This window comes from Canis lupus, chromosome 5 (assembly GCF_048164855.1).
Source record: "Canis lupus baileyi chromosome 5, mCanLup2.hap1, whole genome shotgun sequence".
Taxonomy (NCBI): domain Eukaryota; kingdom Metazoa; phylum Chordata; class Mammalia; order Carnivora; family Canidae; genus Canis; species Canis lupus.
In genome coordinates, this window is record NC_132842.1 from 76,743,297 (window position 1) to 76,866,562 (window position 123,266).

The window sequence follows — 123,266 nt, forward strand, 5'->3', positions numbered from 1 at the left end:
TCACAGTCTCAATACCCATTGTGCTCCTGGTATCATGGGGAGTTACAGCACAGGAAAAAATACAAACACTGAATCTCCACCCTCAATAACCTTACTGTTTACAAAGGAGATGAGTCAGATTAAGCAGCACAAGAGCCGCACATCTATACAGTACAATACACATCTACGTTCACAAAAGGACACAGAAAAGCATGAATAGGCCTCAGACTGTGTTCATCAGTATCCTCCTAACTGGTCTTCCTGTGTCCCCGCTGGACCCGCTCCAGTTCATGCTCGCCCCTGTGCTGGCCGGGATAGGCTTTTCAAAATTGCAAGTCTGATCGTGTTTCAGTCCCTACGCCACCACCCTGCCTTTCAGGCCTTCTTCCATTCTCCCCCACTGCATCTGGCAGGGTCCACAGGCCCTGCAGGGCTGGCTCCTCAGCCCTGCCCCCATCCTGGGTGCTCCAGCCACACTGGCCATGTGGTGCTCTTTCTTGTCACACAGTCCTTGCACACAGCCTGTTGGCTGGGATTCATGATTTAACCCCCTCTCCTCCTTCATGTCGAAGACACAGAGGGGGCGAGCTGCAAGGCAGTTAGCATGAACTTCTGCCACCAGGAAGGCTTCCCAGGGGAGGAGAGATTGCTACCTTCCAGGAGGAAAAAGACTAGGTCAGGGAAGGTAAAACAGAGAGGCCATGCTTTGGATGGAGGAGAGGCCTTCTCACCTGCAACATCATGGCCAAGGGACCTTAAAAACAAAGTACGTTCAATTCTGATGGCCAACTTAGAAGATACTAAAGGTTACAGGAACCTGTAAGACCATATTGCATGAGAAGTCTTTCCTAATAGGCTCATCCAGACTCCCAAATCTCTGTCTTTACAGCTGAGATTCCTTGGGCTTAAGTCTTCCATCACCAAATGTCTATCTGGATTTCTCCTCTTTTTTTAAATTTTATTTATTTATTCATCAGAGACAGAGAGAGAGAGAGAGAGAGGCAGAGACACATGCAGAGGGAGAAGCAGGCTCCCTGCAGGGAGCCCGACGTAGCCCGACGTGGGACTGGGCCAAAGGCAGGTGCTAAACCGCTGAGCCACCCAGGGATCCCTGGATTTCTCCTCTTAACACACTGGCCCTCTCAATACACTTAATCTGAAACTAAACTCACATCTTCTCTTTCTTAAGTGCCTTCTTCCGTCTTGTATATTTGGCTACCTAGAACCATCTCTGACCCTCCCCTTGCCGTCTTCTCTGTTACCGATTCTATGTCCCTCCCTCGTACAACCCTGCTCAACACTAGCAATATTCTTTTGGGGTTTCTTTTTTCCTGCACTGATGCAAAGATCTCCTACTGGCCTCCCAGCTCCAAGCATCCCTATCTTACCTTCATCTGCCCTGTGAGGCCCTGAGCATCATTCCCCCAGTCTTCTCCGCTGGATTTCCTCCAGCAGGCAAACCTCAAACTCCTTGGTTTGACTTTCAAACCTCCTCTCCTATATCAGGTGGCTTATCTACCACCTCTGCTGTCCCTTTGTTCCAGCCTAAGGGAGCTAGTTGCCCTGTCCTCGAAACCCTGATGGACCTTCGCAACTGTGACTGCCTATTCTGATCCCCCTCCCCCACCCGGTCCTAATCTCACCCATTCAAGCCTCACCTCAGGTGTGTGTCTTAGTTTTTTTAATTGAAGTATAGTCGACGTACATTCTTAGTTTCAGCTGTACAGCATAGTGATTTAACAATTCTATTATACATTACCCAGTGCTCACCACAGGAAGTATAGCCACCATTTGTCACTGTACAACATTATTACGATATTATTGACTATATTCCCTATGCTGTGCTTTTTGTCTCCATGACTTATTTATTTTAAACGATTTTGTTTATTTATTCATGAGACAGAGAGAGAGGCAGAGACATAGGCAGAGGGAGAAGCAGGCTCCCCAAGGGGACCCGGATGCGGGACTCGATCCCAGGACTCTAGGACCATGCCCTGAGCCAAAGGCAGACACCCAACCACTGAGCCACCCAGAGGTCCCAACTTATTTATTTTATAATTGAAGTTTGTACCTCTTAATCCTGTTTACCTAGTTCACCCCTCTGCCTGCCTCCTTCCCCAGATGCACATCTTCTGTGAAGTCTTCTCTAATCCCCTGGCCACAAGAGATATTCTCAGAACTCCCACAGTGCTGTAACACTTTCCTAATTACACTGCATTCTACCATGATGATGATAAGGATTTCTTTGTATCACAGTATCAATAACACCTATTAATTATTGAGCATTTATTAGCCAGGTCTTGGGCACATGATGTAACTTCTCTATCTCTGGTTTTCATCTGTAGAATAGTGGTAATAATCACACCTGGCTCAAAGGGGTGTGAGGATTCATTACAATCATACCTGATACAAAGTACTTGATTAGTAAATGTTATCGATTGCCATTACTGTGGGTATAGGCACTTGCTTTATATCGTCCCCACTAACTCTCACACCCTACTAACTTGGTTACTATTCTTATACTCTTTTGTGTTGTTTTTCAAAGATTTTATTTTTTTAAAGATTTTATTCATTTATTAGAGACAGAGAGAGAGAGAGAGAGAGAGAGAGAGAAACAGAGGGAGAAGCAGGCTCCATGCAGGGAACCCAACGCAGGACTCGATCCTAGGACTCCAGGATCATGCCCCGGGCCAAAGGCAGGTGCCAAACTGCTGAGCCACCCAGGGATTCCCCTCAAAGATTTTATTTTTAAGTTAATCTCTACACCCAACATCTCGAACTCACAACCCTGAGATCGAGTCAGTTCTATTGACTGAGTCAACCAGGTGCCCCCATTTTTAAAAAAAAGATATTATCTACTTTTAGAGAGAGAAAGAGAGAGAGACGTAGCGGGGAGGGGCAGAAGAAGAAGGAGAGAGAAAATCTGAAGCAGACTCCACGCTGAGCCTGGAGCCCCACGCAGGGGTGATCCCATGATCCTGAGATCATGACTTGAGCTGAAATCAGGAGTCAGACACATAATTGAGCACCCAGGCACCCCCGGGTGCCCCTTTTGAAAATAGTGATAACATTCATAACATAAAACTTATGATTTTAACCTTTTTTTAATGGAATGCTTCACGGATATGCATGTCATCCTTGCCCAGGGGGCATGTTAATCTTCTCTATATTGTTCCAATTTCAGTATTTGGGCTGAGAAAGTGAACACCGATCTTAACCATTTTAAATATATACACAGTTCAGTAGTGTTAAGTACATTCACATCATTGTGTAGCCAATCTCCAAAACATTTTCATCTTGCAAAACTGAACCTCTATACCTATTAAGCAATTCCTCATTCCCTCCTCCCCAAGCCCTAGGCAGACACTATTCTGCTTTCTGTCTCCATGAATTGTATTATTATACTCTTTAAAAAATTTTTTTTATTTATTTGAGAGAGAGAGAGTGTGTGGGTGCACACGAGTGAGCACAAGCAGAAGGAGGGACAGAGGGGGAGGGAGAAGCATGCTGAGATCATGACCTGAACCAAACTCACTTAACCAACTGAGCCACCCAGGTGCCCCGTATTATCATACTCTTTTCACAAACTGAGGATACCGAAGTTCAGAGAGTAATTTGCTTCTAGGAGACAGAATCTGGCCTTGAACCCAGGCCCCTGTTCATGCTCTAAACCACTTTGAAATATGTCTTCATCTCACAGAGCGTCTGTGATGTGTTTTACTTTCCTCATTGTAACAATGATGGTGCCCTATGCTGGTGTTTTGCCACCATTCTCACTTTTAGTCCTCACAGCAGCCCCGAGGTCCTTGTGACGGGTCGTGTCCTATCTCCCCAGCAGTGCGTGGTACAGAAGTGAGACACAGTAAGCATGTTTGGTGAATACGGGCCTATCCGAATGCCTTTAGGTAGGCTAACTCATAATAAGTTTGTTGTATGTTTTTAATGCAATTGTTTACATTTTTGGAAAATGTTGATCCTCTTGGGAGAAAACCAGCTGAAATTCATGAGCTCCTAAAGAACTTCCTAGTCCTCTCCACTCCCCCTCCTCCTGCAGAGTCAATCTGCTCTTCTCACCCCCGCCAGCCCCCAGGCCGCTCCCCATCTGTACTTCATCACCAGCTCTGCTGATCCACGGCCAAAGGCTGAGACAGGCAGGCAAGGAGATGTAAGAGACTGTCCCTGCTCGGCCTCCTCTCCCTGCCATCCACCCCCACACTCTTCCTTCTAGCCATGCACAATCCTGGCCATCTTGGAACAAGCTCTGTCCTTTCACGCCTCCCTGACTTCGCACATGCTGTTCTGGAAGCCTGGAATGCTTTCCCTCCCCTCATTCTCCACCTCCAAGACTCCTACGGTCTTTGCAAGCCAGCTCAGATGTCACCTCCTCTGTGAAGCCTCCTCCCCTACCCTCTGCTATGGTCCACCCCCTGCTCTGCACAGACTTGCTCATCATATACTACTGCGTTTGGACTGCAACGAGTTGGTGTGTCCCCCATGTCCCCAGCTCCTTGTGCCGGGATGACGCTTCATCTCTGCACTGAGCAGGGATCAAGAGAAGCCCGGGGCGCTTTGATTTTTTTTTTTTTTTTTTGATGTTCCTAGTATATTTGGAAATGAAGAGATGGCAAGACAAGTTCACAAATAAATATTGAGGCACGTTTTTCCATATTTAATAAATTAATGCTTCTAATAAAAAAATCACACCGTAATTGTGCTGCTTACAAGATGATTATAGGACTTGTTAAAATATAATAATTTATAGTGCTCCACAGGCAGAGCAGCCTGTTAATAAGAAACAAGCTTAAGGACACAGAAGGAGGGTCTTTGATCAAATTGGTCAGTGGAGCTGACATAATGTATAACCGCATTTGGAGATAATGTCCAAAGCCTAACTTGGAGACCCTGGCCCAGTGGTTCTTCTGGCCCCTTTCCATGAATGAGAGGCTCTGCGGCCACCTCTGTACACAGTAGATGCTAGGGGTCTGCTGAATGATGGGAACACATGCAGCTTTCCAAGTTAATTATTGAAAATTCACAGACAATAAGTATTCCTGAGAAACAATGAAGTCCTGAACAATGGGGCAGGAAGCCACCTCCTTCTCCAGTGACCCCCCAACCCTCAGAGTCCCACTGAAGGCTGCACCAGGAAGCCCCTCACCCACTGTCTTTCCTCTCCTTCTTCCCCAAGGGTACCAAATGCAGTTGGGCTTTCCCTTTGCTCTCAGCCTCTCTTCTCTTCCACCCTCTTGAGGGTTCCAGGTGAAGAGAGAGAAAAGCACTTACAGAAAGAGGCCAGTAGCCAAGCTGGGCTCTGAGAGAGAGAGAGAGAGAGAGAGAGAGAGAGAGAGAGTCGTCCTGCCCCCAGGCAGGCCTGAGGAATAAAAGAAACAGTGAGAGGACAAAGAAGGAATTAAAGCACTGGAGCAAGGGGGGAGAGAGGCCTAAGGAAGTTTACAAAGCAATCTGTCAGCGAAGGGATGAAAAGGGAGCCCTGCTGGGCTGAGAGGCTCAGGCGCTCAACTCACCTTAGGCCCAATTAGAAACATGCAATTACTCCGCCAAAGTCTGAACTGACCCCCACCCCCCTTCCTTGTCCCAGAAGTTTCTCTGAGCGTGAGGCCTCGACTTGCTGCATTCTGGCAGCCTCAAATACCTCTGCTCTACTGGGCTCAATCTACCAATTTGCTTGAATTCACCAAACTGGCCCAACTTCCAATTCCCTCTGGATTTCCAGCAGAAACATTGTGAGGTGAAGGTCACCAGCAGATTCTCACACTCTTGGGCCACTCCAACTTCCTTGATTTTTCTGAGCCAGTGAAAATATCCACAGGCCTTTCTGGAAGTCTCCCCTGCCACCAAAAGCAAGATTCATAATAATAACAGCTATCATCTGAGTGTTCATTTTGCGTGGAGTGCTTTATGTCACCTCACTTAGTGTTCACCACTGCTTCAGGTATGACTGCCTTGTTTTACAGAAAGGGAAATGGGCCTGGAGAGAGTGAATGACTATCTAAAGGACAGGCAGCCAGGATTCCAACTCAGGTCTGTCTGACTCAGTACCCCACGCTCTTCCCACTATGGACATTGTCTCTCAAGGACTTGAGGATGCCCTAAAATCCCTTTTTTTTCTTCCTTTTTTTTTGGGGGGGTACCCAAATAAATTTCAGATGGGGTAGGATGGTTCGATTCTGAGCTATCTAAAGAATTCCTAGCCTCACAGCTGGGGGATGAGGAGTGGGGGTGAGAGAGTCGGCCTCATGGCTGGGTAGGGTCCTAGTTCTTTTTAGACACTTGAGTAATTTAACCATAAATAACTGGGTACTGGGAACAGGACACTCACTAATAAAAGCATAGCCTAGAGTCATGTTGGGGGTGGGTGGGGGGGATTCAAGTCACTCAGTGGGTGGATGTATCTGCAAAACAAAAGAAAAGCCCCTTTCCCAGCCCAGGCAGAGAAGTCTCCTGTAAAGTTAGAGACAACAGGCTTCTGGGCACGTAGCCAAGGTTCTGGGGATATTTATAACTTGAAGAGGGTGGGAGTCCCTAATAAGCTGCTATATTCTTTTTCCATCACTTCCCTCTCCAAGGCTACAGCGAGCTCAGAGCGCTTCCCCACGCAGAATGCCTGCTTTCCCCAGTGCTCGGCTCCCATTGTCTAATTTTCTCATCCTGGCTGGGGAGAGGGAAGGCTGCAAGTCCTTCCGTTCGGAAGAGCTCCAGTTGAATGCAGCTTAGCTGCTGCTGGTGTGTCTTGGCTAGCTGCTGTGGCCTCCGAGCTCTGCCGGGGAGTCTGTGGTTTCCCGAGCTGTCTGCGAGTCTTCGGGATCCGCCTACGATCTTTGAGCTTCGCCTGCAAGCCCGCGGACTTGAGATCTACCTGCGGGGCTGAGATATCCGGGATCTGCCACTGAGCTCCAGAATCTTTCCAAACACCCCGGGGTCTGGTCTCAGAGAACTCTGCCTGCGGACTTGGAATCTGTTTGAGGCCTCTCGGATCCTGGAGCCGGCGATCTAGCGGACCCTTCGCGGGTCAGGAGGTGAGTCTGTTCTTTCCCCAACTCGGTTTTTCGGCTTCTCGGCTTCCCACCTTCATCCGGTCAGGGGCCGCTCGGAGGCCCAAGAGCCTGTCGGTGCAGGACAGCGTCAGAAATCCTTTTGGGAGGCAAGCCTCAGGGATGATAAGGACCACTCCTCTCGCTCCTCCCCAGGCGCCCTAGCCCCCACCCTCACCTCTGATTTTCCTCAGGGTGTTCGCTTCCCCTCCGCTGGGCGCAACTCACCCCGTCCCTCAAGGGGCGCCCTCTTTAGAAGGACAAGGGTGGATGCCCCTATAGGGTTAATAGCGACGGGCCGGGCCGCCGCCTGGCCGGCCGCGGACTGCACTTAGCCAGCGCACGGGCGGCGCGGGGCCTCCCGGGAGTTGTAGTCCGAGTGGCCGGTGAGAGTGCCGCAGGCGCTGCTGGGAGACGTAGTGCGTGGGCGGAGCTCAAAGTTCCAGCGCGGCCGCCGAGTCTCCCCTGGGGTGTGGGCGGCTGCCGCTCTCCTCTCAGGGCCCGGCTGTCAAATGAGGGCTCATCCCAGAAGAACCCAACACGGGCCAGCGCTTGAATTAGGCCCGACGTCGAAGCTGAGGCCCGACTCAAGATAAGCTTCTAAGGTCGCGAGGAGATGCAGGGCAACCCCTCTGGCTTAATCGGGCTGCGGTCTCCAAGAGAAGAAAGCGGGAGATACTCCGCCCCGGCTAGGAGGACGCGCTTCTTTCTTCACCCTTTTGTTCTTTTCCCTCCTCGGGTTTTGGCCTCTGACTGGCCTTTGTACGCCGGAATGGAACTCCAAGTCCCGGCAGGCCACGGGGGCCCGCGCAGGCGTGATGGAGGTGCTCAGCCACGCTACAAGAGGCGGGCCTAGTTTGCGGCATCTAATTGGCAGAGCGTTGGGCGAGCTTTGCTCGCTGATTGGTCGAGGTAGCTGCCGGAAAGGGCCCAGCCTTGAGATGGGAGAGCGGAGGCGTTCTGTGGGCTGGGCTGAGAGCCTCCTCCCCGACACCGCGTCGGCTTGACCCCGGCCCGGGAGGGCCCCAGCCAGGGGGCTGTCTTAGTGGATTCTGGCGGTGCCTCCACCCTCCGGTGGCGGAGACACAGAGGGCGGGTCGCGCTCCAGGGTCAGGGAGGAGAGTGACCCGGCCCGGGTCCAGGGCCCTCCCCACCCGCCTGGCGGCCAGAACTCCAGCCCTGGGGAGTGGGCAGGGCCTGTTTTCTGTGCCTCACGCCCTGCTTTTCGCCTCCTCTAGCGCTGTCTGCTAGCTGCTTTTCCTGCTCTCTCTTCTGGGAGGCGAACCCTTGAGTCCGAGATGGCAGCCACCCTGCTCATGGCTGGGTCCCAGGTAAGCCGGGGGTGGCTTCTCGGACCCTGCCTCTGCTTACCCGCCTTGTCCCGGCGATTCTTTGCTCTGCAGATCCCTGTTGGAAATGCCCTGGGATTAGTAATTCGCTCGCTTTGGTATTCCGCGTCTAGGAACCTCAGTACCAGGCCAGCGTAGCCACCAATTAGCATTTATTGAACACCTGCTGTATGCCTTTAAGTACCGGAGAGGCGGAAAAGATGGATGGAACAGACCCTCCCCGTCTGCTTACGGGTCTGTAGGGAGACAGACACATCCGATTAACCGTGATACAACGTGATAACGGCTTTATTTGTCGTAGGAACAGAGTGCCGTGGTGCGGAAACCAAGAAGCGGGAATGATTAATTCTCGAGTCCGAGGGAGGCGTGGAGCGGAGCAGGTGGATAGGGGGCACTGAGGAACGGTTGGTACAGGAACAGGGCCTTTAAAAGAATCGTAAGATTTCACTAGTCTGAGAAAGAGATTCCGGGAAAAAGATAACCTTGTGAGTAAAGGTATGGAGTGACGTAGGCGCTGCATGTGTTCCAAGGAGAGTACCGCTAGAAGACGAAGTTGTGCAGTGGGCAGGGATTATCTATCTGGTCGTGGGGGCCGGAGCAGTCAGCTGGTACATGGCTCCCTTTTCTACCACGTCTCTTCTTTGCCTGTTTATTTCTTCTCTCGACTCTTCAGATCAGAATTCATTCCTTTCGCCTTCTCAACAATTCTAGCCACGTCTCTAATTGCAAGAAGAAAAACTGGTGCTAACCCCCAGATACCAAGTAATGAGGAAGCATTGTGTGATTTCAGGCACCTGTGACGTTTGAAGATATGGCCATGTACCTCACTCGGGAAGAATGGAGACCTTTGGACCCTACACAAAGGGACCTTTACAGGGATGTTATGCAGGAGAATTATGGAAATGTTGTCTCACTAGGTAAGTAAGGATTCTTCTCTCTCTTTTTTCACCCCCACGTTTTCAAGACTCTCACAAAGTGGCTTGACTCTTTCATTGCAAGCTAGTTGTTTGATATTTAAAGCATTTAATTGGCAATTGGCTTGGCAGTTGGCTTGGGTTGAGTCCTCAGGCAAATCTCTGAGTGCAGGTACACCAAGGTCATACTGTCTAAAAAGAAAGACTGTTTCTGCCCATTTTAGAAACATTCAGATTTCGTATGCCCTGAGTCATCCACCATGCTCCAGCCTGTTTGTACAGATCACTGACCAAACAGGTCTGACATAATGGTGCGTGCCAGGATGTCAAGGCCTCTGTAAATGGTGGTTTTACTAGAAGATGAGGAGGGTTCTCACCCAGGTTAATGGAAGAGCAAAAACCACATTTTTGTATTTATTTTGGCTTCAGAGCCCTGGCTGTGCCTGAGGTCCTTTATTTATCTGGAGCAGGTACTTGTCTAGAGATGTTTCAGAGTCAGTCATAGGTTTTGAGTGCGTCAAATATTATTCCAGGAGAATCATGAACTAAATCAGATCACAGGGATCCCTGGGTGGCGCAGTGGTTTAGCGCCTGCCTTTGGCCCAGGCGTGATCCTGGAGACCCAGGATCAAATCCCACGTCGGGCTCCCGGTGCATGGAGCCTGCTTCTCCCTCTGCCTGTGTCTCTGCCCCCCTCTCTCTCTCTCTCTCTCTCTCTCTCTCTCTCTCTCTGTGACTATCATAAATAAATAAAAATTAAAAAAAATAAATCAGATCACAGGTTCTATGAGGAAGGGAAGCTTTTTTTTTTTTTTTTTTTTGATGGTCTGCAAACCTGTCTTCTCTTAGCTATCCTTTGTGCTGAGTGTAACTAGAATAAACAGTATATCCTTGAGCTGAACGGTCTTTTGACTCATTTCATCTCCTGATAAGACTTGACAGAAGTTAGCAGTCATGTATGGTTTACTAGGTAATCTGCCACTCACTAGGACTAATTCTTTTTTTGTTGTTTTAAAATATTTCTCTAGCCTTTTCCAGAACAAAAGGCAACAACTATAAGGGGTTTCCTTTTAAACTTGGGCTCTTCCTGATGTTCCAAGATTTTTGGATCTTTCCTTTAGAAAAGCAACTAGAAATGAAGTTATTTAGCTAGATATATTGCAGTCTCTGATCCAAATATTCTACTCGATCTAACAAAGCAAGAAGTGAGAATCTTTTTTTTTTTTTTTAAAGATTTTATTTATTTATTAGTGGAGACACACACACACACAGAGAGAGAGAGAGAGAGAGAGGCAGAGGCACAGGCAGAGGAAGAAGCAGACCTCATGCAGGGAACCCGATGTGGGACCGGATCCTAGGTCTCCAGGATCACACCCTGGGCCAAAGGTGGCACTAAACCACTAAGCCACCGGGGCTGCCCAAGAAGTGAGAATCTTAAGGAAATGTGAGTTGAAATGGCTACGGTCCAGCTCAAGGGGCACTTGTTCAAAGGATGGCAGCATGGAAGAAACATACACATAGAAAACCAAGTTCCTTTCCCAACTAAGTTTGGAACTGAATTAAATAATTTTTACAAGGTTTCCTTACCTCAAGTCCCTTTAGAACCTTTTTTTTTTTTTTTTAAGATTTTATTTATTTGAGAGAGAGCGAGAGCGAACAAGTGGTGTGAGGGGCAGAGAGAGAAGCAGAGGGAGCCTGATGTGGGGCTCAATCCCAGAACCCTGAGATCATGACCTGAGCAGAAGGCAGTTGCTTGACTGAGCCACCTAGGAGCCCCAAGACTTCAGAACCTTTAATGTGTTAAATGGCATGTGAATTTCTAAGAAGAGGTTGTTGGATGCAACATTTACTGAACGAATTTATCTGTAGGCCCTTTTCTCCCAGGATACCTAGTAACCTCTTTGTTGAAGAGTATGCTAAGAAACACAACTTGGAAAATACAGTGTCCGGTAGAAAGTTTCTTGTAGACAATAGTTGTGTATTTTCATTTTCTGAAGACTATATTTTAATGTCAGAATGTTCTCTCAGAATGTTCTGAGCCAGGCATTATTTTTGCATTTTCCAACCTTCCCTTCTCTATTCACATTAAAAGGCCGCTGGAAAGTAGCAAGTAATGTTTGGCAGTCACCTTTCCTATCAACTAAGACTTGATATAGCTAGACAAAAATTTGTTTTTTCCATGCTAACCGAATAGATTCTTAGTAACTATTAGATAATGGTAATAATGAAGGCTTGAAAAGTTAAGAACATACACAATCACACATAAAATATCTAGGCCCTTGGTTTTTAGAGATTTTAATATAGAGACTCTTATATTTTCTGTTTCTGGCTCTTTTCTTTCAAAACACCAGGAATATATACAATTTTCGTAAAGAACCATTAACTGAATGGTACAAAGCATAAACTGTTATCAGACCTGGATTTGAATCTCGGCTCCACCATTTACTACTCTATGAGCTTGTCCAACTCACTTCTCTGGGTCTTGGATTTACCATTCATAGAGTGGAAATCATCATGATGCCCGACTCAGGGTGGTTGGAGGTGATTCTGGTGAAGAATTTAGCACAATGCCTGGTACATAGTAGATAATTTGTGTGTGTGTGTATTTGTGAGTATTATCATTATTCTTTACCCTTTATTACAGATTTTGAGATCAGGAGTGAGAATGAGGTAAATCCAAAGCAAGAGATTAGTGAAGATGTAGAATTTGGGACTGCTTCTGAAAGACCTGTTGGGAATACTGAGGAAAATGCTGAAAATGAAGAGGGCTTTGAAAGCGGGGATAGACCAGAAAGACAGTGGGGAGATTTGACAGCAGAAGAATGGGTAAGCTATCCTCTTCAACAAGTTACTGATCTGCTTGTTCACAAGGAAGTCCACACAGGCATCCGATATCATATATGCTCTCATTGTGGAAAGGCCTTTAGTCAGATCTCAGACCTTAATCGACATCAGAAAACCCACACTGGAGACAGACCCTATAAGTGTTACGAATGTGGAAAGGGCTTTAGTCGAAGCTCACACCTTATTCAGCATCAAAGAACACACACTGGGGAGAGGCCCTATGACTGTAATGAGTGCGGGAAAAGTTTTGGAAGAAGCTCTCACCTCATTCAGCACCAGACAATCCACACTGGAGAAAAGCCCCACAAATGTAACGAGTGTGGGAAGAGTTTCTGCCGGCTCTCTCACCTAATCCAGCACCAAAGGACACATAGTGGGGAAAAGCCTTATGAGTGTGAAGAATGTGGGAAAAGCTTCAGTCGGAGCTCTCACCTAGCTCAGCACCAGAGGACCCACACAGGTGAAAAGCCTTACGAGTGTAATGAATGTGGGCGAGGCTTCAGCGAGAGATCTGATCTCATCAAACACTATCGAGTCCACACGGGGGAGAGGCCCTACAAGTGTGATGAGTGTGGGAAGAATTTCAGTCAGAACTCTGACCTAGTGCGCCATCGCAGAGCCCACACAGGAGAAAAGCCCTACCACTGTAATGAATGTGGGGAGAATTTCAGCCGCATCTCGCACTTGGTTCAGCATCAGAGAACCCACACTGGGGAAAAGCCATATGAATGTAATGCTTGTGGGAAAAGCTTCAGTAGGAGCTCTCATCTCATCACACACCAGAAGATTCACACCGGAGAGAAGCCCTACGAGTGCAACGAGTGTTGGCGAAGCTTTGGTGAAAGGTCAGATTTAATTAAACACCAGAGAACCCACACGGGAGAGAAGCCCTATGAGTGTGTACAGTGTGGAAAGGGTTTCACTCAGAGCTCCAACCTCATCACACATCAGAGAGTTCATACAGGAGAGAAGCCTTATGAATGTACCGAATGTGAGAAGAGTTTCAGTCGGAGCTCAGCCCTTATTAAACATAAGAGAGTTCACACTGACTAAGTCCTATAATTACAAGAGAGGATTCATTTGAAGGTACAATTTAATTTGATATCAAACAGCTCTTTGAAGACTGAACTGCTTTTACCATACTGAATTTCCTTGTGGGCCACAGTTTAAAATATCAAAGAAGATAAGCCATTTGTAATTCTGACCCACAATTCTGGGAATGTTCTCCCCTCCTCCAAAGTAATGATTTTTATCCACTCAATATTAATGAAGTACTTCATCAAATTCAGCCCCACAAGTAACTGGGAATCTGAAGGCCAGGGGATAAATGCTGGTAAATATTCAGGCCTGGATATGGAGTAAATCTTTAAAAGTTATTTCTCTCATCCTTGGCCCAAAGAACAATGCTAGGGGAAATTTTGGACTGTAATAGGGTGGTCACAGCTGCTTCGGAAAAAGACAACCAGAGACTGCCTGAATTGCCACACCTATTCACTCTCCATAGTAGTTGGGCACACACATCTTCCCCTTCAAAAGGCTTTTCCCTTGATTTGCTCATACATTTGTATCTTTCCATCTTCCTGAGGGCAAGATTCAGCATGATGAAGGCAATGATCAAAACTTTTCCACATTGTTTCTAATTTAACTGTATTAAAGCTTGCATCTTTGCAAAAGCTAACTGAAGATACAGATTAAAGGAAAATTGAGACACAGGTTTGGGGACCAAGGACTCATCAGTGGCGGTGACTTTAGTAAGAGATGCCCACTGTTGTTATTGCCATTAATCAAAATGTATTCATTTTCTTTGGGGATCACTGTAGGAAACATTGTAGGGAAAATGTCTTCAAGGAAAGGTAGGACCATACTGATGGTGGAGTGTCAGGAGCAAGTGGGATTGACCACTTCAGGGAAGGAAACACAAAGTTCCTCCCCAAGGAACACCACCAGTCCTTTCTGTGTTCTTCCCCCCTCTATCCTTTAAGATCAGTTCTCCTTATACTGCTAACTCTAGGATTTGATAAGGGCCACATCCCAGTGTTTATCTTGGCTTGCATAAGGGCATGTGTAATGTACAGTAAAACGTGTATTCCTGTAATTTTTTCAGTAGCAGAAACAATTCACACAGAATTAGCATGTTCTTGGGTGATGTTGATCATGTGACAAAACTACAGACAATTCCAATGTGAGAAATGTCCTTTTGTTTCCATTTTTTCTAAAGAAAAAATTTAAACACTAGTGCTCTAGTGTATGCTCTCCTGTAAGATCTGTCTTTGTACAGAACTAAGCACTTGTTTATGTGTATCAGTCAATCGTGGGAGATAATGACTGGGTAGATTGATTGTCCTGTTCTCGGACTGAATTATCTTCTCTTTGGCCTAGTCACAAGGAATTAATAAACCTAGATTGGAATGTATTTCCATCCTCTCAGTTTACAGATACATGTGGTTAAAATGAGAGTTGACCCAATTTAAGCCTGTTAGAGTCAGTTCTTATCCCAGCCCACATAGGAATTAAGCACTACCCCAGATGATGCTTACCCAGGCATTTGGGGGTGGCAGTGTGAAGGGACTAGAGTAAGGAATATATATATTTTTGAGAGTGCCCCAAGTTATTTCTACTGTGCTTTACTGTGAGTGTTGTAACATTTTAAAAATACTTCTGCCATAGCTCTTTGGGACTTGGTGTGTTAAGGAGCCAGTGGTCTCAGGAAGTATACGAAAATGAGTCATTAGGACCTTCAACTGTGTGGGACTGCATTGTTTGCAGTGACACAACCTTGAAAGTAACAAAATGAAACACCACTCCATCAAGGAGGTTTCTTTATGTTGCCACTCCCACTTAAAAACAAACTCAACTAGGGCAAGGAGTATGTTTTGTGTTCTATACAAAATCTAGCCGACTGCGGGTATTCATATTTTAATTGTTGAATGACTTACATGTTCTTGATGACTAAACTCAAATATGTCTTCTCCTGTATCAGTGTTGCTAATGGTTTTGATGAATATCAAAAGTTCTCCTGTTGTTTCTGTGAGCCACAATGGGCATCAGCTTTGGAGCGGCCGCAGAAGACAGCATCCTCATGACCCAAGTATCTATCACTCCCTTTTCCTTCTCTACTCTCCTGCCCCCTGCTACCTGTTCCTGCTGCTGCTGCTTTTGGCTTCTTAGAGGTGAGTGGCTCAAGAAGAGGCTTTTAAGTGCCCCAGCCATCTCTCCATACATGTAAACTTCAGCTGGGAAGTTAAAAGGGCAAGGGCCACACCAGCTGTTTCCTCTCTTTTTCCCAATTGCTGCCCATTTGCTATGTTGAAATTTGTGTAGAACTTATGCATCAGACTCTCTTTGCTAATGCTTTTTGCATGTCTTCTGCTCCCAAGTCTCTGGCTGCTTCTGCGCATACCCTGAACGCTTTGTGCCTGTTTTTCTATGGTTGTGGAGAGTGAGTGAACAAGTAAGTATGTAGAGCAGTTTTCGTATGGTATTGGTCGCAGTTATGCTAGTGTCTATCTACATCTGTATTCTAACAATATTCTATAATTAAAAGTATAATTTTTGAAAATCAAAAAACTGAGAATTATTTTAGTAATCCAGCACTGATTCATAAAATGGCTTTTCATCAGATTCATTAAAATGGGGCACAATTGTCTTTACATTAATGCATTTGTACAGACATTCTTGGGAAAATTTGGGAATACGTTGTTTTCACACATTGGTGAGCCCTCTGGATATTGCCGTACTTTAGAAAGATGCAAAAATCTGGCTAGTTTCCTATGAAGATTGGGCTAGTGGCAAAAAGCATGGAAATATTTGGTATGAGTACCTCATTAGCTTTGGAGAAGGAAAAAACAAACTAAAAGCAGAAATGAGAGAAGCTCGTGTTCCTTTAAGGAGATATTTTTGGGTATCTGTTGAAAATGCTAAAACAATTTCTACTGAACTAGTATTGAGATCTCAGAACAGATACATTTTAGAAACAGTCAAAGGCTCTCTATTCATGACACAGTTACACAGTTTGCCTAAGGCAGTGATTATGTATTACTAGGGTGTGGCCACAATTTTCAAATTACTTACAAGTAATTTTATGAAACCTGTCTTTAAAGGGAGGGCCAGTCGAGGCAGAGGTAAGGAGTAGAAGTGCTTTAAATTGGGGGGAAAAATACAAATATGGAAGAAAAAATTGTAACCCTATAGCCAAGACTTGGAAAAGAGATTTTATCAAAACATTTTTTTATTCTATTTTTTCCTTTCTACACATTCAATAACTTTTATTTCTGGGAGGAAAAGTTAAAGGAAAATGTGGGCGCACCTGGAGCCACCGCTTTAAGGGTATTTGATATGCTAATACTTCACCATTATTATAATGGATCAGAGTTCCTTTTGTGTGAGCTGTTCTCTAAGAGGCTAGATTAGGGCTTTGCTTCCAGACCTCTAGGACACTGATGAATACACTGAAGTGATAATTTGTTAAATGGTTCCCTACTGTTTCAAAAGTTTGGTGTTTGAAAAGGAGTTCCCATTCCCTGGGAGAAATGGACTTTTCAAGCATTGGTTAGATACCCATCTCTGGTAGTTTGGGCTATCGCCGTCTATGGGAGACTTCAAGGTAAAAAGGTTGTTGGTGAAAAACAACCGAGGAGTGAAACTAATAGATGAAAATTACCTTGTAACCTAGAATCGTTTCATAGTTAATTCCATTTTTATTTTTATTTATTTATTTATGATAGTCACAGAGAGAGGAGAGAGAGGCAGAGACATAGGCAGAGGGAGAAGCAGGCTCCATGCACCGGGAGCCTGACGTGGGATTCGATCCCCGGTCTCCAGGATCGCGCCCTGGGCCAAAGGCAGGCGCTAAACCGCTGCGCCACCCAGGGATCCCTAATTCCATTTTTATATCTTTTCCTAAATGCTTCTGGTTCAAAGTTTGTATCATTTTCAGTTTTTCCAAAGGTGGTTTTGTTTTTCCATCTGAGAGAGATCCCTGCTAATGAACTCAAAATCTCACGTTGAGTTTCACAGCAGCCTCTACACCCAGCTGCTTTGTAGACACCTCCATTTGGAAATTACCCAGGCAACATAAAATCAAACCCCAAACTGACCTTACCACTTTCTCCAACCACCACCCCCAGCTGTTTCTCCTGTATGTATGTACGTACGTATGTGTGTATGTACATATGTATTTATTTAATCCATTTTAGAAAGAGAAGACCTACACAGGAGAGGGAGGGAGAGGAAGAGAGAGAGGGAGGAACTCTTCAAGTAGATTCCCCACTGAGCAAAAAGCCCAATGCAGTGCTTGACCTCAGGATCCATAAAATCACAACTTGAGCTGATACCAGGAGTAGGACACTTAACCCACTGAACCACCCAGGTGCTCCTCCTGTATTTCTTAACTCAGCCATTGCCTGGTTATCCAAGCTAGAAACTTGCATATCATACTCCACAGCTCCTGGTTCCTTTTGGCACCTTCCCCAAACCAATAAATATTAGTGGCATAGTCATTCAGTCTTGTCCAACCTTGCTCTCTCTCCTTGCTCTCTCACCACTTACTGTGCAGCCTTGGACAAGTAAGTTATTTTTTCCTGTTTCTTGGATTTCCCATCCATAAAATGGGGGTGATGATACCTATCTCATAGAATGGCAAAGAAATAAGTGACATAATGGGCTCTACAGTTCTTCAGATCATCACCAGGCCACATCTTGCTTACGTTTTTTTCTTTTTAATTTTACCTAATTAACATATAATGCAATATTGGTTTTTGGAGTAGAATTCCGTGATTCATCACTTACATACAACACCCAGTGCTCATCACAAGTACCTTCCTTAATACCCATCACCCATTTAACTCATCCCCCACCCACCTCCCTCCATCAAACCTCAGTATGTTTTCTATTGTTAAGGGTCTCTTTTGGCTTGTTTCTCTGTCTCCTTTTTTCCTTTTATCTCTTTGCATATGTTCAACTGTTTCCTTTCTTAAATTCCACATGTGAGTGGGATTACACCGTATTTGTCTTTCTCTGACTTATTTCACTTAGCATTAATATACTCACTCTAGCTCCATCACATAGTTGTAAATACTTTTTAAAAATATTTTTTTAAAGATTCTTTTTTTTAAAGATTTTATTTATTTATTCATGAGAGACACACAGAACGAGAGAGAGGCAGAGACACAGGCAGAGGGAGAAGCCGGCTCCATGCAGGGAGCCTGACATGGAACTCGATCCCGGGTCTCCAGGATCACACCTGGGCTGAAGGTGACGCTAAACCGCTGAGCCACCCGGGCTGCCCTAAAGATCCTTTTGAGAGAGAGAGAGAGAGAGAGAGAGAGAGAGAGAGAGCAAGCTAGCACGGGATGGGGCAGAGGGAGAGAGAATCCTGAAGCAGAGAGCACAATGTGGGGCTTGATCCCAGGACTCAAATCATGACCTGAGCTGAAATCAAGTTGGCTGCTTAACCAATTGAGCCACCCAGCTATCCCTAAAGATTTTATTATTTTTTTAAGATTTAATTTATTCATAAGAGACACACCAAGAGAGAGGCAGAGACACAGAGGGAGAAGCAGGCTCCATGCAGGGAGCCCAATGTGGGACTCGATCCCGGGTCTCCAGGATCAGGCCCTGGGCTGAAGGCAGGCGCTAAACCGCTGAGCCACCCAGGGATCCCTAAAGATTTTATTTTTAAGTAATCTTTACACCCAACGTAGGACTCAAACTAGAACCACAAGATCAAGAGTTGCAGGCTCTTCTGACTAAGCCAGCCAAGGCACCCCACATCTTGCTTACTGAAACCATCTCCTAATGAGTCTCTTTTCATTTTAAGAGAGGGAAAGAGAGAATCAAGCAGGCTCCTTGCCCAGCTCAGAGCCTGAAGTGGGTCTCAATCTCACAACCCTGAGATAATGACCTGAGCCAAGATCAAGAGTCAGATGTTGAAATGACTGAGCCACCCAGGCGCCCCAGGTCTCTCTTCTATTTTCTTCTTTAAGATTTTATTTGTTTGTTTGTTTGTTTGTTTATTTATTTATTTATTTATTTATTTATTTATTTATTATGAGAGACACAGTGAGGCAGAGACACAGGCAGAGGGAGAAGCAGGCCCCCCACAGGGAGCCCAATGTGCGACCCCAGGATCACACCCTGAGCCCAAGACAGATGCTCTCTTCTATTTTCTACCCCCTTCAGTCTATTCTGCTTTGCTGGAGCTAGATCTTTCTGAGGGACAAATCCTTTTCTTGCCACTGTTCTGTGTAAAACCTTCTCATGCTTCCCATTGCCAGCTGCATATGGTGAAACTCCTTTGGTGTGATTTTTGAGGAGGTCATCCTTGCTCTGGCCTCTGCCGCCCTCCACTGTGCTCATTTTCAGTTCTCTGCACTATCTACACTCTCCAAGCTGCATCTCTTTCTCTCCACTCTTCTGGTCAACTCCTCCTCATCCTTCAGGCCTCATATCTCACTTGTTCTAGGAACCCTTTCTTGATCCCACAAGACTGGATCAGATGTTTCTTTTCAATATTCCATGGGTTTATCCCAATCAAAGCCCTTTATCCCTGTTTCATAATTGCCTGTTTACTCTCATATCCTCCATTAGACTTTGGTACCCTTGAAGAAGTCCTTGTGTCTTGCTCACCATTGTATCATCAGCTGCTAGCAAATGTTTGACTTCAGGTGTATAGTAGGCAGGCAACAGATATTTGTTGAATAAATGAGAAAATATGTATAAACTCCATTCCCCTCAGCAAGGCCGGTGGCTTTAGTTCTTATTTGTCATCACACAAGCTACTCACACAAGAATTGTAAAGATTCTGTCATTGCATACCTGGTGGGGCCTTATTGCAAGAGGAAGAAGTCTCCCTGAAGTGATATGACCCATTTAAGTCACCTCTCCCTTCCCCCATATAAAGCTTGGATCATAAAGACACTCACCCCTAATGGTTCCTGTGTTTAATGAAACATTGTCATCTTTGGAGGGTTATCTCAGAAGACTATGGCAACTTTGGAGTTGTGTTGTATGGCAGGCTGTTAATAAAGGGAGAGCATGAGCAGGATTTTAAGCTCCCTGTTCTAAGTTTGATATTTGGTCAACCTCTGAATTCTCCAAGCAGAGCACATAAACCAATGGTGGCTAATCTTTTACAGGAAGAATCCAGATTCCTTTGAGGATCTAATGGAAGTTTTTTGGAACATTTGTTTTTATTGAGTTTTGAGAATTCTTTTTTTAAATTTTTTATTTATTTATGATAGTCACACACACACACACACACAGAGAGAGAGAGAGAGAGAGAGAGAGGCAGAGACACAGGCAGAGGGAGAAGCAGGCTCCATGCACCGGGAGCCCGACGTGGGATTCGATCCCGGGTCTCCAGGATCACGCCCTGGGCCAAAGGCAGGCGCTAAACCGCTGCACCACCCAGGGATCCCAGTTTTGAGAATTCTTAAATGTTTTGGATACAAGTCCTTTATCAGACATATGATTTGCAAATATTTCTCCCAGTCTTTGGCTTGTCTTTTCATTCTCTTAATAGTGTCTTTCAAAGAACCAGGTTTAAATTTTGATATTCAGTTTTTTGATAGGTTTTTAATCCAAGATTTCCTTCTCTAGATTTCCACATTGATAGCTCTTGAATCATAGCCCTTAAAACTTTGGTTTTTAGGGATCCCTGGGTGGCGCAGCGGTTTGGCGCCTGCCTTTGGCCCAGGGCGCGATCCTGGAGACCCGGGATCGAATCCCACATCGGGCTCCCGGTGCATGGAGCCTGCTTCTCCCTCTGCCTGTGTCTCTGCCTCTCTCTCTCTCTCTGTAACTATCATAAATAAATAAAAAAAATGTAAAAAAAAAAAAACTTTGGTTTTTATTTTTATTTTTTTAAGATTTTATTTATTTATTCATAGAGACACAGAGAGAGAGAGGCAGAGACACAGGCAGAGGGAGAAGCAGGCTCCATGCAGGGAGCCTGACGTGGGACTTGATCCTGTATCTCCGGGATCACGCCCTGGACTGAAGGCGGCGCTAAACTGCTGAGCCACCTGGGCTGCCCAAAACTTTGGTTTTTAGCAAAAGAAAGAAGCATGTTTTCTGGACTTCATTCTTGTTTGTTTGTTTTGTTTTGTTTTGTTTTGTTTTGTTTATTTATTCATGAGACAGAGAGAGGCAGAGACATAGGAAGAGGGAGAGGCAGGCTCCCTGCAGGAAGCCCAATGCAAGACTCCATTCCAGGACCCCAGGATCATAACCCGAGTCAAAGGCAGACATTCAATCACTGAGCCACCCACGTGCCCTTCATTCTTGCTTAGTTACATCCATTCTAGTGGAATTTGGGTTTTAGCCTAAGTAGTACTGCCATTAGATTAGGGCAACAGGGCCACACTCTGAGCCCTGCTCTGTAAAGGGCCTAATGTGGCTCTCCTCCAGTTGCACCTTTCCTCATGGGACTAAGGGGACATGCCCATCTGAAGCTCATACCTCCCCCCTCCCAGTCTAGATCACAAACTCCAAGTATCTAGGGCCTTGGAATTCTTTGCCCAAACAGCCCATTTCCAAGATTCTTCCCTAGGTTGTTTTGAGGGCAAATCAACCTGCATGTGTGTATCCCTAGGCCTAGGTTTGGAGGATAGACTAAATTTATACTTGCAGGTTGGGTAGCCTCACACAGGTGGACACTAGAGCACTCCTAGAATGGGACAGAGATAGAATGGGAAAAGAGGGAGCAGGTCTCTGTACTCTTTTCCAGTCCTGGTTCCAGGTAAGCTATCAAAAATTTCCAGGACACCTAGCTGGCTAAGTAGAAAGAACATATGACTCTTGATCTCAGGGTCATGAGTTTGAGTCCCACATTGGGTGCAGAGATGACTAAAAGTTTTTTTAAAATTGGGGGGTACTCAGCTGGCTCAGTCGGTAGAGTGTGCAATTCTTGATCTTGGGGTTGTGAGTTCATGCCCCACATTGGTTATAGAGCTTACTTAAAATAAAAATTTACATGAGTGACTTGTGAGAAGGAATCAGAACCTATGACATCCAGATTTCTAAGGTAAATGATTTGTTGTATGGATGAGTATACTATGAATGGAGCCAGAACATACAAAAGAGAAGGAGCCTGGGATGGGTATCAAGATTATAAGTCATCTAACAAAACTTTGTTGAGTGCCAATTTATGTACTTGGCATAAGACTGAATGAGATGAAGACTCTGCCCTTGTAGAACTTATATACTGGTGTAAGAAATGGGCAAGACACAACGACATTCATAACATCAGGAGATAACACAAACAAGGAAAGGAGAGTGAAGGGGACTGCTATTTTAGAGTAGTCAAGGAAAGCCCCTCTATATTTTTTTGTAAATTTATTTTTTATTGGTGTTCAATTTGCCATCATATATAATAACACCCAGTGCTCATCCCATCAAGTGCCCCCCTCAGTGCCCGTCACCCAGTCGCCCCCACCCCCCGCCCACCTCCCCTTCCCCCACCCCTAGTTTGTTTTCCAGAGTTAGGAGTCTCTCATGTTCTGTCTCCCTTTCTGATATTTCCCACTCATTTTTTCTCCAGGAAAGCCCCTCTAAAAAGATGACATTAAGGGGATGCCTTGGTGGCTCAGTGGTTGAGTGTCCACCTTTGGCTCAGGGCATGATCCTGGTCCAGGGATTGAGTCCTGCATTGGCCTCCATGCGGGGAGCCTGCTTCTCCCTCTATGTCTCTGCCTCTGTGTCTCTCATGAATAAAAAAATAAAATCTATTTTAGGGATCCCTGGGTGGCTCAGCAGTTTAGCGCCTGCCTTTGGCCCAGGGTGCGATCCTGGAGTCCCGGGATCGAGTCCCGTGTCTGACTCCCTGCATGGAGCCTGCTTCTCCCTCTGCCTGTGTCTCTGCCTCTCTCTCTCTCCCTGTGTCTAAAATAAATAAATAAATAAATAAATAAACAAACAAACAAATAAATAAATAAATCTAAAAAATAAGAAGATGACATTAGGCTAGAACCTGGAATGAGCCATCAGGATATCTGGGGAAAATGTTCTTAATACTTAATTTACTGAAGAAGAAATATAAGGTGGTGAGGCAGTGCATGGCATGCTTGAGGAACAACCACCAGGTTGGTAGGGGTGGAGCTCATTGAGGAAAGGAGCAAAAGGTGGGAGATAAAAAACATCTTTAGAAACTAGGTGTCGAGTTCAAAGAACCCATTACATCCAAACATATATTCATATGCCTAGCACATAGTTGAAAGTATGAGTCTAGAGCTCAGGATTAAAAGCAGGGCTGTAGATAAAGCCATGGGAATAGCTAGCACGGAGATGTGTAAACCATGCATGTGAATGGGTGGCCTTCATAAAGTGTGAGAACAGTCTCAAGGATGAAATCCGGGGAACACCAGTAGATAATGATGGGCGGAGGAGAGGACCTAGGAAGTATTACAGAACCCAGAAAATCAGGAGAGGAAAGCACAAGGCCAAGGATGGGGCACATTTCAAGATGTCCAGACAGCAAAGATATCTAGTGAAATACTGTATTTGAAACTTTTTAAATGGAAAACCTCTATGTGAGTACAAGGAATTAGTCTTGTTATTCTTGATGATAGAACTTGCCCCTTCTAATGGATATATCAACTTAAGGGTAATGAAAATTTAGTTATATATACATAATCTATTTATAATCAATTCTTACTCTTTTATTAGATTTTATTTATTTATTTTTTTTTTTTTAAAGATTTATTTATTTATTTATGATAGACATAGAGAGAGAGAGGCAGAGACACAGGCAGAGAGAGAAGCAGGCTCCATGCCGGGAGCCTGACGCGGGACTCAATCCCGGGACTCCAGGATCGCGCCCTGGGCCAAAGGCAGGCGCCAAACCGCTGAGCCACCCAGGGATCCCCTCTTTTATTAGATTTTAAAAGCAAGACATAAGTTATCCTGAAGGAGCAGGACTCATAATCCCTGTTAAATCTGATTTGGGTAACAGTGTATTTAACTTGTATATTTGAATATGTGTAATAATTCTTAGAATTCTTTGAATTCTCCTGGATTTGGGTTAAAAGTTTATAGTAACACTTTCATAAAAGATTTGCAGATAGAGCTCTTATGTCTGCCTATAGGGAAGACTTAAAATAATCAGAACTCAATGGACCAAATGTTATGTCCAGCAATATCCTAGCACTTGATTTTGGAATTTGGGTGGCAGGTGCTGCTGCCGCCTGTGCTTCTCTCTTTATAAGGCTGCAGAGTTCAGTGTCAATGGGTAGATGCATGAAGTTCCTGGTGGGGAGTTGCTGGGGAATCTCATTCCTGAGTCTCTTAAATTCTTCCAGGAGACCAAGCATTCATTGCTTTTAAGTTGGATCTAATAATCCTAAGTAAACTTGAAAATCGATTCTTGCTTTCTGGAGTTTGATTGGGGGACTGAAAAGGAGAGCTCACTTTTTTCAGTTTTTCCATATTCCCTCAACAGAACCCAAGGGGACGAGAGAACACAAGAAAACAAAACAAAACAAAAAGCAATAAGGACAAAAAGAACTTCAAAATCAGAGACTTCCAACATAAGGTTTGAGAATATGAAGGCTTAAAAAGAGGGAGGTTTATTTTTTAAGTGTTTTTCTTTTTTTAATTTTTATTTATTTATTAGAGACAGAGAGAGAGAGAGAGAGAGAGAGAGAGAGAGAGACAGGCAGAGGGAGAAGCAGGCTCCATGCAGGGAGCCCGAGGTGGGTCTCAATCCCAGGTCTCCAGGATCACGCCCTGGGTGGAAGGCGGCGCTAAAGCGCTGAGCCACCGGGGCTGCCAAAGAGGGAGGTTTAACTTAATTGGTTTTGATGCGCCTCTTCTGATTGTGTAGCATAACGATTAAGAGACTAGAATTTGGGGGCGCCTAGGTGGCCAGTTAAGCAGCTGACTTTTGGTCTCAGCTCAGGTCTTGATCTCAGGGTCCTGAACTCAAGCCACAAGTGGTTCCACTCAAAAAAAGAAAAGAAGACAGACGGACTAGAATTTGGAGTTACACTCGAGTTTGAGTCTCCACTCTAGCTTGGGCCTTAGTTTCTTCATCTGCAAAAGGGAGAGGATACATTTTGATACTTGCCTCACATACTGCCAGAATTTAAAAGAGGTAACCTGGTAAGTGTTTAACAAATGTTCACTAGTAGTATGAAGTCCATATAGGTATGATCTTTATGGGTCATTTTCCTTTTTTTAAGATTTTATTTATTTATTCATGAGAGACACAGAGAGACAGAGGGAGAAGCAGGCCCCTGGCAGAGAGCCCGATGCAGGACTCGATCCCAGATCCTGGAATCATGTCTTGAGCCAAAGGCAGAAGCTCAACTGCTGAGTCACCTAGGCGTCCTACATGGGTCATTTTCTTTTCTAATAAACCTACTCAAAGGACTGTTGCTTCCCAATGTTGAGACTTGTGAGGCCACAGTTGTGTTCTTAGATACTGTCATTTTTCAGAACAAGTTCCAATTGCATCGTGAAGCCGATGTGCAAACCATAGAAAACGTCATTATCTTATTCCATAGTTTGCTTGGGACTCTAAATAGTATCTTCTAACTTATCAGATTGACACTAATGATTTTTTTAAGATTTTATTTATTTATTCATGAGAGACACAGAGAGAGGCAGAGACATAGGCAGAGGGAGAAGCAGGCTCCCTTTGGGGAGCTCAGTCCAGGACTGGATCCCAGGACCCCAGGACCATGACTGAGCCAAAGGCAGATCCTCAATCACTGAGTTACCCAGGCGTCCCGACACTGATGATTTTTCGACGGGTAAAAATATGTACCCTACAAGCAAAGAAACTGTTGATGCTGAGAATTTATTATTTTTTATTTATTTTATTTTTTTAAAGATTTGTTTATTTATTTATTTATTTATTTATTTATTTATTTATTTATGATAGACATAGAGAGAGAGGCAGAGACACAGGAGGAGGGAGAAGCAGGCTCCATGCCAGGAACCCGATGCGAGACTCGATCCCGGGACTCCAGGATCGCGCCCTGGGCCAAAGGCAGCACTAAACCGTTGAGGTATCCAGGCTGCCTGATAATGAGACTTTAACTGAAAAGTAGCTTGGTGAAGTAGCTTTGAAGTCACACAGAGCTGTTTCAGTCTTGGTTTCAGCTGTGTGGCTTTGAGCAAATGTTTTAACCTCTCTGAGACTTGTTTCCTCAATAAAGTGGGAAAATATTATTTATCTTTAAGGTTTCATTTAAGGATCAGCAGTAATGGGATGCCTGAGTGGTTCAGTGGTTGAGCTCAAGTCGTGATCCCATGATCCTGGGATCGAGTGGTACGGAGCCTGCTTCTCCCTCTTCCTGTGTCTCTGCCTCTTTGTGTGCCTGTCATGAATAAATCTTTAAAAAGCTAAAAAAAAAAAAAAAAAAAAAAAAAAGATCAGCAGTAGTGTATTTAAAATACCCAAAACACGGTAGGAGCTCAACTCACAGTAGGAGTGATTATTGTTTAAAATGTCTTGCTGGAAAAATAAATAAATAAATAAAATGTCTTGCTGGGGCAACCCCGGTGGCTCAGTGGTTTAGCACCGCCTTCAGCCCAGGGCGTGATCCTGGAGACTGGGGATCCAGTCCCACATCGGGCTCTCTGCATGGGGCCTGCTTGTCCCTCTGCCTGTGTCTCTGCACCTCTCTCTCTGTCTCTCATGAATAAATAAATAAAACCTTAAAAAACAAAACAAATGTCTTGCTGCTGAAGTGGAGATAAGCTTTCCATTTTATAGTGGCTCCAATGAATTTGAGAATTAGAAAAGAATTCAACGGGCCAGTGCAAGGATAATCTTCAAAAGAAAAAAAAATGCTACAAAAATGATAAAGGAGGCATGCAAGCAGGTCTTGGGGTAAATTGACTGCAAGCTATTGCAAGTCAGCCATATGGCACATTTCTCTCCCTCATCCCTCTCTCTCTTTAGGATTTTATTTATTTATGAGAGACAGACAGACAGAGGCAGAGATGTAGGCAGAGGAAGAAGGCTCCCCATAGGGAGCCTGATGAGGACTTGATCCCAAGAGCTTGGGATCACAACCTGAGCCAAAGGCAGATGCTCAACCACTTTGCCACCCAGATGCCCCATCTCTCTCTTTTTTTAAAGCTTGATTTATTTATTTTAGAACAGGGCTCAATCTCACGACCCTGAGATCATGACCTGAGCTGAAATCACGAGTCAGATGCTTAACCAACTGTACCACCCAGGCACCCCTGGCACATTACTTTTCTAAAAGAAGCATAATTGGGCAGCCCTGGTGGTTCAGCGGTTTAGCGCCGCCTTTGGCCCAGGGCGTGATCCTGGAGAGCCAGGATCAAGTCCCAGGATCAAGTCCCACTTCGGGCTCCCAGCATGGAGCCTGCTCCTCTCTCTGCCTATGTCTCTGCATCTCTCTGTCTCTCGTGAATAAATAAAATCTTTTAAAAAAAATAAAAGAAGCATAATCCTAGGAAGTATAATACAGACTTCAGCTCTGGTCAATTTGATTAAAGCACCAGTTTTGGAAATCACCTTAAATATAAGTTTGATAAAGAAAATGAAGTTTGAAGTTTTCAAGTAAAGCTGAGGAGTGAAGGGGCACCCTTCAGGGTAGCTCAGTGGTTGAGCATCTGCCTTTGGCTCAGGTCGTGACCTTGGAGTTCAGGGGTCAAGCCCTGCATCGGGCTCTCTATAGGGACCTGCTTCTCCCTCTGCTTGTGTCTCTGCCTCTCTCTTTCTCTCATGAAAAAATAAATAAAATCTTAAAAAAAAAAACCCAAAAACCTGAGGAGAGGACTCCTTGGCACCTAATGTTGGCAAGGACTGGTTAGTGATGTCCTTCCTAAAATATGCTACACATGGTATTTGTTTTCCATTTTTCTCTCTATTCCTATGCTTCTTTGTTCCGTTCCCCTACCTGTGCCTTGGATAGCTTGTCCTTGTTAGTGGCAAGTGAAGGCATTTTGAAGAGGCTTAACTGATGCAATTGTGTTCAAAATCTGAAGGATAGACTCAGTGTTATAAAAGAGAAAAACATGATTTAGATTGATCTAAGGATCCAGTAAGAAGGGTTAATAATTTTAAACATTCTGTTAACTTCAGGTTTTAAGTCATAAAAGTCAAAGGTTCAATTTGAATATCCTGGTACCCTGTAATTGTTTTAATAAGAAAAAGCATGTTACTAATTATCAGCTCAGACTATAGGTTTGGTCTGTGACAGGTAAGGGTTGTAAAATGTCCTGGCTGCACTGTTACCTAATCTCAAAAGATTAGGGACGTAGCTGGAGTGCTCCCTAACAGTTCATTTTAAAATTATGTTTCTGTATCTGGCCCACTTTGTCAGCTTGAATGTAAGTTCTTGGAGCACAGAGATTGTGTTTCATTCGTTTTATAATTCCCTACTTTTAACACGGTGATTTGTCTGCAGAGAGCACAGATAGATATTTGTGGAATATCAAATTATCTCTCTCTCTCTCACATTTTTTTAAATGTAAAGCTCCAATGACTATATTTTCCAAAATAAAAAAAAATCAAGATAGTTGGTCTGAAAAGGTGGAGTATACGAATATTTTTTTCAAAAGACTTTGAGAGAAAGAGAAAGCTCATGTGCACGCATGAGCAGGGTGGGAGGATGGGGGCGGAGGGAGAGGGAGAAGCAGACTCCCTTCTGAGCTAGATCCCAGGACCAGGAGATTAGGATCTAAGCTGAGGTCAGACACTTACCTGACTGAGCCACTGAGGCGCCTCTCAAAATAGCATCTTCATTTTCACTAACTTCCAACTGAAACTTAGCATTTCCCCGCATTGTGAATGCAAGCAACGAATCACAGTAGAATTAGCAGTACCTTTCACTCTGTCACCAGTAGAGCTCACAGGCATTTTCATATCACATTATAGTTATCACGGACATCTTGAATATCATCTCATCACCGCTTTAAAATTTCAGTAGTTACTTGTTCTGCGGCAAGATCTTGACAGTTAACGTCTTAATAAAGAAAAAAAATTGTGGGACGCCTGCGTGGCTCAGCGGTTGGGCACCTGCCTCCAGCTCAGGTCAGGATCCTGGGATCCAGGATCGAGTCCCACATCAGGCTCCCTGTGAGGAGCCTGCTTCTCCCTCTATGTCTCTGCCTCTCTCTCAGTGTGTCTCTCATGAATAAATAAATAAATCTTTTAAAAAATTTGTATCAGAAATCTGTTCTTAAAATATATTTCCTATTGTATTTCAATATAAGGTTTCTTTTGCAATGCTATATATTTTATTTCAAAATCTAGAAGGGGGCACCTGGGTGGCTCAATCGGTTTAGCGTCTGGCTTCCTGAGGTCCTGGGATAGAGTCCCACGGCAGGCTTCCTGCTCAGCGGGGCGTCTGCTTCTCCCTCTGCCTCTGCCCCTCCCCCTGCTCATGTGCTCTCTCAAATAAAGAAAATCTTAAAAACAAACAAACAAAAATCTAGAAGAGATCCATACCCCGTACCAGACTGTACGCACTGGTGCAAATAGCACTAAAAAAAGAAAAAAAAGAAAAAGAAAAACAAAAATAACAACAACAAAAACAAAAAGTTAAGAACCCTTGAGCTAGAGTCTAACAAGGTTTAAGCCTTGAGATCTCTCATGTCTACCATGCCCTTCCAGTGCTCCGTCCCTCGATTTGTATGAATCCTTTTATATTACTTCTCCAAAAGATCCCAGCAGTCGTGTAACTTTCACAACCGGTTACACAAAACTTGAATCCACCGAGACGTTATTTGCTCGGTACTGGGCACATCGGTTGTTTTTGAAAAGGTATGATTTGAGAGAGAGAGAGAGAGAGAGAGTGTCAAGCCCACCACGCGGAGATCACCACTTGAGCCAAAGCCAAGAGTCGGATGGTGACCAACTGTGCCACTCAGGGCCCCCCATGGTGGGTTTTTAATAAGTCATTTTGGGCTAATAGGTTCTGGGAAACTTCAGTGAATCTGGAGAGCCCGCAGGCCGCTGCCCGAGCTTGTCCAGCCCCTACGAGGGCCAGGGAGGCACTGGCTCCACAGAAGCGAGCTGCGGAGGCTGCGTGAGGAGGGAGGTTCGGACTGAGGCGGCAGCAAGCCAACCGCAAGGCTGGAGGGTGAAAACGGGCCTTAGGAGTAACAGGAATCCGCCTCCTCTGGGACTTGGCCCGTCTCCCCGCGCCGCTCTTTCGGCTCCACAGACGCACATAATCCGCCTCACTTCTTCATAAAAATTAGCTGCAAAGCGTGTGGGGGAAACGCTCCCCACTCCGGCGTCTGCGGGTTCACCGCGCTCCTGGGTCGTGCCCACATTAGCGATTTTCCCTCCCGTTCTGAGCGGCCCCCACGCTGTGTGGAGGGAGTCGGGGGTGGCGGGGGGGACGGACAGGCGCCCGGTCGCTCCCAGGGAGGCTCTTCCACGGGAGACTCTCCGGCCGGACGGCCAGCCGCACCACCCTCAAGTCGCGTTCCAAGCGGAGCCACCAGACGCGCCAGGAGGAGGCCCGACCGCGTGGCGGTGGGCGTGGCCGGGGGGGATCGGCGGCGGCGGCGGCGGCGGCGGCGGCGGCGCTAGGGGGGATTAGGGACGCCGCGGCGCCGGCGGAGGGGCCGGAGGGGCGGGAGGGCCGCGGCGCAGCGAGGCCGCGGCGGGCGGCGGGCGGCGGGCGGCGGGCGGCGGGCGGCGGGGGCGGGGCTCCGAGGCGGCCACGCGGCGTGGGGCCTAGCGTCTCGGGCTCGTCCCGGCGGCTGACGAGAAGCGAGGAGCCCCGGCCCCTCAGGGCCCGGCGCCCCAGCCGCCCCGCCTCGCCTCTCCCCGGGGCTCCACCACAGACCCCTTTGTGTTCCTGCCCCCGCCCCGGAGGCGCCCCAGCCGGCGGCGCTGAGCTCCCTCATTGGCTCAGCCGACGGCTTCGGCGATTGGCTCCCCCGTCGTCCGGCGTGAGCCCCTTGTTCTCGTTGCGATTGGGCGGCCGAGCCGCCCCTCAGGCCGCCGCGCGACGTGATTGCCCGGCCGCGCGGAGTCCCTGGAAGCAGTTCCGGGAAACCCCGCGTGCTGCCGGGATCGCGTCTCTGTCCATGAGGGGGGGAGGGGGTGGCGCGCGCGCCATTTCTAGTCGTTTTCAAAGCGCCTCGCGCTGATTCTCACGGGCCCGGCCGGCGGCCCCAGCTCTGCCCTGGTGAGTCTCGCGCCGGCCCGTGGGGGGAGGGGCCGGGAGCCCCGATCCGACCCGACGGGGGCCCAGCCCGGGCTCGGCGCCTCGGCCCCAGTTTCGTTTTCGCTCCGAGGCCCCAGGGTGGGGGTGGGGATGGGCTGGGGGCGGCTTCGGCCTGGTCCGGCCGCGCAGCGGAGGGCCCAGCCCCGCCGAGGCGCCTCCTCGCCCTTGCTCATCCTGCCCCCGCCCCGCCGGCCCCCGGCCCCCGCGGCCCGGCCCGCCGGGCGCCCTCCGCGCGGCCTGCCGGGGCCCGCCGCGTTTTTCCCGCCTCCGCCCGCCGCTCCACGCGGCCGGCCCCGTCCGGCGGCCTCGGAAGCCCGCGCGGCCCCGGGGCTGCTCCGCTCCGCGTCCGGAGCCGCTTCGCCGTGGTGCCCGCAGGCCTAGCCGCGAGGGGGACGTGCTGCCGACCGGGACGGGCCCGAGGGGTGGGGTGGGCAGAGGGCGGGATGCACGCCCCGGGGTTACCTGAGCCGCCAGAAAACTTTTGTGCGAGCCGGAACCCGAGGGCCGATTCGTGTGGGAAGCCTCCCTCCCCTCCCCCACTCTGCATGCTGCGAGCCGAGATTTGAAGGAAAAAATGACTATTAGAGGCCGTGAAACTTAGGCTTCAGGCGGCGCCTGAGATGCACCGATTCCGAGAATGTCAGAGGCGCACTCCATTGGAGAGGCGATTCTTTTTCTTCTGACCGTGTTGCCAAAAACGTGAAACTTAAGGCCGAGGGGTTCTTGGAAAGGTTCAGTCCTTTCACACTGAGCTGTGAGATGTCTGCTGTCCTCGAGACAGGCTGAGTTTATGCCTCAGGAGTCAGTCGTAGGATAAGGGCTTGACGCTCCTGACCCAAGAGATGACCGTTACCCTCCATCTCGTTGGTTCTTTTAAAGCCCGTCTCTTCATACGAAGAATTTCGCACAGAGGTGTTCAGAAGAAGTCAGGGAGGGGCCAGTGCCGACTCCCCCCCCCCCCCAAAAAAAAAATCTCCCAGCAGCCCTTTAAAAATCTCATTTAAAACGTCTTTTTTTTTTTTTTTTTTTTTTTTTTTTGCAAAAATGCTTAGATCAAATGACTCCAGTCACAGGATATTTGCTGCATCCAGAAATATGGTTTGGCTGTTGTGGCATTGTGTTCAATTGACACAAAAGTTAAACGTTCTCAAAAAAAAAAAAATTTTTTTTTTTTTAAATGAGCACATTGTATTTGGCTTGAAGAGAGAGGTTTTCCTTGATCTGAAATCTGAAAGGTTTTATTTTCTGGAATCTAATTATTTTACCTTTTTTTTTTTTTTTTTTTTTCTGGCTGTTGTTAAAAGTTTACAAACTTTTTGACAATTTCAACCCAATTTCAGAATCAACTTGTAGGAGAGCCTTTGCAATGAAATGGCAGTCAAATATTTCTGTCTTGTGCTTAATACACAACTTGTCTTTTTGCTTTACACATACTTTAAAAAACAAAACAAAACATACCACCTTAGCAGGTGTTCATTGAACTTTCCTGTTAAAAATTTGCTTTCTTTCTGTGACTAATAGTATTCCCAGGTGCCATACTGTAAGGGTCTTGTGATACTGAGAACTTTTGACTTCTGATGATCTTACGGTTGTATTTGGGGGTGGGGGAGCGTGGGAAAGCAGAACTATATGTTCACAAAGAGATTTTGGACTTTAGGGTACATCTCTATAGAAGTAGGTTGTGTTAATCAGTAAACGTATTCATCTTACACTGTAAGTAGTTTCTTGATGAAAAGTGTGCCAGTTTCGAATGTTTTCGTTTTTGCCAGTTCATCAGAATTTGAGGCTTGCCTTGAGAAACATTTCTCCACCCAAAGTTTAACCAGAGTCTGCGTCTGTATAGACAGTAGTGGGCTATCAATCTTAATGTTTTGTAATCATAAGAAGTCATGATGTTTATCTTATTTTCAGAATAACCCTTTCTGCATATTCCTCTCTCCCTTCTATTACCTCCTTCCCCTCAATCTTCCTCCCTTCTTCATTAACTTCAGCTAAGTATCAGTGGACTTTGAAATGAAAAGTTGTTTTAGGTCAGAAAACTGCACCTGGTGCATTTGCACAGTGGTTATAAGCAATCTGGAAGTGTGGTTATCTTGCGAGTTTTAGTGTTTTTAGGAAGCTTGTATTTTCCTTATAGCTCAGTAGGTACCTTGAGACTCATCAAAAAAAGTCGGCTTCTTCTTGAGATCCACCTTCATGTCCTCTATTTCAGTATTTGTTGCAGTGTCTTTATTCTGCTTATTATCTTCATCACATTCACCACAGACAAGTGTACTTTAATTCTCTGTCTTTTGAGGCAGTATGGAGACTGGCCTTGTATGGGTTTTTTTTTTTTTTTTTTTCTTTTTAATCTAATCTCTCTCTTCAGGGAGTTGGTCCATTTCAGCATTGTATACAGGTTGAACATACAAAATAATTTGGGTAGGTTGATCTGAGACATCTGACCTAAGTTTACCTTAACTAGGTAATGTTTGTTGAAACTATTTGGAAAAAGTTAGCTGTCCATTCTTCAATATGTTTTTGCAGCTTTATTTTACTGATATGAAAAATTCAATATGTACTTTTTTTTTAAAGAAGCAACCTCGATTATAGCTCACTTTTTATTTTACGTGGACTTAAAACAATCATTTAGCTTTTAAACTTGGTCATTTTTTCTTTTAAATCTGTGAATGGGAATAGTGAATTAATTTTAGAGCAAAAATTAATGTCAAGTTGTGTGTTTTTTTTGTTTGTTTGTTTTTAAGTGAGGCGGAGAAAACCCAAACCACCAGCATGTTGAACTAGAGACAGCAGAGCATTTATCTCACACCTACCCTAGATTTGAAGCAGAACTAGGAAAATTTGAAAGTCCTTAAACTTTGACTGAGTGGTCTGTGGGCGTTCATTCTGTTTCTAAATCAAACTTTTAAAAACTGTATAAGAATTGAGAGCTGATGGGCTTTTTAGGATTTTGTGGTGATTTGTTGATATGCTTGTCAGGACACAACAGCTGCTTTTGTTAATCAGCAATTCTACCTTCAGTGAATTCAAGCTTTTTTTTTTTTTTTTTAACCCTGTGTACATGAAGTTCCTTAAAGATCTAATGCTTCCATGTACATTTTCTATGGTTTTACAGGATGCAAATTTAGGTCAGATACATCACAAAAGGCATATAATATTATTTTGATAGAGTTTATTAGCAGCATGTATACAAATTAGTTTAGATAAATCATGCATTGTCCTACAAACTAGTTATTTCTGGCTTAATGTAATATAGCTCCTGAATTTTTTCCAGCAGCATAATAAAATGGCTAATCAGGTGAATGGTAATGCGGTACAGTTAAAAGAAGAGGAAGAACCAATGGATACTTCCAGTGTAACTCACACAGAACACTACAAGACACTGATAGAGGCAGGCCTCCCACAGAAGGTGGCAGAAAGACTTGATGAAATATTTCAGACAGGTATAATATGCATTTCTTGTTTCTGACTGGTTATGAAAGTGAGGGCAAACCACTTTGAATTTTATAGATTTTTTTTAAGGTTAAATAATACTGTTTCTGATCTATGTAGAGCTGAATGTTTGTTACTTTCCCTTCATGGAGGGCATATTGGGTTTGACTTTGATATTCTTATTTCATTATTTTGAAGCCTTCTTAGTGTTGAATATGCAGTCTTAGTTGTTTTCAGAACAGTACATCAATTTGTCTTAGATTTACCACCAATTAAAATGTATGTTTCCACATACCAAATTTTACGTTGTTTTCTTAATTCTAAATCAGTCATCATTTTGCTTTTACTTTTCTACTTTTAGCTTCTTAAAGTGATTGTTAAATCCGCTTAGGTCTGATTAGGTGGCATAATAAGAGGACTGGTTAGACCGTATTGTCTGAAACGATAATAAATGTCAGACTCCTTGAGAGCTTGTGGCCTGTCTAGTTCCTAATAGACAGAAATCCACATCTCTCAGTAATCTGGAAGTGTTCGGTTTGTAACAGCTGCTTTTTTAAAAAAAAATCTCGAAGTCCCATGGATAAGTGCTTAAGCAAATTTGAATATCTTAATATGGTTGGTTGTAAGTGGTTTGAAGTTTTAAAGAGGGAGAGAAATATTTACCCTTAGGGAGTGTTGTTCATAAATAAATGTGTCCTCCCCCTTTGGGGCCATAGATGGAAACTTTCTTCCTCTGTGTTTTGTGTGCCTATCCAGATTCTGGGAGAGAGTATTGAATTGTCTCACAAATGTGTCTTAAGTACTGTAGTAACAAATATCTTTTTTTTTTTGTCCTTAAATTTTTTCAAATCTGAGAAGCTTAGGATAATTTTAGACGTTAAAATGACTTTCTAAAAATGACTCCTGGGTGATGGTTCCATTTGAAAAATCAGTCCTCAGGAACTTTCTGTGACATTCTGCCATAGAGTATTGGCAGTGATTTGCTCAGAGATGCTCTCTTGTAGAGTGTTTTGTTATTGATAAGAGGCTGATGGTTTGGGTGTAGGGTTGGATTGACAGAATGGATTGATGGGTGTCCTGAGTTGTGGCTTTGGGTGGTGGTATGGAATTTTGAAGTAAGAAAACTCCAAATATTTAGGGATGCTCATTTTGAGCTGTTAAAACAAATCATGGCAACATTTTCTTAAAGTAACTTTACAAATGGCATTACAGTTTAAAAAAATATTTATTGTACGGAATAAAGTTCTTTTTGGCTTTATCAAAATGGAGTCACTTTTGATGTTAGTTCATATGGAATTGGGGTTTTAATCTGCCAAATATTTCTATTTTACATTGGATCAATTCTGAAATATATTCCTTAGAGAGAAATACAACAGAAACTTAACAGACTTAAGAAATTACATTTTAAACTGAGTAGATGTTCTGTGTGCAGTTAATATACTATTATGAATAGAATGCAGTGCAAATATTTTCTGTATAGTTTACTTGTAAGTCCATAGTAAAGTTCTTAATGCCATTTGAAGAAAAGTCATTATTGACAGTGTTGTGAATGCCACAGCATCTTTTAAATCTCAGCTTGACACATCAGAAGAACAAAAAAAAAATGCCTAAAAATACGACTTTCAGAATTGATTAATCAAGCTGCACTTGCATTTGTAGAAGAGTTTAAAATTATGCCTTTCCACATTCTGATTGCAGCAAAGTGGATGCTCAGATAAATGCATTTCGTTTTCTCTTTGGTGCTAAGGAGGGAAAGCCTTTGATACCTTTTGGAGAGTGGAAAGAATTATTTAGTACAAATGGTTTCTCTTTTTCTCCCACCTCTTGTGTGGTTAGCAACAACTACAACAGTCCATATAATTTGAAGATTGATCCTTGGGGAATATAGTGTATGCTTACCATTCTAACAAATCAGATTTTGTTATATTAATCCTTAATCTGTAGTACACTGTGTACATCAGATTTAACTTCCAGTTTTTCAGGAGGGGAGGGGAAATGGGACTAGGATTTTTGTGGGATGTGGGGATTGAAGTTCATGTTTATAGGGCTTGAAATTCATGTTTGACATTTTATCTTTTACTTTCAAATTTGTACTCTTGACGTTTCTGTAGAGTAGTTGTATAGCTGCCTGTATGCATATTAAATGAAAACCTAGTTTGTTAGTAATAGTGCTGAATATAACAATTCTTGGTTAAGCGTTGATAGCACAGTTTAGGTTATCCCCTTTGTTGCAATAACATTACTCCTTTTCAATTTAATTTTTAGGATTGGTAGCTTATGTCGATCTTGATGAAAGAGCAATTGATGCTCTCAGGGAATTTAATGAAGAAGGAGCTCTGTCTGTACTACAACAGTTCAAGGAAAGTGACTTATCACATGTTCAGGTAAGGCTATTACTAGAAATGCCTTTGAACAGCTAATGATCTGATATTACTTTGCCATTACTTTTTTCCCTGAAGACAAGGGATTTTTGTTTGTGATCGCCTCTGCTTCTGTTTAAAAAAAATTAGTTTAAAGAAAAAACCCACTTACGGCAGAGTTCTCAGAAACACAACTGTAAAGTAAAATCTCACCTTACTTTTTGCAGTAAGTTACTTTAAAAACTTAAAATCGAAGTCGGTTTGCTGATTGTAATTACTAGGTTTTTATGGATTTAAATTATTCAGATTTTAAACATTTTTGGGTTATCTGATCTTTTTATTATCTTGGAGGAAAATAATGTAGGTAGGAGGAATTGTTTTTGGAATGCCTGGCAAATATAGGCTAGATGCATTTGAATATCTGCGAGTGGAAGACTTTTGCCAGTATGGAAGGTAAGCTCCCGAGGTCTTGGCTATCTTACTGCTGTCTGCTCCAGTTTCTGGCACATAGTAACTACCCAGCAAATACTCGAGTGAATAAATGAGTAAATATTTTGTTAAAATACTGGTCTTTTGAAGTTATAAATTAATTATATATTTGACCCTTCAGTGACTCCTGGTGATTCTTTTTCATTGAATTACTTGCCTGTTCTAGAACAAAAGTGCATTTTTATGTGGAGTTATGAAGACCTACAGGCAAAGGGAGAAACAGGGGAGCAAGGTGCAAGAGTCCACAAAAGGACCTGATGAAGCAAAGATTAAGGTAAAACTTGACTTGGGTAGTTGTAATGATAATAAGCTTAATGATGAGATTGAGTGTTTCTTTTCATGTTTCTTAGATACAGTTTTTATAGTTCCATTTTTTTTAAGCTAGTGCATGGAAATGAGATAATTTAAGGAAAATTACACAAGAATTTGGGGAGCAAACATTCAGTTGTATATTTGGCAGAAAACCCTAATTCAGACCCTTGCTTCATTACTTGTTCTGGCTATGAATGAATGATACATGTTTATTGATGATTCTGATAATAGCTTTTTAGATTAACTTAGTCATGTCTCTTGGTTTGGTTGTTTCTAAGCACTTTCTCTCTCTCTCTTTTTTTTTTTCTCTTTTTGATAAAGAGGTGTTTTATAACTACTTTTCTTCTGAATTTTTATTTACGTCAGTTTCATTATTTATAAACTGGACATAGGAATAGGTACCTATTCCCATAGAGTTGTGAGGATTAAAGCAATTAAGATATTTCAAATGCTTAGAGTAATGCCTGGAATGTGCAAGAACTGTGTATCTAGCACCAATTTCTATTATTATTATTTAGATAAGCTGTTCTGCAAGGTAAATGTAGGGCTTTTGGTGAAAGACCAGTGAACCTAATTCCTTATTTAGGTGGATATTGATGTTTTGCCACAGTGATGGACTTTTCAGATTTAAATAGTTATTTAATGAAGTTGTTTGTACTGTTTTGTTTTGTTTTAGATAGGAAATAGAACTTGTAGTTTCTGTCATATAATAGTTACATAGAGCTCCTTTGTACCTTTTCCCCTCATCTGTAAAATGGCATAACCCATTCTTACATTTTTATTTTTTTATTTTTTATTTTTTAAAATATTTTATTTATTCATGAGAGACAAAGAAAGAGAGGCAGAGACACAGGCAGAGGGAGAAGCAGGCTGCAAGCAGTCCCACCTGACGTGGGACTCGATCCAGGGTCTCCAGGATCACACCCTGGGCTGCAGGCGGCACTAAACCGCTGCGCCACCGGGGGGCTACCCCATTCTTCCATTTTTAAAATAAATATGTGAAAATTCTGTTTGACATAATAGTTTTTTTTTTTTTTTTAACTTAATGTATTGAATAGGCCTATGTTACTTCCCTAAAGCTGGATCTTTGCTTTTGGTAAGGTATATATTGTATGTATGATACATGTATATTACATTTTAGACAAGTAATGTGTTGAAATGTAATACATAGATGTGTGTATATTCTATATTAGGAGTAATTTCTGTGCTTAAAATTAGAGCAGCTCTTTTTGTGTCAAAGTTAGAAAAATAGAGAACCCTAAGGTGACTCTGGCATCTCAGGGTTTCTCCAAAGATACTTTTGAAGGCACTAAACTTGGTGATGTCTAATATCTCTTGTTGCTTTGACATTGTGTATAAATCTTCCTCATCTTAGGATGGTATTATGTCCAGATAAACCCACCCGAGGTTGATGAAATATCCTAAGTTGAAAGTCTACCTAATAACACTTAACCTGCCAAACATTATAGCCTAGACTACCTTATTATTATGTTTTTTTAGCCTAGACTATGTTAAACGTGCTTCAAACACTTACATTAGCCTATAGTTGGGTGAAATCACCTAACGCAAAGTGCATTTTATAATGACGTGTTGGATATCTCTTGTAGTTTATAAAGTTCTGTACTGACAGTGAAAAACAGTGGTAGGTATGGATAGAGAATGGTTGTAAGTGCATTGGTTGTTTACCCTTGTGGTTGATTGGGAGCTAAGCCTGCCTGCCATACCCCAGTGTCACGAGGGTATTGTCCTGTATATTGCTAGCCCTGGAAAAGATCAAAAATCAAAATTTGAAGTGTGATTTCTATTGAATGTGTATCACTTTCATACCATTCTGAAGTCAAAAAATCATAAGTTGAGTCATCTAGCTGGTTAGGGACCATCTAATTTTTTAAAACATGAAGTATAAAATTCTTGCCTTTTTTAAGTAGATTTCATTTTTTTCCCCCATTGTGTCTGCTCTGCCGGCCTCTCAAGGGGCAAGAGCTTTTCTTAGGGAAGAACTTTTCTCCATTCTCTCCATTCTCCTATCTCTATCAAGATATCTCTTGATATCTAATATAATGTGAAGAAGGTTGGTAATCCGGAAACATTAAGGTTTTGTTTTTTGAAACCTGAGTATACTCATTTGATAATTGGCAAATATTTTGAGTCTGTGTCGTGTGAGAAATGTGTCTGGTTCTTATAGAGCTATAGATGCAGAAGGAGTACAAAACAAAAGGATTGAACAAAATAAAGGTTAAATTACTTGACTATAATATAAAGTCATAGGAAGATGTGAGCAATAGTGAATGAGAAGCTGCATGAAGGAGGTAGGACTTTGGATTTTTTTTTTTTTAAGATTTATTTATTCATTCAGAGAGAGAGAGAGAGACAGGCAGAGAGAGAAGCAGGCTCCATGCAGGAAGCCCGACGTGGGACTTGATCCGGGGTCTCCAGGATCACCCCCTGGGCTGCAGGCAGCGCCAAACCGCTGCACCACCGGGGCTGCCCGGACTTTTGATTTTTTAAGGGTAGAGAACATTTTATTTGAAAAGAATCACAAGTATGGTATGTAATGGGAACAAGTGAAGGAAGGCTCTCTCATTGAAATAGAGAAGAACGCAAAATGAGGAATAATGAGTATATAAGTATGAATGGGTAGCCTGGGGCCAGCTTATGTCACATTTAATAATCCTTTTCTGTTCTCATTCATGTGAAAAAACTGTTACGCGCTTAGAGATTTAATATGTCTACAGTTGTTTCCATTAAATATATGGAAAGGAGCAGTGAAATGAAGTGGGAGCAAAATGTGTGAGTGGTACCAGTATGAATTTTGACACTATTTTATGTAACTAAGATACATAGCCTAAGATGTCGGGGTATCTTTTGGAAAAGATTAATATACTGATGTGTGATACAATATTCAAGTATAAACAGATGCATCATTATCTTTAGGCATTGCTTGAGAGGACTGGCTATACTCTGGATGTAACCACAGGACAGAGGAAGTATGGGGGTCCTCCACCAGACAGTGTATACTCTGGTGTGCAACCTGGAATTGGAACAGAAGTAAGTGTTCTTCAGCTGCTTGCCAAAATCTTTCTGGTTTGTAAATTATTCTGTCTATTGTGTGATGGAGAAGAGTACTTGATTCTTTTCAAAATTTAGCTATAATTATTTTCTTTGGATATCCATTTGTATTTTACTGTAGTCATAAGCAAGAACCATGTGACTAGTAGATACCCAAACACTTGGTAAAGGAATGTAGAGTTCTTGGAACGGGTTGCTAAAACCATGCAAACAGCAACCCTATTTTAGGTGCTGGGGTTGAGGTTACTAAGGAGAAGCAGTTACTTTATTCTGTTTTTGTTTTATATCAGTAATTTTGAACAGTGCTTGTCCTCCCTCCTTGGCCTTCCCCCCATCACATAAAGGGTACTCAGTATTTGCTGAGAGATTTATTGATGAAATTGGGTTACACAAGGGAAGGATGTAGAATCAGATAAAAGTTCAAGCACATTGGTCTGAGCAAAGATGCAGTTTCTCCTCCATCTATGCCTTTATGAAAGTTTCTTCATACTTTGTTAGTCAAGTCTACTTTTTTTTTTTTTTGGAGTTCAATTTGCCAACATATAGCATAACACCCAGTGCTCATCCCATCAAGTGCCCCCCCTCAGTGCCTGTCACCCAGTCACCCCCACCCCCCGCCACTCCCTTTCCACTACCCCTTATTCGTTTCCCAGAGTTAGGAGTCTCTCATGTTCTGTCTTCCTCTCTGGTATTTCCCACTCGTTTTCTCTCCTTTCCCCTTTATATTCTCCAAATGAATGAGACCATATAATGTTTGTCCTTCTCTGATTGTCAAGTCTACTTTTTAAAGATTTATTTATTTTAGAGAAAGAGAGTGTGCACATGCACAGGGGCAGGGAGGGCGCAGAGAGAGTCCCAAGAGACTCATGCTAGTGCAGAGCCTGACGCAGGGCTTGATGTCACAACCCTGAGATTATGACCTGAGCCAAAACCAAGAGTTGGACTCTTAACTGACTGTACCACCCAAACGCCTCACCAATTCTAATCTTTAAATGGTCAAAACTGTGCTAAAATATAAATTTACAGCAGGGTCTTTTCTGATCTCATGTCTTTCTTTTTTTTCTTTTTATTTAAAGATTTTATTTATTGAGAGAGAGTGCAAGCAGGGGGTGGGGCAAAGGGGGAGGACCTGGGATCTGTGAACCATGCAGGCACTCCTGGTCTGGTGTCTTTCAGGTAGCCAAAAGCAGAGATTATTATTATTATTTGTAGTTTGTGAGTAAAGACATTACCAGTTAACAGCACTTTTTAGATTTATATCAGAAATAATTCCAGTGTATTCTTTTTATACAGAGTTTACATTCCTTGGTCTTTGGTTCCTGAAATTCTTTTAAGCATTATTATAGTTAATATTCTATTTCTCAATATTTATCAGTATTAAAGGAGACTCAGAATTTTTATTTTTCATGATACTTAAATCAGCTACATATTATTGTTTCAAATCTCTTAAAAAATATTCTAAATTACTTAATGTTCCATAATTATTGGTATATTGGTAGAGTTGGAATTGGAAGGCAAGCCATCTAAGTTTGTTAAAGGAGCAAATGTCATTGAAACATAGTATACAATAAATAGTATTTTGGTGTCTCTCTCTCTCTCTCTCTTTATTTTTATATTATTTTTTATTTTTAAGTAATCTATACCAAAGTGGAGCTCAAACTCACAACCCTGAGATCAGGAGTTGCACTACTGACTAAGCCAGCCAGATGCCTCAAGCCATCCTTCGTTTTTATTTTTATTTTATTTTATTTTATTGTTTTTTTTTTAATTTTTATTTATTTATGATAGAGAGAGAGAGAGAGAGAGAGAGGCAGAGACACAGGCAGAGGGAGAAGCAGGCTCCATGCACCGGGAGCCCGGGACTCGATCCCGGGTCTCCAGGATTGTGCCCCGGGCCAAAGGCAGGCGCTAAACCGCTGCGCCACCCAGGGATCCCCCCATCCTTCGTTTTTAATGTTCTGCTTAGATCTTGAATTCTTGCAGATTTCATTTACATTTTAGTTATTTTTAAACAATATATAGTTCAACTTTTTTTTTTTTTTTTTTTTTATTTATTTATGATAGTCACAGAGAGAGAGAGAGAGAGGCAGAGACACAGGCAGAGGGAGAAGCAGGCTCCATGCACCGGGAGCCCGATGTGGGATTCGATCCCGGGTCTCCAGGATCGCGCCCTGGGCCAAAGGCAGGCGCCAAACCGCTGCGCCACCCAGGGATCCCATAGTTCAACTTTCTTACTCAAACTATGCCATATGTATTTTTTTCAAATGGTTTTAAATTGTTTGCTTACTTAAGCCCTCTTATAAAATAAATTAAAAATGGAATAGTCTTATTTCTTTAGTTATAAAATCCTTAGGAATAAAAATTAAGTCTGTGTGATACTGTTAATGTTCTTTCCAATGTCCAGCATAGCCTGGTATAAAATTAGTTGGGTGCATCTGTTTCATAATTATAAAAATAAACTTTTTTAGTCCATTAGATTTTTTTTTTTTTTTTAGATTTTTTATTATTTCTTTATTCATGAGAGACAGAGAGAGAGACAGAGACATAGGCAGAGGAAGAAGCAGGCTTCATGCTTTGGGGGAGCCCGATGTGGGACTCGATCCTGGGACTCTAGGATCACTCCCTCAGCCGGAAGCAGACGCCCAACCACTGAGCCACTCAGGTGTCCCTTTTAGATTGGTTTTATTAATGAGCTCATTAGTGGAGACTTTTTAAGAGTTTTAAGTTTTTATTAAGATTTTATTTATTAGAGCACAGGCTGGGGAGAGAAGCAAAGGGAGAAGGAGACTTTCCGCTGAGCAGGGAACCTCACGTGTGGTGCTATCCCAGTAGGACTTGAGCCAAAGGCAGATGCTTAACTGAGTGACCCACCCCTGGAGATTTATCTTTGTTTTATATAGATAAGAAATGAGTTTGTTAGTGCTCTTTTAATATTTCACTTAAAGCATTTGAACAATTTAATAGAACAAACTATTTTGAGTATCCAATTAGAAACAAAGTTGGTATCCTAATTGTAAAATATGCATATTTTCTTATATTGCATTATCTTTTTAGGAGAAAGATGCTTTTTCCTGTATGTTGATTATTGTGGCATACAGCAAATAACTTTGCAGTGAAATCCTATATGAGCCTAAACCACTCCTATCAAGCAGTTTGTTACAACCAAATCTTAGTGTAAAGGTTTGGATTCTTCCCATAAAGTTAAATTCTAGGAGATTTGGCCTATACTTATTGGAAATTTTTTGTTGAAAGTTTTGGTTTTTTAAAGATTTATTTATTTTTGAGAAGGGGGCAGGTGTGCAAGTCGGGGAGAGGCAGAGGGGGAGAATCTTCAAGCCCACTCCATGACCCATGAGATCATGACCTGAGCTGAAACCAAGAGTCAGACACTTAACTGATTGAGTTGCCCAGGTGCCCCTAAAATTAAAGTTTTAAGAAATCAGAAAAAAAGGTTTTTCATATACCGGGTTGCTAATTTAATAAATAAGTTGGTTTTAGTTGGTGTCATTTTTGATGTAGTGAGGTTTAAGTTTTTGTTCTTTATATGTTTCACTAGTCATTTTTTAAACGATTTTATGTATTTATTTGAGAGAGAGTATGAGAGAGCATGAGTGGTGGTGGGGAGAAGGAGAGGCAGGCTCCCTGATGCAGGGCTTGATCCCAGGACTCTGGGATCAGGACCTGAGCCAAAGACAGACACTTAGCTGGCTGAGCCACCCAGGTGCCCCTATACTCATTAAAAAATTTTATCTCTTGATTGAGGAAGTTAAAATTAGTGTCAGTGCTTGAGACTGACAAATTATGAGAAAACCAAGGTTTCATCTTAGTAAAATCTGTAAATTAACCCTATAAAGGAGCACTTCTTTACAGACATTGTTTCTAAGTATTGTCCTGAGATAAGAAACATACAAGAAGAAAAAAGAAATATATAAGAAAGATAGGTATTAATTTTGAAGGTATTTTTGTATGTCTGGGTCCTCAGATCTAGTTTGGTTATGGTATCTTTGTATTCTTCAGCTGGCACTATAAATCTATTTTGGTTAGCAGCCTCTGCTTTTATTTGTTTCCATTATAATAAGAAATTTTTATTTTATTTATTTATTTATTTATTTATTTATTTAATTTTTATTTATTTATGATAGTCACACAGAGAGAAAGAGAGAGAGGCAGAGACACAGGCAGAGGGAGAAGCAGGCTCCATGCACCGGGAGCCTGATGTGGGATTTGATCCCGGGTCTCCAGGATCGCGCCCTGGGCCAAAGGCAGGCGCCAAACCGCTGCGCCACCCAGGGATCCCGAAATTTTTATTTTTAAGACTTTATTTATTCATGAGAGACACGGAGAGAGAGGTAGAGACACAGGTACAGGGGGAAGCAGGCTCACTGCAGGGAGCCCGACGTGGGACTCCATCCCGGGTTCCTGGGATCACGCCCCGGGCTGAAGGCGGCACTAAACCATTGAGCCACCCGGGCTGCCCAAGAAATTATTTTTTTAAACAGCCTATCACTGATGTTTTGTAGAGGAATTCGAAGGAAATGATAGATTGAGATTTAATTCTTTGGTATTTTAACTAATGGAAGTTTTAGAGAACCAGTGTATTTAACAGAGTTGTAGAAGTATATGACTTAGTAGTACCTGAATTGAATTATGTATAGGGAAGAACTGCTGTGTTTGCAAAATAGCAAATAGGAGCTGGATAATGGAAGAGCCCTAGTAGATACTCAAAAGACTAAACTGCTGCCTCTTTCCTCCCAGAGCCTCAGAGGGCTTTCTCTGTTACTATTAGAGTATTTGGTAGTAGACAACCAAAACTATTTTCAAGCTCTGATGCTTAGTGAGTAAAGAAAGAACTGCTGTTATGGTATTCATTAGATTCTGTTGTAATAGAGGCAGGGGGAGACTTACCTCTATATGCCTGAGTGCTTACTCTAAACAGTTCATACAGAGCCAAAATGGCTCAGGCATCAACAAGTTAAGAAAAGGAAAACATTTCTATTTTGTTTTAGTTAATTAAAAATTGAGCTTAGAAACTTGAAGGAATGATGCTTAGTTTTGAATACTGTTTATTTTTAGCCTTTTTAAGTTATTTAAGTGTCCTGTGTTAAACTGATCTTGAAAATCTTGAAATGAAGCCATATTCTGCTTCTCAGTAAACCAGTATTTTTAACCTGTTTTTTCTTGGACCCCACTGATTATAATATTGTTGACCGCAGATTTGTCGGTTTTTTCTTAAGTAAAACAGTATTCTTACAGGGAATCTGTAAGTTAGACTTGTAACATTCAAATGATACTTTATATATAGAGTGCAAGGAGCTGGCTCTTATGCATTTTTTTTTTAAGATTTTATTTATTCATTCATGAGAGACAGAGAGAGAGAGAGAGAGAGAGAGAGGCAGAGACACAGGCAGAGGGAGAAGCAGGCTCCATGCAGTGAGCCCGATGTGGGACTTGATCCCAGGTCTCCAGGATCAGGCCCCAGGCCAAAGGCAGCGCTAAACCGCTGAGCCACCCAGGCTGCCCCTAAAGTGTAGATTTGAACCCAACATAACTTAAAACTCAACTATTTCTCAACATCCTTCCTACTTTCATAGTTATCAATCTGTTACTCTATGCTGCCATCATCCCATGCCTGGATTGCCTTGTGAATCTGACTGGTTCCCCATAAAATCTATTTTCTACCTAGCTGCTAACCTTTGAGAACATGTCATACCTAGTCACTGGTCAGTTTAGAACTCTCCGATATCTTCCCAACACATTTGAAATAAAATGCAAACTCTTAACATGGTGTAACTTAATCTGTCTGGCCACTTTTCTCTTTCCCAACACTGTCTCCCATGTGGAGTTTTTTCCCAGTCACTGTCCTGTTTGCTGTTGATCACATATATCAAGTGTACTTCCATCTTTGTGTAGTTGTTCTTTACCTTTGAATGTTCTTTCCTCAGATTTTTTACTTAATTTTCTGCTCTAGGTCTCAGTTCAAATTTACCTGTTCAGGGAGATTCTCCTAATTAAAATACAACCTCTTTTCATTATTCCCTTTCCTTTTATTTTTCTTAGCCTTTAATACCTCTTGAAATCATATTTATTTTTTAAAACTTTTATCTCTATATATAATGTATAAGCCTCATGAATGCTTAGACCTTGTTTGTGACATTCACTCTATCACTAGAACTTAGAAAAATACATAGCATGTGTGTTCAACTTATAGGGAATTCCATGTTTCATGAAAAGTTTGGACATGTTCTATGAGTAGTTTGGAAGTTAGTTCCTATATAAGCTAGGTATTATTTATTGGAACAACTTCAGGCTGATATTTATTTATTTATTTATTTATTTATTTATTTATTTATTTATTTATTTTTATTTATTTATGATAGTCACACACAGAGAGAGAGAGAGAGGCAGAGACACAGGCAGAGGAAGAAGCAGGCTGCATGAACTGGGAGCCCGACGTGGGATTCGATCCCGGGTCTCCAGGATCGCGCCCTGGGCCAAAGGCAGGCGCTAAACCGCTGCGCCACCCAGGGATCCCTCAAGCTGATATTTAGAAGATTAGTTGGGTATGGATAGGAACGGGAGGGATTTAAAGTATCAGAGATTTTTATTTAAAGTATTATTTCCTTGATCATCATGAGGGATAGACGGAGCAGCAGAAATTAGGTTCTCCCAAGAGAAATGAGGAAATCAGAGAAACTGGTTGACAAGGGTGAGTTTTACTTATTTTGATTTTTAGAAAAAAGAAACATTTGTTATAGATCTATTATATCTATGGTAGAATATTTAGGAAATATTACAGAAAAAAATAAAATTCATTTTTTCATGCATTGATAAACCCATTATTAGTATTCAGATACATATTCATATCTATACATATCTATATTAAAAAAACAAAAATTGGCATTGCTACTTATTGATGATTTCAGGTAAAATCAAGACAACCAAGAGGAAATGCTTAATAGGCAGTTGGAAGTATAAAATTAGGTCTTTGGATGTTGTAGGTATGAGAGATGACTATAGATATAGATTTGAGGAATGTATATGATCCTTTTAAGTGAAGGAAATGAAGGAAACACATGGAAGATAAGGAGGAACATGAAGACTATTATTAGGTAAATAAAAGAATCACCGTAGAAAGGATAGAGAAATAATTAAAGGTGAAAAGACCAGGCTAGACCAGGGGTTCTAAAAATTGAAGAGAAGAAAATCTTTAGGAGGCAGCATCACCATTGTTAACACTTATGGAGAAGACAAGATGAGACTGAGGAAGAAAAAGCTTGAATTTAGTCATTTGAAGTTCATTAGTGACATTTGGGCATACAGCTTGAGCATTAGAGGAAGAAGCCAGTGTTCTAGTGAAAGAGAGTGTAGATGCCAAGGGCCCTCCAGAGTGAGTTTTTTGTTAGAAAGATGGTTCTGTAAGGATACCACACAGATGATGCCTTAGATGTCTTTTACTTCTTTGTAGCTACACAGTGCTAAGGATATGGTAGATGTGTTGGATAACTACAGGAGTGAAATAAAACAGACATGACCATGTGTTCAAAGCATTTGAAAGTGAAAGAAAAGATAAATGAACAAAGTAAAGGTTTCTTGTTTGCATATTGTTGTGTTATGGGAGATTTGGCATGTTTGGAAGGATATACTGAGCAAAATAGGGGAGGTGAAGAAATAAAAATTGGCAATTATTTCCAGAAGAATGTGGTTAGAAGAAATGGGCTTAGCTGTTATGGTTATCAGAAACTTAATATCCAGTAATATTTGGGCATCTTTTGGATTGCTGTGTCATTAATCAGGTCATTTTTCAGAATATGAAGTGTTGATGTAGAGGAGTTTCACCATAAAATTCATCTCTAATGCAGACACTGACTTAATCTTTATGGCTGTGTTTGGGGGCGCCTAGGTGGCTCTGTCAGTTAAGTGTCTGACTCTTGGTTTTGCTCAGGTCATGGTCTAAGGGTTGTGAGGCGGAGCCTGGCAGGCTCCCTGCTCAATGGAGTCTGCTTGAGATTCTCTCCCTCACTTGCGCTCTCTCTCTCTCTCTCTCTCTCTCAAAGAAATAAATCTTTATTTTTAAAAAGATTTTATTTATTTATTCATGAGAAACAGAGAGGTAGAGACACAGGCATAGGGAGAAGCAGGCTCCATGCAGGGAGCCCAATGTGGGACTCGATCCCAGGACCCCAGGATCACGCCCTGGGCTGAAGGCAGAGCAAAACCGCTGAGCCACCCGGGCTGCCCAAGAAATAAATCTTTAAAAAAAGACTATGTGTAGCTTGCAAATGTTTTAACATAAAAGATCATCTATAATCTTGCCGACATGGTGGAAACTTGAAGAAAATTGTGGTCTGATATTAAATACTGAGAAGGTTTTTGATTGTTTAATTCTAACGTTGTATATTATAATTTAATCCTTATTACATAATTTTTTTAGTAATTTTTTAAAGATTTATTTATTTGAGGGGGAGAGAGAGTGTGCATGTAGGGTGGAGGGGCAGAAGAAGAGAGAAACTTAAGCAGATTCCATATTGAAGCGGAGCCCATTGCAGGACTTGATCTCATGACCCTGAGATCCCAATCCAGCTGAAATCAAGAGTCAGATGTTCTGACTGTGACACCCAGGTGCCCCTAGAATTTAAAAAACTTGAGGAAGACCACTTCAGTCTTTATTCAGTTACTGTTTTTAGGGGCACCTGGGTAGCTCAGTTAGTCAAGCAGCCTCCTTTAGCTCAGGTCATGATCCTGGGATTGAGCCCCACATAGGGCTCCTTGCTCAGGGAGGAGCCTGCATCTCTCTCTCTCTCTCTGCCCCTCCCCCCTACTTATGCTCACTTGCTCTCCCTCTCACCCTCATTCTCAAATAAATCTTTAAAAAAATAATAACTGTTTTTATGAAAATGCAGATATATTTCCCAAAGATTCGTACATGCCATTTATTCTGTGTTATTGTGAAAAAAAGGTAAACTTTAAAAATAAAAAATTTAGTTGTACAGATTTTGCACACTCACATTAGTTTCCATTTTTCAGTGTGGAATATTGTTCTATGTTAATGATCCTAAGGTCATTATAATAAATGTTAGAGTTAACTGCTAAAGATTTAAATTGTCCTCATTCCTCCTTAGCTATCTTTGTTCCTCTAGCCCCTTAGAAGTAAGGTAGTTCGGCTTTATGGCTCTAAAATGCTTACTTTGGGATTCTAATACTGAGATTTTATTTCAGGTGTTTGTAGGTAAAATACCAAGAGATTTATATGAGGATGAGTTGGTACCCCTTTTTGAAAAGGCTGGTCCCATTTGGGATCTACGTCTTATGATGGATCCACTGTCTGGTCAGAACAGAGGGTATGCATTTATTACCTTCTGTGGAAAGGAAGCTGCACAGGAAGCTGTTAAACTGGTATGTGATAAACAAATACCCACTGTCTAGTGGTAAATCACCTCAATTAAAAATGTTTGCAGTTAACATTGTTTCATTTTCTTTAGTTTTTGCTTTGAATGATTAGATGTTGATACATTTGATATGTGATCTTTGTTCTATTTTTCCTGATTATAAGAGTAAAAAGGAATGAAAATACCCAAGAAATAATGTGTTAGAGAAAATCTCCCATAATTTGAGTAAGTTATTTATTAGACTGGTTATATCTAAAGTTTCTTTTGAATATTTGGCTTCTGCAGTTCCCTCTTTAGATTTCAGGCAAAAAAGATGTGAATTGTTACTGTTAAACTTTAGGACAAGATTCTGAAAGGTGAAATGAAGGTTGGGATGGATTCTGGGGAACATAACTGGGTGACAGTGACTCTTAGAACACAATTCAGGAAATGATTGAGACTATTTTTGTTACAGCCTAATAATCATAGTTTATTTTCTAAGTTTTTGCCTGTTCTTTCTATCTTTTGTTTACAGGCCCTTCAGTCTTCTCTGTCTTCACTCTTTCTCTCCTTTTATACTAGTTGAAGGGCCCATCTTCTGTAATCTAGTAATTTCCTTTTACCCTTTGTACTTAATAGTATAATAGTATTAGTAGTAGTAGTAGTACATTGTAACAGAGTTGTGTAAATTTCTTCACACCTGTTTTGGTACTACCATCTCAGTAACTTAAAATGACTGTCATTGTTTTTGCATACTCTTTGCATACATCTAAAAGCCTCACTTTGTCTAGTTCCAGTCCTTCTAAAATGGGTACTTCTTTCACCAGGGCTTTTGGTTTCATTAATCACTTCTCAATTAGTTCCACTTCTAGCTTAACCCAGATTTTAGTTTTTATTAAGAACTTTTGCTTCCAACTTGTTTTTATTGAGAAGTTTCAAAGCTTTATTTCCTAATTTTTGGCAACACATGGATGATTTTTATTTTTTTAATAATCATGTATCTTTTAGTAAGCTAATGGGTAAGTGATGTTAAAGCCTAAGAAGCTAAGGAAACTACCACCACCACCATAGTGATTTAAAGAAAGCCTTTTTTCTTTCCTGTCATTTCATATGATTTTGAAGGTATTGTGTTTGATATGCAGTTTAAAACTTTTCATGTTTACATTCAGAACACTGTGTTTTGTGTAGAATGTGAAATTTTTCTGAATTTCTCTTTATTGATTATACATAGTTATTAACTCTTCATTGTTATTTTGCTTTTGGCTTATCTGTATTTAATTTTATCTCTAAGGACCTTGAATGATCAGTCTTGAGTACTTTTTCTGAAATTCTCTGGAAAATTTTTCAGATAGATAACATTGAAATATGACAATAAGATATTTTTAAAAATAAAATGAATAACTGAGTCATTTATGTTCAGAAGAACAGTAAAAGTTAACCAAACTAAGATGAGAGACCATAACAAGTTTTAAAATACACATTTATATAATGGTAAGCATGAGGGAACTCGGTGAGTTTGTGAAGCAAGAAGTGTTTGGCCTTAAATTGTTAAATTTTTTAGATTGAGATCAGTTGTCCTGAGTTTGGGATGGTTGTGGGGTATCTGGTTCTTTTCTTCCCTGCAGTGTGACAGCTATGAAATTCGCCCTGGTAAACACCTTGGAGTGTGCATTTCTGTGGCAAACAACAGGCTTTTTGTTGGATCAATTCCGAAGAATAAGACTAAGGAAAACATTCTGGAAGAATTCAGTAAAGTCACAGGTAAAACAAAAATGTATTTAGTAGAAGTTAGTTTTGGGAGATCTGTGGTATTATTTACAAGTACATAAAAAGGAGGTATATATTAATCTAAAAATTCAAATCTTCAGTGTCTAAGTTGCCTCCTTTCTGCTTTACAGTGGTTTGGTCTAAGCATGTTCCATTATATCCTTAATTTATTGGAATGTCCCTGTCTGTACCTTCATTAATCTTTAGGTTTTGCCAGTCTTTGTCCTGTAGCCCTCCATTGAAGGCTTCCTGACATCCATTGTGCTTTAGGGCCAAGAGGATAAGTTTTTATCCTCCTTTCTGTTACCTTGTCTAGATCAGATTTTTCAAAATCTCTGGTTCTAAATCCATGGAATTGATTGAGAAGTGCATTTTACATCACAGGTCCATATACCTTTATAACTGAAACAAAATTTAACAAAACTGTACTTTCACGATCTGGCGTAATTTTTCCTATTCCATTTCATTTTTTTTTTTTTTTTTTTAAACGTGGATAGAGATTCTCTGATGCTAGCTGTGGTTTAAAAAAAAAACGAAATACTGATTTAGACCATTACTTGCCCTCATAAAAAACACGATTTTGTCATCCATATATACTGTCCATTCTCTTTCTTTGATGCTGTCACCTATTGCTCTTCTGGATTCATCTCCCATTAATTGAAGATTGCTTTCGGCTCATAGTCTTTCTCTTCTGCCCTAAATTGACTTAGTAGTACCTTTGAGATGTAAGTGGATGGACCGTCCAGTCTCCTAGCCTCCTAGTTCTAAGACTACCTCATCTCCAGTTCTTTACTTCAGCTCCCCCACATCCAGAGAACATTCTGGAGCTTGCTGCCAGAGATTCTATCCACTCCAAAATCTTGATTTCTAGTGTTCTCCTTTGTAACCACTGCCACCATCCATCGCAGTTGTGTTGGGCACATGCCTCTAATAGTGCAGTTCTTTGACCTCATCACTTTATTATCTGTCAGCTCCTTTTTGGCTTCTTATCCATTTATTCATTCCTTCAGCAGGTATTTATCCAGTGCCTATTAAAGTGGTGGCATTGTGCTGTGTGCTGGGATGCAGTGGTGAATAAGATCTATTTTCTGCCCTTATAGAGCTTACATTCTGGGAAAGGAGATAAGACCAAAAATTAAATATTTACACAATGTGGTAAGCACTGAGAAGAGGGAAATAAAGGATACTTAGCTGGAGAATAGCTACTATCCCTGTTTTGATGGTTATGGAAGGCTTTTCTGATAAAATGACATTTCCAGCAAGCCCTGAAGAATGAGGAGGATGTAGCATATAAAGAGCAGAGGGATGTGCATCCTAAGAGAGCAAGATGTGCCAAATCTCTGAGGCAAGAAAGAACTGGATGTATTAAAGCAACCGAGAGAAGGCCAGTGTTGTTAAAATTACTGTAGAATTAAAGGTAGAATTAGATGAAGTAGGCAAGGCTTTTGTGGACCTTTTAAGGAGTTTAGATTTTACTCTTTGTAGAACAAGAAGGTATTTAAAGATCTCAAGCAGGGAGTAACATCTGTTTGATGTTTTTAGAATATTATCCCCACTGCTATATGGATAATGGTTTAGAGGGGTTTAAGTGCAGGAGCTAATCAAGCTAATCACTTAGTATCACAGTAGTTCGGACAGAAGATTGGACTAAGGTAATAGCCGTGAAGGTGGAAAGAAATAGATGGGCTTGAAATTGGGTAGGGGAGTAAAGGAAAAATCAAGAATGAGTCCTCAGTTTCTTGCTTGAGAGCCAGGGGGTGGTTCTTATTATTAGATAGGAAAGTAGAGAAGACAGATTTGGGGAGTGGTGACTGCAGTTTTGGACATGTTAAATTGGAAATGTCTTTGAGTCTGGGCTTGAAATAAAATGTAAGCATTCTTAAGGATATAGATAGCTTTTTAAAAGTACAAACTAGCTGATACTACCAAGAAAGAACATATGTGGAAAGATGACAACACAAGACTAAGACCAGAGGGACACCATTATTTAGCAATCGTTTTCATTCTTGGTAAAAACAGTAACTTTTAAGTTAGATCCAAGGATAATTTTTGATCATGATTACTTGGTTGAATGTAAGTTCTCTTGAATTTATATTTATAACTTGGTTTTTAAATTCCTTGGTAGTATTTTCATAAATTTATAAGGTCATGTTATATCAAACACTCTAAAACATGGTAATATGTTACATGTCAGAATACAGTAACTGGACCTTTTTAGGGCTGTATCCTCAGGACCCTGAAAAATTAAAAAAGAACATAAAATACTGTTTGACAACTTATATCTAACAATGCTGATTTAATTGTCTACTAGGTAATTAGGGAATCATTTTGAGGCTTCTTCAGTATTTTTTGCTCTTCGGCAAATGGATTTAGGTCTGCCTAATCGCTAGATGTGTGGTGGATGCTTTTGGCTTATATATCTGGCTGTTGGTTTAACAGAGGGTTTGGTGGACGTTATTCTCTATCATCAACCCGATGACAAAAAGAAGAATCGGGGGTTCTGCTTCCTTGAATATGAGGATCACAAGTCAGCAGCACAAGCCAGACGCCGACTGATGAGTGGAAAAGTAAAAGTATGGGGAAATGTAGTTACAGTTGAATGGGCTGACCCTGTGGAAGAACCAGATCCAGAAGTCATGGCTAAGGTAAATGCAGTTGTTTGGGCTGGGGGTGAGATGGTTATTTAAATTTTGTGCTTCACGGTAAAGCTCAACTTTTAGAAGTTTCATGTTAAATATAGTTCTTGATGTTAATTCTAGGATGTGTTTTTTTTTTTTTTTTTTTTTTTTAAGATTTTATTTATTTGTTCATGAGAGACGCACAGAGAGAGAGGCAGAGACAGACAGAGGGAGAAGCAGGCTCCCCGCAGGGAGCCTGATGTGGGACTTGATCCCGGGATCACGCCCTGAGCTGAAGGCAGACGCTCAACCACTGAGCCATCCAGGCATCCCTAGGATCTGCTTTAATACCAACTTAACAGTCTGTTGGTATCTAGAAATTTCCAAATCATCCCTTTTTCCAGAGATTAAATGTACAAAAGGAACTGAAATGAAATTCCTTTAAGTATTTCCATATACACTGAGAATGTGTTTAGTGCTAGGTACTAGGAGGGCTACAGAAGTTTAAAAAAGTCAAGACAGAAGTAATGTTTTTTGGGGGTTATGAAATTGTAATCCTCATCGACCATCCTATGACTTTTATTACATGGCCATTGATTATATTTTATTTAAATTTATGGCTGATTTTTTTCTTTCTTTTTTTAAATTTAATTATCAAGTTCCCTTAGACGGTTGTCTCCATGAACAAAGACAAAGGGTTATCATGCTTGCTATTATGTGATAGTAGCAAAATATACATGGCAGGCCCTCCTAAGCCTTATACTTGCATTGCTACAATCTTTGGTAAATAATGGTGCTATGAGTCCTGATTGTTAGGCTTACCTTTGAGTGACTCCTCAGAGTGAAGAGATTCATCAGAGTTGCATCTGCTGTTTTAGTGAGATTTTTAGTATTTTGGTGTGTCTCTCCCCTTGGTGAGGTAGCAACTCTCTGATGACCATAAGTTAGTGGTTGAATTCTCCTAATCTGAGAAGTCTTTCTCTAAAGCTTTTTATTCCAGGTTCTGAGCAGGTAATCTTCACTCTAATTAGTTTGGAGAGTCCCAGTTTATGCTAGTGTGATCTTTTTATAGGTAAAGACATCTCTGGGTTGAGACAAGATCCACTGAGAAGGAACCAGAGAAGGGCTTAGATGTGCTGCTCCTTGTCTTTTTTCTTGTATTCCTTGATTAGATTTGTGTTAAGGAAAGGGACTGGGAATTTAAATAGTATGTATGTATGTACTTATTTATTTATAACTTGATTTTAATTCATTTGTTTCTTCTAATATAATTTGACTTTGGACAAACCTATTGAACTTGGATGTCCTCTATTTTATTGAAGTTGGATAAATCTCTTAACCCTTACAATTTTGACCTGCCTTGTAGAAACTGAGTAGAGTTTGTATTGCTTTTTCTGTAAAAACATGTTTAAAAAAGCATAGGTATATTACACATTAGATGAATAAAATTTCCAGAAAACCAGTGTAGCTGGTGGTTTGTTCATCAACACTATCCACGTACCTCTTAAAACCTTTCAGATTAAATGCATCCTAAACTTCTATAGGGTTAGAAAACGTCAGCATTTTATTCCAGAAACTAGTCTTCCTAGATTGTAAGTTTCAGAATGAAAAGGGGGCCTTTATAAATAGTATGTTTTGGTTTCTTCTCTGAAAAAAAAAAAAGAAAAGAATAAAAGATTTGTATTGAATTTTTTGGAAAAAGTAAATAAACCAACCGACGCCTGTGAAACATAGAGTTTGACCCCTATGACAACACTGTAAAAATAAAGGGGGTAGAGGTGGAGGTGGACAGTGTCAGATTTTTCCCGCCCTTGAATTAATACCTTCCTCCAAGTAATTTTTATTCATATACTCCTTTATCTGAGGCAACAGTTCAGTGGGTATGTTCATTTTTTTCTTTGAATAGTTCCTTAGTTTAGAAATCAAAATTATGTAGAAAGGTATAGACAGAGAAGTCTCACTTCTACCTCGCTCCGTCTACTGTATTCCCTTATCTCCAATACACACCCAGATTTAGTAGCCTCTGGTTTATTCTTTTAGTGCTTCCTTTCTTACTTAGGCAGATACAGGCAAATTCTGTATTTAAATACTTTCTGACTTTAAATGATGGTTACAGGTAATCTACTGCATTCACTGATCTATATTTTCTTTATTCGTTATCCTGGATCATTAGCTCTGAGGAAGTATACCATTATTATGTATACCACTAAGAAGTGATTACAATTAAATTATGACACTGCTTGCATGTCACATTGGCTGGAAGTTGGATCCCTATTTCAGAGAAGTAAAAAAGGGAAAAAATGTCTTAGTAACAGTGTATCTTGGCAGCCTCTTCATATCTACTCTTAGAGCTCTTCCTCATTTTTTTATGGCTACATAAGATTCCACTGTGTGGATGTACTATACTGTATTCAGCTGGCTGAGCATTGGTTTGTTTTTAATCTTTTATTATTACAATACTGTAATGAATGAGCTTGTGTCCTGTCAAGTTACTAAAAATGCAGATATACCTGTAGGATAGATTCTCAGAGATAGAATTGCAGGCCACAGAGTACATGCATCTGTAATTATTAAGATATTGCCATATTCCCCTGTACCATTTTACCCTCTCACCAGCAAAATATAAGAGGCCCACTTTCTTCCTCATCCTTATCAAAATAGTGTGTGATCATATTTTTGGATTTTGCCAGTCTGGTAAACCATCATAATTTGCTTCTCTTACTGTGCATGGGTTTAAGTTTTTAATATGTTGAAGGGCCATTTGTGTTTCCTTGTGTGAACCTTGTATTCATGAATTTTGTCTGTCTTTCTGTTCAGTTTTCCATTGAGCTATTTCTTATTTTCTGGAGCTCTGATTAAAAAGAAAAAAAAAACAGAGATTAACTCTTTGTGATAGAAGTAATTTGTCTTTGGCTCTACTTCTGGAATGTTTTTGCCATGTGAAAGCCATTTATTTCTAGTAGTTGAATTTTACTGCTCCTTTATATAATAGATTTTTTTTTTTAAGATTTTTTATTTATTTTTGAGAAACACACAGAGAGAGAGAGGCAGAGACACAGGCAGAGGGAGAAGCAGGCTCCATGCAGGGAGCCCAATGTGGGACTCGATCCCGGGTCTCCAAGATCACGCCCTTGGCCAAAGGCAGGCGCTAAACCGCTGAGCCACCCATGGATCCCTATATAATAGATTTTAAGTCACAAAGCCTTCCTTGGAGTAGTTATGTAAAGGAATTACCTTTATTTTTTTCTAATATTTTTCTCTCCCCATCCCCACCCCTGCCTACCCCTTTAAAATTTTTGATGTATTTGGCGTTTATCCAGGTGTATTTTGAGATATGAATCCAGCTTTTTTTGTTTAGATTTTAATTTTTAATCTTTTTAAAAGATTTTATTTATTCATGAGAGACAGAGAGGCAGAGACACCGGCAGAGGGAGAAGCAGCCTCCCCGTAGGGAGCCCAATGGGGGACTCAATTACAGAACTCCGGGTTCACACCCTGAGCCAAATGCAGATGCTCAACCGCTGAGCCACCCAGGCGTCTCTAAGATTTTATTTTATTTATTTATTTTTTTAAATATTTATTTATTTATTTATGATAGACAGAGAGAGAGAGAGAGGCAAAGACACAGGAGGAGGGAGAAGCAGTCTCCATGCCAGGAGCCCGACGTGGGATTCGATCCCAGGTCTCCAGGATCGCGCCCTGGGCCAAAGGCAGGCGCTAAACCGCTGCGCCACCCAGGGATCCCCTAAGATTTTATTTTTAAGTAATCTTTACACCCGGTGTGAGGCTCAAACTCATAACCCTGAGATCAAGAGTCACATGCCCCTCTGACTGAGCCAGCCAGGCACCCCCCCCAACTTTTATTTTTATCCAGGTGAACATTATAGTTTGTTATATCTGGTAGGGCTGGTCTCTCAATTTTGTTATTTTTTTTTTCCTATTTATTTTTTCATATGAACTTTAGAATTAGCTCACTCAGTTCTAGGGGAGCAGAACTGCAAAACATGTTGTTTTAGTTGATACTTAGGGACCTCTTAAGTTTGTGGATTATGTGTTGGTTCCTTGAAGGTTTTGTTTACAGGGTTAGGTACTTTAATGACAGCAGGAGAAGGAACCAGAAATCTATGTAAATTGGTAACTGACAGAGTAATTTTCTTGGCAATTTTTATATTTTCTGTGATACACATTTATTATTAATTTTTAAAAAGATTTTATTTATTTATTTGACAGAGCATGAATAGGCAGACTAGCAGGCAGAGGGAGAGGGAGAAGCAGGCTCTTCAAAGCAGGCTCTCAGTAGAGAGTCTGATGTGGAGCTCGATCCCAGGACTCTGGGATCATGACCTAGGCCAAAGGCAGACTCTTAAATAAGCCACCCAAGCGCCCCTATTTAATGTTTTTGAGAAGGAAGGCCTGCAGTGAGGATAGGAAGAAATACTTTAATGTAAGACCTCAGCTAAAATTAAGTAGCCAATGCCAATTTGTGTATTTGTTGTATTAGGTGAAAGTTTTATTTGTGAGAAACTTGGCTACTACAGTGACAGAAGAAATACTGGAAAAGTCATTTTCTGAATTTGGAAAACTTGAACGAGTGAAGAAGTTGAAAGACTATGCATTTGTTCATTTTGAAGACAGAGGAGCAGCTGTTAAGGTAGAGATTTTGAAATTTTGCTTCTTGATATTTGAATTTTGTTGTTGAAACTTGCAAACACATAAAATGACTTTAAAAACTGAAATAAAATTGGTTTTCAGCTTTTGCCGAACTCTGGAACTTTCTTTTAATAATCTGTGAAGTGATAGTAATGTAACAGGTAAGACTTTGTATTTCAAAGCCTGATTATTACTAACTGGGTTTGTGATTTCAGGCAAGTTATTTTTAATCTCTGTATTGTTTTTGTAAGCTTAAGATTTGATAGCATGATGCCCTGGAAATACTACAAGATACAGTAATTAGGTGCTGTAAATGATAAATAGGTAACAAATCATACTATAACTACTTTGTTTATCATAGTTTGTGGACCTGTGAAAGATCCAGAGCAGTGTACATAACACACAGCACAGCCTATAGAATTCAGCAGATGTGTTCTGAGACAGTGGTTAGTTCTTTATAAATTTGTCTTTCTTCAGTCATTTCAGAATTCTTTCTTTTTTTTTTTTTTTTTAAGATTTTATTTGAGAGAGCGAGAGAGAGAATGAGCAGTAGGGAGGGGTAAAGGGGGAGAGAGAGAGAGAGAGAGAGAGAAAGAGAGAGAGAGAGAAAGTAGACTCCCTTTTGAGTAGGAAGCCTGATTCGGGGCTTGATATCCCAGGACCTGGAGATCATGATCTGAGCTGAAGGCACTTAACTGACCGACCCACCCAGGCGCCCCCAGAATTCTAATAGTATTAAATGTGTTGCTGATTTCAGTAGTTGGTGAGAGATACTTGTTGCATACAGTAGTCCATTTGATGATAGAACTGAAAATTGTGGAAAAGTATTTTCATGTGGTGGCTAGAGTATAAAACCTGAATATATGTGCTGTTTTCTGCCAATAATGATCAGTATAATCTCCAATGGATTAAATTTCTAGTTTCTTGTTCCTCTCACCTTTCTTGGTGAGGGGAGAGAAGGCAAAACATTAATAAGAGCTGTTTTATGTATTTGGGGAGGTAGGTTCAAAATCCTCAGTGTCTCAGTCAGGCCTTGTCCTTTTTCTTCATGGTCTTGTGGAGTGTTGCCCCCTTTAATTTGAGCAGATTCTGTTTTCTGCCCAGGGTATTTGCTTTATAGAATCTTTGGCTAGTTAGAATTTATTGGTTTGTCTTTTGATGAAAGCTAATTAGTGAGACAGCATTGCTTACAAAATTCAGTGTAGTGCTGAATTTAATGTTAGTTTCTGAAATTGCCAGTGGTATGAAACACAGATAACTAATTTATACCTTCTAAGTATTCCTATTCATTTAGTTGTTACTAAATAACCGGTTGCCTCTAGTTGCAAAGAAGTATAAAAACTGGTAGGGTAGTGAAGTCTGAAATTACAAAATGTCTCAGCAACTGAGAAGCTTCTGTGGACTTATTTCATTGCTTTAGGTGAAGTAGCCAAAAGCTAAATGTGGTAAAGGGGAGCAATTAGCATGTAGAGGAGGACTGATGTAATCTTTGTCTACATGCTGGTAGATAAGTGAATGCTCTATGTATAGAACATTTTATTCTGTTTGTCCAGAGAGGAAAAGGTAGTGTAGGGAAATAGAAAGAAAGGCTGTGGGGAGGAGGTGTGATACTTTGTTACTGAGTTACTTGATCGGAAGTATGGCAGAGGCTGTTAGGTGGAACAACATATATAAAGGAGTAGAGCATAGAATGCTTTTAATGATTACTTTCCAGGTGAGCACTCGAGTCTTCCTTAGTTCATGTCTGTTCTGGGCTCTGCTCTTAACTGTTCAGGTTAAGTATGCTCTAGGTGAAGTGTTGTGGGGGAAACCTAGGCATTTTTTGGTCCGAGTCTTGTTCAGTTTCACTGATAATCTCAGTGACCTCATTTGTCTTTCAAATCTTTTAAGATTTTTGTGAAAGAGCAGTTTCATATTTACATGTTGAATGCCATATTTTTATTTAAAAATTTGAGTCCTGAAAAGTTTGTGTTACTTACAGCACTTTTCCCAGATGTGGATTTGCTTCTTTGGTTTAGTTCAACTTTGCAGGGTTAGTTATTTGGAATTAAGGAACAGTGATAGGTAACTCTAGAAGCCCTTTTATCTTTATAAATAGTGGGACATGAGTTCTGTTTTGAATATAATTTACACATAAGTAAGATGGAGGAAAATAAGTATTTTGTATTTTTTTCTTCATGGCTAGATTTCTTTTGCCAGTTAAAATAGTTGTGAAATAAATTGTTTATTAATTGTATTAAATGCCACAGATAGGTTTATGTAATTATGTTTTAAAGCACTGTCTTACTTGCAAAATAAATTTATTTTTACAATTTTATATAGGCCATGGATGAAATGAATGGCAAAGAAATAGAAGGGGAAGAAATTGAAATAGTCTTAGCCAAGCCACCAGACAAGAAAAGGAAAGAGCGTCAAGCTGCTAGACAGGCTTCCAGAAGCACTGCGTGAGTCTACATTTTAATAACTACATCTCTGAACAAAGAATAACTTGGTAATAGAGATCGAGTTAATAAAAAAATTCAGGAATAGTCTTGAAGTAAGCTAATTTGTTTTTTTCTCTTTTCTCCCTTTCCTCCATTGCTAGGTATGAAGATTATTACTATCACCCTCCTCCTCGTATGCCACCTCCAATTAGAGGTCGGGGTCGTGGTGGGGGGAGAGGTGGATATGGCTACCCTCCAGATTACTATGGCTATGAAGATTACTATGATGATTACTATGGTTATGATTATCACGACTATCGTGGAGGCTATGAAGATCCCTACTACGGCTATGATGATGGCTATGCAGTAAGAGGAAGAGGAGGAGGAAGGGGAGGGCGAGGTGCTCCACCACCACCAAGGGGGCGGGGAGCACCACCTCCAAGAGGTAGAGCTGGCTATTCACAGAGGGGGGCACCTTTGGGACCACCAAGAGGCTCTAGGGGTGGCAGAGGGGGTCCTGCACAACAGCAGAGAGGCCGTGGTTCCCGTGGATCTCGGGGCAATCGTGGGGGCAATGTAGGAGGCAAGAGAAAGGCAGATGGGTACAACCAACCTGATTCCAAGCGCCGCCAGACCAACAACCAACAGAACTGGGGTTCCCAACCCATCGCTCAGCAGCCGCTTCAACAAGGTGGTGACTATTCTGGTAACTATGGTTACAATAATGACAACCAGGAATTTTATCAGGATACTTATGGGCAACAGTGGAAATAGACAAGTGAGGGTTTGAAAATGATATTGGCAAGATCCGATTGGCTCTAGATCTACATTCTTCAAAAAAAAATTGGCTTAACTGTTTCATCTTTCAGTAGCAGTTTGCTGCCATTTGTATTGGGCTGAAGAAATCACTATTGTATATATACTCAAGTCTTTTTATTTTTTTCCTCTTTTCATAAATGCTCTTGGACATTATTGGGCTTGCAGAGTTCCCTTATTCTGGGGGTTACAATGCTTTTATCGTTTCAGGCTTCATTTTAGCTTCAAAAACAAGCTGAGCACACTGTTAAAATCATGATTTTGCAGAACCTTTGGTTTTGGACAGTTTCATTTTTTTGGATTTGGGATAGACTACATAGGAGTATGGAGTATGCTGTAAATAAAAATACAAGCTAGTGCTTTGTCTTAGTAGTTTTAAGAAATTAAAGCAAACAAATTTAAGTTTTCTTGTATTGAAAATAACCTATGATTGTATGTTTTGCATTCCTAGAAGTAGGTTAACTGTGTTTTTAAATTGTTATAACTTCACACCTTTTTGAAATCTGCCCTACAAAATTTGTTTGGCTTAAACGTCAAAGCCGTGACAATTTGTTCTTTGATGTGATTGTATTTCCAATTTCTTGTTCATGTAAGATTTCAATAAAACTAAAAAATCTATTCAAAACATTACCTATTTCAAATTCAATTGTGTCCTAAAACATTATTTTATTCGTAATCCTTGCAAGGAATATTGTTTTCAAATTATAACTGCCTATGTGAGTGATCAAATTCATGCAAAATTTCTTGTCTATTCCAATATGCATTGTGGCTATCAAACTGAGGATTAGTCTAAATTCTAGTATTTATTACAAATAGCACTTTATTGATTGGTGTTCTCTCATAGTCTCTTCTAATTTTGAAATTTTATCCTTTATTTTTATAAAACAGGTTCAAAGGCTTTGAACATTCTTGCAGGCATTGGATAATTTGCGTTAAATAAAATGGGGTTGGGGAAGCAGACTGCAATTTATTTTGACCCACATTCTTTCTATAAAGGATAATTTGTTGCCTGAAGACCTTATTTGCTGGATAAATGAATGTATAACAGGAAAAAAAATGTTAGAACTGTGGCGTCAATTGCACTGCAGATTAAACTTCAGTTTTAGTATACGTGATTGTGACTACCATTTCAATCTTGGGTTAGGAATATAATTTCTTACTGCTACATAAATTTGCTCTGAGAAGCACTTATATGCCTTATAAGAAAGGCTTAAAAATACCCACTAGTCATACTTCTGACATTTCTGTTAATATCTCATTTATTTATTTATTTTTACTACTCTCCTGGCTAAAGTTTTTGTTGGCCGAGTTATAGCATCTATTTCCCTGTTTTCTTTAGAAATTTGGAATTATTGTAATGACAGTTTTACTTGAGAATAAGAGGAACAAAAGAATCCATACTTTACAGTGCACAAAAAGTCTGGATCATTTTCAAATTACCATAAAATTTTCCCTTCCGTTTTACTCCTAGGTGGGGCTAAAATGTTTTTAAATTATAAAAATAAGCCCCTTAGGGAATAATTAAAATAGGCACACCTTTATTTTGTGTTTTGTTCCTGTTTGGTGTCTTTTATGACAGCAGTAGATTTCAAAATCATAATTCCTTATGAGCATGCTTAGATTATATTTTGGGTTTCATGGCTTCTCTTTTGATTTCAAGTAAGAAAATTAGTATTTACTGATGAAAATCTGTATCTCATTTCTCTTTTTTAAAAAGTACATTTATTACATAGTTCGGTAAGTTAACAGGCCCTATTAATATTCCTTCTGTGTTTTTGGAAACTCACAAAGGAATTATGTAGTCTGTTGTATGGTAGTTCCAAATTAACATGGGTATCTTACTTGGTAAAACTTACATGCACTTGTTTTTTTTCTGCCCATGTATGCAAGTAAAGACACCAAACATTTTTTAAATGCTGCTTTTAAACTTTGAAAATACAATTTGTGGTTAGAAGTATAAGCCTAAATTAGATTTAAATAAAATCTTGAGTTTTCTTGGAAAGAAGAAAGCATCTATAAGTAAAATTTGATTTATTTGTATTTCTTTAAAATTAGATGTTACCAGCTACAGAGTTATCAGGAAGAAAATTAGGAATGGGAAAAAAAGTGATTCTGAAAAAGTAATTGATTGTGCTTCCCCTACCCATCTTAAAATATAAAGCCTAGCAAAAACATAAGACTAAAACTTGGGTTCCATGCCAAAATCCTTTCCTTTAATTGCAAATAATATTATACTCTCACTGATGAAAATATGTCTAAGAGATGTCCCTCTAATATTGCTTTATCGGTTTTTTTGTAGCTATTTTATTTCCTAGAAAAACACAACTTTTTGAACATTAAGTTTCAGTTTAGTGCCTTTTCCCTTGTTGAGATCTTGTAAACTATTGCTGTAGCAGCAGTCAGAGAAAACAGATTCAAAACTTAACTTTTCACAGAAATAAATCTAACAATCTAATACATAAATCTGAGAAATGTCCATGTAGGAAATCTTTATTTTAGATTTTCATTAGGTGTTTTAATGGATTTTTTTTAATGAGTTTTGGGAAATTTTATTTCCTGCTCTTATCCCATCTATTTTGTTCCCCAACCTAATTCATTTTCTTTTACTTATGAGCCTGCTACAGTAACGTGTGTTAGGAAATATATTTACTTCATATTGAGGCCAACCTCTTCTTTGTAGGTACCCTAAGACTGACCTAAATATACCCCTTCCCCATAATGAAATGCTAATTTTTATTTGATCACTCATTTATAGCAGTTGCTTAAATGTATGTATTTATATGACGGTGTTTTAATTTTTTAAAAGCAAAAAAGTTCTAATAAGTTGCCAGATTTCTAATAAATCCAAGTTTATCTGATCAATTGATATGGAAATTGAGCTACTATGGTTCTGTAGTTAGTTTTTTTAAGCAAAAGAGTTCAGCATAATTGTTTTTCAGTTTTCTTAGTTGCTGGGGTTATTCTGCATAAGAAAGCCCAATGCTTTCTTTTAATAGACAATTTTTCTCTCATTTGAAATCCGACTTAGGAGGTGAACCCTTTTTTAAAAAAGATCAGCATGCATCAAAATAAATTCTATTTTAAATTCCAAAAGAGAAGGAACATAAAATTCCATTCCTAGCATAAAGCCACATAATATTCTGGAAACTCATTACATCATTTGCCTCCTGCCCATTTGGATAATCATACCTACGTTTTATTAATTGTGTATTATTTGTAAAAACCAAAACCCCTCCAGTAAATACTTGCTATAAGGCTATTGTTCGTCAATTATAAACACTTCTACATATGTTAAAATTTGCAGTTTTGATTTTCCAAAGAGAATTTTATTAATACTGAGCTATCCAGTATTCTTAAACAAAACCAAAGTGTGTGGAAGAAATGTTAATATTAGTGTTGTCCCTTATTATGCGGCATCTCTTAAGTGAGCAGCTAAGAAAAAGCCTTATAGAAAGAGTGCACTGGATTTATAAGTGTGTTTATGTTTCTCTAAGAATGGGAGCTTCTGTTAACTTAGTTCTGAGTAAGCCCGTGGATTGGGTGACTGACTAGAGAATTCAGAATGACAAATCCACTAACCAAATGTGTTTACTTTTGCACTAGAAGTTTGTGAATTAGTTCTGATTTTTGAAACAAAAGCATCAAGCCTTAAAAATACTGCATATTTAATGTATTGTTCAGTGATTAATAAAAATATTTAATTTGAAGTAGTTACTGTTAATCTTTCTAGAATAGTTTTTTTTCTTTTTAAATATATATGCATATGTATTTTTTATTTAGAGGTTACCAGAAGCTCTAGGTTTTTTTGTTTTGTTTTGTTTTTGTTTTTTAACCATTTTCAGATGTTATCCAGAAATCTGCAAGTGTACTTTTCCTGTTTTAACTCCTTCCTTTTATCACCTGACTATCAGGGAAGCGAGGTTGAGGCTGCCCTGACCTGACATGTCATGATGTCGACTTGCTAGGTGGGGTTCGCTGGGGACGATAACCAGTGGAATTGTTGGTAAGAAATTTTTTTTTTCCTATTTTTTTTTTTATCAGTAGTGGGGCATTAAGTGTGGGAGAATGCCCATATTTTATAAGTGGGCATTTATGTTGGCCTTGTAGACAACTAAGACTTTAATATTAAATAATTTTGTTCTTAATTAGGAACATATAATAAGTACTTCATACTTTTTATTCTCAAATTACAGTTTAGCAGGAAAGGTCTGCAAGTATGAAGTAATAAAAATACTCAGGGTATATTTTAGGTGATCAATAGACACTTTACAAGATAGATTCTAAAGTCTCTTATACAATAAATTTCTTTCATTTTACTATGATTTCAGTCCCTTTAATATCTTTATTATATTTGCATTTTTATTGGGTAAATTAACACAATGCATCATAAGAGATGTTTATTGCAAGATGATATTAGTAAAAGTAGGAAGGTGTTGATAAAAATGGAGGATTTAAACACTAGGAGAAATTATTTTTTAAATCTTCCCCCAAAATTTAACATTGTAAAATGAAACTTTAAAGTTCTAGTAATTTCACAAACAGAAGGCTTGTTTTAAAAATACATTTGATATAATGACTTTGGGTCAAGAGGACATTAACAAAACTAAATATTAGAACCTTGAAATAGCAAAACCACAAATCTGTTAACAACTTGTATTTTGTCTGAAACCCAAGATAGCTGTTGGGATTAGTAGGTATTGGTCCAATTAGGAGTCAATTTTTAGATAATTACTAAAGATTAAAATCTCTCCTAGTAGAACATTCCATGTTAGTAAAGAATAAATCAAAGATATTAAATTTAATAACTAAGCATTTCTGGCCATAACATATAAAAAAAGTATTATGACATAATCAATGATTAAAAGTAATTATGAATAATGCCTGAAGAACTTCTTTAATATTCTTACACCTCCTTTGTTGGTTGAATGTATATCAGTCTAGGGAGAATCTCTTAGGTGTTACACGTACTAGTCAGTATCCTGAAATCTTTTCTGTAAGCTTGCTGTAGACTACTTTGTAAATGTAATTATACTTTAAGAATTGCAGTGATTGCATCATTTGGTTGGAGGTACTTGTTTCTCTTCTGACACATTTTATGTGTGTACCAGTTATAGAAAAGATTATAAAGATTGCACTAATAATGTGCTCTTTGGAAAGCTTGATAGTAAGCAGTAGGAACACTCAAGTAGTTCTGAGGGGTTCATCTAAGTTAAGGAAAATGCAGCACAGAGTCTAGTTGCTGGCTTTTATATACTAACAACAAAATGGGTTTCATGGGATCAGCAAAGGGAGACATTGTGGGGTGGGGGGAAAGCTTAAATCTCCTCAAATGTAAACAAGGGCTTTCATTTTATGTAGTAACTTTGTCAGGATCCCATGAACATTGCTTTTCTTGATTTTTCATTTAGCATGGACAAAAGGGACATCTCTAGCCTGTTCAGTAACATAGGTAGAATTGTACTTTAACAAATCTATTAAGATATTTAGTACTGTTATAAGGCTATTTCTATAATTGAGCTGAAAGCTCCTGCGAACATTACATTGCTATATGCATACAGTAATATGATAATATTAAAATAGGAACATTTGCAAGACCACTTAATCAGCAGTTTAATAAAAATCATGCTTTTGGTACAGTGTTCAGGTACCATAACTGTATTGGAATATTTGTACAATGTTAAATATTTTTAATAAAATCTAACATGCTCAAAATGTTGTGTTGGTGATTTTGGGTGGGGCGTGATGGTTTCAATTGTGCAAAACAGATTCAGTAGTTCTGTAACTGAGACTTTTGTGGTCAAATGGAGTTCCTGTCTTCAAATTCAGTACTAGGTATTGAGTACTGGTTTGAAGGAAGGCAGTGAAGGAGTGGGAAGGAGTAAAAATAAAAGGGCTGAACTTGAGGGGGCCTCTTAAAGTGTCAGGAAGTAGCTTTACTGGGGATTAGCCCTGGGCCTACAACTGTAAGATGAGAATGTTGGCTTTTGGCATAAAAGGTTGCCAGTCAAGTTTTTCTGATGAAATTGTGGCATATCCATTTGGGAAAGATCCTAGAAAACATACAGAGGTGGGAAAAGGGAAAACACTTAAACAGTGCTTTCAGTAGCCATCTTACTCATAACCCTGGTGTTCTTGACCCCTTGACATAACATGCCAGCAATTGAAGACATGACGAGGGAATATTTGAGGACGGTTTTGTTGGAGAATTTAGATGCATCATTGGGAAAAGTCTCCAGTATACAAGAAGTACCGTATTGAGGATGATTTCTTAAAATGTTATAAGGGTTTCTGTTTTCATACTGATCCCATTCTCTTGAGGAGAGCCCTAATACAATCCTTATTCTTTGTGAGTTCTCCCTTGAGGCTGTACTTAGTTCTTTATCAAAGAGGTAGAAGTTCTGCAACTCAGTGGAAATTTACTTGAAGAAATGTGCTCATTTTTCTGCAGACTGTACCATTAATAGCAAAAAAGACCTAGGAGAAATGTGATAGGGACCTAATGATTTATAAACAAATTAATAAACTCTTCAGAAAGAATAGCAATATATTCTGTCTCTTTTGAATGAAGACTGTTAAATAAATGTGAGCTCATAGGGAGGAAAAAGTGATTACCCTACTGTTTTTCCCCCTTCTGTTTTAAGATAAGAGAGTATACAAAATACTTCTAGGTTAGCATTTTCCAGAAAGATTTTATTTGTTGATTTCGTCCGAAATCAACAGATCATTCACAGAGACAGGAAGGAATATTCTAACAGAAAAAAAATATCTAAATATGGTCCCCTTTAGGTATTGACAGAGCTGGAGATGGGGACAGCTTACCTGATGTATGGTGTGTTTTTTCCAAAAATAAGAGCAAGTTGCATTTGACGATCATTTTAAGCTTAGTATTTTATATTTTAAGCTATTGGCGTCTTTTGGCTCTACCTGAAGCCCTGAATTTCTTAGTTTATTTTTAGAAATAGATTTTAGTAGGTATTGTCAGTGGTGTGTATTATATTCACATAGGGGAATATTTTCTGCCTATAGCTATGAAAAATAATCACATTTCTGTTAACTGAAACTTGAAATTTGTGACTGAACTCATGATCCATGTATAGGCATTTCCTCAAAAACTAACAAGAAAAAAAAAACTAATAAGCATAGTGTTTTGTTCAACTATTTATTTAAAATTCCCAGAGGGTGTGATTTTTAGGCCCAGCTATCCATTTATTAAGAGAGCAGGAGGTTAAATAAGTCATAAAATTGTGCAACTCATGTCATGCCTTTAAAATAACATGAGGTTAGATCACTTTAAAATTATCTTCCACAGGGGTAAAGGGTGAGGATCAGTATTGTCAAGGACAGTAACACTGGGAATGGGGGGAAGAACTCACCCGCAGTTTTCAAATATGTAAGAGGGAAAATATTTCCTTTAATATGAAAATACTGCATTATTGAAGATCTCATACTGTATCAAGCACTTTTTAATAGAATTTGGAGACAAAGATGTGCCTATACTTTTTCAGTACTTGAGCCAGTAATCCTTTAAAACTGCACATTTCAGTTGTCCAGGATTTTAAGTAGCTCAAAAGCAGTTCATATGTTTTTAAAAGCCACTACTATTTTTTTATCAGCTAAATCACTCTTTTTGAAATTTTTGTATTGAAACATTGATCAATCAAAATATTATCAAAACAAATTGTTTTCATTTGAACCTATTGCTTATAAAAAGGGGTTTTATTTATTTTGCTGAACGAATTCAGGTTTGGTCAAAGCAACTTGTGTATACTTCAGCAAGTTATGATATACTAATACTAAATTGTGTATACTTCAGCAAGTTATGATACACTAATACTAAATATACATATACTAATATGATATACTAAATACTTTTGGTTAGATGATACATGTTTAAGCATTGGCTGGTCATATTGAAACATTCCATGCTTCCTGTTATGGAGCAGAACCTTACCTGATTAGTCCTATTTATGTAGAATTTGATGTGGAAAAATTTAATCTGTCTAAATAAAACCAATAATTAATATTGTTATTAAAACTTTTAAAATAATGAGTAATATTAGTTTGTTAGTTGTAATGTTGTTTCTGTTTGACGTTCCAAAATGTGAAAAAAAAAAAGTAAATGAGACCATTTGTTGTGTTTGTAAAAATAATTTTGAAAGAACTTCTGATGATTTTAATTTTCTAGTTAAAAACTGTTTAGGTCACAATTTATCATTCAACATTATTTCTCAAACTTCAGTGTGGATGGAAATCAATAAATTGATTTTATGTATTCATGGAAGAGGCAGAGACACAGGCAGAGGGAGATACAGGCTCCCTTCGGGGAGCCTGATATGGGACTCCATCCCAGGACTCCAGGATCACGCCCTGAGCCCGAAGGCAGACGCTCAACCCAGGTGCCCCAGGGATTTATTTTTTAATCCAGATTATAATTCAGTAGATTTGAGATGGGGCAAGAATTTGCAGTTCTAACAGGCTTTTAGGTGATGCCAGTGTCCTGACTACACGTTGAGTAATAGATTATTTCACACTCCCTGCAGGATTCAGAGTAGACCTTAATATAAGAGGTATTAGCAATAGATGTTTGCAGGATCTGGTTGGTCTAGTTGGATCTAGTTGGGAGATAAAAACTTTGGCAAAGGCCACCACAAATATGAATAGTGTTAAGGATCCAGAGGAGTTTAGGAGCATCGTCCTCAAGAAAATGAAGTGAGTGTAGAAAAACAGGCTTTAATAAAGCTTTAGGGAGTTGGTGGAAAATAGCTCTAGGAAGGAAAAACCAAAAATTAGGTTGCCGAACAAATGGCATGGCATGTTTATTTAGGAACTAGATCAGAAAGCAGGTTACAAGAGTCATGGAAGATAAAATAACTTCTGAAAGCTTAGAAGGGAAAGTTGATAGATTACTAAAAAATACTCAGGTGGTTTTATTTTTCCTGAAATCTCGAATTCTGAGAGAAAAAATATGGTTAACATTCAGTAATTAGATCAAAGTAATCTGGTGGTGGATGGTGAAAAGCTAAAGCAGATTAAGCAAGAAAATAATTAAAGGTGACTTTAAAAACAATTTATATGGATGAAGATCGACAGATGGGAAATGCTCGTGGAGAACAGAAATGGCAGATGTATCCATTTTTTATATAGAAGGGCTAGAAGGTAGATAGTCTCTATGTAGCAAAATACCTGATTTTCAACTCTAAAACTTGGTTTTGAGAAATAAAAATAGATAAGGTATAGAAAACAAACAATCTGCTGTTTCCTTTCCTTAGCTAAGCTTTTTTTCATGGTAGGTTATTAATACCGTGGTGTATGACATACCAGGCACTGTGCTAAAGAATTGCCTTACGTTGTGTGTTATGTAATCAACAGCCCTTATTTATTTTTTTTTTTTCAACAGCCCTTTAAGGTAGGTGGTATTGTCCCTACTTGACACATGAGGAAGTCAGAGATTGAGATTATTTAATTTGTTAAATGGGGCTAGTGGTTCATCTGTCTTACGAAGCGGCAAAGCCAGGATTCAAAACCTTTTCTTCCTGACTAAGTGTACACTCTTAACTATTGGGTTAAAAACAGGCCTAATAATGTGAAGTCAGAATTCAGTGTTAAATTTTATGTTTACTTTAAAATTTTTACTTTTCAAAAAAATTTGTTAAAAGCCCTTTAAGCCTAAAATAAGGCCAACCTCGTTTGAATTTAAGATGATTTAAAATAATTTGTCCTAAATTAAAGTGGATTGTTAAAGTGTGTTTTTATGTATGTGTTACGTTGGTAGTTCAGTTATCATTTGCTTTTTCATCCATCATCTATAAAAATTTAGGCTGAAATGTCATTGAACTTTGCTGAGAAAAGCTAGTTTTCACTTAGGCAATATAATACTTGTTTTAGAAAGAGGTGCCACTGTCCAAATTAAAATTTTTAAATTTCACCTTAACATATTTTATTCACAAAATCCAAATTTATTTTTATTCTTTTAATTTATTTACGATAGTCACACACACACACACAGAGAGAGAGAGGCAGAGACATAGGCAGAGGGAGAAGCAGGCTCCATGCACCGGGAGCCTGACGTGGGATTCGATCCCGGGTCTCCAGGATCGCGCCCTGAGCCAAAGGCAGGCGCCAAACCGCTGCGCCACCCAGGGATCCCTATTTTTATTCTTGAGTTCTATCTGTACTAGTATTTCTTTTTTTCTTTCCTTTCTTTCAAGTAGGCTCCACACCCAAGGTAGAGCTTGAACTCAGGACCTGAGATCAAGAGTCACGTGCTCTAATGACCGAGCCAACCAGATGCCCCCATATCTGTACTAGCATTTAAGCATTTTTAAAGTATTGGCATATTAAGTCATTTCCATCATCTAATTGATTTCAGCCCTTCTCCATTTTTCAAGGACTTGGTGAAAGAGTTTGTTAACTTGACTTACCTGACCTGTGTGTGAGCCTGCATGCACAAGAATACAAAAATACTCATAAAAGTAACCAGTATGGTTACTTTTTATGGTGGTGTGAAGAACCTACTTTACTTATGCCTTTTTTTTTTTTTTTTTTTTTAAAGATTTTACTTATTTGAGAGAGCACGAGCAGGATGAGGGACAGAGGGAGAAGCAGACTCCTCACTGAGCAGACAGCTCAATGTGGGGCTCTATTCAGTGCTCCATCCCTGGACTTCAGGATATTGACTGGAGCCAAAGGCAAATGCTTAACCAACTCAGCCACCCAGGTGTCCTAACTTAAGCACTTTTTTTTTTTTTTAACTTAAGCACTCTTAAAGAAAACGTTTACTCCCCTGATATGGAAAGAAAGGTGGCCTTAGAACATTTTTCTAGATAAATTAATAATGGTTTTCGATTATTCCAGGTATTTTCTTTTCTGTTGTTCTATTTCATGAAAATTTGAACCATATAGGAAATGTATGTCAGTAGGTACTGGTAGTTTGGTTAAAAGCCTGTTAATTCTTAACTGTTAATATCTTGCTTGTAGACTTCTGCTTAAAGTAATGGGTATTTCGGGTTAGAATTAGGGATTCTCTTCATCAGTCCTGAATTTAAGGACGGTCACCATGACAGTAATGTGACACTATATATTAGGGAGGAGCCTAAGGCTTATTTACCGTGCCTGACTTCTCAAGTCATTTCTTTTTTTTTTTTTTTTCAAGTCATTTCTTTGAGTTTATAACTGATCAATGTCTGCCAAAGGGAGATTATTAATAATGTGAAATAGTATGTTAATAATCTGGCCAATGTCCACTGCTTTCTAAAAGATAACATTTATGTATTTTAGTGTTGCTTTTATTTTAATCTGAACAGTATGTTAAAGCAACAATAAGTTCTTAAAATTTATCCAAAGATTTTTGTCTAGGGCAGAATATATTTAAGTGTCTATAGATGGATATAGTAGCCTGAAGAAAGAAGTTTGAGAACTAGTCTACCAGCTGAACACAATGTAAATTCTCAGTATATAATTTTTGTGATCTTATTTAATCAATAAACATTTGAAAAAATGTCTAAGGTAGCAAACCCAAATTAAGGTGGGTTCTGGTGTTGAAAATTCTTAACTTTAATCTTATTTTATTAATGTAATATGTTTTTTAACCTTAAAAAGAAGATTGCAAAAATATGTACAACAGTTGCTAGTTTATTTCTCCGTAGTGTAAACTCTCAATTATAGTAGGAACTAACAAAAATTCCCATTCTGGATTTTGCCCTTGAAAGGTATTATAAAAGTAATTAACTTGGGTTTTTTTTTCCACCAGAAATACAGTAACATCTCCATCAAGTTGTTAATGCTTAAGAAGGGATATTAAATGGATTGATTTTGTACATCCTTGACCAGATCTAGATTGTTGGCTAAAAGTCAGATATTTATTAAAAAGATTAAGTTTAGTTTATACCTAACATTGATAGTTGATTCCTGTGTGATCTTCTCATTTCACAACCATTGAGTGTTTTTGTGCTAGGAGTTAGGAATATAATATAGTAATCCATGATTATTATCCTCAAAGAATTCAGTTTAGATTCCTGGAGCCAATAATCTATAAATAATAGTGACAGTCATCAAACCAAATCTTCTAGAAACACCATTGGAAATTTAAAAGCTATTTTGTGTTCCTATTTCAGGTCATAATTTGAATACATGAATAATGCGTATGATTTCAGTTACTCCTGGAAAGCAGAAAAATTTGTAAATTGTGTCATGATTTTTTTTGTTTAGCTAATTAAAAATAAGTTTAGTGTCGACAATATGATCAAAGTAACTTGATTTTTAAGAATTTTAACCTATACAGCTCAATTTTTTAAAAAAGATTTATTTATTTATTCATTCATTCATTCATTCATTCATTCATTCGTGATCGACCTAGAGACAGAGAGAGAGAAAGAGAGGCAGAGACACAGGCAGAGGGAGAAGCAGGCTCCATGCCGGGAACCCAACACGGGACTCGATCCCGGGACTCCAGGATCGCGCCCTGGGCCAAAGGCAGGCGCTAAACCGCTGAGCCACCAGGGATCCCCTACAGCTCAATTTTTAATTAAAATATAAAAATAGAAAGGTGAGGTGGCTGTCTGAATGTGAAAGAACAAATGTGAAGGTAGATTTCTTTATATTTTTATTTTTCCATTGCTGAAAACTTTAAGCCTTTACATGAGAAATGTCTGCTCATAGTTGAACTAATAAAATTCTTGAAATATCTCTTCCCTCCCTGAAAATAAACAGACAATACTGCTTCATGCAAATGGGATAGATTTACTAAAAATAACTTTTCTCCATTCCCTATAACTCATAAGGTTCCTTATGAGGGCAGGCTGTTTTCATACTTCCTTATGTCTTTTGAAATTGGTTAATCTAGTGTCTGATAATACATTTTTTTTGTCACAGGATTTTTTTTTTTTTTAAGATTTTATTTGTCACAGGATTTTAATGCACTTGACAGGAGTGACTGCTGAGGTGCTTGAGAAAGAAAGAGATGATGGCTTCTTTTCAAAAAAAAGACTCCGGACTACATGTCTCATAAAACTATATGGTTTAACTCACCGGCTTACCAACCTTTACAGCATGCAGCCTCTTATTTTTCACTCATGAACATTTTCTTTTCTAAAAAGTTCTCTAAGGCCTATAATTGCCAGCTGGAACTTCAGTCAGCAAGAGAGAACTGAAGTTAACATGTTGGCCTGGTTATAATCTTAGTCAAAAATAAACTTGACGGAAGAGCTAATACTGAGTATCTCCAATGGGCTGTCCTTGTTTTAAGTTATTTGAAATTAAAGTATAAATAAGTGTGGGAATGGAGGTGCCGAGATACTTTGGTCTAAGACCTAACCAGAAGTAGCCGATCTGGTACTGGACCCAGGTCAGGCTGATGGTAGAGCTTTTAGCCACAGCCTATACTACCTTCTGGATTTTACCTGCTCTTTGCTGTCTTACTAGGTAAATATCATTAGGTGTCTTTGAAATACAGACTAAATGGGATACTGTTAACTAGTTGGCTAAACTGGTAGTTCCCCCAGCTCAGAACTGTGTAGATGGGGCCAAAAACTAGTTTTAGGAATAAGAACACAAGAACTATTTTGTATTATGATAGTAAAACTACTGATAGCCACTGAGTAGCTGTGAAACTTCCCTTTGGAAATACGTGCTAACAGCATAGCCTCCATTAATCAAACAATGCTTCTAAAACTTGTGTATGTTTTTTCAAACTACTCTTTTGTACTTGTGACACAACCCGCAAACATCTAGTGATTTGAGATTTCCTTTTACCGGTTTTAAAACATCTCCTAGTAGAGTGTTTCAGGATTTGTCTTAAATTACTTTTAATAAAATGGAGCCAGGCTTGTTGGTATTTTTATCTGCAATCATTATGATTTTACATGGAATTCAATTTTATTGTCTTAACTTTCTTTCCAGATTGGAGTTCTTACTCTTTGAAGGTAAAAGCCACTTTATTTTTGTAAACACTTCTTAGTTGCCCTGTTTTGTACCTTCCCTGGCTTTCTTTTATGTCTTGGAAGTGGCTACCTGAAGGTCATGAGGTATGCTGGGTGCATACATAACCATGGCTTTGTGTAGTGTTGATTATCCCTCTCCCTTTTTTTTTTTTTTTAACACCTTTCTGATTACTTGCAGTTCTCTTTCCATTTTTGTGTGTGTGTGTGCGTGCATTTTAGAAGTGGGGCATTACTGTTTTCCATTTCACTTCATAGCTCACATGATTGGCCTAGGCTAGGGTTATAGATAAAGCTAGAGCCGAACCAGAACTTACGTCCTGATAATTTTCCTCTCACTTTGATTCCTGGAGAAAGAAGCATGTGAGTATGCTTAAGCAAAGTTCAGTGGCATCCTGATTGCCTGTTAACTTTGGAAAAATGTGTTCTCTACTAGTAACAGCCTATGTATGTGTGTGTGTGTAATACATATGTACACTCACATGGCTGGTGGATAAACAATTCAGCAGTATCAGAACTGGGATTTACTTAATGACTTGGAAAGTATTTGTCACAGTCAGGCTGGCTCTAGTTAAACTTAGCACCAAGACCCAACTTCTGTTCCAGATAGATAGCTGAAGAACTAAAGTGCTTGTGATTGCTTTGGGGCTCCATCCAGGTATGTTCTGCCCAGAAGATTCGTAATCACAGATCATTTTCATTGCTTTTTAGTCCAAACCAGTGTGCTGATGGCAGCAGTGACCTTTATGTCATTTTAGTTGCCTTTTTTCCTTACCATCACCGCTCTTGATCTTATTGTTTTTGAGGCAGACCTCAAACCTTCTCTGGCTTTTGCTGGCTTGGTTTGATCCACACTTGTGTAAATTTCCTTGTCTCCTTGTAATGTCCCCTTGCTGTGTCTTTTGTCCCTCTTTAGGAACTTCAACCACTGTTAGGACTACAGGATTTTATATCTCTGACCCCAGTCTTTCACTGTCATGTGTACCTCCAGATCACAAGAAACTTGATAATATTGAAAAATAGTTGCCAGTTTGTGTTCATTTAATAGCCGCTTAGTAAGTACATATGTTCCTGCCCTGTACTGGCATGGGGGATATAAGATAGACATCCAGCATAGGGAACAAAGCCTTAGAGTTAATGTCTTTGGACAGCACCTCTTGATCTTACAAGTTAGAATCTTAATGGTTCTTCTATTAGATTTTCTGTTAATCAAGTCATGCTTATTCTTCCATGATGTTTTTTCTTTAATTTCTCTACTCATTAATCTATCTACTCTAGGGTGGCAGTTCTTAATCTTCTAAGAGGATGACTTGGAACCAATGTGGGAAAAGATACCAGACCAGTCATAACAACTAAGAGTTGTACTGTAATATTTCAGTTAACTGGAATACTTCTATTAAAAGGTTCTAGGAATTCAGCAATACTTCATAAATGAATTGTATTTTACTAATTACAACAGCCTTTACGTTCAGATCTAGATCGTAATTTTGGAGGGCCACTTTTATGTTAGATAATATTCTGGGTACTAAAAATAGAGCAGTGGGTATAAGAGAGTCTTCTCCCCTTTTGGAGCAAATGTTCTATTAAGGGAAGAAATACACATTTAGTCTGCTTGACCAACCCCCAGGTCCAAGACTTAACGGTAAGGAGGCATTGCTCTGTGATTTACAAGTCAGTTCCTTAGATTGTTTCACCCCTTATTAATTGTCCTCAATCTCTCCTATTACTCTCTTTGTCCTGTACAATTGCCATAATTAATCACACAAACACCAACAATCCCATTAGGCCATGGGAACAAATCTAAATTCTTGAAATTTGAGGCCTTTCATACACTTGTCTTCCATTTCGGACCTTTTATTCCTTTCCTAATCTGTGATTCTACATAAACCTTTACTGTTAGCTTGAGGAAGGTTATACTGCCTTTGTCCACCTCACTTTTAATTAATTAATTAATTAATTAATTAATTAAATTTTTTTGGATTATTCCATTTTCTCTTAGGAGACTTGGAATACATGGTGGAGCTATCAAAATTGGCACATACTAAATGATTTCTAGACTCCAACCACAACTCCAAGGAGCATTTAGAATTACTTAAATGGCAGTTTAACAAGATTGTATTGAACCTTGTTACCTAGGTACTGTGGGTAACGATATATAAGTAGAAAATGCAGAGGAGTCCGATTTAATCATTTGGGTAGGAGAGTTTGCTGTCAGGTTTTGAGGCGAACCTAGTGACTCAAAGGGTTTCCTTGCTCTTGTAAAGGACATGTAAACCAGACAGTAGAAAAACATCCTAGTTGGCCACTCCTGGCCTAAAAATTGCACAGGTGAGTACATAGATTTTCATATGTTTTTGTGTTTTCTGAAAGGTACTGTGATGTTACTGCAGTAGTATCATACTACAGGTGAAATTGTTTGAAGAGATTTTTACTCTAGCCATGGTGATAAACTACTTTAGATGAAGTCAGTTAGACTTGCCGGTGTATGACATCTGTGTTCAGCTGTCTCTTCCTGGGGGAAGCGCAAAAGAAAACCTCGATATTTTGACCTTTGACTTGATACCTAATCTAATACCCCTTACATTAGTATTAGTAACTCCTGAGTTACATAACTAATATCAGTAGTATCCCTATTTTATCAGTGGGAAAACAGGCTTAGCCAGGGTTGTGCAGCTAGTTTGTGATAAAGCAAGAAGTAGAATTAGACTTCCTTTCATTTTCATCTTTCTCTACAAATTTGTATTTTGCTTTTTAGAGCTAGAGACAATCTTATGTTAGATTTATTGTGGGGGAGTTTTAAATGACAAGTTTAAAAGAACAAAAGGTTTATTCTAGCATATAAGGTTTAAATTTGTAGAAACTAATTTGCTATTGTGTGCGTCTTTTGCCCTGCACTCAACACCATAAAAGATTTCCTTTTCCACGTTTTGTGATTCATGTTTGCTTCTGCACATATACAGAAACTTCAGAGGAAAGAAGTTAACTTTGTACTTGCAGATATAGCCTGGTCACTTTGATTATCCCTAGAGCAATCTTGAACATTCTGTTCATTCATTTACATGCAGACACACTGCATATGGAAGGGCACAGTGCCTACCATCTCCTGATACCAATATCAGTAATTGGTGCCAGGCAAGAAGAGGAGTGACACCTTCTATGTAGGTCTGCTGCTTCTGTGTAAAGACAGCATTTTAAAGAATTTACCTAAAAAGCAGTCCTGAAAGTTAGGTATCCTTAAATACCTTCTTAAAATCTGGACTCAAATTCCAGCCAGTCAGGGAGATCCCTGCTTTTGGTCTTGCAAAATTAAAAATAATAGCCAATTAAAAAAAACGAACAACAGATGACTGTATGCTTTGTGCTTAGTGCTAACAGCATTTTTAAGTGCCCACTGCATGTCAGGTACTTGTGCCAAGCATTTTAGGGCAGTCTTCTGTAATATTACAACTTCACAGATGAGGACACCAAGATGCAGAACGTTTTGTAGTAGAACCATGATTCAGATACCCAGTAATGGGTTGTTAAAACTGCAGTGTGGTAATATTGTAGAGAGTCCCTGTTTCACTTTGTTTCTGTTTTAAGTTTGGTGTTTCTCTCTCCATCTCAGCTTCCCTCTACCCCATGGTCTGTGTTGGATTTTCTCTAAGAGATTTTTGTTTGTTTTGTTTTGCTTTTATACTTTTTCAAAGGATTTTAGCATCTTCAGAAGTGGAAAACTAGGAATTTACTCTTAAGTTTAAAGATTTTATAAAAGACTTAAATAATTATATTTAATTAACTTGTGTCTTAAATTTTTTCATTTTGAATTACGTTATTTAGCGGGAGGGCTATTGAAGTGTTTCTCTGCCCATGTATGATATATTTTAGATTTCCCACATTTTTTCCTGGATATTTATCAGGCGATGGTGTAGAGGTTTGGTAAGTAATACAGTTTGATTTTGTATGTCTCAAGGATTCTCATTTAGTCACATAATTGAGTTTCCTTTATTCGGCCTTTTTCCCCCTGGTGATTCTATTTGTAGTATTAACTGAAAATCCTTGTGCTAATGCTAATTTTGGTCTTTTTTTTCACTAGCATGTATTGGAGCACTCAGACTTGGAGAAGGACATAGGTAAAAAGTATAATATGGAACATTTTCTAAAAATTAGGGTTATGAAATCTTCAGTTGCATACTTGGCATATTCAACATTAAAATTATTTATAAAACAATTTAAATGGTTTAGCTTTTGCCAGAATGATTATGGGTATTTTGATTCTCTTTTATTTTATAAACATAGCATCAATTTTCTTAATCCTTAAGGTCAATAAAGGCGATCTCATGTTAGAAATCGTTTAACAACTTTGAAGTATTTCACCTTTGTGTGAAATTTTATACAGGACTTCAATTACTTAAAAAATGAATAGCACACAGTAAAACACATTTTAGATTTATCAGAATCAGGCCTTACTGCTGCTTTGTCCCAAATACTTCCTTACACCCCCAGAACCTTCATTGGGTTTTTAAGTTAATTTGATGACACCAAAAATGTTAACACATTAATTTTCATCAAGTGTTCTTTGAAAGCTAGATACCTGCAGGTTTTTTTACTTGAAGTTACCTGAAGTTTGGTTATACTCCATTTATTTGTAGTAGAACTCTGTAGTGAATGATTAGAAGGACTAGGTTCTTCTGCAAAGTCAGAGAGAACATGAGTTTCTGCATGTGCATAATACATACTATCTCTTTTCCTACTTTGTCTTGATAATCAAGTCTTTTAGGAACAAGGCTGATGGCAATCTAGAAAAATTTGGAACAAAACTGTAAAAAAAAAAAACGTGGTGTTCTGCATCTCATTTATAGTAACCTATAAAGAAGGTCAGATTGAGAAATTCACCCATTAGTCCATTGAAGAATTTAATTTAAAACAAAACAAAAACTAGTAGAAAGGAATCAAAGATTGTTAAGGCATCTTTGAAAGTATTTTGTCATCAGTTGGGAATCCATCTGGTATATAAACATTTTGTATGTTCAGTGGATTTTTAGGAATTAACCGATTTCATAAAGCAGGGAGAAAACTGTTAATTCAAGTGTGTCTATTGACATTTGGAAATAATGTGTCCATTTATTTCTAAAAATGACATTCCAATTTATGTAACAGTTGCTGGCAAAATTCATTTGAATCTAGATTTTCTAATTTCTTTGCTTTAGCACTGTTTTTTAATTGGTAAAAAAATTGGTAATTTCCAATTAATTCAATTTAATTGGAAAACGGCTTGAAAAATGGAGCTGTGTGTTGGTATGGTAGTGTTTTCATGAGAGAGTGCAGTAACTGACTTGCCAAGGATTAAAAGATAGTCATACATTTAAGATTTCTTTTCCTTTGAAGTTTGGGCTAGAAATTTATAGCCTTTGGCTCATGAAATAGCAGCTTCTGTACTGCTATTTCATAAAGATGTAGGAGTACTTCTGTACTCCTACATCTTTACCTAAGGGAAAGCCTTACTTTCACTCAAAAATAGCCTCCATTCACCTTGTCCTTTATAATCTGCCCAGTGACCTTGAGTTCTGAGGTTCCCTCTTAGAACCAAAGGCAAGAAATAAGGGAAGAGAGTGCTAATCCCATAAACTTTGCAGCCTCTGAATTTAACCCTTTGGGTGATGTACATGAAAAGTAATGTTTTTTACTATAGATCTGCCTCTAGTTTCAACACTGATTTTTTTTTCCCTGAAATTTCCAAGAGCTTAGCTTAAGGTCTTTCAAAGAAAATGGAGGCGAAAAGCCCTTAAATGTTAGGAGAAGAGAATTATGCAAGGAAAATATTTTTCTAAAAAAAAAAAATAATAAAGAGGTTAGAGGGAATGGAGTGAGGTTAGCATTAGGTAGGTAGGAAATGATACAAATAAATATTAAATAATCTATAGTCTGGTTTTGTTTTCTATATGGTTTACTTAACAACTAACATGAAATGAGTGTTTCATTCCCTAAGCATGCAGTTGGGGAAGAATGGGAAGCCAGCCTGGAGGCACAAATTTGCAGCAGATAATCTGAATCCAGGTAGCAAAAATGCTTCTAATGCATTCAGTTCAAAAGCAACAGCCTCTTCAAAAGAGAAAACCTATAAATAATCACGAATCTGATCACCTTCACCATCATCTAACAGATTGGATAAGACTTCATGAAGGGTATTCTTTTTTTTTTTTTTTTTTAAGATTTTATTTATTCATGAGAGGCACAGAGAGACAGAGATAGAGGGAGAAGCAGGCCCCATGCAGGGAGCCCTATGTGGGACTCAATCCTGGAAGTCCAGGATTATGCCCTGGGCGGAAGGCAAGTGCTAAACCCCTGAGCCACCCAGGTGTCTAATGAAGGGTATTCTTGATGGCTTTTAGACTGTAGGAAAATATGTATGGAAAAAGAAGTTACACTCGAGATTTCTTTATTTCTGGCTTCTTATTCTCCTAATATAGTGAACACTTCACAACTAAAATAATCTTAACACTTCAACATAATCTTATAAAATGCATATTCATGAGCTGAGGCTGCAGTGACCTCCCATTTTGTGGGCACAGTTTACACGTAACAGTTCGTTAAATTCTTATGTCCAGAGCATCCCCAAACTGGGGAGATTGTCTCTCTTAGACTTGGTGGCTATTTGCCTCAGTGTCAACAAAACCTAGCCTACAGATTCTTCCCTTTGGTCTTGAGCCTGATTGAGAAGTCGAGAAATAAGTGGAAGTGTTGGGACAAAGCCAGCAGCTATACTCAAAATACGAATAAGTCAAGTATTTTGTTCTGTTTTGTGTCGTTTGAAAGACGAGTTATTGAGCCCACCTCAGTTAGGGACACTGAATATTGGGTTTAAATAAATAATGTTACTCATCTTATATATATATATATATATATATATATATTTTTTTTTTTTTTTAAATGATAGTCACAGAGAGAGAAAGAGAGGCAGAGATACAGGCAGAGGAAGAAGCAGGCTCCATGCACCGGAAGCCCGATGTGGGATTCGATCCCGGGTCTCCAGGATCGCGCTCTGGGCCAAAGGCAGGCGCCAAACCGCTGCGCCACCCAGGGATCCCTCTCATCTTATATTTTGAAGTTAATATTTGAAGAACCATGCAGACACTTAGAAAGATGGAACTAGATTTGTTGCAGGCCAGAGAAATAAAGCTGTGAGATTATATGCACCTTTTTTATGTGGGCTAGCTGATAACCTTGGAATTTACTTCCAATGAATGATGAAAATACCTGTGAAAACTTATGAGAGGACTTAATACATTTTCTCATGTCCAGTGATCAACTTCATATAAACCAGGCATGAAGAGAAACAAATAATTAATTCTGCAGATCACAAAGTTCGTTCTGTAAAATGAGTATGATGGAACAGGTATAATAACATTTCTTAGAATCTTCCTTCCTAACCCCCCTGCCACTTACCTTTTGAGTCTATAGGGACAGTCGAGAGGTCAGTCAGGCTCTGATTAAGCATATTAAGTTACATTACAAGATTTTAAATACAGAACTGTTTAGTAGGATAGGACTTAGAACTGACCTAGAATGTAAGATAAAATACAAACCTTGGAATTTGAGAACTCTTTGCTACTACACCAATAACAAAATACTAGAAACCAGATTAAGGGCAGAGGTCTGGTTTAACTGCCATCTCTTGGTTTAGCAGATCGAGTCTGGGATGTGTCTTACCCCTCAGCAGTATTTTATTTTGCCTTATTTGCAGATAGAAGTTTAATACTGGTGTTTTGCCAGTTGTTGGTTAGCTTTGAACAGCGTCTTGCTTCAGAAACCTAACATGCACATTTTGTCTTCTTTGAATGTTTTTTAACTGCAAACAGAAGTGTTAAGCTCAACATTCACATAGCTTGTTCTCAAATTATTTTACTTAATTTCTCTGGTTATTTGAAATGGTGATTTGCCCCCTTCCCTCCCGCCCCTGCCTCTGAAACTGAATTTTGCTTTTTGTTTCTCTCTATAAAGTGAAAACATCCCTCTCATGCTTTGCTACTAAAATCTAACATCAGGAGCAGTTATTGCCACGTCTGATTTTCATCCATGGATTTTTTCCGGGATGGAAAGCTCATTCAAATCTAATGTTTAATAGGGTAGCGTGAACAAATTCACTGGCTTTCCTTTGTGTCTGGCGAACACCTAACCATCTTATATTCCTTATGCTTCTGGAATGCCAGTCCAAAAATAGAAGTTGTGGGCAGGAAAGAGGGCACTTTGATCATAATTTGGTAAACATTTTGAGGTTTGTTGGTTTTGTTTTCCTTAAAAACCTAACTCTTCAGTACCAGGTGTGTTCATTATTCTTTTTTTTAAAATTATTATGTTTATCATTTGTGAATTAGTTATTCTGCCCTAGTCCTAAAGGTAGTTATATATGCTAACCTTTGTTTTGCCTTTCTAGCTGCTAAGATAGATAATGATTATTGCAAAGTGCACGTTTTTAAATGGTCTCCAGTGCCGACTGCTGAGCCAGTGATGGAATGAGTACATTGAGGAAGAATGTGTCATTTGGAATCCAGGACCATTCAGCAAGAATAACTGCCTGATATATGGTCAGAATACTCAAACTCTTACGGCATATTGATGGCTTTCTCTCCCATCCCCCTAAAAGCAAGTTTTATTGGCCTGAATTCTCCTAATCTAGCTATTTCTATTTCCATTTCCAAAGTAGTGACCTAGTTCTGTCATTTTGGGGTTGAAGTGTCAGTTTCTGAGTAAAACAAACATATTTAATGATTTACAGGAAGCAAATAAAAAAAATTGATTGTAAACTACTTGAAGTGTAGAAAGTTTTGATTTTCAGTTTATGATTCTGCAAAGCATAAAGACATTTCTTGGTTAATTAATTCCACATGAATTATTTAATACTTTTTCCCTCTTATCTAATTAATACTAATTTTCTATAACTAAGAAAGCAATTGAGGAATAAGCCTTTGAATTTAAAGCTTGTACTAATGACAGAGAAAGTTCACCTTTTTTCTGATTTAAGTGGTATATAAATATCAATTTAAAATTTGACAAATTAGAAAATCATTTAGAACAATTTGGCATTATTTTTTATTCCCATTGTTAGAACTGTTTTGCTTTACATTTATACTGCAAAATAAATCAAGGATACAGACTCATACTAAGATGATCACCTTGTATTTGGTCTTCATGGGAATTATGATTGATCGATTGATTATAAGCCCTCTGGCCAATGTGGAGCTTGAACCCATAACCCCGAGACACATGCTCCACTCACTGAGCCAGCCAGGTGCTCCTTCATGGGAGTTATGCGTTTTTTCACTCAACATTTACTAAAGGAACAAACAAAATTTTAGGCTGTAGTAGTGAACTAATTCCCTTTAGCTTGACTGAGCTGAATTTCATTAAGGAATAGAACATTTAATTCACTTCCACATACTTTAAGGTATGACTCATCCCTTTTGAAGTTATGAGACTCAAAACTACACCGGAATCACTTAATTTATGTCCTTCCCTGTTTACTGTGTCTGACCTTCAAGATTTCGTGACTGATGCTGAAATGGAAGCCAACCAGTGCAGAAATTTTGGGGAAAATGAACCTGAAGAATGCAAAGGGAAGTAGGAATTCATTTCTAGCATTCCCAAACCTGCTTTGTCGTGTGAACTCCACTGCAGTCAGAGGAAAAGAACTGAGTTCATGGAAATTACCAGCTAAGCCTTACATCTTCTTTAATGTTTTTAGGAAATATTCTGAAAAGGTAAGTGAGATGTCTCTTTTGAAGAAAGACTCTTAATGCGGTATTTTTAAACTAATTGTTCCATATTAGTAAAGATAGTTTCCTTATTCTGAGCTTCAAAATGTCTTGTTCCCGTTTGGTTTGGTTCTCAGTATTGTGGGGGTGAGGCTTGTTCCAGCCAACGTGGAGTTTTTCTTCTGTTTCTCAGCAGTGAAGCTGGAACTTGGGTTGAAATGTACAGAGTGCTGATTTTTGTTGTTTTGTGCTCAAATTCTTTCTTGAATTGTTTTATTGTAGTTTTAATTTTATCCCTTGCTGTATCTATAGAAAACTTGTCAAGTTTTCAGAGTTACTACCAGAACTACATTTACATCATATGCTGTGAAATACTGCCCAATTTTGGGCTTTTATAGGTCTCCATTAACATTCACCTCTATGGGTTTTGTAGATAATTTTCAGATTCCTAGGACTAAATTTGTTTCACATTCATTACACATCAATGATGTGGCATTGTGCCAGACCCTGAATACAAAGATGGACTAGCACACAGTACATGTCTTTTACAAGCTTATTTTTACCGATATGATACAGATGGAATTCTAGTTTAGGAAATAAAAATCTAACAAAATAAAGCTAATTCCATTTCCCCATCAACAGTCCACTCTAGCTTGTGAATCTGGATATGACAGATTGTATTTGAAAGATCCTGTGCATGTGTGCACTTGTGTGTGTGTGAGATTTGCAAAACACTTCATATGTATTAAGTACTCTTCTATACATTTATTTTTTTAGATCCTCAGAGCTATCCTATGAGATGAATGCTATTTAAGGCAGAGAAATAATTAACTTGCCGAAGTTTGTACACCTGTGATCTAGGACCAGTATTTGAACCCAAACAGGCAGATTACAAATCTTGCACTCTTAATTGGGGTGTAATATTTATATGGAGTACCTGGCTGTGAGTACCCACAGAAGATGCCATTTTTTTTATATAATCTCTGTGTCCAACATGGCACTCAAACTCATGACCCTGAGATCAAGAGTCACTCACTCTACCAACTTAGCCAGCCAGATGCCCTAAAACAATCCAAATTGTTAATGAAAAATTTGGAAAGGAAAGTTCAAATAGCCCCCCGCCCCCAAAATATGCACACACACAAAATTGAAAGAGTAGAAACCGAGAAGAGGAGCTTATCTCAGTTATGTTTTATTTGTTTTTCAGTTATGTTTTATATCCAATACCTATTGTCCCTCAGGTTTACCCCTTTTTGGAATGTGTACATTTTCTTTAGCTGCTAAATCATGAGAAAATATGACTGCTGAGACTTTTCCTAGGATTCTTTAAAAAATAGATTAGGCTTCAGTGCAGATATAGAAAAGTGCTCTGAGAACCCCAGGTAGGTAATTTACGCCCTGTTGTATGCACAGTTTATTTGAAGCTTCTGCACCTCTACGCCTTTTGTTTTATACTCCTGTAAATATGATTTGACCTTTAATAAAGTGTTTTCTGAAGTGAGTGTTCTTTTGGTCTCATTTCCTATTTGGCTGTGTATCTCCTTTGGTCACCTGCTGTATGTCGTTGCCACCCTTTTCAAAATGGTGGTTTAAAGTAAGAGCTACTATATACCGCTACTGTTGAGAGAGTTATAAAATCTATATGCTAGGGTTTTGCTCTTGGCCCAATGCAAGTGCCACCCAGTACTAAAACATGGCAGATTTATAGAGGAGAAACCAGATATTATAAAATGAATGTGAACAGTGGTTGAATATCTGAAGCGGTTTTGACAGGAAAAACCTATCCTCGTGAAATCAAGGTAATTATTCCATGATTTACTGGAGAAACAAATTTGATCCTATTCTAGATCAGTGCTTCTGAACCAATGTGTATGTGAATCACCTGCAGATATTATTAAAACAGATTTTTATTTAGTAGGTCTGGGGTCAACCCAAGAATCTGCATTTCTTTTCTCAAATAAGGTTTATTGAAATAAAATTCATGTAAGATTCACTCCTTAAAAATGCAGTTTCATGGGGTTTTATTTTCAAGCATGCTGTTAGCAACTATCACCACTGTCTTAATTTCAGGACGTTTTTATCATGCCAAAATAGAAACCTTGTACCCGTTAGCAGCTACCCCCATTCACCAAATCTGCTGCAAAATCTCTGGCAACCACTAATCTACTTTGTCTCTATTTACATTTCATATAAATGGAATCATATGTTTCATGGACTTCTGTAACTGGTTTCTTTCATTTAGTATGTATTGAGGGTTCATCCCAGTTACTTGTATCAGATCCTTTTATCTTTTATGGCTGAATAATACTCCATTATGTGGACATAACCACATTTTTTTGTATTCATGAATTGATGGGCATTTGGTCATTCCTACCTTTTGCTTATCATGAACCCTGCTGCTGTGAACACTTATGTACAAGATTTTGTGTGGACATGCGTTTTTGTTTTTGTAAGGACTGGATTTTTAGGAGGAGAATTGTTGGGTCATATGGTGACTTAAAAAAAATAATTGTGGTGGGCAGCCCTGGTGGCGCAGCAGTTTAACACTGCCTGCAGCCCAGGGTGTGATCCTGGAGACCCCGGATCAAGGCCCATGTGGGGCTCCCTGCATGGAGCCTGCTTCTCCCTCTTCCTGTGTCTCTGCATCTCTCTCTGTGTCTCTATGAATAAGTAAAAAAAATCTTTAAAAAAAAATTATGGTAAGGACACTTAATGTGAGGTTTACCCTCTTAAATTTTTTTCTTAAGATTTTTATTTTATTTTTAAAGTAATCTCTACAGGGTACCTGGTGCTCAGTTTAGTGCTCAGTGGTTGAGCATCTGCTTTTGACTCAGGTTATGATCCTGGGGTCCTGAGATCCAGTCCTGCATCAGGCTCCTCACAGGGAGCCGGTTTCTCCCTCTGCCTGTGTCTCTGCTTCTCTCCCTGTTTCTCATAAATAAATAAATAAAATCTTAAAAAAAAAAAAATCTCTACACCCAGTGTGGGGATTGAACTCATGACCCCAAGATCAAGATTTGTGTGCTTTACTGACCGAGCCAGCCAGGTGCTCCAACTGTCTTAATTTTTAAGTGCAGACTGCAGTATTGTTAATTTCAACACAGTGTTGTACAGCAAATCTCAGTCATATGTTAACTTTAAAATTTTCAGGAACTGCTGAACTGTTTTCTAAGGTGGCTGTACCATTGGAGAGTCGGCATTTCTGATAAGCTTCCAGGTGATGCTGAATTGCTGGCTCTAGGTCACATTTGGGCATCTATCAAGTAAACAATTGGGGACATGAACTTAGTTCTACTGGCAGTGTCTCATCAGCAGCAAGGTGTTTGGGTTTCACGAGGCCTTGGTGACTCACTGCCTCGTTTCTTCTAACATCAGGCTCATTGCACCTGAGCTTATTCCTCTAGCCTTTGAAATCTTGATGTAAATTGATACACCTCTGATCTTGAAGAGGGAAGAGAATATTCATTTTTAGTTTAAAGGCAGCTCTAAGTTGAGAATGCCCAAATAATTGGGAGAATACTTTTAAAGATCTTTGATAGTGTTCTACAAAATTTCTGGGTGGCTCTTCAATGTGTTAATGACAGTATTTGGGGGAAAATAGATGAATGAAAAGAATGAGAGGGTGTGTACATTCCCTTCTAGTTGAGTTCCCTAAGTGCAGTCCCTGTATTCACACAACTAAGATTTGACCTATATTGAGAGATTTGGATTCTGGGCTTTGGTTTGCAGTTTGATAAGGAAAACCAGGTGGGCAAAAAGCAAGTACAATGCCAGAAAGGGAGCCGAGTCTGGCTTAAAGATCTGTGGGAGGGCAGCCCCCGTGGTGCAGCGGTTTAGTGCCGCCTGCAGCCTAGGGTGTGGTCCTGGGGACCCTGGATCGAATCCCACGTCGGGCTCTGCGTGGAGCCTGCTTCTCCCTCTGCCTGTGTCTCTGCCTCTCTCTCTCTCTATGAATAAATAAATAAATAATCTTAAAAGAATATCTGTGGGAATTCAGAGGAGGTAGGTTGATGCTGGAGATAAGAGGTGGTAGAAATTAGAAAAGATTTCTTGGAGATGATGCTTGAAGTAAGCCAGGATTTTGGAAATAGAGGTGAAGGAGCTAGGTGTATTCTAGCTGCTGCAGCAGAAGGAACTAAAATATTGAGGTCATAAATGGTAGCCTATATACCAGCTACTTACTGAGTAGCTGCCATATGCCCAACCATGTGCTGTGCTAAGCCTTGCGTAGACTATAAAGGAACAAAACAGGACCTCTGCTCTTGTAATTAGGGATCAAGTAGGAGATGTCGGGAGTAATACAATGTGATCTGTATGATTCTTGGAATTGGCTATTAGTTCTGTTTAGCTTGACTTAGTGGTGCCTGCAAAGGAAAGAATAGGAAATAATGGATGTAAAAAAAAAAAAAACATGTTATTTACTGCCTTTTGCTTTGAATGTGTGGTCTGGAAGTCTGAGCATGTGGCTGGTAGTAAGGGGAGAGATGAGCAGTCTGGATTTGGGGTTCATTAGTGCCTGTGTGGCTCTCAACTATGATCATAAATTGATGGCTTTCGTGGAGATACAGGACATTTGGTCTGGTCCTCAATCTTTTTAAAAAAATGAATTACCTAATATATTCTAGGGCCCAGCTTCTATACCCCATAGTTGAGATTGTCAGCTGTCCCACAAAGATTGATTGATCGAGTACTTTTCAAAAATAACTTCCTTTGACAGATATTTCAACCTCTTAGCTATTCACAACCTCTCTCCGTTGAAGATCATGAGTTGTATTGAGTAGGTTTTCATGTGTTGTGGGGTTTCTTTGTGTATTGCTGCACTGCAGACCACCCCGAAATTGAGTGGCTTGTTTATTAGAATGTAATTTAAGGTTAATTATAGCTGTAGACCTCGATGTTTATACTTCAAAAAAACCTAAAAAATTAATGAGCTAGTGGTCCAGTCTGAGGAGGAGGTATTGATAAAGGTAATCCCATATTCATAACATTTATACTTTTTGATGCCAGTATAAATGATCTTGTGGCCACTCAGTGCAGGCTTGAAGCTGAGGCATCCTTGTATTTATTACATTCCTGGGATTTCCCTCCAGTATGAATTCTTGCATGTCTGTACAGTAATCACTGACAGATTTTTCAGAGTTGATAATACCCTCGTAGGTTTTGCATTCAAGGAGGGTTCTCTTAATGTAACAGACACCATTAAAAGCTTTCCTTCAGGGCAGCCCCGGTGGCGCAGCGGTTTGGCACCGCCTGCAGCCTGGGGTGTGATCCTGGAGACCTGGGATCAAGTCCCGAGTCGGGCTCCCTGTGTGGAGCCTGCTTCTCCCTCTGCCTGTGTCTCTGCCTCTCTCTCTATGAATAAATAAATAAAATCTTAAAAAAAAAAAAAACTTTCCTTCATTCTTTATATTCATAAGTTAACTTGCAGTGGGAGTTCTCCCAAGTTTCCTAAGGAATGTGGGAAAATGGAAGACTTTCTAAGTTGATGATATTCAGTAGGACTTGCTCTCCAGAATGAATTCTCATGTTTCTTAAAAAATGAGAGTGGGGCACCTTGGTGACTCAGTTAAATGTCTGCATTCAGCTCGGGTCGTGATCTCAGGGTTCTAGGATCGAGGCCTGCATCAGGGTCCCTGCTCAGGGGGGAGTCTACCTCTGCCCTGCATGGCTTCTCCCTCTCTCTTTCATGGATAAGTAAAAATCTTAAAAAAAAAAAAAAAAAAATTCAAGGCTTTCCCACCTAAGAGTGTTACCATCATTTACTCAGTAATGAGAATGTTTGTGCTTTAGGGTTTTCTCCATTCCTTATATAAAGTGCCAAACTTAGTTCAGAACAAACATTTACTATCTCATATAGTTACGCCAGGTCAAGAATCCAAGAGTGGCTTAGCTGGGAGGTGAGAAAGTGGAGTAGTGAGGAGTATTCTTCGGCTGGCTAAATGAGGGAACAGGATAGCTAGAAGGGAATAGAGAGATGAAGTGGGGGGGGAGGGTTAAGATTAGAAGGGCCTCCTGAGAACAGAAAGGGTTAAAAGCGTGGGAGGAGGTGGCCACTACTGCACCAGGGCCCCAGAGAAGAGAATGCATGGAGTGGGAGGCTCTGGTGAAGCAGTGCATCTTGAACAAAAAGTACATCCTCTGACACTGGAGGTAAGAATATGTAAGTCTGCAAGATAAAGGGCAATTTGAGCATTGCCCTTATTTGAAACTTCTTTGCTTTAAATAAAGACATTTTCAGAAATAACAGTTCCACTGTCTCATAAGTCTATAGAAAGAGCAATGCAGTATTGTTGGTGTCTTGTGACAGAAAGCCCTGTTACAGTTAAAATTAATATCTTCAAGCTCATCAGACTGATCAGCTGTGAGGCCTCGGGCATTCCTCTTGCCCTCTCTGGACCTCCACGTTCTCATCACTAGAAACCGGTGTGCTCCTCGTTACTCTGACTAATCCAGCTTGATTGCCTTTCTCTGTGAATATGGTGCAGGCACCCAGTTTGGCTCACTACTGCTCTTTTTTTTTTTTTAAGATTTTTTATTTATTCAGAGAGACGACACAGGCAGAGGGAGAAGCAGGCTCCATGCAGGGAGCCTGACATGGAACTCGATCCAGGGTCTCCAGGATCACACCCCGGGCTGCAGGCAGTGCTCAACCGCTGCGCCACCAGGCTGCCCTCACTAACTGCTCTTAAGTATGTTTCAGTGATACCTTTCAATTAGTCTGTAGTGTCACATTTTACAAGATAAACTCATTTCTGGAAACCTGAATCTCAGCGGTGCTGTGTGACTAGGCAAATTATTGAACTTAGATCTGAGCCTCTGGTGTCTCCTATATAAAATGTGAAAAGGCTGATAGCTATCTTATTTAATCTTGACCACAGATCTATTGTATATGTAAAACATTTATCCTAAAGCCAAGAACACTATAAGAATTCAATAAATGAGGATCCCTGGGTGGCTCAGCGGTTTGGCGCCTGCCTTTGGCCCAGGGCGCAATCCTGGAGTCCCGGTATCGAGTCCCACGTCGGGCTCCCAGCATGGAGCCTGCTTCTCCCTCCTCCTGTGTCTCTGCCTCTCTCTCTCTCTCTCTCTCTCTCTCTATGTCTATCATAAATAAATAAATAAATCTTAAAAAAAAGAATTCAATAAATGATAGGTCCAGAATCCCATATTCAGTATCTTTGTGGCCAGATATGTTCAACAGTTCAGAAATTTTTTGATTTTAGGAAACTACCGTGGGGAATAGGTACTTTAAATTGTATATGATATTATCTCTTTGGGTTTGGGCAGCTTCTCAGACCATAGTCCTAAACCATAGTGTTCCATAGTCAATTACATTTAATGTTTCTGCAGGGAAACATGATAAAAAACTATTAAACAGCTTCATGTCAGTTCAGGTTTTGCCTCCAAGTGAATTTTGTACCAACTTAATTTCAAAATTCTTGGTTTTCCTAACCAAGAATTGTGTTTGGGGATTGCGCATAAGGATGATGAACCTGTGCCAATCAATCAGCATGTGTTTATTAAGCCCTACTCTGTGGACAGCTCTGTCTAGTACTGTGGGTATTCCCAACAAAGAGTAAGCCTTAGTACCTGTCCTCCCTCTGCTCTGTGCTATTCGGGAGGTGCAGAGTAGAAGAACAGGGGATAACTCAATAGAAGACTGGGCAAAAGAGACTTGAATCATGAGTCAGCACATAATAAAAGATGTTCCAGTGATTACTGAACATAAGGAAAGTGCTTAACTTCATTTGTAATCAGGGAAATACATACCAAAATCACAATGAAATGCCACCCTGATGAGTGGTGGCGATAAGTCTAATGATGGCGAGTATTGATGATGGAGCAACATGAACTCACACTCCTGGTGGCAGAGTAAATTAGAACAACCCTGTTACAAAAGTTTATCTTTCGAAATCAGGGAGACAAACTGTAAGGGACTCTTAAGTCTAGGGAACAAATAGGGTGGCTGGAGGGGACGTGGGTTAGGGGGATGGGGTAACGGTGTGGGCATGAAGGAGGGCACTTGATGGAATGAGCACTGGGTGTTATTTCTTACTGATGAATCATTAAATTATACCTCTGAAACTAATAATTTACTATGTTAATTGAATTTTTTAAAAAGTTGGTCTTTAATGTAAATTTGAACACACATATACCCTATTTTCCAATATTGCCACTCCTTACAGTTATAGCCTAGAGGAGCTCGTGCACATGTGTCAGAATACATGTGCAACAATATTATGAAAGACATAAGATTCTGCCTTGGTGTGTGGTGCTTTGTGGTTGTTTGCTTTATAATTATTCATTAATCTCTGTTTTTAATGCACTTGTTTGTACTGGTGTTAATGTTTCGCAATCCAAAGTTGGTTTTTGTTTTTCAAAAAATGTATGGATTTTAAAATATATCTATGAGTCTTAGAGCCAGATCTGTGTCTAAACTTACTATGTGATCTTGAGCAAATCAAAGTCCTTGCAGTACTGTAAGGATTATTAAGCCAACCTTTCCTAGTGCCTAATGGTGCTCATAATAATAGAATAGCAGCATCTTTTCATGTACCAGACATTGTGCTAAGCACTTTTTAAGATTTTATTTATCCAACAGGAAGAAAGTACAAGCAAGGGAGCACCGAGCAGAGGGAGAGGGAGATGCAGGCTCCCCGCTGAGCCTGGGAGCATGACCTGTCCCTAAGGCAGATGCTTAACCAACTGAGCCACCCAAGTGTCCCTGTGCTAAGCACTTTAAATAAATGATCTAACTTAATCCTTATAATACATCTCTGTGAGATTAATGTTATTAATTTTTTTTAAATAAAAAAATCAAAGGCCCAGAGAGGTTTTCATCAAACAGGCCTATTCACTTATTGGCCAGCTCACCAAATTTACTTTTTTTCCCAAACTTTTCTTTATAAAATTTATAGTAAGTCACTTGAATTCAATAATTTTAATAACTGACCAGTTTTACTTGGCTCACCTTCACTTTTAACTTTAACCAGCTTTTGAAGGCATGTTCTGTGTGTTTCTTCCCTAACTCGCTGCTGTTCCAGCTGCTGCTCTACCCCAAAGGGAACTGGAGCAGAATCCTCTGCCCTGGGAAGAAGGGAAGAGAGTTAAGCTAGGCCAAGGCTGCTGATCCCACAGATGGGTGTTAACTATAAGACATAAAGATTTAGGATCCAACAACAACTCTATGAAGTCGGGTGGGCCAACTCAAAGAGTCGTTTCCCAAAATCACTCAATTAGTATACTGGCATTTCAGAACCCAGGTCTTCGCATTTCCTCTCCCCTTTGGGCATTCCTATTTTAATCAGAAAACTGTTAGAATGTAGAATCTTACAGACCCTAAGAATGGGATTGTTTAAAGGTGGGATTTCCCATGACCTAACCAAGAAGACTACAGTTGATACTTGAACAACATGGGGAGTTAGGGATGCCGACCCTGGCACAGTTAAAAATCTGTGTACAACTTTTGGCCCCCAAAACTTAACTACTAATAGACTTCTGTTGACAAGAAGTCTTGCTGAAAATATAAACCACATATTTTGTGTATTATATACTATATATTCTTACCATAAAGTAAGCTAGAGGAAAAAGTTATCAAAACCATAAGAGAAAATACATATATAGTATTTATCTTTTAAATACCCTTATTTATTTTTTGAGTAAGCTCGGCCCATTGTGAGGCTGGAACTCATGAACTTGAGATCAAGAATCACATGCTCTACTAACAGGGTCAACTAGGCAGCCCTGTACTTTATCAGGAAAAAATCCACATAGACGTGGACCCATGCAGTTCAAACCCATGTTCAATGGTCAACTAACTACAGTCATATGAAGGAAGGTAGTAAGCCTCTTTTTTCTCACCCCCATCAATAGCTTTATTGAGATATAATTAATGTATAACTTTGTGTAGGTTCAAGGTATACAATGTGTTGATTTGATACACATATATATTGCAGAGTAGTTTCCATTATAGGTTTAGCTAACACTTTCTATCACATTCTATCCCATGATTAACATTTTTGGGCCTTCTGAAATGAGCAAGTCCCTATGAAAACTTATGTTCAGAAATGATACTAGGAACACCAGTGCTATTAAAAAAAGTAGTTCTTCTGTCTTTTCTCTAGTATTCCAGAGGTTCCTTTTACATGTTTGTTGAAAAACTAAAAACTGGAAAATTATAAAAGGCTAGCAATCTTTGAAGGCATTGCCAGACTAGTCCCAGCTCTGACCACCAGGTGACACTATTTTCACTCTTTTGCCAGGTTTTGGTTGCTTTCTAGATAAGAGCTACTTCCACGTGTGTACTATATGCTTATGGAAATGTCAGCTCACAGAAAGTTCCTTTCTTCAAATTTCAAAGATTTGTGTTTTGTTTTCACCTTGACACTCACTGTTTTGAACTTTGTGTGTAAAAGAATGAGCATCAGCCTCTAAGTTTTCCAACTATGTATTCACTAGTCACAAGACTTGAATGAGAGGCTCCAACATTAAAAGCGCTCCACTCTAGCTTCCGTTTTGGACTTCATAGCAAAAGACCCTGGTTTCATTCTACCCTGCCCTTTATAGATGCTTATTTTACATAAGCACCTGTTAGGACAACCATAACCAATTCCAGAACATCAAGTGGCATTAGTAATTTGGTGTTTCAAAAAAAGTTCCTTTGGGTTCCTTTTGACTCCACGATATAGTTCAGTAATTTCAATCCAGTTCAGTCAAAATCATCTGCTTTATGAAGCTCTCAAGTACAAAGGTGAGAGAAAAGAAATCAACTTCGGGACAACACTAAAAATCTCTTCTGTCTCTCTTCTTTTCCCTTTTTATCCCTTTCTCTACCACCCTTTTCTCAATTGTTTTCTTTTTTTCCCTGTTCTCTCATGCGATATGCCTATATGTTTACTTCTAATGTCTTATGAAAATTTCAAGCTTTGGGTAAAGTGGAATTTACAGTGACTATCCCTAAACCAACTACCTGGATTCTGCAGTTATTTGACTATATGCTTGCTTTGCATATATCTATGCATCCTTACATCAATCCATCTTATTTCTGTGACCCCTTTCAAAGTAAGTTGCAGACATCCATACACAAGCTCCCAAATAATTAAGCATATGATAGGCCTTCTGGTCTGTCTGCCAACGTAAATTTTATGGGTTTGCAATGTACTGTATATTTTTAGTGAAGTTTAGTGGAAGTTTCTTTCTTTTTTTTTTTTTTTAATTTTTTTTTTTTATTTATGATAGTCACTCTAGAGAGAGAGAGAGAGAGGCAGAGACACAGGCAGAGGGAGAAGCAGGCTCCATGCATCAGGAGCCCGACGTGGGATTCGATCCCGGGTCTCCAGGATCGCACCCTGGGTCAGAGGCAGGCGGCGCTAAACCACTGCGCCACCCAGGGATCCCTAAGTGGAAGTTTCTTTCACTTGATGGAGCTTAAGGTCTTAATTTCTTGCCTTGGTTTGGCCAGCCATCATAATGCTTCATGCAATACTAAGACTTTCTTAGCAGAGATCCCTCCTTGGAGCTTATTCAGGATGGTCGGGGGACTGGTTAATCATTCAGTGGTGACCACTTAAGGTTCATTGTCTTTGGCAGAACAAAGTCCTTAATAACCATCCCCACTCTTAACACTTCAGGATGTGTCTTCTCCCACCTGCTGTGAGTTTTCTGGAAGAAGTTCTTATTCCTTCCCACATGGATTAGGGAACAATGTCTGTTTCCAGAACAGTGTGTTGCTATGGGAACCTAAAGTTATTTGGAGTTGCAAAATGATAGCGAGTAATCAGTGACACAACCTGAAACACTCCATAATTGTCCCTGGAGAATAATAGGGTAAAATGTTTTATTCTTAGATGAGGGAACTTCTGTGCTTTTGTCCTCTGGGGAGCTTTTGGGAGACAGTGATGAGCTGCTGAGAAAGCTGGGGGTTGGGAGAAGATGACTTCTGGTGGCTAAGATAGATACCTAGTTATCCCTGGATTGTGTCCTTTAGACAAGTCATTTATTCTTACTGAGCAGCGATGGTCTGTTCTGGAAAATGGGCAGTCTAGAGTTGAAAGAGACCTAGGAGATAATCTGATGTGTAATTCTCCGAAACAGATGATGCCTGCACATTTTGTTGGAAAAACCTGTGTAAATGAGAACTCAGCAGTGAGGAAGCAAGCCTGTACACACAGTCCTGGACTTTACTGTGCCTTTCTTTCATACAACTCACGCATTGCTACATTACACTTCGGCGGTCCTTAGCATTTTAATCTATATGCTGTACTCAGGAGAGCCTGTGACTACTGCCATTACACTATGGGGTGGTTAGTAAACTGCAGTCTGAAAAACGTGATGCTTGCATTTGAGAAGATAGTTCATTTTTCAGAAGATATTTTTAACCCGATGTAGTTAGAAACATTCATAAACGTTAAGGAACAGGTAGGAGATGAAATCAAGAAGCTAATAGGGAAAAGATCTATAGGACCTTCAAGGATGCTGCAAGACTCTTTGAGAGAAATGGGAAGCCAGTAGAGGATTTTGAGCAGAAATAAGACTTCTTCAGGCCGTAGCAGCCACAGTGGCTGTTTCTTCTGTCTGGATTGCTCTCCATAGATCCCTGGAAAGTTCATTCCTTGCTTCTTTCAAGTTTGTGCTTTTCCACAATAAGCCTTTCCTGACTGTTCCACTTAAAACAGTGGGCTGGGGGATCCCTGGGTGGCTCAGCGGTTTAGCGCCTGCCTTTGGCCCAGGGCGCGATCCTGGAGTCCCGGGATCGAGTCCCGCATCGGGCTCCCGGCATGGAGCCTGCTTCTCCCTCCTCCTGTGTCTCTGCCTCTCTCTCTCTCTCTATGTCTATCATAAATAAATAAATCTTTAAAAAAAAAAAACAAACAGTGGGCTGGCCTAACTTCCCCTGCGCTTGCATTTCTGATCCCCCTTACCCTGCTTTATTCTTGCTCTCCAGCATTTTATCACCGTTTAAGCCATAATACATGATTCACTTATTAGTTATGTCCACTGTTCATTGTGTCTTCCTGCTGGAACACAAACTCAAGGGCAGGGAGTTTTGTCTCTGGTTCACCAAACACCTAGAATGTGTCCAGCGCATAGGAGGCTCTCACATACTTGCTGGAAAGAAAGACGTAAAAGAGTAATCTTTGATTACATGGGAAATTCAGCTAAATTTTTTTAATTAGTGTTTTTTTCCCTCAACAATGAATAAATGGTGATTGAACATTTAGGACAGTGAAGAACCTCTGAATTACTTCAGCAAGATTCAGTTATGTTCTTTAAAGGTGTTTACACACCATGAAAGTACACTCCAGTTTTAGGGATATTTTTAGTCCTGTGGGGTGAAATAAAAGATTTGGGGCCAGCTATTTTTGTTATTTATTTTTTATATAATTTCTAACTTACCTGAAAGGTTGTAAAAATAGTACATGGAACTCCCCATAACATCCATCCACATTCATCAATTGTTTTTGCCCTATTTGCTTTACCATTCCATGTGTGTGCGCGTGCGTCTTTCTGCAACTTGAGAGTTCATTGGAGACACTGTGTCCCTAAACCCATAAATATTTCATGTGTACCTTTCAAGAGCAAAGATGTTTTCTTAACCACAGCACAGTTACTAAAATCAGGAAATTGAACATTGATAGAATACTATCTAACCTACAGAGTGCATTTTGAAATTTCATCAACAGTCCCAATAATGCCATTATAGCTATTTTCCCCCAGTCTTGGATCTGAGCCAGGATCACACGTTATATTTAGTCAGTAAGTCTCCTTTAATTTGAAAATGTCCTTTAACCTTTTATGGACAAGGTTTTTGAAGTGTCCAAGCCAGTTATTCTGTAGATTACCCCTCGATTTGGGAGGTCTTGGTGTTTCCTTAATGATTAGATTTAGGTTCTCCGAGCATATTTAGCAGAAATACCACAGGAGTGATCTCATATCCTCAGGGCATCATATCAGGAAGCACATTTGTTGGTTTGTCCCAATATTGCTGATGTTAGCTTTAATCATTTAGTTAAGATGGTTATCTTCAGATTTCTCCATTGTGGAGTTACTATTTCTCCATTTGAAATTAATAAGTAATTTGTGGGAATATCCTTTGAGACTATGTTACTCATTAAACTTTCATCCACTGGTTTTAGCATATTCCTTTTGTGTTTATTACTTGTTAATCTACTATATGGAAGAACTTTCCCTTTTCCTCTGTTCATTTATGTCCGTGTGGACTCACGGATTCTTTATTTGATGGTTTATAATCCCTTACTGTCATTCATTATTTCATTGCTCACATGGTCCCAGATTTCTGGTCAGCCATTTGCCTTGAAGACAATTTTACATAAACCATAGTACAAATTCGAAGTGTTCAGAAATTCATAGATCTGAGGCCCAATCAATTAACTTCATTTTTCCCCCATAACCTTGTAATTAAAGAAGAGTGTGACTTTCACAGTCTGAAATAGAAGTATCTGTTTCACCATGAGGTCATCTACAGGTAGATTTTATTTTACTCTGATGCTTCTCTGAAAGTGCAACAATCAGGACCAGCCAAGAGTTTATGTCTTCAGCAAAGAAGGACCATATGTCTCAGAGTCTCCTCTTTCCACCCAGTGGAAAAGAACTGCACTAGGTACTTCAAACTGTTGACACTTTAAAGAATAGTCTCTTCAGTACAGGCTTCTGGTGTCATCACTTAAACACCATGCAGATAATAATACCAGTGGGCCAACTTAGGATTTCCAGAACTCTTTAGATGAGAAGCAGATGGCTTCATGAGATTGCTAACCTAAGATCTAGATTACATAGGACTGAATGAACTGCTGGAAGATGATTATAGTTTGAAATACTATTGATGTTTTTTAATGTTCCACTTCCTGGAAATCTAAGGAAGCCTTTTCTCTCTCTTCATAAGCTATGTGTACCACATAACAATTTAGCAGACTCTGCTCTTGCAAACTGAAATGAAACTTTTTTTTTAAGATTTTATTTATTTATTTTAAAGAGTGCAAGCGGAGGAAGGAGCAGCAGGGGAGGGGAGGGAGGAAGAATCCAAAGCAGGCTCTGTTCAGTGTGGGGCTCCATCTGACCCCTGCAAGACCATGACCTGTGCTGAAACAAGAGTCAGATGCTTAACCAACTGAGCCATCCAGGTGCCCCTGAAATGAAACTCTTAGAAATGGTATCTTAGGGGCACCTGGGTGGCTCAGATGGTTAACCGTCTGCCTTTGGCTCAGGTCAGGATCCTGGGGTCCTGGGATCAAGCCCCACATCAGGCTCCTTGCTCAGTGGGAGCCTGCTTCTCCCTCTTCCTCTGCCTGCCACTCCCCTGGCTTGTGCATGCATGCACGCTCTCTCTACGTATCAAAATCCTTTTAAAAATATATCTAATCTCACTGGACTACTACCTTCTCCCTCTCCCCCAGAAACTCCTGTTGAGTCTCCTTATTTTTCATAGCAATGTAGTTATTTGCATGGCTTTTTTTTTTTTTTTGGCATGGGTTTTTAAAGAATATATCCTCCCTTTTACCATTCTATGATTGGAAACATTGGTTTGTCATATTTGAGAATGATGCTTATGTAATCAGGTATGTCCATACTCTTGAAGAAATAGAAACCAATACTTTCACTGCCCTCCCTGACACACAGTTTACAGAGTTCCCAACAATATAGATGAATAAGGAAGGTAATTTCCTGGTAGGTCCCAAAATCTTTAATATTTGCAGGACTCAAGAAGAGAGGAATTCACTTAAATTTATTATTTTTTAAAGATTATTTATTTATTCATGAGAGACAGAGAGAGAGAGGCAGAGACACAGGCAGAGGGAGAAGCAAGCTCCTCGGAAGGAGCCCAATGTGGGACTCGATCCCAGGACCTGGGATCATGCCTTGAGCTGAAAGCAGATGCTCAACCACTGAGCCACCAGGTGTCCCTCACTTAAAGTTCAACCTGAGATCCCTTATGAAAACTTAAAACAAATTTATAATGTCTGTGTGGGAAATTAACATTCTTGCCATACCTGTGTATATAATCATACCAAATCTTATGAGACCACTCTTCTTTTTTTTTTTTTTTGAGACCACTCTTCTTTTGTGAACAAGAATAAACTTTCTTTGAAGTTTGTGGGTTTGTTTGTTTGTTTTAAGATTTTATCTATTCATGAGAGAGAGCGTGTGTAGGCAGGGGGAAGAACAGAAGAAGAAAGAGAGACTTGGGCTTGATCCCAGGACCCTGAGATCACAACCCAAGCTGAAAGCAGATCTTAACCAACTGAGCCACCCAGGTACCATATGCAAGGTTTTTGTTTTTGTTTTTGTTTTCTTCATAAAAGAGAGAGTATTAGTTTCCTATTGCTGCTGTAACAAATGATTAGACACTTGACAATGTAAAACAGCATAAATGTTTTATCTTACAATTCTGGCGAGCCGATGTCCAAACTGGATCTTGCTGGGCTAAAATCAAGGTGTCAGCAGGGCTGTGTTCCTTCTGGAGACTCTAAGGAGAAGGCATTTCCTTGCCTTTACCAGCTTCTAGAGGCCACTGTATTCCTTGGTTCGTGACCCCCTTTCCATCGTCAAAGCCAGAAATGGCTGTTGAGTCTTACCAATGATGGCCCCTCTCCGTTCTGACTCCTGTCTAGCTCTTCCCCATTTAAGAATTCTTGGGATGGGATCCCTGGGTGGCGCAGCGGTTTAGCGCCTGCCTTTGGCCCAGGGCACGATCCTGGAGACCCGGGATCGAGTCCCACGTCGGGCTCCCGGTGCATGGAGCCTGCTTCTCCCTCTGCCTGTGTCTCTGCCTCTCTCTCTCTCTCTCTCTCTCTGTGACTACCATAAATAAATAAAAATTAAAAAAAAAAAAAAGAATTCTTGGGATCACCTGAGGCCCACCCATCTCATCCAGAGAGATTTTCCATCTCAAGGTCATCTGATTAGCAACCTTAATTCCCCCCCCCCCATATAACATGACATATTTATTCACATGTTCCAGGGATTAGGGTGTGGACATATTTGAGGGATTATTCTGCCTATCATTGGGAGAGGCCATAGGAAAACTTTGTGCTGCAGTAAAAAAACTGCATTTATCTGGGGCCCCTGGATGGCTCAGTCGGTTAAACATCTGCCTTCGGCTCAGATCACAATCTCGGGGGGGAGTGCCTGGGATCGAGCCCCCACATCAGGTCTCCTTGCTCAGCTGGGAGCCTGCTTCTCCCTCTCCTGCCCTTCCCCCCTATTCATGCTCTTTCTCTCTCAAATGAATAAATAAAAGTCTTTAGAAAAAAGCAACTGCATTGTCTGGAGTAGAAGTTGGCAGACTACTGCATCTGGAGCAAGTCCGGCAGCCACCTGTTTTTGTCTTCCTAAGAGTGGATTTTATATTTTCAAAGGGTTGATAAAAATCAAAAATATCTTGTGACATGAAAATTACATAAAATTCTAATTTTTTGTACCTATAAATAAAGCCTTTTTGGATGTAGCCATGCTCATTTATGTATTACCTAGGGCTACTTACACAGCCAAAGGACAGAGTTGAATAATTGGAATAAAGACCACATGGCCCATGACCTGTCCCTTCCTGGGCAGTTTGCTGAGCCCTCGCCTAGCACATACCCTTCCAGATTGTCTGAATCTAGCTTTTCCTTGCTTTGAGCTATTCTACAACTCTGTAAATTGTAGAAAACTGATAGAAAAGTAAAATAGTGCTTGTCTGTCGACATGCAAATTATGCCTAGCAGAGGTTCCGGTGACTTTACTCCCCAACTGCGGGAGAAGCCAGTTCTGCTTGCTTTTTGCATGCTCTTATCGGCATTTCTGATCAATTAATATGTCTATTCTTTGGATTCTCCTTCAAACTGATTTTAATATCCTACCTGTTCCCTCATTAATAATGAGTTAAAGAAAAGCTATAACGTGTGTTCATTTTATACCTGAGTGAAGATCATGATTTTACCCATTTTTTTTTTATGATAGTCACAGAGAGAGAGAGAGAGAGAGAGGCAGAGACACAGGCAGAGAGAGAAGCAGGCTCCATGCACTGGGAGCCCGACATGGGATTCAATCCCAGGTCTCCAGGATCGCGCCCTGGGCCAAAGGCAGGCGCCAAACTGCTGCGCCACCCAGGGATCCCCGATTTTACCCATTTTTGAAAGTGGTCCTTTAATATGTGCTATTCAGTGAGGGATGCAAAGACGAACGAGACCCAGGCTTAGCCCCTCCAAAGCCAGGCTATGCCTGGCACCTGCATTAATTTTGAAGTTTCCAGAGCTGCTGCTTTAGGACTTACCGGGTAGTGATATATCCAGTACGTGTGTAAAGGAGTCACACAAAGAACGATTTACAGACCAGAACCTATCCAGAAGTGAGCATCTGGGTCGGGGGACCCAAGTGCCCAAAAGATGAGGCAATATAAGGAAGCGTTTTTGCATGGCAGCAAAGCAGATGGCCTTGGGAGTCCCGACAGCCTTGTGTCTGCCACCATGTGATCTTAGACGAGTGCATTAACTTCCCCTGACGCTGTACCTTGTGGAAGATGGGCATACTACAAATGACTTACACTGCTATTTGAGAACTTACAGAAAGGAGACTGCACCAGCTCCCAGGGCTCTCACACAGCAAAAAAAATAAATATCGATCAATAAATGTTATCACTAGGGGAGCTAACAAATAGCGAAGGTTGATGGGGCACAGGAATGTTGCTTTTAAATGGCAATAATCGTTGGGTGACGTTTACTGAGTCCTTGCTAGGAGGCAGGTGCTCACCTAGTCCTCACGGCGGCCCTGGAAACAGGCCCTGCTGCTGTAGAACATGGTTGGTTGATGAAGTATTGCCGCAGGGAGGAAGGGCCTGATCTTATCTGAGTGCCTCCAAAAGCTCACACTAACCCTAGTTGGTGGAAGTTGCACAGACACCAGGGGTAGGTTCAGGGAAGGGCTTTAACCTCAATGCTGTTGCACAACAGCAGGGATGAATGTGAAGTAATGAGTTCCTATCACACGCCGTGTTCAAGCAGGGACCGTACACGCTCTGGAGAACACTGAAGGTGGGGTTCACGTGTTGTACAAAGTTTAGAGTTTAGGCCAGATGAGCTCCAAGATTCCTTTCCACTCAAATTCTGGGTCACTTTCTTTCCTGCTTTGTCATTGATTCCCTTCAGCCCCTATGCTTTGCTCTAGAACCTGGAATCTTCTTTACCGCTCAGAAGCCTTCTATTCCATGTGGCCTTTAAAAAGTGTCCCAGTTTCGTGTTCATTCTGTTGTCTCTTATAATAGGCACAAACTGGAGCATAGGCACCCCCATTTCACATGTCCCTGGAAGCCTTGCCTGCAATGTCTCCTTTTTCCAAAACAGGTCTCCCCTCCACCATCACAAAGGTGAGCTTGTGACCCAAGCTGGGCCACTCATGCCTGCACCCATGGCCACGGAGGTAAGCCAGGTCCATCATTATCCCTCCCCAGATTTTTTTTGAACTGGAGCTTGGAAGAGAACTTTGTCTTTCTCCTGGTTACTAAAGTAGAAGGCAGAGTTGGAGTTGTTTGTGGCCATATTCCCTAACACGGGAGGAAAGTGGCTATGGGTAGGATAGAAGAAAGCCAAAATGTTAGCAACAAAAATAGGCAGAAATGCAAGAGCCTTGCTGGCACTTGAGGCTCAGAGCCAGCCCACTAGCTCTGCTCTTTCCACAGCTGGGTCAAATGACCCCAGCATCTCCATTCTGAGCTCCAGCTAATTCGGTTGCTTGCAACAAAGAGTTCTCTTCCATGGGCTTACCCTTTGGCACACTAACTGAATAAACAGTGGCATTAATGTGTCTGAAATCTAATTCACATTACGATGATCCTCTCCCAAAGCACTGTGGTAATCTGCAGTTCCATCCTCCACTCTTGATCTTGGGGTCAAGAGTTCAAGCCCCACGTTGGGCCTAGAACTTACTTAAAAAATAAAAACTCAAAAATTATAATAGGAGCACCTGGGTGGCTCAGCCGGTTAAGTGTCTACTTTCAGCTCAGGTCATGATCTCCGGGTCCTGGGATCCAGCCCCACATAGAGCTCCCTGCTCAGCAGGGAGTCTGCTTCTCCCTCTCCCTCTCCTTTTGCCCCTCCCCACTGCTCATTCTCTCTCTCTCTCTCTTTCAAATAAATAAAATTTAAAAAAATAAAAATGAAATTGTTTTAAAGAATTTAGGGAAGCCTGGGTGGCTCAGCAGTTAAGTGTCTGCTTTGGCTTAGGGCATGATCCCAGAGTCCCGAGATCAAGTCCCACGTCAGGCTCCCCACGGGGAGCCTGCCTCTCCCTCTGCCTATGTCTCTGCCTCTCTCTCTGTGTCTCTCATGAATAAATAAATAACATCTTTAAAAAAATAATTTATAATAGATAAATAACATCTTTAAAAAAATAAAGAATTTAAAGTTATCTGTATGGAAGCAAGTCAAGTGTCCATCAACGGATAAATGGGTAAGCAAAATGTGGTGTATCTATACAGTTGACTACTATTCAGTTAAAAGGGCAGGACTTTATAACACCTGCTACAACATGGTGGGAAGCTGGGCATGTTATACTAGGTGAAATAAGGCAAGCCCAAAGATAAATATTGTATGATTCCACTTACAAGAGGTAGAGTAGTTGAATTTAAAGAGACAGAAAGTAGAATGAGGTTGCCAGGGGCTGGGGGGAAGGGAAGACCAGGGGATTATTATTTAATGGGGCAGAGTTTCAGTTTTACAAGATGAAAAGTTATGGAGCTGGACGGTGGTGGTGGTTGCACAACATTATAAATGTATTTAATTCCTCTGAACTGTACACTTAGTGTGATAAATTTTGTTATGTGTATTTTAGCACAATTTTTTCAACTGAAGGGGAAAAAATTATCTGGATAATTCCCCATCCGGGCAATTCCAAATGTGCAGATCAAGGAGGTATCATCTTTACCACTTAACTAGGCCAAGTACGTCATTGCCATCTTGATTGTGGCTTTGGCAGTGACTTGGGAATTAGATTAATTTGCACCCGTTGATAGAAGTCAGAGGTGTACTAGATCTTTCACATGTTCTCCTTCCCTAAGTCACTGTAAGCTTCCCTCAAGGGAGAGGAGCCGTGGCTTTCAATGTTTCTGACATCCCTCAGCCACCTCCTGCAGAAGGACACAAGGGAAGGGCTAAGAGTTTGGGGGTTCCATGCTTCATTCATCCCAAGTGCAGCAAAGACTGAATAGAAAGCTTCATTGCAGAAGAAGTGCGTGGGAGACAATGCACAGAGGAAGGCACCCTGGAACATCTTCCTCTCCCTGCTCCAGGTGAGGGGAGAAGCTTGGACAGGGCACCTTTTCCTGTTTCCTAAGTTCAGGACACCAAGCAATGCAATTCAAGGCAAGGAGGGGAAAAGGCACCTTTGGCATTATAAGACCGAGAACAGAGCTACTGTTTCACAGCGCATCGGATGAACACCAGGGTGATAGGAGAGTGCCAATCTCTTGGGGAGATGAGAGAGGCGTGATCCGCAGGGGGACCCCCTGTTCCATGGGTGAGGGGAGCTTGCTTTCAGCTTCTCTGCCACCCTGGACCTTCAGCTGCAGCAGAAGCACCTGCGGCCCCCTCCCCAGGCCCGGGGCCAGGGCCCAGCCTCTGCACTGGGCAAGGATGGCCCAGAGAGAGCTGGGAACCGGAGAGAGAAGGGCCAGGTTGGGGAACCCAGGAGTGTGGGTGCAGGACGCCCTCTCTGGCCACTCGGGTCACACTGGTAACGCTCAGAGCGGATTCCTCAGAGCTGATTCCAGTCCCTGCTTCCCCTCCCACCTTCCCCAGGGCTAGAGGAGTTTGCTATCTTCCTCCAGGTGCCCTTACTCTGGCACAGCCATTCTCAGCAGGGGCACTCTTGACATTTGGGGCTTGATGAGTCCTCGAGAACACTGCCCCTGGGGAAGGCCCCAGTGGATTTACTGAGTGGCTAATGAACCCAAGGCCTCAGAGCCCCTCATTTGTTCTAGCTCCTTCCAAGGGCCAGGGAGAGTCTCTCAGAAGGTGTTCACAGAGTGAGCATTTTGTAAAATTTGCAGAAATGAGATATTTTAACTGAGATTAGTTCAGACCACTTACTGTTTCCTTTAATGCTTTCCTCCCCAAATTTGTTTTTAATTTTTTGGTCCTTGGGGACGCCTGGGTGGCTCAGCATGATCCCTGGACCCGGGATTAAGTCCCACATTGGGTGTCCTGCGGGGAGCCTGCTACTCCCTCTGCCTATGTCTCTGCCTGTCTTTCTCTGTGTCTTTCATGAATAGATAAATCTTAAAAAAAAATTTTTTTTTTTTTGGTCCTGAAAGATGATCCCCTGATGGGGCTCAGAACAGGCTACCCCAAATATAGCATTTTGACATGTTGATTATTTTGAGCTGGCCCTGCAGTTACATATTGTCACCTCATACCCCTTAACCTGTCATATTTCTGCAAGACTGCCTGCTCTTCATCCAACCTGTCACACACACGCTCGGCCCTGGCTGTTCCTTCTGGTCTTTCCCTGTGAAGGCTCCCGTGTCCTCCAAGACTTGTATTAAATAAGCTTGCATGCTCTTCCATTAATCTTTGTCAGATCCCACCAGGGACTCTAAGACGATTGAGGAAAACTTTTTACTTCCTTCACTCCCAGGACAACCTGAGCATCAGGCTCTGCAAAACTCAGACCCTTCTGGAGTTGGCCAACCCTGGTTCAAATCCCAACTCTAACCCCAGCCTCGTTCATTCAAGACTTTTAAATCTCTTTGAGCCTCAGTTTCCTCATTTGAAAAGCTCATTAATGGTGATTCCTCTTAAAATCCCTGTGAACACTGAGGAAATCCATGTGAACCACTTAGCTCCCTTGCCCAGAACAACGGAGACACCCCTCTACCCCCGCCCGCAGGGAACGGTACCTGTCATGGAGGTGGTCCTGTTCACTCTTCCTACTGGTGGGAATCAAATGTGGTGGCCTCTTGAGTTGGGGAAATCACTACCAGCTCCCCCAAAATGGGAAATGTGGATGATATTGAGGGGCTAAATCGTTTGCTAAAAGTGCCACCAAGGAAAATGTCTCTGAAGACGATGATGGTGTGTTCAAGCTTAGTGTCTGGGCTCCCGTAGAGCAGAGGACCCAGAATTACCTTCACGAGTGTCTTACTAGGAATCACCTTTATTTTGATGGATCCCCTCTGTGTTCTATGGGCAGTTGACTCCTCTCCAGACCCACATTGATTGATTTTAGAAAGAGAGAGAGCAGGTTAGGGAAGGGGCAGAGGGAGAGTGAGACAAACAGACTCATGTAGAATGGGGAGCTGGGTGTGGAGCTCCATCCCAGAACCCTGAGATCATCACCTGAGCCAAAATCAAGAGTCAAGGGCTCAACCAACTGAGCCACCCAGGCACCCCTTGCAGACTCCCCATTTAAATAGATGTAGCAGTAGGGGCTTCACAGATCCTGTATTTCTGAAACTAGATGGTAGGTTCAGGGACTGGCTGGTTCAGTAGAGTGTGTGACACTTGATCTTGGGGTTGTGAGTTCGAGCCCCACATTGGGTGTAGAGATACTTAAAAATAAAATCTTTAAAAAATAAGCAGTAAGATACATTATATACACTTCCTTTGTGTGTATGGTGGACTTTGTTATTTTTTTAAGCTTGAAAAGCAAATATGTAGGAGCACCTGGGTGGCTCAGTCAGTTAAGCATTGGACTCTTGGTTTCTGCTCAGATCATGATCCTCAAGGTCATACGATCGAGCCCCACCTGGAGACCTGAGACCTGGGCTCTTTGGTCAGTGGGGAGTCTGCTCAAGGATTCTCTCCCTCTGCCCCTCCCCGTGCTTATGCTCAATCTCTCTCTCTCTCTCAAATAAATTAGTGAATCTTTACCCCCAAAAAATGCAGCATGGTTCTCCCTCAGTCTCTACCACTGGTTCACCATAATCTCCTGGGCCCCAGTTTCCACTACATAAAATGGACCTCTCTAGGGTCCTTCTGGTTTTAACAGTGTATAAGTCTATGAAAGTCTTTGCCAAACTGAAAAGAACATTAAGAACTTGTGCCTGACAGGCCGTCTGAACGCCTCCCTACTCAGCAGCGAAATGTATTTCTGTCTTGACATCTAAAATGGAAGCTTAATTGCTGATAAGTGGCTGACAACTGGTAAATGCATTTGGGTGGCTTAGGAGAACTCGATCTATAATGGGCATCAGACACTGCTCTAGAAAGTTGAGCTCTCAGGGAGGGAAGTGAGAGGCCTACAGGTGGTGGAGAGAATGTCAGCCTGGCCAGGGAACCTGTGCAGCCCAGGAATGGCAGCCCCGTCCTCTGCAGCCCCTCAGTGAGAAGTGACAGCAGAAGCAACACATGCCACTTATTTATTTATTTTAAAATTTTTAATTTATTCATTTATTCGAGAGACAGAGCACAAGTGGGAGGGAGGGGCAGAGGGAGAGGGAGAAGCAGACTCCCTGCTAAGCAGGGAGTTCAATGCGGGGCTTGATCCCAGGACCCTGGGATCACAATGTGACCTGAAGGCAGACGCTTAATCAAGTGAGCCACCCAGGCATCCCAACATATGCCATTTAAAGGACACTTACTGCACCGCAACATGGTACTGATTGCTTTTTTGTTTGTTTGTTTGGTATTGATTGCTTTTGTGCATTATCTCATGTAGCGCTCCCAACAGCCCTATAGTAATATCTAATGATGAATATCATTTATAGAGAACTTCCTGTGTGTCAGGCTCGATCCTAGACATTTGATGTAAACTATCTCTTTCAATCCTTACAACTCTATGTGGCGGGCATGATATTATCCCCATATTCCAGATGGAGAAGTGGAGGCAGGGTTGTCAGAGTCAAACAGTTCATGCATAGCGGAGCTGGGCTCTTAACCAAGTCGTCCAGCTCCTGAGCCCATGTTCTCAGCTTCTGTGTTCTGTGGTCTTTCAGGATTGTTCTGAAGGAAGTGCTTTTATTATTTCCACTTAATGGATGATGAAACAGGCTCACAGAGGTGAGGTGACTTACCTGTGTGACTGCAGGCACGTCAAGATCCAACAGGCTTGATGGGCTGCAAGTGAGCTCAATCCCTCACAGTCCTAGAGGCTGGAAGGGGTCAGCAGGCCCAGTGCCCTCTGGAGGCGCCTGGGGAGAAGGCTCCTGGCCTCCAGCTTCCTCTCTGCTCCGTTAATCTCCCTCAGCCTCTCTATTTACGTTGGTACTGGTGACTTATGACTTTATTGATTTTTCATTTGTTCGTTTTTTAAAGGAGGCTGTGTGCCCAACATGGGGCTCGAACTCACAACCCTGAGATCACAAGTCACACACTCTGCAGACTGAGCCAGCCAGGTGCCCCTTATGACTTTGTTGTTAATTCTGTTGCATTATATTTTGCTTATGGATCCCTTTCCCCCCAATCTTTTAATTGGGGAAAAATACACATAAAAGAAACTTTAACCATGTGTAAGTGTGTGGTGAACTATGTTCATAAAGTTGTGCAGCCAACATCACCAGCCATCTCCATGCCTCCTCATCTTCTCAAACCGAAACATACCGATTAAATAATAACTCCCTTTTGCCCCCGGCACCCCCCATTCTACCTTCTGTCTCTATGATGTTGACAGCTCGAAGTACCTCATAGAAGTGGAGCCAGCCACACAGGATTTATCTTTTGGTGATTGGCTTAATTCACTTAGCATGATGTCCTCAGCTTGCTTCCCTGTTGTAGCAGGTGTCAGAATTTCTCAGGGTTTTAAGGCTGAATCACTGTATGTATACCTCGCATTCTGCTCGTCCATTCCTCCATCTGTGGACACTTGGGTTTTTTCCATGTTTCAGTTACTGAGTAGAACACTGCTCTTCTGCCTCTGTCTCTTATAAGGTCACTTGTGATTGCACTTAGGGCCCACTGGGATAATCCCGGATAATCTCGTCAGTCTCAAAATCCTAAACTTAATTACATTTACAAATACCCTTTTTCAAAGCAAGATTACATGCAGAGGTTCTGGGAATTAGGATACGGACATGCCTTTGGGAGTGCTTTTCAACCTGCCACAGGGTAGGAGGAGCAAGAAAAGGGAGTCAGTGTGGGGGGTGGGGGTGGAGTGCGGTGCTATGGGTGCTGATGGTAGGGCCCTTCATCTGTGCCAGGATGCCTAATCATTGCCCTCTACCACCTTGTCTGCGTCCACAGTGAGTCTGTGCAAATCTCCATGACACTCCCAGCTGAAGTGTCCCCATTCTGTTCTTCTGAGGTCTACAGGCCATGACAGCAGTGCTACAGTTCTCTTGGATTGGGCTTGCTGTCGCTGAGCATCCTAATGGACAGGGCGGCAGAGGTATAGGGCCTGGGACCCGGGTTCCAGGCCTGCCTGTGCTACTGGCTTCCTGCAGGACCGTGAACAAGAGACCACTCCTCCCTGCATGCTGTTCCCTCTACTTGGATCTCCTTTCCAGCCTCTCTCCTCTAATCTCAAATCTCAGCTTACCCATCTCTTCCAGAAAGCCTTTTCTTAGCTCTCATGGTGAGGGTAGCGGCCCCTCTCCTGTGTCCTTGAAATGGCCTGTTTTCTTGTCTGTCATCCACACAAATGCACCGGACTGCGGGCACCCAAAGGACAGCCATTGTGACCAGCATGATGGCATTAAATCCAGGCTCTGCCGTCCACTATCTATGTGGCCTTGGGCAAGTAACTTACCATGACTTGCCTGCCTCAGTTTCCTCACCTGTAAAATGGCAGTAATAATAGCATGTATCTAGCGTGATTATGACAGTTAACTATTATCTGTAAAGTGCTTAGAATGGCACCTGACCTAAGGTAAGCATGCATTTATTTTATTTTTATTTTTAAAATATTTTATTTATTTATTCATCAGAGAGGCAGAGACAGAGGCAGAGAGAGAAGCAGGCTGCTTGCTGGGAGCCCAACGCAGGACTCGATCCCCCGACCCTGGGATCACGCCCTGGGCCAAAGGCAGACAGACACTCAACCGCTGAGCCACCCAGGCGTCCCAAAGTAAGCACACATTTAGTACCAATGATTCTCCTTTGTATCCCCCCAGGTTGGGCACACAGTGGGCACTGGCGGAAATGTTGATAAGAACCAGGTGATTTCCACATTCTTGCTGGTTCCCCATATTTTCCAATTTTGTGTCAATGACCCATTGAAGCCAGGCAGGAGCTACAGTGACAGACTGTGATTTGTGTACATCCAGACTCGGAGTCTGGCAGGGAGCACAGCTGAGCATTTTACCTGTGATCCCAGTTCTTCTTCCCAGAAATGATTCCGCTTCTTCTGTTTCTCTTTTCAGACTCAGCTACCCCTTTGGATGCTCCCCGAAGAGCCACTGCCTGAAAGCTGTCATGAGCCTGGGCAGGTCAGAGACTGGAAGAGGCTCTTTCTTCAATTTCCTTGGGTGGTCACAGTGGTGAATAACACAGGAGGAGGGAGGCTGGGCCAAAAGGACCTACAGCCTTTCAGGGTGGCCTTGTCTGCTGTCACAGAAGAGTTCCCTAATTCCCCCATCCCTACCCACCTCCCCCCTACGCACACATTTGCCCACAGCCTGAAGTCCTTTTTTTCTTTCTGCCCTAATGACCAGTCTTGGAACTTGTATCAGTGGATGGAGAACCAGAAACACACATGACTTGTGTGGCCTATAAGGTTTCTATTATTTTATTTATTTTTATATACTCTTTCTTCCAAAAATAGATTTGAAGAACCATGAGGTTGTTCACAGTGACCCAGTCTAGCCTGGCACTTGGCAAAATTGTGTTTCCATCTTCCTACCCCCAGGACATACATGTTCCCTCCCCAGACCCCTTGATTGTGGCACTTCTCAGCTGCATGTCACCTAAGCCCAGCTCTGGGCTGACTGGTCAGTGGCCTTTCTCAAAGGTGTTTACATTTGAAAAGCAAATGTAGGGACGCCTGGGTGGCTCAGGGTTGAGCATCTGCCTTTGGCTCAGGTCATGATCCCGAAGTCCCAGGATTGAGTCCCGCATAGGGCTCCCTGGATACAGCCTGCTTCTCCCTCTGCCTCTGTCTCTGCCTCTCTCTCTTTCTGTGTCTCTCATGGATGAATAAATAAAATCTTTTTTAAAAAATGAAAAGCAAATGCAAGGAAGCACCCTAGTTCTTGCAGGGTATGGCTCCCAGGAGCCCAGTGCTCTGGAAGATGGTCCCAGGTAACCTTTCATATATTCAGTGAACAAATATTCACTGGTGCCAGGGAGGCAGAGGACAAAATGACCTTAAGGCCTAATCGACTACTGGGAAGACATGCAAATTACAAGCAACATCATTGCAATATTGGAAATGGAAATAAAATACTATGGGAGGTCAATATTTGGAGCTGACATTTACCGAGCATTTACTATGGTCAAGAACTCTGCTATGTGCTTTATTATATGTTATCACATCGAAACCTCACAATGACCCTGTGAGGCCCCCCTTTTTCAGATGAGCAAATTGAGGCTTAGAGAGGTAAAGCAATCTGCAAGGTTCCACAGCTCTGAGCCAGATTTGTCAGACTAAAATCTGTCTGAGAAATCAGGGAGGCTTCACAGAGGAGGAGGCTTTTACATTGAGAGTTGGAGGGTGAGTCGGGAGATGGCCAGGGGAAGAAGTTAAGGGGGTAGGGGAAGAAGACCACATTCCAGTTGGTAGGAATCAACTAAAGCTCAGCAATTTCAAGGAATGGGGAGGAGTGACTGCTTCCTCTTCCTCCCTCCCAAAGCCCATGCCCTAGGATTCCCCACCCTGGTACAGAATCTACCGAGGATATTCATACCAACCTGGAAGCCTGTGTCTTCTCAAGAGTGATGTTATTCTCTCTGGCTGGAAGCATTTCTGGGAGGCCATGTGATAAGAGCACATGCTTTGGAACTAAACCCATCTGGGTTCAAATTTCAACTTTGGGGGCGCCTGGATGGGTCAGTTGGTTAAGCATCTGCCTTTGGCTCAGGTCATGATCCCAGGGTCCTGGGATCGAGTCCCCACGTCGGGCTCCCTCCCCATCAGGGAGTCTGCTTCTCCTTCTCTCTGCTCATGCTCTCTCTCTCAAATAAATAAAAAATATATATATATTTAAAATCCCAGCTTTGTAATGTCCTAGCTGTGTGGACAAGTTGCTTTCCCTTCCTGAGCCTCAGTTTCTCCATCTATAATAGAGGGATAACACCACCTGCTAAGCTTGTTCTAATGATGAGCTGAGAGGATGTGGCCAAATCTCCTAGCAATGAGCATGGCACAGTAAACGGCAGCTGTTGTTCTCATTAGGAAGTATGTGTATGAAAGCTTCAATGCCAACTAGTTAATTTGGGGGCCGAAACATTTTCCATGGCAGCAGATACCTGATGGATCCAATGACAATCTGTGGGCAAAAATCTCAGCAGGATGTAATGAGGATAGAATTGAAGGAGGCAATTCAAGTATGCAAAGCACTTAGTCTGATGTCTAGCACATAGGGGATCTCCAAACATGAGCGCTCTCCTTGATATTTATAATTCAACAAGCTTTCTTTCTTTTTTTATTTAAGATTTATTTATTTGTTTATTTATTTATAAAACACAGAGAGAGGCAGAGGTACAGGCAGAGGGAGAAGCAGGCTCCATGTGGGAAGCCTGATGTGGGTCTCGATGACCCAGGGATCACGGTCTGAGCCAAAGGCAGATGCTCAACCACTGAGCCACCCAGGCGCCCCTCAACAAGCTTTCTTATGCAGACTTAAAATGTACTTTAGCACAATGTAAATAACCATGACTTACAGAGGATTTTTTTTTCCAGAAAATCACCTCATGCTCTATCCAGGGACCTCTATCTTGTACAACCACTTTATCTCTCTTTACAAACAGCGTTAAGTTCTGTGTGTGTCCTTTATTTATTTTTTAAAATTGTATATATTTATTCATGAGAGACACAGAGAGAGAGAGAGAAAGAGAGAGAGGCAGAGACACAGGCAGAGGGAGAAGCAGGCTCCATGCAGGGAGCACGATGTGGGACCCCAGGATCACATCCTGGCGGAAGGCAGGGGCCAAACCGCTAAGCCACCCAGGGATCCCCTGTGTGTGTCCTTTAAAGAAAAAGTTACTTTCTTGGCAAGCTCTAATTTGTCACTGGAAAAGGGATATGATTGCTTTAGAACCAGAAATCCGGTGCGTGATGTTGCCATGGGAACAGTTTAATGTAAACTTTATTTTATGGTCTGCCCAGCTAAGTAATTGGTCAGGAGGGAAGGGGAGATGCTAGAAGCAGTTTTTCTCCGAATAGAAGAGGAAAAATAACTAAGGAAAGGCTAACAGAATGAAGAGGAGTCTTTTCCTGCTCAGGAAAACAGATAAATCAGAAAGGTCATCCTGCTGGTGAGCGCAGAGACTGCATAACTTGGAGCTTTCTTGTCTCGTTTTTTCTTCTGTGTGTGGATTGAGATGGTGGGAGCGGGGTGGATAGGTGTAAAGAGAGAAAGGGAAACAGTAACGCTAATTTGCACACCCACCTGAAAGTATGGAATGTTCATGCGATGAGGACCACGGACCAGTAAGAAAAACCACCTGTCAGAGCTACTTACAGTGTTTGTAAGCCCCACAGAGGGAAATAAACGGACACCCCAGGAAGCTTTAGATGGTTAAGAGATGAAGAGTGAGTTGAAGATATTTTCTCTTCTAGCCAGAGCCCCAAATCTAGCAGTAATAAATAACAGTGAAGGGTTAGTGATACCTGGCTACTTGCATTAATCTAATTCTTCCTCTAATGGTGTATATTTTAAGATACTGTTATACAGAACATTAACATTTTGCTAGCATTTCACTGATCTTGTTAAAAAGCAAGGCTCCTCGGGGCATCTGGCTGGCTCAGTCAGTAGAGCATGGGGACTCTTGGCCTCAGGGTGGTGAGTTCGAGCCCCACACAGGACGTGGAGATTACTTAAAAATAAAATCTTAAAAAAAATGAAAAAGCAAAACTTCTCTATTCACTGACCACACCTTCTGCTAAGCTTTGGAATCATCTGTCAGTTGACAGATATTCACTATCTAATGGGCACCAGGCCCCGTGCTTGGCAGTGGGTAGTTGGAGATAATCAAAGAGAACAGAGTCCCTTCCCTTGTGGATTTTATAGCCTAGTGAGGGAGGCAAACATTCAATGAAAAATTACATAATTAAGTGCTAAAAAGAACAAGTCTAGCAATGTGTGATTCTGTGTTCAGAATATGAGAAGTATGAGGCTAAAATCAAGTACTAAAATATCATTCAGAACACAAATCCCAAAACTCCAAAGCATGAAGATCAAGAATTAGAATCCTGGGAGGGCGCCTGATGGCTCAGTTGGTTAAGTGACCAATTCTTGATTTTGGCTCAGGGCAGGATCTCCGGGTCCTGGGATCCAGTCCCCCCTCAGACTCTGTACTCAGTGGGGAGTCTGCTTGAGACTGTCTCCCTCTCCCCCTCCTTCTGCCCCTCTTCCCTTGTGCATGCATGCCCTCTCTCTCAAATGAATAAATCTTTTAAAAAAGAAAAAAGAATTAGAATCTTGGGGTGTCTGGCTGTTTCAGTGAGTAGAGCATGTGACCCTTGACCTCAGGGTCATGAGTCTGAGCCTCACGTTGGTTTTAGAAATTACTTAAGGAAGTAAAGAATTTTTTTATTTTTTTGAATATTTATTTATTCATTTGAGAGACAGAGTGCGTGCATGGGGAGGAGCAGAGAGAGAAAGAGAAAAGCAGATTCCAGTAACTGTGGAGCCCAACTTGGAGCTTGACCCCACGACCCCAAGATCAGGACCTGAGTCAAAACCAAGAATTGGAAGCCCAACCAACATCGAGCACTTATTATGGGCCTGCACGAAGCTAACCACTGACATACATGATCTCAATTAAACTTACAACAACCCCATTACATTGGTATGTCAGTATCCCCATTTTTCATACAGACAAACTGAGTCACAGGTCGGGGAAGCAACATACTCAAGGTCACACAACTTGTAAGTGGTAGAGTGGGGATCTGAACCCAGGCAGGAAGGTTCTAGAGCCTAGCTATCAGGCCAATGTCGGCTGTCAATCAGGATATGGAAGGCTCTATTCAAACCTGCTGTGGACAAGGATATTGGTCAGGAATTTGGAAACATCATACTTTGGGAGTGCTGGGAATGGTCAGAATTCAGAATAGAAATTCCCAGGATTCTGAGGGGCTCCAGGGTAAAAAGAGAATCCTTTCCTTCCCCAGGGTTAGGGTTCATCTGGTGCATCTGCTCATTGCTCGGCTGCACCACCATCGGGCCTGCTCTGACAAGTAGGCCTAAAGTGCTGGAGGGGAAAGGCTCAGGGGACCCCATCAGCTGGGCATGGGCCAGTTTCCACGCTGGCAGGAAGAGAGCAGCCACCAAGCACACGTGGCCCCTTGAAATGGGCCTGGAAAAAAAGGACAGAACCATGGGAGGCTCTGGGAAGGAGGGCATGGAGGTGACAAAGCTGGGTTGGACCCTTGAGAGGCCCATTTGCCAGTGACCACTGTGTGGCCCCAAGCAGCCATTGGACTCCCCTGGGCCTTCTTGCAGATATTCTCGCTGTTTCCACAGAATGACGCTTCCAAATTCCTGACCAATAGCCTATGATGAGGAAATAGAGTCAACCTGTATGACCTTGCTCAAGGTCACACGGCCACGATGTGAGGAGCCTGGCTGCTGTCCCCAGCCGTCACAGCCCTTCCCAGGGCTCGGTGTCCTGGAGCAGAGGCCACAACGAGGCACTGTCCCCTCACCTGACCGACCCACCACTGAGCCCTCAGCCGAATGGGTCTGGGAGGGATGGATGCAATTCTTTCCCCGAAACGTAATTAAACCCAACTGGGCATTTGCAGCCTCAGCTGCGGGGGTGACAAGTGCTGCCTTGGTTATTTCTGAAATAATTAATGACTGTGCCTGTCTAATCACACTTGAGGTGTGAGGAGCAGGAGCCAGCCGGGGGTGGGGTGCTGCCTCTGCCCCATGAGGGGCTGGGAGGGTTATTTTTGTAAACTGAGCCTCCCAGCCATTGCTGAGACAGCCCCACCCTCCCACCTGTGAGGGCTTCGAGGTGGGGACGGTCCGCCTGCGGTTCTGGCTGAAGTGGCCCGTGGGGTTACCCACCAAAGAGACCACTCTGCACACCCTTTCCATTGTGCCCACAAAGTCCCCCCACAAAGCAGCTGTGCACTGTCCTTGGCCAGCCACACCGTGAGGTCACACCACTGGTCACAACAGAATTAGAGCCAGAGGCAAGCTGTATCCCCTTCCACAGTGTCACCCCCCTTGCTGTAACCCCACAGTGTCACCTACCTTGCTGTAACTCCACAGTGTCACGCCCTTGCTATAACCCCACACTGTCACCCCCCGTTGTTGTAACCCCACAGTGTCACCCCCTTGCTGTAACCCCAGTGTGCCTAAGGCCAGTGGCTTTGCTGTTATATCTCCCACATGTCAGCATCACTTCCTCTCACAGCCTCTTCATGGAGAGGAGCTTTATCACCCTCATCCCTATTTGCAGATGGGGACACTGAGGCTGAAAAGGATGGGTCACCTGTCCAGAACCCCACAGGTAGAGTGTGGAGGGAGGAGGTGAATTTGAAGACCAGGTCTGCTAGACCCTGGAGTTCTTTTTTTTTTTTTTTAAGATATTTATTTATTTGTTTATTTATTTGACAGAGTGAGAGCATGCAAGCACAAGCTGGGGGAACAACAGAGGGAGCAGGAGAAGCAGACTCCCTGCTGAGCAGGGAGGTCGATCCCAGGACCCCAGGATCACAACCCAAGCCGAAGGCAGACACTCAACCGACTGAGCCACCCAGGGGCCCCGACCCTGGAGCTCTTAACTAGTAAATTAACCTGCTGGGAGAGCCAGCAGGTGGGTGGAAACCAGGCCGCCGGAAATCCCACTGGGATAAACCATTTGCGATTTGGCCCAGCCCTTCACAGTAGGAGAGCATAGTGTCATAGGTTTAAGAAATTAAAAAGAGGATCATGGGGGAAGGAAGGAGAAAATAAAACAGGATGAAATCAGAGAGGGAGACAAACCATGAGACTTTTTTTTTTTAAGATTTTATTTATTCATGAGAGACATAGAGAGAGGTAGAGACACAGGCAGAGGGAGAGGCAGGCTCCTCAAGTGGAGCGCCATGTAGGACTAGATCCCAGGACTCCAGGATCATGCCCTGAACCGAAGGCAGACGCTCAACTGCTGAGCCACCAGGTGTCCAAAGAGACTCTTAATCATAGGAAATAGAGGGTGGCTGGAGGGGAGGAGGGTGGGGGACAGGGTAACTGGGGGATGGCCATTCAGGAGGGCACTGATGGGGATCCCTGGGTGGCGCAGCGGTTTAGCGCCTGCCTTTGGCCCAGGGCGCGATCCTGGAGACCCGGGATCGAATCCCACATCAGGCTCCCGGTGCATGGAGCCTGCTTCTCCCTCTGCCTGTGTCTCTGCCTCTCTCTCTCTCTCTGTGACTATCATAAAATAAAAAAAAAAAAAAAAAAAAAAAAAAAAAAAAGGAGGGCACTGATGGATGAGCACTGGGTGTTGTGTAAGACCGATGAATCACTGACCCCCCACCTCTGAAACCAATAATACAGTATATGTTTATCGATTGAATTAAAAAATTAAAAAGAAAAAGGAAATTGTTTTAATGCATGTGATAAGTGCATATGTCTACAAAGGAAAGCAATTGTATTGAAACTCAGTTACTGAAAAAAAAGTGTGATAGGGATGTCACCGGAGAATAAAGTCACCACCTCACTCCTGCAGCGATCATGAAAATGCGAGTGTCAGGACCTGGGGCTGCTGTCAGCCCTGGGCCGCTGGAACCGCCCCTGCGTGGCCAGGCTCCGGGAGGACGCAGGGTGGCACAGGTCCCCCAAGCCTCTGCTCTCAGCCTGCTTGGGTCCCCGCCCCCACGCGTGTTTCCTCCACGGGGCAGAGGGGAGGGCCGAGCCCGGGGGGTTAAAAACGCAGAATCTGCAACTCCTGAGGACGAGGAAAGCAAAGCCCGTCCTGCAGGGACACAACCCGGCGGGAGAAGCTTTTCCCACCGTGGCTCAGACACCAAGAGTTTATGTGGAAATCTTCCAGTTCCAGATCAGAGTCCTCAGCTCAAAATGAATGAAGCATTGTGGGGAAAAAAAAAAAAAAGCAATGGCAGTTTATTTTTTAATTAGGAAAGCTATGCATGGTCATGTGAAAAGAAAAAATTTCTTAATGCCTAAATAAATACATGTGCATGTATGTATGTGTGTATAGTTAGAGACCTTCCTTTTCTCCTTCCCTCCCTCCCTCCCTCCCTCCCTCCCTCCCTCTCTCCTTCCTTCCTTCCTTCCTTCCTTCCTTCCTTCCTTCCTTCCTTCCTTCCTTCCTTCCTTCCTTCCTTCCTTCCTTCCCTCCTTATTCTTTTGCTACAAAAAAGTCATTCTTTATTGTTCTGGAACATATTTTTTCATTCAGCAGTACATTGTGGGGCTGCCTGGGTGGCTTAGTCAGTTGGGTGTCTGCCTTCAGCTCGGGTCCTGATCCCAGGGTCCTGGGATCGAGCCCTGCATTGAGCCCTACATGGAGCCCCACGTCTGGCTCCCTGTGCAGTGGGGAGACTGCTTCTCCCCCTCCCTCTGCTGCTTCCCCTGCTTGTGCTCTCTTGTTTCCTGTTAAATAAATAAACAAGATCTTTAAAAAAAAAAACCCAAAACACAATATATTGTGGACACTTCAAATATATTTAGATCTGTGTACTCTTTTAATTAATCTAAAATGTTAATAAATGGGGCACCTGGGTAGCTCAGTTGGTTAAGCATCTGCCTTCAGCTCGGGTCATGAGCCGGGGGTCCTGGGATCGAGCCCCATGTCAGGCTCCGGGCTCAGCAGAGTCTGCTTCTCTCTCTCCCTCTGCCTCTCCCCCTGCTTTGTGCTCTCTCTCTAGCTCACTGTCTCTCTCCCTCAAATAAATAAATAAAATTTAAAAAAATAAATGTTAATAAATAATGCATTCGCATGGGTCAAAATTCCAAAGGTACACAGGAGCATTCGAAGATGATTTCCCTCCCACCCCTCTCCTCCAGGCACCCGGTCAGCTCCCCCGAAGCGGCCAGCGTTGCCTTTCTTGTGTATCCTCCGGAGCTCTGTGAAGCACGGCTAAACAAAGGTGTATACGCATTTTACGTAACAACATATGAGTATATGTACAAACCATACAGCATATACTGTTCTGCATCCTGCCTTTTTTACTTAATACCACGTCTAGAGGTCACTCCTATCCATATGCAACATTTTCACTCTTTGCAGTGGTTAGTAACAGTCTAGGTTAATAACATCCTGTGGGATGTGGACCGATCTATTCAGCCCTTCTCTCTCCGATGGGCCTTTAGGTTGCTTCCAGCTGGTTGCTTCTGCTGGTATGAAGAGTGCTTCTGTGAAACACCCACCTTTATGCTTTATTTCCATCAGACAGATTCCTAGAAGCAGACTTGCTGCGTCAAAAAAGGTGGATATAAAAAAAAAAAAAAAAAAAGGTGGATATGCGGGATCCCTGGGTGGCGCAGCGGTTTGGCGCCTGCCTTTGGCCCAGGGCGCGATCCTGGAGACCCGGGATCGATTCCCACGTCAGGCTCCCGGTGCATGGAGCCTGCTTCTCCCTCTGCCTGTGTCTCTGCCTCTCTCTCTCTCTCTGTGACTATCATAAATAAATAAAAATTAAAAAAAATATATTAAAAAAAAAGATTTAAAAAAAATTAAAAAAAAAAAAAGGTGGATATGCGAGGTGACTGGGAGGCTCAGTCGGTTGTGCTTCTGCCTTTGGCTGGGGTCATGATCTTAGGGTCCTGGAACCGAGTCCCAAGTCCTGCTCTCTGCTCAGCGGGGAGTCTGTTTCTCTCTTCCTCTCCCTCTCCCTCTGCCCCTCCCCACCACTTGTTCTCCCTCTCTCTCCTTCGCAAATAAATAAAAATTTCAAGAAGAGGATATGCTTTAAATTTTAATAAATAGTCCCAGATTATTTTTCCCAAAGTTG

At 41.1% G+C, this 123,266-nt stretch overlaps 2 protein-coding genes, 1 long non-coding RNA gene and 1 other non-coding gene across 13 annotated transcripts; 2 read left to right on the forward strand and 2 right to left on the reverse strand.

Moving 5' to 3' along the window:
- Nucleotides 1-3,080: 3,080 nt before the first annotated feature.
- LOC140634510 (U6 spliceosomal RNA) lies at nt 3,081-3,187 on the reverse strand. Its single transcript, XR_012031957.1, has one exon. It is a non-coding gene; the product is annotated as a U6 spliceosomal RNA (small nuclear RNA).
- A 1,440-nt stretch (nt 3,188-4,627) lies between these two features.
- Nucleotides 4,628-8,240, reverse strand: LOC140634221 (uncharacterized). Its single transcript, XR_012031740.1, has 2 exons — nt 7,210-8,240; nt 4,628-7,103 (listed from the first exon to the last, which is right to left on the reverse strand). It is a non-coding gene; the product is annotated as an uncharacterized lncRNA (long non-coding RNA).
- On the forward strand, nt 6,436-15,705 carry ZNF436 (zinc finger protein 436). Of its 5 annotated transcripts, none has more exons than XM_072827857.1 (4): nt 6,451-7,016; nt 8,270-8,362; nt 9,171-9,297; nt 11,939-15,705. In XM_072827857.1, exons 2-4 carry the CDS (start codon nt 8,330-8,332, stop codon nt 13,189-13,191), a joined length of 1,413 nt encoding a protein of 470 aa, XP_072683958.1. In that variant the 5' UTR covers nt 6,451-7,016; nt 8,270-8,329; the 3' UTR covers nt 13,192-15,705. The 5 variants fall into 5 exon arrangements, with proteins under 5 accessions (XP_072683959.1, XP_072683958.1, XP_072683955.1 ...); XM_072827854.1 differs by lacking the exon at nt 6,451-7,016 and adding an exon at nt 7,446-7,855; XM_072827856.1 differs by lacking the exon at nt 6,451-7,016 and adding an exon at nt 7,447-7,943.
- Nucleotides 15,706-31,106: 15,401 nt separating this feature from the next.
- HNRNPR (heterogeneous nuclear ribonucleoprotein R) lies at nt 31,107-63,232 on the forward strand. Of its 6 annotated transcripts, none has more exons than XM_072827867.1 (11): nt 31,109-31,265; nt 34,582-34,747; nt 37,002-37,120; nt 37,752-37,859; nt 40,832-40,945; nt 50,183-50,359; nt 51,957-52,092; nt 54,538-54,743; nt 59,218-59,367; nt 61,689-61,810; nt 61,951-63,232. In XM_072827867.1, exons 2-11 carry the CDS (start codon nt 34,591-34,593, stop codon nt 62,561-62,563), a joined length of 1,902 nt encoding a protein of 633 aa, XP_072683968.1. In that variant the 5' UTR covers nt 31,109-31,265; nt 34,582-34,590; the 3' UTR covers nt 62,564-63,232. The 6 variants fall into 6 exon arrangements, with proteins under 6 accessions (XP_072683970.1, XP_072683969.1, XP_072683968.1 ...); XM_072827865.1 differs by having other exon boundaries at nt 51,957-52,091; nt 54,528-54,743; XM_072827866.1 differs by having other exon boundaries at nt 31,110-31,265; nt 34,579-34,747.
- Nucleotides 63,233-123,266: the final 60,034 nt, after the last annotated feature.

Bases quoted from the DNA above. Each gene is read 5' to 3' on its own strand.
- ZNF436 (XM_072827854.1), top strand. The intron at 8,363-9,170 runs GTAAGCCGGGGG...GTGTGATTTCAG, and splicing joins TGCTCATGGCTGGGTCCCAG to GCACCTGTGACGTTTGAAGA. The intron at 9,298-11,938 runs GTAAGTAAGGAT...CCTTTATTACAG, and splicing joins TGGAAATGTTGTCTCACTAG to ATTTTGAGATCAGGAGTGAG.
- HNRNPR (XM_072827865.1), top strand. From the start codon at position 34,591: ATGGCTAATCAGGTGAATGGTAATGCGGTACAGTTAAAAGAAGAGGAA. The intron at 54,744-59,217 runs GTAAATGCAGTT...TTGTTGTATTAG, and splicing joins ATCCAGAAGTCATGGCTAAG to GTGAAAGTTTTATTTGTGAG. The intron at 61,811-61,950 runs GTGAGTCTACAT...CTCCATTGCTAG, and splicing joins CAGGCTTCCAGAAGCACTGC to GTATGAAGATTATTACTATC.